This window comes from Suncus etruscus, chromosome 2, assembly GCF_024139225.1.
Source record: "Suncus etruscus isolate mSunEtr1 chromosome 2, mSunEtr1.pri.cur, whole genome shotgun sequence".
In the NCBI taxonomy this organism is placed as follows: domain Eukaryota; kingdom Metazoa; phylum Chordata; class Mammalia; order Eulipotyphla; family Soricidae; genus Suncus; species Suncus etruscus.
The window spans coordinates 57,910,639-58,054,817 of NC_064849.1; the positions used below are offsets into that span (position 1 = coordinate 57,910,639).

At 37.7% G+C, this 144,179-nt stretch overlaps 2 protein-coding genes across 2 annotated transcripts in view; both read right to left on the reverse strand.

The window, feature by feature from the left end:
* Positions 1-18,388: 18,388 nt before the first annotated feature.
* On the reverse strand, positions 18,389-112,333 carry SCFD1 (sec1 family domain containing 1). The gene is made up of 25 exons (XM_049766662.1): positions 112,288-112,333; positions 105,137-105,207; positions 99,721-99,809; positions 96,105-96,195; positions 94,883-95,005; positions 92,447-92,534; positions 89,846-89,935; positions 85,734-85,789; positions 84,466-84,551; positions 80,532-80,631; positions 73,788-73,927; positions 70,870-70,960; positions 69,665-69,738; positions 68,270-68,351; positions 53,085-53,181; positions 49,213-49,283; positions 47,726-47,805; positions 44,370-44,432; positions 42,874-42,949; positions 34,644-34,697; positions 33,675-33,727; positions 28,047-28,080; positions 27,323-27,388; positions 22,388-22,456; positions 18,389-18,623 (listed from the first exon to the last, which is right to left on the reverse strand). The coding sequence occupies exons 1-25, from the start codon at positions 112,322-112,324 to the stop codon at positions 18,600-18,602; spliced, it is 1,905 nt and encodes a 634-aa protein (XP_049622619.1). The 5' UTR covers positions 112,325-112,333; the 3' UTR covers positions 18,389-18,599.
* A 4,203-nt stretch (positions 112,334-116,536) lies between these two features.
* G2E3 (G2/M-phase specific E3 ubiquitin protein ligase) overlaps positions 116,537-144,179 on the reverse strand; it is a 65,879-nt gene continuing 38,236 nt past the window's right edge. The window contains exons 7-14 of the mRNA XM_049766619.1: positions 143,776-143,892; positions 141,385-141,509; positions 141,156-141,285; positions 138,244-138,551; positions 133,768-133,949; positions 125,039-125,211; positions 120,277-120,467; positions 116,537-117,035 (exon numbers count right to left, since the gene is read on the reverse strand). Of these exons, the coding sequence (XP_049622576.1) occupies positions 116,779-117,035; positions 120,277-120,467; positions 125,039-125,211; positions 133,768-133,949; positions 138,244-138,551; positions 141,156-141,285; positions 141,385-141,509; positions 143,776-143,892 (1,483 nt within the window). The 3' untranslated portion in view covers positions 116,537-116,778. The remainder of the gene's footprint in view (positions 117,036-120,276; positions 120,468-125,038; positions 125,212-133,767; positions 133,950-138,243; positions 138,552-141,155; positions 141,286-141,384; positions 141,510-143,775; positions 143,893-144,179) is intronic.

Consider the following 144,179-nt stretch of genomic DNA (forward strand, 5'->3'; position numbering starts at 1 on the left):
CTGTGCCATGCTTCCAGTTCAGCACTAGTGCCCTAGTCTTAGACCCTTTTGGGATCAGAGAGTATTTTATTTACTTGTGTTCCTTGGCTTAGTGAGAGTTTGCAGATATATCTTAACTTAATTCATTTGATCAAAGAGAATCTCTGAGACACAGGGGTAAAGATATTGGGACTAAAGTCATCTGTTGATTCAGAATTTCTGGAAAGCATATAATTTACTTCTTCAGACTTTAAAGAAATAAAATCTACTTTAAAGTAACTAAAGGAGTAGGGGGATTAAATTGTATTTTTTTACATTAGAAATCTATTTTTTAATTGGAGACCAAGTTCATCAAGCATTTATGAATATTGTGTAGAAGATGAAGAACAATTTAAGGCTGAAATGATTGCCCACAGGTCTGAAGAGGACTTGAATACGTGAGCAAGAGCACTTAGAGAGGGATATGGGGTGAGGAATAGAGCCCCTAACCACGAAAACCAGAAACTGGTGGGATCAGTGACAGTGTGTGAGTTAATAGAGTTGCTAGAGTTATAGAATTAGTCTGGTGTTGAGGCATCAAAGACACAGAAGTTAGCAGGTCATGTCAGGGTCAAGCTTTGGAGGCAAGTAGAGAGCTTACACTGTAAGTAAAGAGCATCCATCCAAAATCTTCCATCTGGGGTCAGAGAGATAGTACAGCAGCTAATGCACTTTCCTTGCATGAGCCACCCTGGGTTGGATTTCTACTCTCAGCTCAGCCTGGGTTAAATCCTAGAGATGCTCAGAGGACCTCGAGATGCCCAGTATAAAATCTGAGCCTCCTGAATGCAAAGCATGTGCTGAGCCTGTTGAACAATCTCTGGTCCTAATCTGCAGGATTTTAATTTCTATTTCTTGCTTTATTACTCTGGTTAGGAACATTTCCTTTCAAAGGTTGTTGAACAAATTCAGTTAATTTTTCTGTTTGATTTAGCACATTTTATAGCTGATAAAACTTCAATTTTTTGAGTATTTAATATTATTTATAAACTTAGAATTCAAATTTTAGCTGCCATTGAAATTTATGATAGACACTTATGAATAGTTCTTATACTTTTCATAGTTAAAGAGCAGAGAAATCACACAAAAGCATGTATTAGGGCCTCTAACTTAAGCTTTTCAAGGTCCCTTCTTTGGCTAGACACATATATTCTTCTATGCCTTATTTTTATGTTTCTCTTTTTAAATAGGGACACAAATGATAAAAGCTTCAGGCCCCACAAAATCTGGAGTCTCCTGCCCTCTGTTTCCTTAGATCATTGCTTTATTTATTTTGCTATCCTCCTAGGGTTCCTGTAATATTTTATTCATGCTGGGTTTTCAAAAATCCAATCAGAGATGAAGGAAAAAAGGTCAGTTTAGTCCAGCTGAGGTTATTGGATCTGAATCTTCAATTAATTGATGCTTGGTCAGAGTTCAAAATTTGCCTGTGTGGTCCAAGGGCCCTGTTCACTAGGGCCATAGATCACTAGGCTGATCTTCCCTCTTTTGTTCACCTTTTAAAGCCCATAATTTTCTCATGGGTTTTAACTTTTGCAATCTGCCTTTCTTTCTTAAAATAAATGACTTTCATTCTCATTTAGGCCTCAGCTATTATATACGTGTCATTCTTTTTGAAACATTGATTAAAGGACATTGTAATTCTAAAAATTCATGTATTGTTATTAGCTCATTATTTTGTTAAATTCACTGCACTAGCTGAAGACATCACCTCCCTCGAAGGAGAGAAATTAAATATGTAGAGTTTGTAGAGCCTAGAAATTGTTGGCTTATTTCATTTTTTATTTGTATTAATTTTTTTTATTTTTAAACAATGATTCAAAGAAAGAGGACAAGGTAAAGTTACAGTGAAGGACAATCACCCAAAAACAGAGTTCTCAGAGAAGAAATCCCCCTGCTGACACCTACCTTAATTTTGAACTTACAGTCAAAGAACATCAAGAAAGGGGCCGGAGAGATAGCGTTGAGGTAAGGACATTTGCCTTTCATGCAGAAAGGTCATCAGTTCAACTCCACGGTGTCCCATATGGTCCCCGTGCCTGCCCAGGAGCATTTCTGAGCAAGGAGCCAGGAGTAACCCCTGAGCACTGCTGCGGTGTGACCCAAAAAACCACAAAAAAAAAAAAAAAAAAAAAGAGTGTCAAGAAAAATAAAACAGAAACCCTATGAACAATTACTTTGTCCCTCAAGACCCCAGATTGTAGTACATTACAACATTTCTTTAGCAGTACACAAAGCAATCTAAAGCCCATAAAATTTATGTAACTCCTTAACTTGAAGGCATAGTAGATTTTTACATTTCCATGCACATGCATATTTGTTTAAGTCTAACCTCAAAAGTTTAAGTGGTTTTTTTTTTTAAGGTTCAGAGTCAAAGGAGCACAGCAAAAAAATGGTGTTAGAGTGGCAGTCATCGTTTGCATAGGCCCACCAAAGTATGGGGGACATGGAAAGTAAAAGCCTTGGTCTAAATACAAGGAGACCCTACTCCTGAAGTTTCCTGACACAAGACCAACTCTAGGCTCCAGGCAAACTAGCCTGCTCAATCCAGGTCACTGTCTGTAGTGCCAATACAGTTTTATTTTACACACAGTCTCTGTTGTTGGTATCATGTTTCTGTATTGAAGATCCTGGAATCTTTATATCCTACATTGAAGTCAGGATGGTGCGGAGCATCCTCTAATTTTACTCACAATTAAAGGGCAATGCATAAAAGCCCTGTCAAGTAAGCAGGTCGTTGTTTATTGTTTAAGTCTTCTCAATGTTAAGGGAAGACTCCAAAAGAGTCTACTCAAAAAGGTACTCCAAAGAGTAGAATCAATGTCAGAGCAGCATTAGGGTCTTCCCTGGTAGAGGATTGCTTCCAGGTGATGTTATAGAATGTTTCATAGATGGCCTCACTGGTTCAGGGGTGAATGGAGAATGCCCATTCTTCTGAGGTCTGTGCCAGGTCATTATGTCAATGTTCAGGGTGTAAGGTCCCTTTGCACTACAAGATTTGTGTGTTCCCATCTCTATTAGATAAGAACTTATTTGTATGTATAGTATTTTCCATTTTAATGTGCCTGTGTAAACAAGGAATAATGCCACGTGGCATTATCAGCACATATGGGGGCCACAAGAACAAGTCCAACAATTCCTGTGACTTGGCTCAAACATAAGCATTAAACTGAGGGACTCTTTCACCAAAATTCCTTATTGAACAGTTCACAAAGAGAAGAAAAGATAAAGAGTGGGAACTAATCAGAAACCTAGTATGGGAGCAACCACAGTTACACAATGAAGGAAGGAAGAGGCCAAGAGGCCGCTGAGAGTAAACAAGTAGGAAAAGAGTACTGGTCTCTTCCCAGCCTGAGAGTCCATCCTCTCATTTTTATTTAGAATATATATGGTATGCCCCCGCATGGTTTTTAAAATGGAGACCAATGAGAAAAAAAATTACCAGCGATGTCCCTGCATCAGCCCACCCTCCACCCCTTGCGTCCCCCCACCCCCCACGCTTAGTTTAGGGAGAGAAAGGGGGAAAGCCTGAGGACCACTATAGAGTCCACATGAGCTGGCACCCAGGGAAGGCCTGGAGTCCATTTGATGCTCACTCCTGGCTAAGTGCTCAGAAATTGCCCCTGGCTCGGGGATACCATAAGGGACGTGGGGGATCGAACCGCGGTCCTTCCTTGGCTAGCGCTTGCAAGGTGCCACCTTGCCGGCCCCCTCATTGGTTTTCTTATGAGCTTTTTCTCTACTTGAAACTTCTTTTTTTTTTTTTTTTTGGTTTTTGGGCCACACCCGCGGTGCTCAGGGGTTACTCCTGGCTGTCTGCTCAGAAATAGCTCCTGGCAGGCACGGGGGACCATATGGGACACTGGGGATTCGAACCAACCACCTTTGTTGTCTGGATCGGCTGCTTGCAAGGCAAACACCGCTGTGCTATCTCTCCGGGCCCCTACTTGAAACTTCTATTTGGATGGTCATCATGAACTCATGGCCTTTCACAGATTCAAATTGTTCTAATAAACTGTGACAAATAACACCAATAAAATAATGATCATGTGTTACTGATGTTGCAGTGAAAGGTTGGTTGCCATCGTTTTTTGTGCACTACTTATGCTCTTGAAAGTCTCTAGTTTCTGGCAACAACAAGATGTTCCCACCCTGTCTAGTCAGTTTTTTTTTTTCTTTCTTTCTTTCTCCAAGATGTGAGCTGTTAGGAGCATTACTCTTCGAAGTGGATAAGGATACACAGGAGAGCAGTGATAGTTGTGGGCAAGAATCAGACTTGAAGGGAAACATTAAATTCTCACTCTTGGGTCCCGTTTACACCTTGATTGGTTATCCATGGATTCTCAAAGAGCTCCTAGAATGAGAAATTGATTCCCATTTCCCTATCCCCTTGGGGATTGGGGGGGAGAGATCTTGGTAATATTTATCTGCAGCAAATAATCCACACATCAGGAGGGTAAAGGGGTAAGGGAGGTTTGGGTGCAGAGTCCTTTATCAGCCTACTACCAGCTCCAAAAAACACCTGGAGCCAGCTAATAAACTCTTCCAAAAGACCCCAGCACCTGGCTCCCAAACTATTTATTCAGCTCTCAACAGTGCCCCACCTGGACGTAGAAGGTGGGACAACAGGCAGAGATAATAATCTTATGGAAATGCTTTCATATATAACACTCAATACGAAGTACACTGTGAGTCTTAGGTTTTCATGTTCTTCCTGTTCTAGGCCTAACTAGTTTGCTAAAAACTTACTTTAAAACAATTGAATGGATGTTAGAAGTGTCAAATGTTTCCCCACCTGCATCTTTTGAGAACATTATATGATTTTCCTTTCTGTTCATGTTGTAAATTGCAGTGATTTTCAAAGATTAAACAGACATTAAATTCTCTGTAGTCATGTTGTGTTATTATGTTTAGGAAGACCAAAAGCAGCATGATTAAAAAAATAGAAAATTGAAAGAAAAACTAAAGAGATGGAAGAGAAAGAAAAGAAAAAGTTCAGTAGCAAGTATATTTTTGAAAATTATTGAATCATCAATGAACTCATTAAAGCACTAGCAGAAAGTTTAGTAAGCTCATATTCTTTTTTTAAAGGATAAGAGTTAAAAATACAATAAAAATGGTATGAGTGGCAATTGTTGTTGTTTTGATAGGCCCTTCAAAATATGGGGGAAAGGAAAGGAAAAGCCTTGGCCTGAATACAAGGAGACCTTACCGCTGAAATTTTCTGGCATAAGACCGACCCTGGGCTCCAGGTATACTAGGTTGTGCAACCCCTGAGTCATTTTTTGTGGTCCCTGTAAAATTTTTTTCGCACATTCATTGTTGTTGGTGTCAAGTTTCTGTAATTAACGATTCTGGTTTCTGTGCATCTCCTTCATCAGGATGATGTCGAGTGTCCTCTAGTTTCACCTCACCATTAGAGGGCAATGCTGAGAGCCCTGCTCTGCAAGCAGGTTGTTGCTGTTGTTAACTCATCTGGGTGTTAAGAGAACCCTCTTTGGAGTAAGTCGATGCTAGGGCAACAGTAGGGTCTTCCCTGGTAGAAGTTTGCTTCCTGGTGATGTTATAGACAATTGTGGTTGTTTTTGTAGGTGGTTTCCATGGTTCAGGGGTGCATGGGCAATGCCCGTTCTTATGAGGCCTGAGCCAAGTCATTATGACCATGTTCAGGGTGTAAGGCCCCACTGCATTACAAACTTTGTGTTCCTATCTCTATTAGATAAGAACTTGTTTGCATATGTAATATTTTCCCATTGTAATGTGCCTTTGCAAAAGGGGGACAATGCCACAAGGTATTCTTGGTAGTACTTAGTTTTTATAATGTCTTTGGTTTTAGTAGTAAGGTATGCTTAGTAGTAAGGTAAATATCATGAATTGGGAAGAGACTTGGTAGAATTGGTATTGTTTCTTCCTTAAATGTTTAGAGGAAATCTTCTTTCTATAGGAGTAGAGATCCTCTAGACACATGATACTTGTTAAATGGAGCTAGCTACAGCAGTACTGGGAGGGAAATTTATAGCATCAAAGACCTGTGTAATAAATTTGTGTTTTTAATGAGGTTACCATTTATAGGACTGTAGAATGTGGGAGACGGAGCCTGATTCAAGCCATAAGTTTGCTTAGCCCCGAGCCAAAAAGAAACTCTGCAAATAAATTTAGCCCGGCACACAGAATCTGGCTTAAACCAGATTCCTTAACCTTTCCATGAAACCTGTTTTTGTAACTGCTCTCAAAAACGTAATTATAGATAGGTTTTTGTAAGGTTTAAACTGTAATCCTTATTGCTTGCACAAAAGAAAGATCTATTAAGGATTTGCTTCCCCTCCCCCCATCCTGCCAGGTTCCTCCTTATCCTTCCCGCCATCAAAATGTGTCTATGCTCCCATTGGTTAAAATCGTTGTACCTGTACAAATCTGATTGGTTTAAGTTTCAATCCTATGTTGCTGCTCCTCCCACTGAAGCAGGGCATAAAAAACCCTCCTCTCTCCCTCAATAAACCTCTTGACTGGCTTGCGTCACCCTGAGCACTTTATTAACTTCTGCAGCTTTAATTTTCTAGGTGTTCACAAAAGAGCTTAACACTTGCGAATTATTTGTATTCGCCTTCCACCTTCTGTCCTGGTTGAGAGAAAGCTGCTGGCCCGGAAATCTCTCCCATTAAAGGGCAGAAGCGGAGGCGGGTACAGTAGAAGATGTGTTTCAGGGGCACAATTCCATGACTCCTATAAATGTGTTAGCAAAACATATTCACCACCAAAGTCCTAATAACCCCTCCACCACACTCACTGTGAAGTCTCCCTACTTTGTTGCTCCCAGCACTTGTGACTTTGGTAACTTTTGTTCAGCAGTCAGAATTCATGGGTTTATTTTTATTTGACTGTGTTCCTCTGTTTTACTTCTCTGTATCCTATGATGAGTGTAGTTGTGAGACCTTGGTCCAGGAAAATGAACATTATTGCTGTCCCTGGGTTATGGAGTCTTGGGTGTTTTTTTTTTTTTTTTTTTTTTTTTTTTTTTTTTACAGAGACCCTTTCCCCCACTAAGCCTGTCTTAACTTAATCTGCTTGCTAACCTTGAATATTGGCTTTTGTCAATGATTGCTTTATTGCTGCAGATTAGATTCTGTCGAGACTTGCTTGTTTTATTGTAGAAACTCACTTAACTAGTAATGACCAGAAACAGGGTCCACTTTTTGAAATTACAGGAATTTTCCTAATTAGTCCGGGGCCTCTTTTTGAAAATAACCATCTGTTGAAGTTTTACTGAAAACCACGTTTTGTTGTTTCTTATAAGCAGCTCCATAGATACCCTTTGTTGATGTCCTATGTAATATGATCAGTGTTGGATGCTTCCTAGATTGACTGTTCGCAAAGTAGAGGCCTTCCCATCATCAGTTTCCTAAACTATAATTAAAATCAAAGAAAACTGATTTTAAAACTGCATCAATGTTACATAAGACAAAAAAAAAAAAAAAAGATCAGCAATGATCACTTTTCTGAGAGACTCCAGAACAAAGAACAGGAAATAGTTTAACAAAGAACAGGAAATGGCTTAAAATTTTTATTATTTAACAAGACCTTTGTTAGGTGCTGTAAATATTAGCTCATTTGATCCTGTGGAAAGCACTAAGTGGAAACAGGTAAAGAAAATTTGGTTTGAAAACAAAAAAAGAAAACAAAAAGACTATTCAGCTTGATAGAATGAGAAAGCATAAATTTAGACCAGCAACTACACCATTTGAACTAGTAAGATCTTATCTAGAATCTTTCCATTTGAAATGAAAATATGAAGATATTCGAGAACTTTAGAGGATATAAAACTACCAGATGTTTCTATCATGTTAAATGAGGCAAGATGACTAACCAGGGTCTACCCTGCTCAGTAACCAGGACTGATTAGCAGAGACTGGTATAGAACATTATTGTTTGACAGGACAGATAAACATGGTAGCAGATTCTGGCCACACAGCAGTTGAGCACCACACTCAAGCCAGATTGGGAATCTTTATTATAGAATCTGAAGACTGGAAGCACACTGGTGTTCAAAAGAACTTGCAGCCTGAATACTGTCAGGGATGAGTTTATAAAGACAATCACATCCTACTCAGACAGTGGACACAAGTAAAGGACTGTAGGAGCTGTGGTCCGCAAAGCAAGTTACAGAGGCAAAATAAACTAGGTAATAGTTACTCTGACTTGGAGTCATGGAGGACAACTGATTTGCAGTTACAGGTGACATTTATGATCTGGGGAGTAGTGATTGCAGGAATTAACCATTTTGTTTATGGGCTGGCTATACTTGTTAGTGGGTTACACCAGAAACTTGGGTAATGGAGAGAAGTTCCCTTCCTGCTGACAGTGTAGGAGGAAAATAAAGATAGACTCCCTTATCTCAAGAGCCCAATATCGTGAGAGCTCAATATAGTGTAAGCCCTTTTAAAAAAGTATATAAAGGAGCCAGAGTAATATAGTGTGTAGAGCATTTCCCTTGCAAGCAGCTGACCCCAGTTCAATTGCTGGCATCCCATGTAGGACCCTGCACACAGCCAAAAGTGAGCCCTGAGTGTAGAGGCAAGAGTAAGTAAGCTCTGAGTATTGCTGGGTGTGGCCCATAAAACAACAACAAAAAAATGAAAGTAGATATACATGTTCTGTGTAGAGAGTATTTCCCCACAGGGAAAAGTAGGGGTAAAGTGTTAAGTCTTGCATATGGTTAATCCTCGTAAGTCCTGGAGTATCCCTGAGTACCATCAGGAGTGACCTCTGAACACAGAGTTCAGAGTAGCCCCTGAGCATTACCAGGTATAACTTAAACCCCTCCCTCCAAAAAAAGAAAAGTGCTCAATATGTTGGTAATATTGTTTGCTTCCTGTATAGGAACAGGGTGCAGGGTACTGGGATAGGAGGGAAACCTATAATTTTTTGGTACATACTCTTTATATACTGAAGTTGGTACCATGAGTGTATGATTTTTCTTTTATTAAAAATGAAAGATAAAATATAACCCTCTTTAAATATATGAAACAATAGCTCACAAAAACTTTTGGTTTTGGGGTCATACCTGGTGGTACTTTGGGTTATTCTTGGCTCTCCACTCAGGAATCACTCCTGGTGGGGATTGGGAGACCATATGGGATGCTGGGTTGGCTGCATGCAAGGAAGTACCCTACCCATTGTGCTATCTCTATAGCTTCAGCTCACAAAATCTAAGACCAAATCAGATGGAATCTTTCAAGGTTCCACCTTATTTTTTCTCTTTGTAGTATTTAATATTGTTGTCAATTTTCTTATTCAAATTCTTTGGTCTCCTTACTCAAAGGCTCTGAACTATAATCTGTAGTACACTAGATTGGCAGTCTTTCTGTCATTCGTGAGATAAGTATCTTGAATAAGAATCAAGAAATAGGACTTGGGGCCGGAGAGATAACATGGAGGTAAGGCATTTGCCTTGCATGCAGAAGGACGGTGGTTCGAATCCTGGCATCCCAGTATGGTCCCCCAAGCCTGCCAGGAGCGATTTCTCAGCATAGAGCCAGGAGTAACTCCTGAGCACTGCTGGGTGTGACCCAAAAATAAAAAAAAAAATAAATAAAATAATAAAAAGAAATAGGACTTATTAGAGCACAGTGAAAAGATGGTAAAAATTTAAGTAAAGGAGAAAGACAGATGTGAAATAATGGGGGACAGGGGTCAAAGGGACTCAAATGCTTTGGTGCTATTAAGTACAGAACTAAGTATGCAAACCATGCAACCAACAATAATGAAATAATAAGACCTAATCTTTAACAACTAAACTTAAAAAAGTACCTGTTGTGATGGCAGACTGGGTTAGGGGAACAGAGGGTGGTTGGGGAGGAATAAGATGGACTCTGTGAACACTGGCAGAGGGAGATAGACATTAATGATGGGATTGCTGCTGAAAACATCATATGTCTAAAACTAATTATGAATAACTTTGTAAATCACAATGCTTTAAAAAAACTGTGAACTGATCAAAAAAATGTAGGGCCTAGATAATATAGAGGACTTGTACACAGCTGACCTGAGTTTGATCCCTGGCACCCAATATTGATCTCTGTAGCCCTGACAAGAGTTATGCCTGGGCACTACCAGATGTGGCCCAGAAACAGAAAAAAAAAAACAAGAAAATTGTGAATATTGGAGTTGTCACAGAGCAATTTACTAAGGAGTAACTAACTTAGTAAATTCACTTTAATGAAAATAAACAATATTTGTCCTGTTCACACCTTTTATTTGTCCATCTCCAACTATAATACCTCATTTTTTCCCACTGTTATCACTCCTCTGCAAATCCATTGTTTTAAAAAAGAATAAGACATAGTCTCTGCTACAGCCAGGAGCTAAACTCTCAGACTCAAGATTCTGTAGAGAGCAAAGCCAAAATCTCTTTCCCAGTTTACACTGCTCCCAGCTGTTAAAAGTTGAGAGTCAAAGGCCTAGGCCTCCTGTATGAACACAATCACATTCTCAGTCGAGGAGGCAAGTCTAATTTATACAGTGGCGCTCCAGGTGAATTTAGTTGGCCAGTTTAAATCTCACCCATTAAAAAAAATTACCCAATTAGTAAGGGTAATGACTGGGCTCTTAGGCCATGATTGGGCAGATACAGTTAGGGCTCAGACACACCATAACCTCACTTGTACGTATCAGGACTGTGGCCAAAGACTAGGAAAGCTGAGACAGTATGACAGGAACTGCTGGGGGACAATTGAGAGAGGCCCAGCGTCAGGTCCAGAGTACAGGAGTCTCACCTATAGGAACACTGCAGCAGTCTGGAGACTCAGGAGAGCAGGACAATACAGCAGGGCATCAGCAGGCTATGGTCCAGGAAAGGTTTAGGGACACAATTTCAGGCTCGGATAGTGTACATGGGATAGAGTGTGACATGTAGACAGGACACTGGAGGTGAGTAAACTATGTAGGATGGAACCAGAAGGGCATAATTGAGGCAGGGATAGGACAAGTGACATCAGACAGGTAAAGGAGAGGCCTGGACATATGGGAAGGGACCATATGTTTGCTTAAACTCTACAATAAACTATAAATTTTAATCATCTGACTTTTGAATGCGAATCTTTCACACTATTCTCAAGAACCCACCAGTTAGGAAAATCCATGCTAACATCACTGGTCTGTGTGGGCGGCAGTTCCACATTTCTCCTCTCAGAGTACTACAAAATGTTCCAAGTTGTCCCCAAACTGTAGTAACAGGAAGGGAAGGAAATAATTCAACCAATTTTCTTGTTCCTCAGGTGTCATCTGTGATTTGTTCAGTCTCTCTCCTGGCATAGCCTCTGGTGTGATCACCTGATGTAGTCTGTGGGCAGTGCATGCCAGTTGTCCCCACCTTCTTGGCTGCCTGAATGGGCACATCTGCCAGTGACTATCAGCCTTGGCTTCCACTTTGATCCCTGATGTGAAGAGTCTGCTCCAATGTCAGCAGGGACCAGGCATTATGAGCCCTGAACTCAGAGAAATGTTTGGTGGCCCAGCCCAATCCTGCCATCAGAGAAGAGATGACTGCCTCTGGCTCCAGAGTGCCTAATGCTAATGTTTGTTTCTGATAACCGGAAGGAAAGCAACTAAGGGCGCAAGTCAAGGAAAACACTGCAAATTTGGAGCTAATAGAAATAAGGAGAATACTTTCAGAGTAAACTCCTACATCAAGGGACTGTTTGGGTTTGGTTTGGGGTTCATGCCTGGTGGTGCTCAGTGCTTACTTCGGACTCTGTGCTCAGGGATCACTTGTGGCAGGGCTGGGGCATGGGGACCATAATGGGTGATGGGGACTGAAACTAGGTTGGCAAGGCAAACCAGGGCAAGGCAATCAATCACCTCTCTACAGCTCTATCTTTCAAGCCCACCCTCAAGGAACTTTTGACCTTTGTCTTCCATGTCTCACCTAATCTTTTCTCTCCCTTTTCCACATCCTTTGACATATAAATTTTTCTGGGAGGGGGGGGGGAGACTGTTAATCCTAGTCCTTAGTCTCCTCCCTAACTTAGTGGACTTCTGTCTAGAACAACGTGGCAATATGGGGATTCTTTAGTTTTAAAGGGAATGTTTGCAGATTTCACTGGACTCTCATCTCTTACTGATATCCTCTAAAATTCCAAGAGTTACTCTAGAACAGCCAGATATAATAAGCACATTCTTTACTTTTAAACTAAAATTTAAATGCTAAATTATGTAGCTAAAGCTTCAGTTTTAATAAATTAACTTACTAGCCAAAACAAGTTCTATTTTAAAAATTGGCAACATCATTATCCAACATGGCTCAAAATTGAACATACTGCACTTTCAACTATTTCACTGACATTCTAAATCAATATTATTAACATTCAAGATAAAAGCAGATTTTAATGGAGATTTCTACAGCAGTCAGACTCTCTGAACTTGGTATTCAAAAAGAAGCAACCTGGATGAAGTAAGCGAGGCTAACTTTAATCCTGAACTCAGGATCACACGTTGCAGTGAAGTTGGTCAGTCTAATGTACTCTGAGAAGCACGTCAGTTCCTCACAAGGGGAGGAACTATGTTCCCCCATGGAACTTAGGCTCTAGAGAGGGAACAGAAAATCAACAGTACATTTGACAGGTTACCTGTTATACTGAGTTGATTGATCCTATTAGGAAAGAAGCAAGATGCTACAAGGTTTTCAGAAAATGTGTTGAAAGGATAGAATTAAGTCATTCAGGATCAAAGAACAGTTTTGTTGGAAAGGGGAAAAAAAACCCACCATAGGAGTTAAGGTGGCTGCCCATAACCACTTAAATAGCTGCCTTGTTTGCAGTCAACCTGGGTTCTATCTCCAGCATCAGATATGGTCTCTCAGCACCACCAGGAGTAATTCCTTAGTATTACTTAGCTACTTAGCCAGGAATAACCACTGAGTGTTGCCAGGTGTGGCCCCAAAATTAAACAAACAAACAATAAAACACAACACTGTGCAAAGACTTAAAGGTGCTTTAAAGATGTGAGGTTTTTTTGATGAAAGAAGTCTTGTCACTCTTCTAGTCCCAGACCTCGGTGTATAGTATCAGTCCTGCTCCAGATTTCAACAGACTCTGGAGGTCATGACAAGGAGAAAGGCAAATGGTTCTGGCATCTCTACTCTGATTCTGTATTAGCTACCAAAATTATCTTTAATACTAAAGAAAACTTTGGGGAGATTGGTTCTAGAAATCAGACCCAGGGCTCACTCAGACAAATGAGGCAAGAATTTTGCTACAAGACTAATAATCTTTGTTACCAAAAAGGTTATTTCTTCAGTAATTTTTCTTTAGGAAATAGGATAGAGAGAGACAGACACTCTAAAAGTAAAGAAAAATTCTGTACCCCGAGCTAGGCTGTGGGTGACTCTTACATGAAGGTGCCAATGTTCTTGTTTTTTAAAAAAGATAAAGGCACCAGGCCCAGCAGTACAGGAATAAGGTGGTATAGGGTGTGGCAAACACTGCTATGGGTGAAAAATCCCATGGGATCAGATTCCACTGCAGGAAGAGAGAAGGCATATATGCCTTTCCTTTTCTGAATCTAAATAAAATTCTGCCATACAAGCCTATAGCTGAACTTGCACTGCTCAGAGAACTGGGGCTTTAACCGCACACAACATACATCATCATACACAACTAAATAGCAATCAGAATATAAATACACCGTCAATTAAATTGAGTTTTCTACTCCCCAGCTGTCTGCAGAGCCAGATTAAGTTCCCATGGAGCTGTAGGCAGATTATCAGTTTGGGCTCCCATGCAGTAACACTGAGCATTTACAATCGTCATTATCACTGAGGACTATTCGCATTACCTCTGAGCACTAACAATTTTATTATCACTGTGATGCAACCCCTTAGAAATCAACCAACTTCCAAAAAAAAAAAAAAAGAAAAGAAAAAGAAAAAAAGGCTCTCCTAACTTAAAAAAATACAGTATGGTAATAATATCCAGAGACAATAGAGATGAGGGCTGGAAGGACCAGCCCATGATATGAAGCTAATCACAAAGAGCGGTGAATGTAGTTAGAGCACTAACTTCACAGACAACCACCATGACAATGATAGTGCAAGAGAGAAGTAGAATGCTTGTCCCAAAGATGGGCAGGGGGTGTGGGAGGAGGAAAATGGAGAAAATTGGTGGCAGAAAAGTGACACTGGTGAAGAGTACTGTATATTCGATGATTGAAACCCAACCACAAACATTTCTGTAACCACGGTGCTTAAAAAAAAAAAAGGACTCTCCTAACTTAAAAAAAAGTACCCCCACTCTGCAAAAAAACAACCACCAAAAACCTTAATATTAGAAAAAGTCCCTATTAACCACAAAAATAAGGTCCTACTAACTGCAAAAAAATAAATAAATAAAAATAAAAAGACTTCATAACCTAAAAATATCCTAACTTGTTCTTTGTTGTTGTTGTTTTTGTGGGAGCACACCTGGTGGCTCTCAGGGTTACTCCTGGCAGGCTCAATGGACCATATGGGATGCTGGGGATTGAACCGGGTTCTCTGTGCTATGGCTCCAGCCCCTTAACTTGTTCTTACCTTGGTAATCACAACTGAAGCTGAGAGGAGGCGGGCAGTTGGAGCGTACAGGGCACATATTCCACACATGTACATTGCGGGTCCAGGAAGTCAGCTGCTGGGCAGGACAGGCAGTGACAGCAAAAACATCTGATAAATGTCTTTGGTGGGCCGCATGTGGCATGAGGGCCGCAGTTTGGGGACCCTTGGGTTAATAGTTGTAAACTTAGTATATGATGTAATTGGTATATGGTGTAAAATAATTGAGAATTCTGCTATCAAAGTTTTTGAATTGTGACTTGCATTCTGTAGGCATACGATTCTGAATCTGTCTGAGCCATGAGTGGGTGTTAGCACTGGTTTTTTAAATACAAGTCTGTGAAAGAGAATGTGTCATCTTAGAAATAGACTGAAATGTTGTCTAGACCTTGGCAACTGTTTCCAGCCTCTGTGTGTCTCTCTGGGGATGCAGGAGTCACCAGTACTTTTCCCAGAGTTTGAGAGTCTGTGTGGTGCGAAGGTCATGAGCCACAGCCCTGCTCAGCATGTGCATCAGGCCACTGAGTTATCTTCCCAATAACTCTAGAACTATTTTCAGCTCAGAGTGAACTTACTGATTCAGTTAATTGAAAAAGCTTGGTTTATATCTCATTTGAAAAAAAGAATGAGTTTCTGGAGCTGGCCCAGTTCAAACATGGTAACTGCATTTCTAAAATCTTTAAAATTGACTTTTTTTCTTTAAATATTTAGGTATCACGATTTATATATACTACTGTTTAGAAGAGCTTAATGCAAACAGTGTTTTAACTCCACACCTTTCACCAATGTCTCAAGGCCATCACAATACCTGTTGGATTCAGTTCTGTAATCACTGGCCAACTCAAGCTCTTACAGTACTTCTTTACATCCCACATGATCCTCTCCCTCCAACTTCACTCAGCATGGTATGCCCATTAGTTCCATCCATCTATCTCCAAATTTCTTTAGCCACTCACTTGTTTTTGGGTACTTGGTTTCAATTTCAATTCCTTTAAAGTGTCAAAGTTGTAAATTTTTAAGGGCATAAATTCATCACAATTTGGATTGCAGTAGGATATCTATTTTGAAATTTGTCATAGTATAAAACTACCAGATGGTGTTCAAATAGGAGTTTCTGTTTCGTGAACAAGTTTTTTTTTTTTTTGACTTGAATTTCCTCTCCAGTTCCTTTTTAAATTTTGCTTTTTCCTTTCATTGTAGCAGTTCATCTATGCCAAGTGAACTGCCCATCCCCATCCCCATGTTTTTGCCAAATGATTCAAGTTCTTTCAGACAGGTGGCCAAACCTGCCAGTTCTTGTGAGTGAGCTCATTAGGTTAGTTTGTGTTGCTGAATTGGTCTCCTGGACTGGCTGGCTGGTTCAGAAGAGCATTGTCTTATATTAGATGCTTCTAACTCTGTACAATTCAATGTACACAGGAGAAAAAGAAAATGTTACTGCTTATGTTGATCAGTGAGGAGTGGATTGGCTCCTAGTTATTCAGTGAAGCAATTTCTAACTGCAAAGAGGGAGGATTAGATCTTTGACTCTGCCATGTATTGGCTGTGACTTTAAGCAAAGTGCACTCTGAGTTTTATTTCCATCTATAAAACTGGAGCTGTAGCACCTGTTGTGAGATTGAATCTATATGACTTTGTAAACTAGTTTGGCAGTTCCTTTTCCTACTGATCTCTAGATTTATCTGAATCTTCTCCACCCCCCAATACTTCTGCTAAGTATCCTTGAAAGTAAGATAAAACTGATTTTTCAATCAGCAAAGCTTGATCTGTTGGTGCAGAACTGCTGAGCAGTCCAGCCCCAAAGAACAGTTAGCTGTAGCCCTCGCAATACAATGGATGGCCATGCTGGGTAACCCACACCACAAGAGAGCTGAACTATAGACAGTCTGGAAGAAGACAAGGTTTCCTAAGAAACCTATTTTTGGGTGCTAGGGATGAAGCCATACATGGAAAGCAGGCACTCTACTACATTCCTGACCCTCCTTAGAAATATGTATTTATAAAATCACATACTTTTTTAGGTCCCAAAGAAAGATTTCAGTTGTAGAACTTTAGCAATCCTTTTGTTAAGGCAACCCAGAAAATATTACTGCACACTCATCGATAATCATTTAACTTAGTTTTGAATGCAAAGGCAATAAAAGATACCTTTTATTTTTATCTCTCATGCAGACATACCCTAAGATTTTTCAAATAGCTGAAGTTTGATTTCATTATTGAGTCAATGGGGCTTAGCACCTTAGTTAATTTTGTTATCTCTATATAATAGTTTATTTCTTTGGATTTGGACCACACCCAGTGGTGGCCAAGGGGTTAAATCCTGACTGGCTCGGGAGATCATAGAAGGATGCCAAGAATTGATCTCAGGTCAGCCGCATGAAAGAAAAATGCCCCACTCCTCGTACTATTGCTCTGGCTCCTAAACCCAGACCAGGAACTACTTTAGTCACCTAGTAAATGCCAGGGATTGAATGTGTGTTCTCTGAAATCCACACATTGAAACCCTAATCTTATATATGCTAGTATTTGGAGATGACTGGTTAAGAGAATGTCACGATTGGTTTAGTGCAGTGGTCAGCAACCTGCGGCTCGCGAGCCACATGTGGCTCTTTACAGTTTTAATTTGGCTCTTCTGTGTGCCGGGAGGCCGCTTCAGGAGTCAGGACTCTGCTCCTAGCCTGTCAGTGCGCGCCCTGTGTGGCTCTCAAAATAAATTTCAATCGTGATTTTGGCGAGATTTGGCTCAGTTGATAAAAAGATTGCTGAACACTGGTTTAGTGCTATTACAAGGGTGGTGGAGGGTCCAGTAAATGCCCTTTAGTGGCATCCATGCGATGATATAAAAGTTTGACCAGTGGAAACTGAAAGAGCGCTTAAAGAAACAGCTCTTACCAGGGTATGCAAGCACCTTGATCTTGTCTTTCCAACATCTAGCTCTGTGAAATGTGTATGTAGTTTGGTCACCAGTCTATGGTAATTTGTGTTAGTACTCCAAACATTTTGATTTTACCCCAGGACTAAGATTAAGATTAAATTGGGTAGATTATCTACCTACCTAGAATTATTTTCCTTGATCTAATGCTTTGGTATGAGAGCCTTGGGTGCATAAAGTTTTGTGAATCTTCTGTGTCTGTCATCAAGATGTCTGCAATATCACAACTTCTTGATGAGGCTCATTAGGAGGCAAACTCAATGGACTCTATGAGAGAACTATATTTTTTTCTGTGGCGTCTTTTCTTTAACTTTATGGCTCTCTTGAAAATATGACTGATAAATATTCCTTCTTGGTGCTGCACACGAGAAGGCTGTTATGAAAATTTAACCCTTCACATATACTTAGGAATCTAGGGAATATTTTTTTTGTTCATTCTGAGGTTGTAGTTTTTGACTGTTGGCATTATACAAAGGAGTTTTATGTAATAAAAATAAAAATCACTGAGGCTGAAGAGATAGTACATGGGGGTAAACACCTCTTGAATGCAGTCAACTCAGGTTCAATTCCCAGCACCACTTATAGTCCCTGAGCACTTGAAGGTGGTCCCAACACACGATCTCCATTTGAAATCATAGGCAACAGAAGAAATCACCAAACCATGGAGTGCAGAATGGTATTATAATTAAAATGTAAAGGAGATTAATGAGGCAAATAATATTTTATTATATTTCATTTATAAAAACTTTCACTAGCTTCAATTATAAAATTAGGGCTATATTAATATTTTAACGTTATATTTAGATAAAGGCTTCCTTTCTTCCAAAGTACTTTGTCAAACAACAGGAGAGAGTATGTACACAATGTTAAAAATTTATTTCTGAAATGCTTTATTCTTTTAATCAGTACACATTATATTAAGTATATAATTTCCTTAAAAATTAACAAATAACTGTTTTACTATCAGGACAATGATATGGAGAAGGAAACATCTGGCTCTTTTGACATTTCTTTCTACATTTATCTGTGTTCCAAGTAGATCCTTATATTAAGATTCTTCTGTATGTATTATTTCTGTCCAAGTTGTGATAGCTAAAACAAAACAAAACATTTAGTCACAAACATATTTGTAAATACCTCAAGAAATGTGCCCTCTATCAATGGTAAAATATAAGCTTCCTATTTTATTACATTCCTAGAATAATAAAACATTTCACTTGATGTTTACCACTAACTTGAATGTTCAGAGGTTTTTATATAGTGTTGTCTTTCTCCATTTTGCTTATTTCTTTAAATATAGTACTTTCTAGGTCCATCTGTGTTCTTGCAAATGCAGGGTCTTTATCTTTCTTTATAGACAAATAGTATTCTATTATGAATATATACCACATCTTGTTGGTTGGTATGAATTTAGGTTGCTTCTTTTTCATATTTCTTTCTTGCATTCATCTGGCTTTGATAATTGATGTCTTCATTCATCTTTGGGTATGTTTGATTTCGTCTGACATAATTGTTCCACAGTGGCATGTGATTTCTTCAAATTTTGTGATTCTCTCCAAAAAACTTTTTTTGGGGGAGGTTCATTTCAAAAGACTGTCTTTTGTGAAATATTCTGTTGGTATCTATTAAAACTGTTTCCTTGATGATATCCTGTCTGGCTGATATTTTGATCCACTCCTAAGTGGGATGTTAAAATTCCTTAACTCTTTTTTTTTTTTTTTTGGCCACACTTGACAGCACTCAGGTTACTCCTGGCTCTGTGCTCAGAAATTGCTCCTGGCTCTGGGGACCATATGGGATGCCGGGAATCAAACCCAGGTTGGCTACAGGCAAGGCAAATGCCCTACCCACTGTGCTATCGCTCAGGCCCCAAATCCCTTACTCTCATTATGCTGCTATCAATGTCTTCCTTTAGGTCTTTTAATATTTGCTTTATATTTTGGAGCCCTATAAGTGCACATGTACTTCTACTAAATGCTTTACCTTTCTTTTGGTTTGGTCCCTTTTCTGATTATGTAACATTCATCTTTGTCCCTTAAATATAGTGATCCTTCCCTTTTAAAATTTTCATTGGGGTTCAATGTTAGGACCACCAGAATATTACAACCAAGTCTGTGTGTGTGAGTGTCAAAACATAGTGTTTTCCTCCTTCAGGCATAGCAACCAAGTATCTTACCTCTAGTCCAGTGATCCTCAAACTATGGCCCGCGGGCCACATATTATATTTGTATCTGTTTTGTTTCTTCATTGCAAAATAAGATATATGCAGTGTGCATAAGAATTCGTTCATAAGTTTTGTTTTTACTATCGTCAGACCCTCCAATGGTCTGAGGGACAGTGAACTGGCCCCCTGTTTAAAAAGTTTGAGGACCCCTGCTAGTCTTTAAAACAAGAAATTAATGGAAAAGCAAGATAAAATTTTCTATGACTTGAAGAAGTACTTTCCATCCCTTCACCTTAGATCTGCTTATCTTGATAGCTTAAATGAGTCTTATGTGAACAGCATATAATTGGGTCATACATTTTTTTTGTTTGTTTTGGGGCCACACCTGGTGGCACTTGAGCTAATCTTGACTCTGCACTCAGAAATCGCTCCTGGCGGGCTGGGGGACCATATGGGATGCCGGGGATTGAACCCAGGTCTGTCCTGGGTCATCTGCATGCAAGGCAAATGCCCTATTGCTGTGCTATCGCTCTGGCCCTGGGCCATACTTTTAATCTATCTATCCACACTGTAGCTTTCAGTTACAGTAAGAGTGATTACTGACATGGGGCTTACTTGCTCCAGCTTTTATCTTTAGTGTTCTGGCTCTATTATTCAATGTTTGGATAGAATTTCTTTAAATTTCGAACTACTTTCAACATTTCTTGTAAGGGAGGTATAGTGCAGGCAAATTCCTTCAGCTCTGAAAACCTTTATTTTTCCAGCATAATTCAGTGTATCGCTGGACGTAATTTCATGATTAGCATTTTTTTATCTAGTACTTTGAGTATCATTCCATTCTCTCCCAGCCTGTGGAGGGTCTGCTGAAATGTATGATGAAAACATGATGGAATTACTTTTACTTATTCCTTCCATACCCACCCCTCCCAGCCATCTGAATTACTGTCTTAAATTCTTTTGAAGTTTCATCAACATGTGTCAGCTTCCTGGACTTTTATATTTAGTTCCTTCCTCTGATCTGGGAAATTTTCCACTATTTCTTTGAATACATTCTCTGTTCTCTTCTCTCTCTCTTTAACGGGATATCCATTATGTTTATATTACTTTTCTAGTGAATTTGGAAAGTTGTCATAGTGTCTCTTTCTTTTTTTATTTTTGGGTCACACCCAGTAGTGTTCAGGAGTAACTCCTGGCTCTGTGCTCAGAAGTTTCTTCTGGCAGGCTTGGGGGTAACAGGAGATGCTGGAGATCAAACTCGGGTCAGCTGTGCAAGCCAAATGCTCCACTCGCTGTGCAATTGCTCCAGCCCCTGGAATGTCTTTTTCTATGTAATTTCTCTCTCCTTTCACCAGAATCTTCTTTGTTTTATAGCTTCAGTATCCCGGAAATCACTACAGGTTCAGTCATGTGCATGGCATGTGCTATCACCTTTATATATCATGGTCTCAGCTTCCTGCTTCCTGGTCCATTTGATTTATTCTGTTTTAAACATATCTCCTATACAATACTTGAAGGTGATGCTGATTTTTCCCCCTATTAATTTCTTTAATATAGCAACCTTGAACTTTGTATATAACAGGGAAATGCAAATTTCCATGTCTTTGAGGCTAGAGAGCTTGTCTCTTCCTGGATCTTCTACTCCCTTGAGTCCTCATATTGTCATGTTTAACAATTGTTGTGTGGGGGTGGTGGTGGAGTGATAGCACCAGGGTTAAGTCACCTTGTCTTCATGTGGCTGATCTCTGTTTATTGTGACACCACACCCTGAACACCACTGGGTGTGGGCCAAATTCCTTTACTTCACAATTTTTGTGTTATTTTAAAAGTATCTGGCTTACAAAAAAACCCCCAGCATCAGTATAGCTGAGTATAGCTGAGCTACAGCAGGTGTTAATTAATGCATACAAAGAATCCCCTCTTTGCATACAAAGAATCCTACATTGGGGAGGTGGAAGGAGCCTGGTTCTCTGTATGGGTTTCACCGGGATCGAGGGTAGGCCCCTTCATACACCTTTTGCTCTCACCTACCCAGAGCCAAGCATCTGAGCATTTCTCTGCATTCCACTTTTGTTCAGTAAGGCTATAATTTCCTGTGTGTCATCCTTATAATAAGGGAGCTCAGTCTCACTCCAAACTGTAGGCCTGTTTCAGTCCCTTGGTTTACTATTATTTCTTTGGAAAGTGAAGTCTGCAGTTGAGGTTTTTTTTTGGGGGGGGGAAGGGCAATACCTTATAGTGCTCAGGTATTATTCCTGGCTTTGTGCTCAGAAATCACTCCTGGCAGGCTTGAGGGACCATATGGAAAAGTGGAAACAGAACCTGGGTTGGCCACATGCAAGACAAATGCCCTACCTGCTCTGCTATTGCACCAGCCCTTGAGGTTGAGTTTTAAAGCTCAGGTAATTAAAACTACCCATATTTTCTTCAGGTTGGCTGAAGGAAACCAATCTTTATTTCAGGTCATGTCTTTAGTTATTCTTCTATTGTAGAATCTATAATACTACTGTATCCATAAGGGTTGGGCACCTTCCACATCAACGATCAGTTCCTGGGCATCATCAACCCAGTGAACAAATATTTACTTCTTAATTTAGTTTTTCGACTTCACTCTTAACAGGAATACTGTAATAACAGGAAATACTATAGATCAGACAGTTTCTAACAAAAACTCAAATAAAAAAATAGACTTTACCTGTTTAATGAATTGTGTAGCATTAAAAAGCTCACTGCAGCCATATAAAATGTGTTTGCCTTGTTTTCCCTATAAAAATAAAAGAATTCAGATATTATTATTCCAAGAAAGATTGATTCAACCTAGTGCTTTCTGTTCTGAAAGTTTTTCTAGGAGATACATGTGAATTTACTGTATATACCTAACTTAAAATTTCATGGAATGAAATGATAAGCTGGATAGGAGTGTTCCCCCACCCCCAATTTTATGGTGCCTCTAGTGCCATTTATATTGAAACTGAATATTATGACTGCCCCAATTCATAGGAGCAACAATTATTTACAGGATTATAGACCAACATCCTTCCAAAGCAAGACACTTTTTATTGTTTTTTGGGTCACAACTGGCAGTGCTTGGGGATTGAACCCTGGCTGGCTGCATTCAAGGCAAGCACCTTACTTGCTGTACTATCTCTCTAGCCACAGGTTGATACTTCTTGAAGAAAACATTATTTTTCTTTTGCTAGGAAATGGTGCAAGTAGCCTGAGCTGTCTTTTAATTCTCATTATGCAAAACATTATTTGTCTGTTACTTTTTAATAGGTCCCATTCCTTTTGTAATTCATTATGACTTTCATTCCTAACTGGGAATCCAGCTACACATAAGGTTTCTACTGGAGAATTTTGTTAACTCTTTGAAAAATTTACACATTAATATATTACGAACTTGAAAGCAAATTCCATAAAACATTTACTTAGTAATCAGAAAGTTTAATACATAATGAGAATTATGATTTTTTAATATAAGAACACTTCTCTATGATGTACAGACTGATAAAATTGTCATTGGCTAAATACATGTTCTTAGATAGGCAGCTCTGAGAAACATTCACACCTTATTCCTAATTTATTGCAATTACAGGGTACATAAAGGCATAAGTTGGAGGTATTGCAGGCTTTTTTCAAGACCACTATAGTAAAGCAAGTCAGTTTTTTTGTTTCTTGGCACATTAAAAAGATCTATTTGGAAGTTCCACTTAGTGAGAAAATAACTCTAACATACCTATAGTTTTATTAAATCCCTTAATGCTAAAAAAAAAAATGGTGCCAACAAGATTGCTTCAATTTATAAAAGGACAACTGTGAGATACAGTGAGATAAGGCATGCCTGTAATTAGAAATCTTGATGCTGTACAGGGTTAGTAGAGGGTTCTAATATATCTAGGCATAGCTTCTCAGATCCTGTTGCAGTTGTACAGGACATTTTATTTTTAGTTGTGAACCACCAAAATACAATGGAGATACATGGCTCTGAAGAAATCGCCGGTCTTGAAAGAGGGCTTTTGGTACCTTTCTCTAACCACATGGCCAAACTCAAGCTACAAAACAGAATACAGGTGGCAGCTCTCAATCTTTACAAATCTCAAGAACGTCGAGAAGCCAATACAAATTGCCCCATAGCACAGGACTCTAATAATCATTAGCTGGTACATTTTAGTAAAAGTTGATCTATCATCAGCACCAAAATGAAGTCAATTAGCTGGAATCAATGCTGGACTTACATAATGGGTCCATGTCCTTCCCTGATCAAATTTCCTTCATTTTAGTAACTCAACATTCTTCTTACACAGCATTTACAGATCGCAAAAACAGGAAAAATAAATACCAAAATACTAATATTTAGAATCTCCAGTGAAGTGTCGGTTTATTTTTAGCATTGGCTCAGTTATTATTCAACAGTGCAACTCTTTTCATTTGTTTTATGGAGCCAGATAGAACCACCTACTGCAGTCTTATTTTCTGTCAATGAAACAAATTTTATACTTCCATTAAATATGAACCATATGCCACTATCTTGACTCAATATAATAAATCTAGTTCATCAGTGTATTATCAAATATATCAGTGTCTACAAAAAGTAGTTATGAAGTCTGGACATAGCTCATCTTTTCTATCCAGTGGGCAAGTCAAGACAGCTGTACCAGTTTGCATGTAGCCAGTCCTACTTTATAATATCTGGGAAAGCACTGACCATATCATGCTGCTGCCAACTCACTGGCTCTGTGTTCTTGCTCAATCTGACAGTCTTCTAAACTAGGGGCTAGGGTAAAATTGAAAGACAACTGGAATCAAGAAGTCTTGAGATTCAGAAAGGGGGCCAATAAAAAAGGGAAAGTTAATATTATTTTGGTACCTTTTAAAAGGCAGGCTACAGATTCCCTTAAGGTCTGCAGAAACTGCCTCCTTTACTTGAAGCTGAAGTACAAGATGAATACTCAGGAGGTTTAAGGAAGATTGAAACTGCAGTTATCCAAGTGGTTAAGTCTTGATGATCGTGTAATACATCTAGGGGATAAACACAATTCCAGTGCTTTTTTCCCCTACAGGTTCTCATTTTACAGATTTTATTTATTTTAGAACAGTTTTTCTTAACCTTTTTCCAGCTATAGTCCCTGTTGAGAAAAACTGTTTTAGAAAATTTGGAAAGGAAAATTAGGAAACTTGCTACTCAATGCATGCAAAAGAATTAATTCAACTAAAGAGCACAATTTACCTAAGTGTTAATCTGTTAAGAAAAAAGTGTGGATACAAAATCATAAAATAGTGGCTGCATCGGTATTATATGCCCTATTAAACATATGCTTTTTGTGGGTGAATGGTGATAAGGCAAATATTCTGAAATCCAGCAAAGAATAATTCAACCCCTGACAGAAGTGAGTAATCAGAGAAAGAACTAGATTTAATTACGGAATCAATTAAGTTTCAAAAAGTTCAAGTTTATGTAGTAGATAGAAGTTCTAAGTAGGGAAGTATATGGTTAATTAAGAGCAAGTTTGCAGGGGGTGTGACTCATTGGTAGAGAGATGCCTGTTTTTCAGGTATGTGAGGTCACAAGTTTGATTTCAGGTACCACCACACGTGGTCCAGTGTAAGCTTGTAGGCACTGCCATAAGGATCTCTGGCACACGACTATAAAGCACATGACCTCTGGACATGGCATATATCACCAGCACAGAGAGAACCAAGAGTGCAAGTGGAAAATAAAACAGGTGTGCAGAGGAGTTTTTGGTGAACTGCAATGTTTCTTTAGTATTTTGGTGTTTATTCTTGTCTGTTCTATAAATTAAAAAGGAAAAAAACAAATGAAAGAATATTGTCAAACGTAATTAAGAAAGCTTAACCTGCATAAGGGTCTTCCTTCTTTGGAAATGTCTAAGTACAGAATAAATTTCAGCTGGTTTGTTGCAAGTCTGTTTATCCCTGGTGACACCTGGAATCAGTCATCTTGTTGATTCTTGGTCAAATGCAGTTAAAAATGACCAAATAGTGTTTATGGCCATTCATTGGTAGACCAGGTGAATATTTGCACTAGCACATCAACATTGTTTTTAGTGGAACTATAGAGCCTGATGGTTTACACCTGGTTTCTGTTATACCTCCTTCTTTGCTTTTGAGCCTGGTCATGCAGCCTATGACTATGGTCTGAGAGGGGTACGAAAGACCCTTCTTTATATGAGACAGATGCACCTAAGACCAAGGTATCTTGCATATATCTTGTTGGCTCACACTTTAGAGATCTGAAAAATGGCCCCCATGGGAGCATATGTGTTGCCTGTGTACATAGTGCCCGAGCAGATATTGTCTTCATATCCCTCTTTCAATGTGGACTTTCATGTTTTAGTGCTGGTTTGTGTACTAGCACAATCTCCACTTTTGGAGAAGCCTGTTTTCCCTGGAGCATGCTATTCTCCCTCCCCCACTCTTTTTTTTTGGTATTTGGGCCACACCTGGCTCAGGGATTACTCCTGGCTCTGTGCTCAGAAATTGCTTCTCTCAGGCTCGGGGGACCATATGGGATGCCAGGAATTGAACCTAGGTCTGTCTTGGGCCACATGCAAGGCAAATGCCCTGTCGTTATGCTTTCTCTCCAACCCCCCTCTCCCCTTTCTTACTCTTCCTCCCCTCCCTCAGTCTTTCCTAATACACTCCATTTTTCACTTTAAAAAAAGAAAAGAAAAAGAAAAGGCCAGTACACTGAGAAAGAATAGCTGTTAGTTCTAAAGCTCTGTGTGATTTGCTTATTATTCCCCCTTGCTAATATATTAAAAATCTCTACCCTTAATAAAAATCTCAGGTTAAGAATGATTTTTTGGGCTGGGAGTTCATTACAATGCTCTGATGATACAGTGCTGCTGGGGACTGAACCAGCATTTGCTACATGTAAAGCCTGTGGTTTAATTCTTGTGCTATCACTCTGGCCCAGGAATGTGTCATTGATTGATGTTACTTGAATAAATGAAGATTGCAAACTACTGTTCTAACACTTGCTAATTCTTAAACGATTACATTAAAGATGTTTTTTTTTATCAAGTTACATTTGCTTAGTTGTTAATTCCTGTTGCTGTCAGTCAGCTCTAACTAAACAGCACTTTGCTTCTAATTTTCTACCTTAAAAATTCCTATTTGTTTTAAAAGTGATATTCTAAGTTTATTCATTGTTGCTGATTTAACAATGTTGGTGCCTGTGCTGCATTCTGTGTTAACTGTGAGTCACGAGTGTTTGCATTTTAAGTCAACAGGATGGGAGAACAGCACCTTTTAAAGAAAATAGGTTTGGGAAGTCGTTTCACCAAAGGACACTTTTTTAGATAATGAGTTTTTACTTTACCTTATATTTCTAAAAATTCAAAGTCAAATCAAGACAGATAGCTGCAAAGTGCATCATATGAATGACATTTAATAAGTACAACTTTAGTCCAGAAATGAATGTAATAGGAATAAGAAAGCAAGGAGCTTTATGAGCATTTCCCCTACATGCAGATTTTTCAAACTGCCTCTAAACAGGCAGGTGGATATACATAAGAATCAGAATAGTTACCAGAGAAGGCTAGAATTTTAAAACATAAAAGAACTATAAAGCATCAAATGATAAAACAATAAAAAGCCCAAAATATACCTTTATGTAGTCAACGAGATTTTGATATTCAATGTAGTTGCCTCCTCCCACGACAAAAACAATTGCCTAGATTGCAAAAGAATAAACAAAATAGTTGCGAGTTGTTAAAATAGTATACTGGAATGGGGTGGTGTTGTGACTTGGCCTAAGAGGAACAGGGTTTCTCTGTCCTTGAAATAAATTGTCATGGGTATAACTACAGGCTCTTTTATAACTATAACTATAGATACCTTTTTAAGTCTGGTAGTTAAAGTTTGGGTCTTAGGATTTCAGTGTTGACTGTGGTTTGGGTATTTAGTTCTGTACTTAATACCCCCAATATGCCTGAAACCCCTTGACCCGTCTTCAGTTATTTCACACCTGTCTTTTTCTTTCTCCTATTTCTTTTTTTTTTTTTTTTCTGGCCACACCTGGTGACGCTCAGGGGTTACTCTTGGATATGTGCTCAGAAATCTCTCCTGGCGTGGGGTACCATATGGGACGCTGGGGGATTGAACCATGGTCAGTCCTAGGCTAGTGTGTATCCTCCTCCTCAGTATACTCTTGGGCCAAGAGTATTCTAGACAGAAGGAAATAAATCTTAACAGCAATGAGCATTTATAAATTTAAAATTAATATATGCTAATATATAAGCTATTTTTATGATATTTGTTTTATCAAATAAAAAAATCAACACATATATATATTTACCAGTTTTAGAGATTTTGTTAATTATAAAGCTTACCTCTTGAAATGGGTTTTTGTTCCTGGGAACTGAACTGTAACAAAGATAAACAATACTGAAAACTTTATGCAAGGTTTTTTGTATGATAATAGGCTTGGCATATGAAAACACAGTTTCAATTCTTCCTTCTTGGGGATGGTCCTTTAGTTTTCACCTTTTTTGGGGGGGGATTGGATCACATCCAGTAGTGGTCAGGGGTTACTCCTGGCTCTATGCTCAGAAATCGGTCCTGGTAGGCCCGGTAGACCATATGAGATGCTGAGATTCGAACCACCGACATTCTGCATGCATGGCAAATGCCCTACCTCCATGCTATCTCTCCGGCCCTAGTTTTTACTTTTTACATGGCCAGATAGTGAATTGGGATATGAAAAAAGGAGCTGCAAGTGCAATTTTCAATATTGAAAAGAAAATGGGGAAGGTTTTGACTTTAAAACAAAATTCTAGGAGAATGAGAGGTAGAAGGAAAGCCTGAGCAGCAGTGTTATTCTGGGATGATGTGACTTGATAATGTAATACAGAGGCAAATTAAATGTTTACTGTAATCAACATAACTAGGTTGTGGGTTTTTTGCATTTATAAATAAAGTATTTTAAATTATGGGAAGAGTAACAACTTAGAGATTAAGAAAAAGGTGACTGGGAAGAGGGAAGGATTTGAATCTTGTCTTCTCTCTCTATCTCACTCTCTCAATATGTCTATATATATATCTATGCAAATCTATTTTATTTATTTATTTATTTATTTTTGTTTTTGGGGCCACACCCATTTGATGCTCAGGGGTTGCTCCTGGCTAAGTGCTCAGAAATTGCCCCTGGCTTGGGGGGACCATATGGGATGCTGGGGGATCGAACTGCGGTCCTTCCTTGGCTAGCGCTTGCAAAGCAGACACCTTACCTCAACAGCCCCTGCACATCTATTTTAAAAACTTTCCTAGTATCTAAAAATCATTAATAAAGATATTATCAAAACTTCTGAGTGAGATTTGTATTTGTTTTGAGTGCTATAATAGGCCACATAAAAACAATTTAGGTTTCCCTCAGGTAAATTTTGAAAATTTAAACCAAGAAGTTGGCAAACTCCAACTTAATCAGAGGTGGTTTCATGGTTTTCTCATTTCTATGGCCTGTTAAACGAGAGTTTGTTTTTTTTGACCATGGTCCTCTCTCAACCCGTTTTTCCTAGGAACCTACAGGAGGTCATATAATCCCCTAATGAGAGCACTGTTAAGACTATCCTATAGACAGGATCAAAGAATAACTGAGCAGTGCTGAGTCCTTTAAGAGTATACATGCATGGTGGGCATGGTATAGCAGCACTGCAAGTATTTAACAATAATATTGGTGCCACCATAAAATAATACAATTTAAATAAAAAAACAGGGAGAGTTGGAGGTACAGTGACAAAATTGGTCTATCAAAAGCATGAACATTTGCACTACTGTAATTGTGTTACCTCAACTATAAAAATCTTCCACAAGCTATAATTGTGGTGAGGAGGTTGCCTCGACTAGAATTGAAGCTTTTTCTATCAGTACTAATACCTATTACCATTTATGAACCACAGGCGGGATTAAATGTTTCCTAATTTTGAAGCAAAATATATCTTTAGTCAGGGTCACTGAGGAGGGGAGAGGTAGCGGGGTACAGCATTTTGCGCCTGGCCCAGCCCAGGTGAAGCCCAAAGACGGGCTGAAGTGGCTCACAAAGGCTCGTCCCTGACAAGAACATCGATGCAAAGCCTGTGTGCTATCCCATGTTCCTGGGGACCTACAATAAAAAGTGCTGACTCTGGGACTGCAGATAGATGTTATCAGTGTTAAATACTTAAACCAAGTCTCCCATTCTAACTCACCCTAACACTAGCTTTAATCTTTTTTGGGGGGATAAGGGGAGGAGGGAACATTCATTGGAAAGCGGTGGCAGAGAGCAAACTTGGGGACTCGAGGATGCCAGGCATGTACTTCAACCCTCTGATCTATCTACCTGTTCGTTCCTGTCAGTGACTTCTGTGATCTCCCATTCTGCTGACACAGATGCTTTTAATATTAGTCTATGGAAGTCAGCTGGAATCCTCCTACCCCGTCCCACCCCAAAACAAAAATGAAGCCACAGTGCCACCTGCTGGAAAAGTGGAAGATGCGCAGCTTGGCTATTAGTCTCTAACAACAGCAACAAAAAGGCAGGGAAATTTTACAGGACAATTTGCTAAAAGAAAACCCTTGAATTCAGCCTCAAAGACATGAAAAATTATCTCTATTTCTTAATCATATAGAGATCAAAATAGAAATATGGGGTGGGAGATGTGTGAGTCTTTCCTAGCACTAGTAGGGACCCCAAAGTTAGGGTTAGGAGTAGCTCCTGAGTACTTCCTGGGTAGTCTCAAGTCCCCTAAAACGAACAAAATAGCTAACATGAAGAAACTTAGAGATAAAAAAAAAAAAAAGGAAACTTAGAGATACAAGAACATCTAGAAAACCTATTCTTAGAAATACCAAAAATCTCATAAAAGTAAATCACTGAGCTCAAACAAAAGGTAGAAACCAAAGATCTAAATGATATCAAATTAATAAAGTGAAGAAATCAATAAATGGGATTAAAAATGCAACTGAAAACTATGAAAATAAAATAGACTAAATAAAGTGTCAATTCAATGAACTCAGGAAAAAAAACACGGACATGACCCAAGTGAAAGAAAGAGAAAAATGAAATGAAAGTGAAGAAACATGAAAAATATTTAATTCCATTAGAAAAGCTAAAGCTTCCAAATTTAGAGAAGGAACTGAATATAAAGTTCATGTAATGTGTAAATACATCGCTATGAAAGAGAACCTATACTAAACATTAACAAAATTATTATGAATCCATGAGAACCCCACCAAATATTAAAGAAAGGTGAAGGGGAAATGAAAAGATAGTACAGTGGATAAAGTGCTTGCCATGTACGTGGCTGACCTGGAGTTTGCTCCCCTGTACCAGTGATGACACCACCTATACTGACATGAGTGATGCCTAAGCACAATGGGAAATGGCTTCCAAAATAAGCAAACTCAAGCAGTGGTCCTCAAACTATGGCCCGTGGGCCACATATTGTATTTGTATCTGTTTTGTTTCTTCATTGCAAAATAAGATATATGCAGTGTGCATAAGAATTCGTTCATAAGTTTTGTTTTTACTATAGTCAGACCCTCCAATGGTCTGAGGGACAGTGAACTGGCCCCCTGTTTAAAAAGTTTGAGGATCCCTGAAAGGAAGGCAGAAAGGGAAAACCAGGCAACTTAACAAGTTACATCAAGCATTCATTAGTATTCTTATCAAACCTCTAAGGGCCAGTAGAAAATAGAATGGCATATTCAAACTATTCGAAAATAAAAAATAAAGGTCATGAATACTGTATCCTGCAAGACTTTGATAGAAGAAATAGGCTTTGCTAGGGTTTGCTGCCAGTAGATATCCCTTACAAGACCTTATCTATATAAACCAAAAAATTTTCACAGAAAACTCAACTAGAAAAACAGAGCAAGAAGATTAAAATGGCAGCAGCCAGGTGTTCATCTACTGATACTCACACAAAGTTTAAATGGACTGAACTCACCAATCAAATGGCAGAGTACAGGTATGGCTTAAAATACAAAGCCCAGGGGCCAGTGTGACAACACAGCAGGCAGTACATTTCTCTGCCTTGCATGCAGCCGCAGTGGGTTCAATTCCAGGCATCCCAATGGTCCTCTGAGCCTGGCATGAGTGATTTCTGAGCACAGAGCCAGGAGTAACCCCTGAGTACAGCAGGGTGTGGCTCAAAAGCAAATAAACAAAAAAAGACAGGCCATACTTTTCAACATTGGTCTTACAGATGTGTTGGTATGCCTCAATGCCAATGGCAAAAAAAGGGGAAGCAAATGTTAAGAGACAAAAAGGGGGGGCCGGGTAGGTGGCGCTGGAGGTAAGGTGTCTGCCTTGCAAGCGCTAGCCAAGGAAGGACCGCGGTTCGATCCCCCAGCGTCCCATATGGTCCCCCCAAGCCAGGGGCGATTTCTGAGCACATAGCCAGGAGTAACCCCTGAGCGTCAAACGGGTGTGGCCCAAAAACCAAAAAAAAAAAAAAAAAAAGAGACAAAAAGGGAAATATAGACACACAATAGGAGGAGAGGGTAACACCCTACTTAAAGAATGGATAGATCATCTGGACAGAAAGTTAATTTTCAAAGCTTACATTATTTTTAATAACCAAGAGTGAAAGTAATCTAAGGTTAAAAAATGGTTTTCAGAGCAAGGATGAATGAATTTAGCAGCTCAGAAAGCGAGAAAAGGCAAATAAAGTATTTCATTCAGTGATATAAAAAAACAGAAAAATTAAATAAAATATAAATATTTAGACTATAAACCATTAGTAATTACCAAATAGGAAGGGGGGGAAAAGTAAGCTGGGTGAAGTGAGAAAAGAGATCAACTATACAATGAAGGATATGATTGCATTTTTAATAGCAAATTTAATGTAGTATGTCTATATGTGTATATATTATACCACATACATATTGATTTTTAAAAAAGGAAATATATTTACATTATGGTACAATTATTACAAACAACTAACTTCAGAACATTTTTATCACCCCTTCAGAAGCCCATTAGTTGTCACTGCCCTTTTTCTCACTTCTATAATATATTCTTTGTCAGATTCTCTCCTGTTATCAGCAGATTCTTTTATAATTATAGTAGTAGTTAGGTTAAGCTCAAAAAAAAAACTGGGGGCCAGAATGGTAACACAGAAAGTAGGTTGTTTGCCTTGCATGCAGTGAAGCAGTCCTGGCACACCATATGGTCCCCTGAGACTGCCAGGCGTGATTTTTGGAGCACAGAGCCAGGAGTAACCCCTGAGTATAGCTGGGTATGAACCAAAAACAAACCAAAAGAAAAAAAAAAAAGGAAAGACAATAAGTATTTATATTTAAAACAAACTAACAATCAGATAGGTGTGGCCAAAACAAAATAAAAAAGCAGATAATAGCTTTACCCAAGTCTTGGTTCTAGAGAAAATCATTCTAAGTTTCCCTCTCATGATTAAAAAAACAAAACCAGTTGAAATTCAACGAAAGCTTACATTTTTTCCTTTTGTCTAGCATTTTTAATGTTCATTAAAAATCACACCTCATCTAAATTCCCCTCCCTAATATATAGTTTGTAATACTGGCATCACTACATTAAAATACTAAGTGTATTTTTTTTAGTGTATATGCTTAGGAGGAAGAGCACTAAAATGTTAAGTATTATTACCTTTAGATAAGAGTGTACATATTTACTGATTCCCTATAGTTTTGACATTTTATTTGATTAAAAATTATTATTTTTTGTTTTGTTTTTGGATCATACCTGGCAATGCCCAGAGATATTCAGGAATTCTGTATTCAGGAATCACTCCTGGTAGTGCCTGGGGGGCCATCTGGGACGCTGGGAATCTAACTCAGGTCAGTCATATGCAAGTCAAGTGCCCTACCCACTGTACCATAACTCTAGTTTCCATTTAAATAATAGGCAGTTACTAATTTATAACAAAAATCTAGTTCTTCCATTCTCGACTGTGGTGGTAGAAGTTTACATATATAAGTTTAAATATATAAGGCCTGCTTACCTGTCATTTCCCCGCAGCATTTTGGGATCAAAATATCTATAGTCATCAGTTTCCTATCAAAAAATACAAAGTTAATTTGGCTTAGGGTATTTTATTTTATCAATCTGATATAATGTCCTATAACAACTACCAGCCGGTGTGACCCAAAAACAGACAAAAAAAAAAAAAAACCAAACTGCAAGTAGATAGCAATAATACTAGTACTATTATAAAAAACAGCAATAATAAATTTAAAAATAAACAATTTGTAACTAAAAATAAATTGATATAGGATGGTGAAAAGTGTGATATATCTAGCCCTATCATTGATTAGCTATTATTAATTAGCTATTATTAGTCCTCATTGAGCTACAGTTTATACAGATAATAAGAAATAGCAATTTTATAATGAGGATTAGATCAGTGATATGAAGTGTATTGAAAGATTTCTGAAACATAAGAAGTTATACAATAAAGGTGAACTATGATTAACATTTCCCCCTCCCGCCAACCAACATTTTTGTTTTTATTCATTATTTTACTGTTTGTTTTTGGACCACACCAGGCGGTGGCTCCGGGGAACCCTATGGGATGCTGGGTACTGAACTCAGGTCAGCCATATACAAGGCAAACACCCTACCCAATGTGCTATTGCGCCAGCCCTTAAATCATTATTTTAACTCAAGATTAGGGACAGTAGCAAAATACATAACATTTCTCTAATCTTTTGTGAATTTAGCTCATACCTGCATTCTTAATATTTTTAATTTTATTAGATGCAAAATATAGCTTAAGGAACAGATTAATGTAAAATTTCATTTTCCATAAAATACAGAGTAAATGCATAACAGCTTTGATCAGGTCCAGGAAAAACTGGCATTCTGCCATACTGCCTTCATACTAATCAATTTTGTATATATGGTGGAGCACCTGGTGTGCATGCATGGAAATGTAACATAAATAAATTAGAATAGATTATAAGATACTCACAAGGTTTGACTTCATCTCCATAAGATTATCTAAAATACGAGTCACAGGAAGATTCTGTGGAAGAGATTCATATTTTATTAAATACTAAAGCAACAAACCAAAGTTCTTTATTTACTAAACAACTATCATACTACAGTTAAGTATACTTACTTTTCAATAAAACACATTCTAAGAGTAAATACTTTGAATGCTGTCATGCTGAGCATTACATGCATTTTCATAGAAAAAAATGTAATTCCAAATAAAATAGTCTATAACCTATAGGTGTAATAATTTAGGCTTTATTTTAGTGCAAATAAATGTTCTGTTCAGGTCCTAGTACAAAAACTGATTTGGCTATTATTTTGTTGGATATTTGCATTTAGTATTAGTGATTTTGATCATAGAATAATCCCACTGTTTTATTTTCATGGAAGTGTTTCATTAAAAATAACTTTAGGGGGCTGGAGTGAATAGTTCAGCAGGTTGGCACAGTCAACCTAGGTTCAATCCTGGCATTCCATATGGTCCCAAGCCAATAACAACAACAACAACAACAACAACAAAACAACCAGTAATTTCTGGGCAAGAGTAACAGAAAGTGTAAGGCACTTGCCTTGCACATGGCTGATCCAAGTTTGACTCCCAGGGGCCCATATGGTCCCCCTGGCCTGCCAGGAGTGATTCCTGAGTACACAGCCAAGAAAAGCCCTAAACTCTGCCAGGTGTGGCCCTAAAACTAAAAACAAGCCCAGTAACCTCTAATTTATAAAACATGCAAGATTAAATAACCTAAAAGAACATTTTTTGATTTTGAAGATTTTTTTTCTATAAGCCTCAAAGAAGTCATGCTCTTTAATAAAAGAAGTAATGAATAAATACACAACTTTACTCACTTTTTAATTTTTCTGGGATAAATCCCAGAATCCTAATGACACACTGCATGTGTCTCTCTTACAGAACAAAATCTTTTTTGAACCCAAAATATACAAAATTTGTGTTGGCAGAGGACTGCCTTTCACAATCTTATACGTGGTAAGAAATACTATTGTTACTTTTCAATCTGATGACTTGATCAGTTTTAAATATAACACATGGAGTGCAGAAAATTTACCAAGTGACTATTATGCTTATTCAAAGTACATCCTATTGAGATACATTCTCTGCCCATTTTGAACTGTTATTTCCTGTGAACTGTACAGGATGTTCTGGAGTTTTTTATCTTAGAGACTTAGCATACAACAAAGGCAACATTAAACCAGATTCTTTAAATAATAACAGATAATACCTTATAAGGAACTTTATTTTCCCTTAGGTCAGGAACATTTTATTGCTACTACAGTGAACTATATTGAGGGAAATGCTCTTATTAAGACACAAATATGCATTTCTTCCCTTTACTCAAGTGATAAGTAAAAATCTTTAAAGATGTTTAGAAGCAGGAAGGTGAAGTTGATGAAGAATCTCTAGTCAAACAAAGATAAGAATTTCCTGGAGTTGAGAAGTACATGCACCCATATTAAAGAGTCTGGGCAACAAATATAGGAATATAAAAACTCAAACACTAAAATAAGAATGACAAAAGCCAAAGACAAGAGACAGAATATTGAAAGCAACAAATGAAAAGAGGAACTTTTTTGGGGATGGGGTGGGGTGGTTTTTGGGCCACACCCGGCAGTGCTCAGGGGTTACTCCTAGCTCTGTACTCAAAAATTGCTCCTGGCAGGTTCAGGGGATCATATAGGATGCAGAGGATCAAACCTGCGTTTGTCTGGCCACGTGCAAGGCGAACACCCTACCTGCTGTGCTATCCCTCCAGACCTGCATACAAGAGTTCATGTAAGATTCACAGTAGATCTATCAAATGAGACTGGGTGAGAAGAGAATTGATGGGATACCAAAAAAAAAAAAAAAAAAAAAAAAAAAAAATCCTAACTCAATGAAATGAACACCTCACCAAGAATGTTTTATCCTGCTAGATCATTGTTTAGATTTGTTTTGTTTTGGGGCCACACCCATATGCCTGACTCTGAGCTTAGAAATCACTCTTGGCAGACTTGGGGGACCGTATGGGATGCTGGGGATCAAACCTGGGTTGGCTACATTTGCAAGGTAAACACCCTACTGGCTGTGCTTTTTTTTTTTTTTTTTTTTTTTTTTGTTTTTGGGCCACACCCGTGTTGCTCAGGGATTACTCCTGGCTGTCTGCTCAGAAATAGCTCCTGGCAGGCACGGGGACCAGGATTTGAACCAACCACCTTTGGTCCTGGATTGGCTGCTTGCAAGGCAAACGCTGCTGTGTTATTGATCCAGCCCCTATTGTTCAGATTTGAAGGAACAATAGCAATAGCTTAGGGGAATTCCTAGCTTAAAATCAGTTTTTAAGTAAGTGTTTAAGGAGCTTTTTTGAGACAAAATTCACAATGTACACAACTTTTACAATATGACACAATGAATTCCATCATTTCGATCTCATTGAGCTTATAAACATGAAGGAAAAATATGACAGCAAAATAGGAGACATGAACACTTTTTCTCATTGCTGGATAGATCAAAAGTGCAAAAACTCAGCTAGAAAGTACTAAGTAGCTTTGAAGGAAGAAATGGAAGAGGTGGGCTTATGGATATAGTAGCCCTTCACTTCAAAATTTTATCTTCATCCCCTATGAATACACATTTTTATCCAATACACACAGGACACTCTCCAAGAACAATTGACTGTTGCAACACAAAACAGCTCCATAAAAGAAAAAAGAGAACTTGTATCAACTATCTCTTAGGCCATGATGTTTTGAAAATGGAAATTAATCACAAAAAGAAATGGAAAAAAAATTCAAGCATTTGGAAATTAAACAAAAATTAAAATTTTTTTCTGAATAAAATTACTAAATAAACATAATTTCCAAGAAAAATAAAGAGAAGATACCTAGTAAGGGAGCAACAAATGGCAAAGGCAACAGAACTGGAGAGTTGGTCTACAGAACTGAGCTGGGAGGGAGGAAGATGGAAGGACTCTTTGTGACATTGACAAGGAGAAATTGAGTTTCTGACAGTGAGTGAAAGCTGGGAACAATGTATACATGAAACCTCAATACAAATTGGAGCAAAAGCTCATAAAATTATACAACTTGCATACTTCCCTCTATACAAGAGGTTTACAGTTTGTCAAATTAAAATTCACTGTTAAGGTCAGAGAGACAACTGAATGCAGCTGAACCAGGTTTGAAACCTGGCACTGAATATGGTCTCCTAAGCCACACCAGGAATAAACCCTGACCCCTAAGTGGCCTCCTAAAAACCAAACCAAACCCAAAAAAAGCAAACTTGTTAGGGATTAGAAGCAGTAGAGTAGGTTAGGATGCCTTTCCCCTACTATGTGCCAGACCAAGGCCCTCTGAGTTTCTTTGCATGTAGCCCTGAGGTCACAGCCCTGCCAGGGTTGGACAAGTATCCCAAGCACTATAGGGTCCAAACTGCATAGCTTCTGCAGGCCCTTACACTGAACCACCAGTCTGGTTCATGGGCTTGGAGTCCTCCTCAAAGTGAATAGTTAAAAACCAAAGTAACCTTTATCAAAAACAAGAACAAAACCCAGGCATCTTTCATTGTTTTCAAGATGGCTGTTTCAGAAATAAAGTGAAAAACATTTTATAGGTATAGGTTAGTAATCAATTTTTTATTAGAACTTTATGCATGTTAATATGAGTATACTATGCTAAGAATTACTATTTTCGAAGTTTTGAAATTTCAATGACATGAACTAGGAACTTTACCTTAAAAAAAAAAGTGCAAAAAACATTTTTTTTTAATGTTCTTGCTATTTGGGTTCTACCCATAAACCAGGCATAAGCAAGCTTTGGGCTTACTCCTGACTGTATTGAGGGGGAAAAATGAGGTGCCAGGGATTAAACCTGAGTCTGCCATAGAAGAGGTAAAAGTCCTACCCTCTGTAATACTAGCACCTGGAAATCTCTTTTCTAAAATTCTCCTTAGTTTTAGACCATAGACAGTTTAAAATTTTATTCACTGGAAAATCATTTTAAATTAAAGAATCTTATCTTTTACTATAATTGCTTAAAACATAATTGAAATTAAATATTATAAAAAAGACACAACAGAGTATAATAATAGAGAAAGGAAATATAGTCCCATAACCAAAGCAATTAAAAGTATTTTTTCCAAATTATTTTGGAACTAACCACTTTTATTTTGGTCTCTGCTGACTATTTTTTTAAATTTAATTAAGGAAAATGGATTATTCAGTTAACATAACTGATAATAATTCATTTTTAGGAAGACCAAAAGCAACTTTTTTTTTTTTTTTTGGTTTTTGGTTTTTGGGTCACACCCAGCAGCACTTAAGGGTTCCTCCTGGCTCTACACTCAGAAATCGCCCCTGGCAGGCACCAGGGACCACATGAGATGCCAGAACCACCGTCATTCCCATGGAAGGCAGATGCCTTACCTCCAGGCTATCTCTCTGGCCCCAACATGTTTCTTTTTTTTTTTAAAAAAAAAAAAATAAAGTTGAAAGAAAAACTAAAGAGATGGAAGAGAAAGGAAAGAATATTTTTGAAAACTATTGACTCACAATGAACTCATTGAAGCACCAGCAGAAAGTTTGTAAGCTCTTCTTTTTTTTTAAAAAGGATAAGAGTTCCTTCCTGGGAGCCGGGAGTCTCTACCAGCATGGGGTTCAGCAGGCCTCTACCATGCCAGAGGCCTCCTTAACCAGGCCTAGGGGGGGATGCAGGACTTGGGTGACCCCAGCACCCCTCTACCGCCTTGCTCCAGATCTCCAGGGCTTCCCTGGGCCACATGCCTGGGCAAGCCAGCGAGGTGGGTCCCTTGGTGAAGCTTGAAGGTTGCGCTAGGCTTTCCCTTATTTCCCACTTGGCTCCTTAGGGAGGATCTGGGTGGGGGCCCTGAACTTCCGGCCTCCCAGCTTCTTGAAGGTTCTCTTTCCTTCCTGGGAGCCGAAAGTCTAGCAGCATGGGGTTCGGCAGGCCTCTGCCATGCCAGAGGCCTTCTTAACCAGGCCTAGGGAGGGTGCGGGACTTGGGTGACCCCAGCACCCCTCTACCGCCTTGCTCCAGATCTCCAGGGCTTCCCCAGGCCACATGCCTGGGCAAGCCAGCGAGGTGGGTCCCTTGGCGGAGCTTGAAGGTTACCCTAGGCTTTACTTGTGGATTGCACTAAAGCAGTCACTGGTAATCTCTTACCATTCTATATTTTCAAAACTGTGCGGGGGCTAGCACCCCCGCGCGTACCAGATACATTAATAGCTCTCACTATCATTGAATTATGTTTTTGTGTACTCAGAATGTCCATTTTGTACTCTGCCCTTTCGCACACCCCTACAAAAGATCATTTTTCTCTGAACTCTCTCACCCCCTATCATCATTACTCCACATTTACCCTTTTTAACTTAAGTACTGTAGAATCCTAAGTCACAGACCATAGTGGTGCCCTGGAGTTAACACCCTCCCAACTATTCCAAAAGGCATAAAATGTACATGTATGTCTTTTCAACATTTTATGTGTGTTTTCTTTGACGGCTATAACTCTTGCTGAATATTTTCTTATACACTGATGATTTCCTTTTTTTTTCTTTTATCTTTTCTTCTCTTTGTGAACTGTTCAATAGGGAATTTGGTGAAAGAGTCCCTCAGTTTAATGCTTATGTTTGAACCAAGTCATGGGTATTGTTGGACGTGTTCTTACGCCCCCATATACTCCGATAACGCCACATGGCTTTATTTCTTGTTTGGTTAGGCACATTAAAATGGGAAAATACTATACATACAAAAACATATGAATTACAGAAAAACAGAAGTGCAAAAATAAGCAAGTACTACTGTGTCAATGGGAAAATGTATCAATTTATGCAAAAAAGCATTAGACAAGATCCAGCATTTATTTATGATAAAAACTATAGAATGAAATTGAAGGAACTTTCCTCAACAGAGTTAACACCATTTATCACAAGACCACAGTAAACATAATCAATGGGGAAAAACTAAATGCCTTCCCTCTAAGATCAGGCAATAAACCAAGGAGACCCACTCTCACCACTTCTACTCAATGCTGAAAGTACTTTCCATAGAAATTAAGCAAGGAAAAGGTTTTAAGGGTATCTTATAGGTAGAATAGGAAATGATACCATATTTAGGAAACCCTAAAGTCTCTACAAAAAAAGCTCTTAGACCTTGAGGAAAAAGAATAGGGGAGGCATCACTTTATCCAATTCTAAATCATACTACAAAGCAACAATCATTAAAACAGCATGGTACTGGAATAAAGACAGATCCTCAGACCAGCAGAATAGACTCGAATATTCAGATAATGTCCCTCAGACATAAAATCAATTAATCTTTAATTAAGGGGCAAGAAATGCAAAGAAATGCAAGGAAAGCCTCTTCAACAAGTGGTGTTTCTGACAACTGGTCAGCCACATGCAAAAAAGCAAGCTTGGACCTCTAACACCATGCACAAAGGTCAAATCTAAATGGATTTAAGACCTTTATATCACACCTCAAACTATAAAGTAAATAGAAGAAAACATAGGCAAAACACAACATAAAATTAAAACTAAAGGCATCATCAAGGAGGAAATAACCACTGTCCAAACCAATGGGATTACATTAAACCAAAAAGCTTCTACACTTCATAGAAAAGAGTTACCAGGATAAGAAAGTCACCCACAGAGTGGGAGAAACTATTCACACAACACCCATCAGATAAGGGGCTAATCTCTAAGATTTACAAGGTACTGACAGAACTTAACAATAAAAAATATCTAACCCCATCAAAAAATGGGGAGAAAAAAATGAACAGACATTTTCTCAAAGAAGAAATACATATGGCCAAAAGGCACATGAAAAATGCTCATCACTAATCATCAGGAAGATGCAAATCAGAACAATGATGAGGTACAATCTCATGCCACAGAGTGGCAAACATCACAAAGAACAAGAACAATTACTGTTGGTACAGCTGTGGGGAGAAAGGAACTCTCATTCACTGCTGGTGGAAATGTGATCTAGTCCAGCCTTTTTTGGGAAAACAATATGGATATTCCTTAAAAAACTAGACACTGAACTCCCATATGATCCAGCAATACCACTCCTAGGAATATATACCCTAGGAACACAAAAACACAATACAAAAATGCCCTATGCATGCTTATGTTCATAGTAGCACAATAATAGCCAGAATCTGGAAAAAACTCAGATGCCCAACAACAGATGAATGGCTAAGGAAACTGTGGTATAGCTATACAAAGGAATACTATGCAGCTGTTGGAAGAAATGAAGTCATGAAATTTGCTTATATATGGATGGATTTCGAGATTATGTTGAGTGAAATAAGTCAGAGGGAGAGAGAATAGAATAGCACAGAATAGTCCCACTCATCTGTGGGATTTAAGAAAAATAAAAGACAGAATAATAATAGCACCCAGAGATGATAGAGATGAGTGCTGGAAGGACCAGCCCATGATAACAAGCTTATCACAAAGAGTAGTAAGTGCAGTTAGAAAAATAAATGCAATAACAGCTACCATGACAATAAAGAGAGAAATGCAATGCTTGTCTTGAAGACAGGCAGGGGAAGGGGGAGTTAGGGAATAGTGGAACAATGGTGGTGGGAAAGTTGCCCTGGTGAAGGGGTTTGAGGGCATTTTATGGCTGACACCCAATTACATACATGTTTGTAACCATGATGCTTAAATAAAGATAATATTAAAAATACTGTCATCTCCATAGGAACACACCAGTTTAGATGCCATTGTGTAGCTGAAATCACCTAATGTTCAGAAACAAACGAAGTAATACAATTTTCAGGTAGTAACAAGAGCTTTCTAAACTTTCTGACAATGATTTAATGACTTCACTGGAGATACAATACTTTTCACAAATTTGCTTGTCACTATACTTCTTTATTTCTTTATTCTCTTTTTTCTTTCTTTTCTTTTTGAAATAGTTTTACTCCCTCTTATCTGAAATAAATGTATTATGATAAAAAAAAAGACTCCTAGAAACAAGGAAAGTGGCAGGCTACAAAGAAATTTAAAAAGCATAGTACAATAAAACTAATTCTGAGTAGCTCATGGAAAAATACCTTCTCATTCTTAAGTATCACCCAAGTATTTCTGAATTTTACTACAAATATTTATAATTTGAAAGCATGTTAGAAGTGATTTTAGCTGATAAGCATGTTCAAATGCATGTTGTCTAATAAGTATACTTACTTGCTGCTTCAGTACCAGGTTCTTCACTCCTTCCATCACAAACTGAGATCCTGTATTCATGACTCGTGACAAGAGACTAGGGCCAGGAAAAAATAATCACATTGAGCAGAAATAAAACATTTGATTACACACTACATTTTGATGCTCATTCTACCCACTACTGTTTTCAAAACCTTAAATGGGGGCTGGTGAGGTGGCGCTAGAGGTAAGGTGTCTGCCTTGTAAGCGCTAGCCAAGGAAGGACCGCGGTTCAATCCACCGGTGTCCCATATGGTCCCCCCAAGCCAGGGGCAATTTCTGAGTGCTTAGCCAGGAGTAACCCCTGAGCATCAAATGGGTGTGGCACCCCAAAAAAACAAAAAACAAACAAACAAAAACAAAAACCTTAAATGATTTCTCTCTCCCTGGATACCACAACTGTTAAACAATAGAATAGTGGAGAAATATTCTGAGTAGTTAATTGTTAATACAGAATAAGAGATGTCTTCAAAATAAATTTTTTTGGGGGGGGCCACACCCTGTGATGCTCAGGGGTTACTTTTGGCTATGCACTCAGAAATTGTTTCAGGCTTGCGAGACCACATGGGATACTGGGGGATTGAACCAGTTTGTCCAAGTCAGCTATGTGCAAGGCAAACACTCTACTGCTGCACCACTGCTCCAACCCCCAAAATGAGTATTTTTAATATTTTTAGCTTTAGGCATATTTTTGGGTAAAGTATAATTTGAAGAAAATTCTTTGCTTTTTTAATTCTATAAAAATAGTTAATTCAGACAAATTGCCTTAGAGTTTGAAATATACTAACACTGAAAAAATATATTTACGAGTAGGTTATAAATTATGTTCTATACCAAGTTGTATAAGTAGGTTGAAAGTTATGTTATCTATATCATGGCAGTTAGATCCAATCCCACATCATGCTGTCTCTCCCATACATAAAACATATCACATAAAAATATGAATCTAATATATGTAGTACATTTTACATTAAGTCAGAAAAAGGTTTGAATTTTGAACAATCAAAATTAAAGCCACCAAGTGACAAGCTTCACTGGGTTTATATTTATGGTTCCAATTGTCTCTGAATAGTCTCCAAATCATTTGGTATCTTATAATTTATTAAAATATTTAGCCATAAAATCTGTAAGAAATTGAATAGGCTTTAATTTTTTTTTGGGGGGGGGAACTACACCTCGCATGGCACTCAGGGGTTACTCGTGGCTCTGTCTCAGAAATCTCTCCTGGCAGACTCAGGGACCATATGGATTGCTGGGATTCGAACCAACGACCTTCTGCATGCAAGGCAAATGCTCTGCCATGCTATTGCTCCAGTCCCTTGCATCATATGTTTAGTGTATAAAGTTTAATTTTGTTTTGGAATATCAAAATTATTCAATCAGATTAAATAATTATTTGAATAATTTGTATATAGTATACAAATATTTGAGTTATTTTAATATAATAATTCTAATAATTAAATATTAGAAATACTTACCCCATTGATTTAGTGGTAGTATTCCCATAGCTGGCAGGAGCTGAGGCCATTTTGGCAAAAGCCCTATGAAATAAAAATCTTATATAAAAGCTATCAGAATTTCAGTATATTATAGTATCTATTGACTATAACTATGTGCAGATAGGACTTCTGAAAATATAATTTTCAACTCGTACAAAACAATGTTTAAGTGCAATTAGTACTGATTTAATACTAGGAATATTCATTATATAGTTTGTTTTTATTTTGTTTTTGAGTTACACCTTGCTATGCTCAGAGGTAACTGTGATTCCTGGCTGTGCACTCAGGAATTAACTCTTTATATAATTTTTATCCATACAAAATAAAATTCAAGTATAGTACAATCATAAGCAAAACACTGGATTTTCTAAAAACAAACAAACAAACAAATAAAAAAACCCCACAAAATGTGGGCCAGAGAGATAGTATAGCAAGTAGTGTGCTTGCCTTGCATGCTCAGTCACTCCCTGGCATCCCATCTAGTTTCCTGAACTCACCAGGAAAAGCCACAGAAACCCTTGAGCACCTTGGAGTATGGGCACAAACCCCCCAAATTACAACAATAACTCAACCAAAAAACAAAAACAAAAAAAACCAACAACAACACAAACGTACTTTTCCAAAATTACAAACTGTCTTTTCCTATTTGATTGCTTAGTTACATGAAAATAAACTTGCTGCCTCAAAAGCACAGTCATGTTTGTACAAACTTAGAATCTGTTCTTCAAAGTCCATACTCATCACAAGATACAAACATCTATTTTTTCTACCTTTTAGTGGTATAAATGCACTAAATTCTCCAGCAGAGATAGTATTTCCCCCCTCTCCCCAGGATTCAGTACAAAATGACTTCCTTCATTAACAGCTTTTTAAATTCTTCTAGCCAATGATTTTGGTTTCTTTGTTTTTGGGTCACACCCAGAAGCACAGGTATCACTCCGGACTGCACTCAGGGATCACCCCTGGTGAGGAAAGGGGAACATTGTAAGCTGTGAATAGAACTAGGGTTGGCCACAGACAAGAACCCACTGTATAATCATTCCAGCCCCCATTCCAATGTTTGTATTTTAGCTATATCTTATAACATATACTTTTATACTTGATATGCCCTTACTTTTTGGGGGGATGAGGCACACCATTGACGTTCAGGGGTTACTCCTGGCTATGAGCTCAGAAATCGCTCCTGGCTTGTGGGACTGTATGGGATGTCGAAGGATCAAACCGCGGTCAGTCCTAGGCTAGTGCTGTCAAGGCAGATGCCTTACTGCTTGCGCCACAGCTCTGGCCCCACCCACACTCATTTTTAATCTTTCTAAATATCTTTGCTGAATGTTTTTTAAACAATAGAATTATTGATAGGTAGGCAAGAAGATAGTACTCAAGGACCAGAGCGATAGCACAGTGGATAGGGTTTTTATATTGCACGCAGCCGATACCCTGGCATCCCAGGGTGGCTCTGAGTACGAGCCTGGAGTAAACCTTAAGCACTTCTGGGTATGACCCCCCAAAAAAACAAAACAAAATAAAAAATCAAAAAAGAAAAAAGTACTCAGGGCATTTTAAAAATACTTTCCTGGGCTGGGGAGACAGCTCAGAGGTTTGGAGCTCATATCTTTCACGTATGAGTTAGATTCATGGTGCGTGGGTCTCTACCACCACTAGACTCAATCAAGTGCCATGCGACATCACCAGCGTTACACTGAACAGGACAGCTGGCCTGGCATCACTGGGAGTAGCCTAGAAGTCTGCTGAGCTCTATTAGGGAGATGGCGCCTCAGAATGATTTCTTCTCTCTTGCTTTGTAATTTTAAATACAGTTGAGATCAGAAAGCATATTGTATCTTGTTGTCTTTTTTGTTTGCTTTGTACTGGACAGTGGTACAGGGACAATATCTACTCCAAACTTGGTGCCTGTGGACCATATGGACTTAGGGGTTAGATCCTATGCCCCAAATCTTTGAGTTACTTCCCCAACACAAGTTTAATAATACTCCTAAAAACTTACTTTGAGACCTTCATCACTGTTCATATGTCACTGCTAGTGGATGACCTTGGGCACTTAATGTGAAAATGTGGTAATCTTGTACATCAAACCACAAAAGTTAACAGGACTATAAGCATGTTGTCTAAACTAGAGAACAATTAAAAATTATTTTGAGGGGAAAGAGAGATAGTGTAGCAGACAAAGAACTTGTCTGGAATGCAGCCAACCTAGGTTTGATCTCCAACATTCCATACGGTCCCCAAGTCCAACAGGAGTGGTCTTTGATTACTGAGTCATGAGTAAGCCCTGAATACCTCCAGGTATGGACTCCCAAAATTATTTAAGGAAATATTCTGAAGGTAATGTTTGAAGAAAGTAAAGCACCAACAGAAAAAAAATCATCAACTCAAATAACCTATTATAGACATTTAAGTGTATACCATTTCAACAATGCAATTATGCATATACACATATAGATAAATGGAAAGATAAAATGATAAGTGATGTGAATATTATAAAAAATGTCATCCAAGTTTTAATTCAAAGTCAACTATCCAGAGACTTTTTCTTCATGTCCTCAACAAGTTTAACCATTACCCCAACAACTTATTATTTTCTCTATAGCATTTTGTTTTGTTTAACATTATTCTGCTTAATTTTGTCTGTATTCTCAACACAGTGAACATTCGGAGAGCTGGAGTCTTCCATAGCATGCTCACTATTATATTCATAATAATTAAGAGAGGAGTTGCTTAAGCACACAGATAAAGGAAATAGAACAGTTAATCACAAAGCAAATAAATACATAGTGTTGTAAAATGTTTTCAGGGTATAATTTAATGAACAATTCTTAATTAAATGAATCTTCAACATAATTTTTAGTGACTTTATTGTATCCTATCTTATGAAGATGTAATAATTCGTTTACTACTCCTATTATCAGATAATTGGTTTTTAAGATTTCTAATAACAGTATAAATATGCAACAATTAATTTTCTCACATCTCAGTAGAAAATATCTAAATATTTGATTAATATTATCCACATTTCTCTAATTCTCACAAATATTAAAATTTTCTTTTATTGTTTTTGAGACATTTGTCTAAAAAATTTTGGTTTCTTTCTCATTTTTTTCAGTAGAAGAAATACAAATCTGCCAGAAAAGGAAGGCATCACTATCTTATGCTGTATTAAATTATGGATTAGTTGGCAAATAAAGAAATAATTTTGCCAATAAATAACAAAAAAACTAAACATTGTTAAATTTTCTTAATAACATTCCCATTTTTGGGGGTTCTTGATCTCCAATGGTCTTCCATTAACAAGAATTAAAGAAGAAAATAAAACTTACTTCCACTGTTTGATATATTGTAAGGGGCTAAGATTGCAACCTGCATCAGTTAAAGCTTTTTTGTATTGCTCCAAATCAGCCTGAAATAATAATGACACAACAAAATTTTATTTTTATAAATGAAAAGATAAATGTATTACTTGTCATTTAATTAATTAAAAAGTTAAAGCAGGGGACCAGAGTTACAGTACATGGGTAGGACGCTTGCCTTGTGTGGGGCCACTCTATGGTTGATCCCTGGCATCCCAAATGATCCCTTGAGAACTGCCCTGAGTGCAGAGGCAGGAGTAATGCCTGAAAATTAGTGTTGTGGCCCAAAACTAAAATGTTACGAGTAAAGGTATAAACTTAAATTTGAGGCATCCAAGTAGAGTCTCATTTTAAGTGTGTACACAAGTAAGTACCTGAAACAAAAATCACATATATTTTGACATACTCTCGTTACCTGTATAGAACATTTTTATAATTCCTTAGTAAGTCCAACAGCCTGTTTTTATTTCTCCACTGCTGAAAAAAAACCTTTTTGTTGGTAGGGACCACACCTGGCAGTGCTCATGGGTTATTCCAGACCCTGTATTAAGAAATTACGCCTGGCAGGCTCAGGGGAGACCACATGGGATACCCGGGATCAAACCTGGATTGGCAGCATGCATGGCAAATGCCCTATTTGCTGTGCTATCACTCCTGCCCCTGAAACAAATATATTCTCAGAATAAGCATTAAATGAAATTACTTGGCTTGTACAAAAATATTTAAAACCAGAAATACAAGAATAATGTTGAATGAATGAAACAATATAATTAGGTTACCCATATTCATTCCATAGAGGTAAAATTCATTATTGAATAGCAGGTATTCTATACTTTTAAACCACTTTTCTTTTTAAAAATTAAAAAAAAAATTGTTGAGGCCATGCTTAGGGTACTCAGGGGTTATTCCTGGCTCTGCGCTCAGGAATACTACTGGTGCTTGGGGGACCATATGGGATATTGGGGGTTGAACCTGGTCTGCCGTATGTAAGGCAAGCACCCTACCTGCTTAGCTGCCTCTCTAGCCCCTTAAAATCACTTTTCTATCATTATTGCTTTTAAAAAATTTTCTGAGAAGTAGTTAGATTTGTCTAAGTCCTGTGAAAGTTTGTTGCTTGGAGGTAACCTTGTAGTGCAGGGAATTGAACCAGCTAAGCTTGTTCTTTTCCTCTCCTGCTGCCCACAGAAACAAGAATTTTAATTGCTTGATTTTAGCTTAGATTCCAAAAACTTAAAAAAGTGATTATACTGATGCTGAGTGGATAGTTCTCTTCATGACAGTAAATACTGCAATTAAACTTAGCACTAAATAGAACCAGTCTTTTAAAAACTATTTTTCTCTTAAAGAAAAATCAAGTAATTAGTTAGCCACAGTGCTTTTTTATCTCTATTTAAAAACAAACACTTTCTTGCTTCCCCCCAATAGCTGAATACAGAGGTGTTCATATGAATACATACCTCAGAAGGTGCTTGCTGTGTGCTTATGTAATAGATAAGAAACAGTCTCATTTTATCTTCAGGAGTTCCTGCTACATGGGGGAAAAAGTAGATTTTTTAAGTAAGACAATGTATAATTCTGGTTACGTTTTACAGTGAACACCTAAATAATAATTCAAGACATATAAATGTAACAAAAAAATTGAACTTAGGTCAGTTCTTAATTGAATTGATCTAAGATTACTGGCACCAAATTCAAACAGTGTAAAAAATGTAAAAAAATAAACACCTAAAAATACAGAGGATGGCCCCTACCCTGCACAAGAGGGGTGGGTGTGGGGGGCAGGCTGGTGAACTTCTGGCATCCAGCCCATTAAGGAACTCTTTCCTCTTCTGGGTGCAGAAGTCTTCGCCTGCATAGGGAATAATAGCAAGGCTCCATGCCTAAGGCCTTTTTACCATGCTTAGGGGGCGCTGCAGGGCTCAGGCTGCATCCAACAGCCTTTCCTCTCCTTCCTCCCGGGCTCCGGGGCCTAGGGGGCCAATGAGGTGGGTGCCAGGGAGGAGTTTAAAGGGGACCCGAGGCTATCCCCAACCCCCACCCTGCACAAGATGGGGGGTGTAGGGAAGTTGCCGGCAACTTTACTTCCCACCAGTGTCCATTCTCAAACTGCACGGGGCTTGTGCCCCCCAACGTATAGTTTAATAGGATATCATAGGATTTAATTTATATTTACTATATACAGAATGTCTATGTTGTATACTTTCCTTCCCCCCCCCCCACCGTACAAGCTCATTTCTAGTCCTTTACTCCCTCATCCCCACCACCTATTATTCCACATTTAACCCTTTTTACACTCAGTTCTTGGCTCCTCATAAAGCACATCATTATCCCCACTCAAGCCAGCTGCCAACCAGCTCCCTAAGTGAGAAAATAGACTCTCAGACTGAGAAGAAACCAATACTCTGTCCCTATTTACCTACTATCAGCGACCTCCTATATTTCACCTTCCTTCACTGTGTACCTGTGCTTGCTACCATACTGGGTTTCTGAGACGTACCCATTCAAAGACATTTCCTGATATGGAACTTCAGGGAGATGTTTTGCAGACTCCAGAAGGCCAAATCACAGACCAAAGTGGTGTCCGGATTCAACACCCTCCCCCCGACTATTTCTAAAGACATAAAAGGGGCATGTATAATCTCCTTTGTATATCTTAGATGTATTCCCTTAACAGCTATAACTTTTTTGAATATCCTCTTATATAATGACAATTTTTTTTTTTTTGGTGGTTTTTGGGTCACACCCGGCAGTGCTCAGGGGTTACTCCTGGCTCCAGGCTCAGAAATTGCTCCTGGCAGGCACAGGGGACCATATGGGACGCCGGGATTCGAACCGATGACCTCCTGCATGAAAGGCAAACGCCTTACCTCCATGCTATCTCTCCGGCCCCATATAATGACAATTTTACCCACAGTTGTTTTTTTTGAGATCTGTTTAATAAGGAATTCTGGTAGAAAAGTCTCTCTGTTTAGAGTTCAAGTTACGGGGATTGTTGGACTTGTTCCCTTGGCCCCCAGATGCACCAGTAATACTTTGTGGCATTGTTCCTCTTTTGCATAGGCACATTAAAATGAGAAAATATTACATATGCAAACAAGTTCTTATCTAATAGAGATGGGAACACAAATTTTGTAAGGCACTTAGGCCTGATACCCTGAACATTAGCATAATAACTTGGCTCAGGCCTCAGAAGAATGGGCATTGCCCATACACCCCTGAATCAGGATACCATATATGGAAACAACCACAATTGTCTATAATTGTGTAATGATGTTTATCACTAGGAAGCAAGCCTCTACCAGGGAAGACCCTACTGCTGCCCTGGCATTGACTTACTCCAAAGAGTGTTCTTTTTTTTTTTTTTTTTTTTTGGTTTTTGGGCCACACCCGGCAGTGCTCAGGGGTTACTCCTGGCTGTCTGCTCAGAAATAGCTCCTGGCAGGCACGGGGGACCATGTGGGACACCGGGATTCGAACCAACCACCTTAGGTCCTGGATCGGCTGCTTGCAAGGCAAACGGCCGCTGTGCTATCTCTCCGGGCCTCAAAAGTGTTCTCTTAAAACCCAGATGATTTAGAAAGCAACAAACTGTTTGCAGGGCAATGCTCTGCACATCTAATGGTGAGGTGAAACTAGAATACGCCCCACATCATTCTGACTTCGACGAAGGAAATGCACAGAAACCAGAATCTTTAACTACAGGAACCTGACATCAACAACAGCTAATGTGTGAAAAAAATTCACCAGGACCACAGAGAATGACTCAGGGGTTGGACAACCTAGTAGGCCTGGACACCAGAAAACTTTAGGGGTATTTATTTAGGCTCCCCCCCCCATTTTCCCCATATTTTGCTGGGCCTATGTAAACAATAGCAATTGCCACTCTCACCATTATTACTGTATTTTTTAAAAACTCTTATCTTTAAAAAAAAAGAAGAGCTTACTAAACTTATTAAAAAAAAAATAACTGTTGTAAAACGCATGTCTCCAAAACAGGAAGGGGATGGGAAAAGGGGGGGTTATTGGTAGTGAGAATGTTGCACTGGTGAAGGGGAGTGTTCTGTTAATGACTGAAACCCAACTATAATCATGTTTGTAATCATGGTGCTTAAATAGTTTATATTAAAAAATAAAAATAGAAAGGAAAATTTTATTTTTGATATAATAAAATACAGGATGGGAGATCAAGGCCTATATTTTGCCTTCAAAACAGGTCATAATTGTGACATTCATGCCTCAGGCTCAAACGTTAGAAATACCAGGATTGTGCTGGCACATGTGGAATATATATTTGGAAGAAAGGTACTCTAAGACACTTCACTATTCCTTTTGGCCTCTGCTACAGTTTTAAAGAATACTATGATAGTAAGAAACAGAAAGAATCCTGAGCTTATCATGACATAAATCAAGGGAAGCAATTGGAATTCTAAGTACAGCTTAGTACGCAAAAGTCTATAACTACAGTTTGGTTCCTTTGGTCATACTTTTTACTGCTGTGACTATTTCCTTGGTGGTGGCAGTGGTAGCCGGAGTTTGGGCCATACAAGGCAGTGCTTGAAGATCACTCCTGCAGGTACTTGGACCACAACAATGTTAGGGGTAGAACCAAGTTGGGCTGCATACAAGGCAAAAACCTAAAACCTGTACTATCTCTACAAGCTTGGGGTTTTTTTAAATCAAAGTTTCCACACTGAGTTAATCTGATATATTTTATAGAAAGTTTTAAAGTACAGAGGTTTTTTTCCTCTCCTTTAATAACTATTTTCTCCAGAACAATTTTGAAAGTTGCTGACCAGTTGGCCAATTAAAATCAAGAAATCATCATTTTCTGGAGCCAGAGTGATAACACAGCAGTAAGGAATTTGCATTGCAAACGACTGACCAGGGATGAACCGGTTTGATTCCTGGCATCCCGTATGGTTCCCCCGAGCTTGCCAGGAGCGATTTCTGAGCACAGAGCCAGGAGTAACCTCTGAGCATCAGCTGGTGTGGCTCCCAAACCAATAAATAAATAAATAAATAAATACATAAACTGTTTAAAAAATTAAAAAAAAAGAAATCATCAATTTCTACTTTAAATTCTTAGATGCCATTTTAAATTGTACTGATTTTCTACAGCCAGGAATCACTCCTGGCTGACCCGGGCATCATATATATTCCCTCAAGCCTGCCAGGCATTGATCCCCTAAGTACAAAGTCAGTAATAAGCCAGGAGTAAAGTTACAGAGTCCTCAAAACAAAATAAAACAAAAAACCCTTTTATTCAAACAGAATACACGATATTCATCAGATGTGAAATTTAAATTAATTTCAAATTTCTTGTACATACCATCAGGGTCTGATATTATATCTAGAAGAGATTTGTCTAAAGTAGTTTTACTCATTATTTTTTCTTCACATTCAAAATATACATCCAGTTTCCTTGCCTGTTCCAAAATAAATGTTAGATTAAAATGATTTAAACAACAAACACATTAAGATTCTTTCAACTACACATTTCTACCTTCTATGATCAATTTTAGAAATGTTTATTTTCTAATATAATTTGTTAAAAATATGTAACTCATGTACTGTTTTACAAAAACAAAATTAACTGCATGCTACATATCAAGACAGGTGAAGAACACAAATCTCAATTGTTAATCTCAATAATTAATCAATTGTTAATCTCAATGATTAATAATTATAATGCAAATAACATTGTGGGCTTCTTTGGCATTTACATTTTAAAAATTTTTTTATTAAAGTACTGTGATTTACTAAACAACACATTGTTTCACACAAATTAAAGGTCATGCCTTTACTTTTAGTGTGCTAATCTACATATTTTATCTTTAACTAGATTAAAAAACTACCTTAAGTTTTGTTTGTTTTTGGTTTTTGGGCCACACTCGTGATGCTCAGGATTACTTTTGGCTATGTGCTCAGAAATTGCTCTTGGCTTGGGGGACCATATGGGAAGCTGGGGGATCAAACTGCGGTCTGTGGTAGGCTAGTGTGGGCAAGGCAGATGCCTTACCACTTGTGCCACTGTTCCGGCCCTACCTTAAGTATTTTAAATGGCTTTAGAATCCAATTTCTTTTTTCTTTTTTTTAAATATAATTTTTATTTTAATCATAGTGGCTTACATATCATTGACAATAATATTTTAGGTACATATTAACATAAAATCAGGGGAATTCCCATCACCGGATTGTCCTCCCTCCACCTCTGCTCCCGTCCTCCTTCCATATCCTCTTCCCTTACCCCCGGGGCTGCTAGAATAAGTGGCCCCCTCTGTGCCTGGCTTACTACTTAGTGGTCTTACACTTATTTGGTCTTGGTACCTCACTTATCCCCCCCACCCCCGCATTGGGAGGCGGGACTAGATAGTTCAAGTTATGCGGTTTTGTTTGAAGAAGAGAAAAGTAATAACCTGGAGAAAAAAAAGAATCAGATACTCTGGAAATGGGCAGAGTCCTTCTAGAGGCTTTCATCCTTGGTTTGAGAGACGAAGGGGAAAAAGAAGGTGGAACACCACAACAATACATAAAGAACTGTCAAATAAAATATCCAGTGAGCATTCCAAAAAACAAACAAAACAAAACAAAAAAGGGTAAGCACCATATGAAAGCCATGGTATTGAGATAAAAAAAATATGGCAGAGCACATAAGAAAAGAAGAAAATGGGTCCGGAGAGATAGCACAGCGGCGTTTGCCTTGCAAGCAGCCTATCCAGGATCAAAGGTGGTTGGTTTGAATCTCGGTGTCCCATATGGTCCCCCGTGGCTGCCAGAAGCTATTTCTGAGCAGACAGCCAGGAGTAACCCTTGAGCACCGCTGGGTGTGGCCCAAAAACAAAAACAAAAAAAAAAAAAGAAAATAAATAAATGGAGACATCTACTTCAATAGCCAAACCACAACAATGAAATCAACAAAAAAATAGATGAGTAAATAATAATAAAAAAAATTGTTGTGTGTGCTTTTTTTTTTTTCTCCTGCAGATGCACAGTAAATATTGGGGTCATTAGAAAAGGAATTTCCTTTGCCTATGAGATACAGGGTTTCTCCACCCGTGAAGTATATTGTCATGGGATTAACTATAGACTCCTTTCAGGTTCATTTACTCTCCCCTTGGTGCTTTTGTGGTGTATGGAAGACTTCTGCTCTGTCCTGGGTGATAACATTAGACCTCTATATCTAGAGGTCTCGGTATCTACACGAGTCAAGGAGTTGAACTTATGATTATGTCTTGCATCACCTTGTTCCTTTAATTAATTTTTTACTTCATTTCTTAAAAATCTTTTTTCTTGTCATATATATACATGAGCACATATTTTTTTATTTCTATTTTTATCTTTTTTGGATGTATGACCTGTTTTTGTTTTCTTCTCTCTCCACCCTCAAATGCACCGGCAATATAATGTAGCACCATTTCTCCCTGCAAAGGCACACTAAAAAGAGGGGAAATCTTACATATAAAAATGAGCTTTTATTTATTAGGGATAAATTTGTTTTTTTCTGGGCCTGGAGAGATAGCACAGCGGTGTTTGCCTTGCAAGCAGCCGATCCAGGACCAAAGGTGGTTGGTTCGAATCCTGGTGTCCCATATGGTCCCACATGTCTGCCAGGAGCTATTTCTGAGAGACAGCCAGGAGTAACCCCTGAGCAATGCCAGGTGTGGCCCAAAAAACCAAAAAGAAAAAAAAAATTTTTTTTCTTATAAGTTTTCCTACTCAAAGCTTTGAAATTTTAGATAATGAAAAAAAGTAAAAACCTAGCAAAGGGTGATTGATACCCTTTCCAATTTTTAAAATGTCAATTATTAAATAAAATTAAGTAGGATCTCTCAAAGAAAATGAAATTTTCATTATCAACATTACCAAGTAGTTACTAGCATACACATGCTACCAAAAGGGGGGGGGGAGAGATGGTAGGGGGGGGACATTTTCTATTGAAAGTGTTAAGTGGCCCAAGAAATCATTCATTAAATTCAAATGCTTAAAGCTACGAACAAAGAACTAAAATATAAACACAGAAAAAAAAATACTAAGTATGTTACTGTAGAGGAAGAATTGATAGAATTCTGAGTTTTTATTTTTATAAGTTTTAAAATAGAGCAGTGTTTGGGCCTGGAAGTGTTCAGGGAACACCAGGGTGATGCCAACAGCACTCTTGGGGTCATGTGGTACTAGGCCTTGCACATTATATGAATATGATCTAACACTTGAATCACACTCCAGACTTCAAAATTAGTTTTAAAGTGACTGAATATATGGATAGATTTCAGTCATTAGATAGATTTCAGTCATACAAAGATGTAAGAAGTAGAGCTATATGAATTACTAGGGAATGATTTCATCTATGAGGCAGACGAAATCAAGAGTCAATCCCAACCATTCTGCAGTAGCACAACAATAGCATATATTTAAACCGATGAAATGTTCAATTCAAATAGGAAACAATCAGGGTCCGAGAGGTAGGACAGCCTGGTAAGGCGCTTGGCCTTGCAAACTGCCTAACTGGCTTTGATCCCTGATTCTGAATGCTGAGTCAGAAATTGATTCTGGGGCCCGGAGAGATAGCACAGCGGTGTTTGCCTTGCAAGCAGCCGATCCAGGACCAAAGGTGGTTGGTTCAAATCCCAGTGTCCCATATGGTCCCCTGTGCCTGCCAGGAGCTATTTCTGAGCAGACAGCCAGGAGTAATCCCTGAGCACTGCCGGGTGTGGCCCAAAACCCCCCCCCCCCCAAAAAAAAAAAAAAGTTGATTCTGAGTGCCGAGCTAGAAGTACTCCTGAGCATTGTCAGATGTGGCCCAAAAATCAAAAATCAAAAACCAAAGCAAACCAAACCAAAATATAAAAAGGGACACAATCCTCATTCCCCCATTTCTACCTGGTCCTACAAATAGCTACTTTGGTAATTTCTTCTAGCCTTTCTGTTTCTCTATGCACATCTAAGCAAATAAAGTCTCTCTATTACAATAGTTCTGTGCCTTCTTATGTAAAGATAGATACTGTTCTGTTTCCTACTTTCACTCACCATATTTTATCTCAATATATAAAGATTTTAAGAATCTTCTTTTCCTAAAAATTTCAACCTCTTCATATTCTCAAGCTGTCTAACTGAAAAAAAAAATTTAGCGAGTGTAAAAAGCTTCCCTGAATACCAAAGATATGAAGTACTGAAACAGGAAAATATGGTAAAAAAGTATTTGAAGTAATTGAAAGTAAATAAAAGAACACCACATAGGATGGAAAGGAAGAGAGAGGTACCTAATAACACGAGACTCTTAATAGAGATAGAGTAGTGGGGGAAAATGTCAAAACTACTGGGAAACTAAGCTAACAGTCATGGGAACCGGGTTACATGAGTAAAATAAGATTGAAAAATGCTACTCTATAGTGAGTAGTAGAAATCTGTTTCAACAAGCTTCTTCTGTTTCATCATTATTCCCTAAATTTAATTCCACTAGTCACATCAAATCACTGACTTTTCACTAAATTCTGTATACACTGTTAATATTTTATGATTTAAGCTGGGGTTATTCCCCTAGATTTTTCAGGCTATTCCCCCTTAATCATCTGCCCAACAAATTTTACTTCATTTTTTTCTGAGACTCTTCAATATCCCAATTTTACCCCCTCTTCCCCAATTCAATCTACTTATTGGAAGACTATTAATATTAGTCCCTTAGGATGTATACCGACAACAGCAATTTACATTTTTTCATAACAACAATGATAAAACTATATATTATATTGCTCTTCTTTATTTATATGCTACCCTTTGAAAACTGTGAAGTCCTCAGAGTAAATCTGATTATTTACAAACCCTATGAATTTAATAGTACTTGGATAACAGTAACAATGATTAAGTATTTGCTGAACTTCAAAGTTAAGAGCAGAGGCTGGAGAGACAGCATGGAGGTAAGGCATTTGCCTTCCATGCAGAAGGTCATTGGTTTGAATCCCGGCATCCCATATGTTCCCCTGAGCCTGCTAGGAGTGATTTCTGAGCTTGGAGCCAGGAGGAATCCCAGAGTGCTGCTGTGTGTGACCCAAAAACCAACCAACCAAACAAACCAACAAAAACAAACAAAAAACAAAGTTAAGAGCAGAACATAAATAGTTCATGTAGTGATCTTTAAAATTCAAAGAAGTAAAAAAAAAAAATCCAAAGTCTTTAGTAATTTACTATATTATGCTAAATGCCATAATGGCATCTTATGTCTGTACCTACATGAAATAGTGTTTGAAGATTTGTGTACCTACACAAATAGACATTTGATTCATTTTGATTTGATCTTCTTGATGCATGAACTATTATTCACGTTTTAACTTTTAAAAGCTACAAAAATAGAAGTCAAAGCAAGTTAGCTTCCTAATGGGTATGATTTCTCTCTCTTTTTTTTTTTTTTGGTTTTTGGGCTACACACAGTGATGCTCAGAGGTTACTCCTAGCTATGCACTCAGAAATCGCTTCTGACTTGGGGAACCACATGAGATGCCAGGGATCAAACGGAGGTCTGGTCTAGGTTAGCGCATGCAAGGCAAACACCCTACCATTATGCTATCTCTCTGGCCCCTAAAGTGCTTTTCTTAATAGAGTTTTTCTCTATTAGGGATGTGGTTTCATATAAATTCTACCCTCTTCTATTTAGGATATTTTTTTGTTTGTTTTAGGGCCACACCCAGTGACACTCAGAGGTTACTCCTATCTTTGCACTCAGAAATCGCTTCTGGCTTGTGAACCATATGGGATGCCAGGGATCGAACTGAAGTCCGTTCTGGGTCAGGTGAGTGCAAGGAAAATGTCCTACTGATGCACAACCTCTCCAGCCCAATTTCTCCTTTGATTTTGGGTTTTGAGATTACACCCTATAAACAGTGCTTGTGGGACTACTCCTGGCTTTGTGCTCAGGAAACACTCTTGGGGACCTTATGTGGAACCAGGGACTAAATTGGAGTCAAGCTCCTTACTGCTTGACCTATCTCTCTGGTCTGGGTATGGAGTTTCTCTTAGATATGATGAAAATGTTCTAAAATTAAATTGTGGTTACACAACTTGTTTTGTTTTGGGGCCCCACCCAGCAACACTTATGGATTACACCTGTCTCTGCACTCAGAAATCGCTTCTGGCAGGCTCAAGGTTTCTATGGGATGCTGGGAATCTAACCCAGGTCTGTCCAGGGTTGGCCATGTGCAAGGCAAATGCTCTACCACTGTGCTATCTCTCTGGCTCCTGCACAACTTTTGACATACTAAAATAATTACTGAAATGTACACGTTAAGTATAGGCAAATTATATAGCATGGTATCATGATACCTCAATAAAGAAGTTAAATACAGGCCAGAGTGATGGTACAGTAGTAAGGCTAGAGTGATGGTACAGTGGTAAGGTGCTTGCCTTGTATGCAGCTAACCAGAATTTGATCCCCAGGATCACAAATGGTCCCTCAAGCAATGCCAGGAGTAATTCCTGAGTACAGATTACTCAGTAACCCCTGAACATAATCAGGTGTGGCCCCCAAACAAACAAACGAAAAGAGAAGTTAAATAAAAATAACCTAGCATTTCAATTTACTAATTGTGAAGAATTAGTTCCATATAGGAGAGAAAAAGAAGTGAAGTAGAAATCTTGTAACATGCCTGAGAGAATTACTACCTGTTCAGAATTTTTGTATGTACAATGCACCTACAACTATGGCTTTAAAATATTTTTTAGTGGGGGAACTTAGAATTCTCTTTCTCAAACTAAGTCTTCTGCAGAATCCTAGACTAAACAAGATACAAGTGACCCATTTAATATGTCTATAATGCTAACATTATCAGAGAATAGTGTTGAAAAACTATTAACAAGGCTATTAGTTTAATTCTCCAAAATGTGAAATTGTTAATCCCTTTTTCAAAGATACAGAAACACACACACACAAACAAAATTTTCAAGGTTACCAGAGTAGTAGTAGCAGAGAGATGAGATTCAAATCCAGGTCAGACTTCAATGTACACCACAGAAAAGAGTAGGGAAAATTATATATTCCTCAATTTATTGCTTCCTTTGCATATGCTTTATGAAAGAAAGCATATTTGTCAATTAGTACATATGTGTTATTTTGGTAATACATATAATTTATGTCTACGTGGCAAATGATTATTTTGGCCAGAGGCATAAAACCTATAGGTCCTTTTTCAATTTATTGAAATAAAGGGGAAATAACAGGGAAACAAATTCTGTAAACTCAAAAGGTTAGGGGCCAGAGAGATAGTATAGTGGGTAGGGTGCTTGCCTTGTATGCAGTTGACCTGGGTTTGACCTCCAACATCCTATATAGGTCTCTGATTTCCACCAGGAATGATTCCTGAGTGCAGAATCAGGATTGAATCCTGAGCACTATTGGGTATACTCCAAAAGCATACAAAAAACCCCCTCAGTCTTATGCAGTTTGTTCAAAGAAAGATCCAATTAGGATATAAAAGTTACAAGGACAGTAGACAAATATAAAGCAAAACAATAAGGTTAACATAATGAATCAATATTGCATAGCTCATAACAAAGAATAGACACAAAAGGGAACACAATATAATGCTATTATATATAATTGTATACCTTAATTGTATCTACTGAATATAAACTATGAGCAACTAACTTCACAAAAATTGCTTTGAAAAGTTCGTTCTGGGCCCAGAGAGATAGCACAGCGGCGTTTGCCTTGCAAGCAGCCGATCCAGGACCAAAGGTGGTTGGTTCGAATCCCGGTGTCCCATCCCCGTGCCTGCCAGGAGCTATTTTTGAGCAGACAGGAGTATCCCCTGAGCACCGCCAGGTGTGGCCCAAAAACCAAAACCCAAAAAAAAAAAAAAAGAAAAAAAAAGAAAAGTTCGTTCTAAGGCAAGCCAGAGTAGGTAGTGGGTAGGATACTGCTGAACAAGACTGACCTATTTTTACAGATCCTTGTCTCTCTCCCACCCCTAAATTTGAACCAAGAATCTGATTTTTGAAAATTCTAGTGTCTCTCTCCTAACTGCAGAGCTACTAATAACCAATATGGTTTATATTTTCTACTTGTTCATGTACTGTTTTAACATCTGTATCAAACAAGCAGAACACAGACTCATGCATGCATATATATATATATATATATATATATATATATATATATATTCATATTTTTTTGTGGGGGACTGGCAATAGCCTAATGAGTTAAAAACAAAGAGAGAGACACTTTTCAACCTTGTCCCCTTCCTTACTATAATGGAAAACTCTTTAAGAGTCATCTGAGATGTTCAATATACATATTTTACCATTTGAAAATCCATCACCTTGGAACACTTGACAGATAAGCCATACAGAATACAAAAGCAATTACCTTCTCCCTACAATTGCAGGTTCCCTGCTTCTTTCCTTTCTAGCTAAAGGTACCAATTACCCTTGAAATCCCTATTCACTACTAGCTAACAATTTTCATTTCTCACCTCAGTCTGTGACTGATTGACGACAAAGTCTTTCTGGTTCCTACCTCTTCCTATACTTAGTGTCTTATCTTCCCAGGACTATCTCGCTATCCCTTCTTCCACCATTCTTATAATACTGTGCTATAATAGTATGTGGTGTCATATATGTCAATAGAGTATAAACTTCTTGTAACAACTTCATTGCATGCCTGTGTTCTGCAAATTGATTCTGCAAACTTCAAGCTTTGATTAATATAACAAAATAGTTGTTAATATATTTTCAATTATTTAAGTTTATTTTTTGCTGCATCTCATACTGGTAAATTTTACTGATTTACCAATATAAAAACCAGGTGATGTATGAAATTATTTGCCAAAGCATTCTACAATATAGGTGGCTAAAAATATTTACTCTGGAGCATCTGATAGAGAGACTTAGAAATTTAAAAAAAAATAACAATCCTATGTCTTGTTTCTGTGTAGAGATAGGACAGAACAATGTCAGGTGAAGAATATGATGAATATGACAGTTGATCTGGGGATGTGGCTCATGCCTTGCATGCAAGAAGATCTTCATAATATCTCTACACACATAAAGAGTCTGACATTTTCACTCTTGATACTAAAAATGCTATATTTAAAAGAAAAATAACAAGGGGCTGAAGTGGTGATGCAAGTGGTAAGGCATCTGCCTGGCACACCCTAAAAGCCAGAAGTGATTTCTGAGCGCATAGCCAGGAGTAACCCCTGAGTGTCACTGGGTGTGGCCCCCAAACCAAAATAACCCCCAAATCAAAAAACAAAAAGGCCATAAACTTATTAGATCTGACTACTTTTAATATAAAATTGTTTTTACGGGGGCCAAAGAGATAGTAGGAGATAAAATGCAAGGTTTGCATGTGATCCACCCAGATTCAATTCCCTGGCACCCCAAGTGGTACCACCTCCAGCACTGTAATGAATCGTGATCTCTGAACACAGAGCCAGAGTAAGCCCTGAACACTGACAGGTATGGCCCAAATTGCCCCCCCCCAATTGATGTCATGAATTACATATTAATGCTATAGTCTGATTTAATTTGGCATTTGTAAACCATAAATATATTAAAATATTGCATCGTTAAAAATAATTAAGTGAGGGCTGGAGAGATAGCACTGTGGTAGGGTGTTTGCCTTGCATGTAGCTGATCCAGGATGGACGGTGGTTTGAATCCCGATATCCCATATGGTCGGTCCCCTGTGCCTGCCAGGAGCAATTTCTGAGCACAGAAGCCAGGAGTAAACCCCCAAAGCCACTTGTTGTGACCCCAAAATAAACAAAAAATTTAAGTCAGTCATAGTACAATGGGTAGTGCAAATCGAGGTTCAATACTCAGCACCCCAGTATCCAATATGGTCCACTGAGTACTTCCAGGAGTAATTCCTGAGTGCAGAACCAGAAATAACCCTTGAACATTGCTGGGTGTAGCCTCCAGACCAAAAAATAAATAAAAATCATCAACAAAACTGTAATAAGACAAATTCAAGAAAATATTAAATAAAAAAAACTAAGTAGGATGCATTGCCACCTGCAAAGATGATTTAGCATATATAAACTACTGCAACGCAACAAAGAAAACTCACATAATCCTATAGGGAAAATTTTGATAAGCTTTAATATTAATGATAAAAATTCCAATCAAGGCCTAAGCAATAGCACAGTGGGTAGGGCAGGGCATTTGCCTCACATGCAACTGACCTGGATCAATCAGATCTCTGGTATCCTATATGAACCCCTGAGCCTGCTAGGAGTAATTCCTGAGCGCAGTGTCAGGAGTAACTCCTGAGTACCAACAGGTGTGGCCCCAAAACAAAACATTAAATTAGAAAAAAAAGAAATTAGAAAAAAATCCCATTACAATGTATTAAAAAGTTTAAGGACTGGGGATAGCTCAAAGCTTATTCATGAGGCCTTGAATTCAATCCTGAGTACATATGGCCCCTGACTATTGTTGGCCTGAGTACCAAATTATTACACCCATTCTGCTGGTTTGCTGGCAGTGGCTGCCAACATGAATAAAGCCGGAAGGGAATACACTAAGTAAAATAAGCAAGAAGAAAAAAGACAAATTAGCAGTTGCTTTCTCTCATATACTGGACAAAGAGAAACAAAGTAAAGGAACAGATAAAAACAAGTAGAAATAAGCCTACAGACTTCCACTGCAGAACTAAAGTTACCATAAGACTAGAGCTAGCCATGGTTGGGTAACATATATTTGGAAAAAGCATGAAACTGTATTTGCTAAAATATGTACAACTGTATAAACCATAATTATTTTAAAAAATCAAGTAAAAAATCATTATATACTTTAGTTCACCCCAGAAAAGATGTAGTATGAATGGCTTCTGTAATAGGATTAGCAGGAATACTTTGCTTAGAAAAAAAAAAAAATTAGTCTTTCAGAAAGAAATCCTTTATAATTTAAAAATGATTTTGGGCCGGAGAGACAGAATGGAGGTAAGGTGTTTGCCTTGCATACAGAAGGACAGTGGTTCAAATCCCGGCATCCCATATGGTCCCCGAGCCTGCCAGGAGTGATTTCTGAGCTTAGAGCCAGGAGTGGCCTCTGAGCGCTGCCAGGTGTGAACCCCCGCAAAACAACAACAACAACAACAACAAATGATTTTACCTCTGTTACTAGAAAATTCAAATCCAAATTAGAAAATTATCATTAAAACTATATAGCAATTTTTCTAAATATTTATTTCACTCTGGGTTTAATTCTATTTAAATACTATTACAGAAGTTGCCTTACATTTTTTTAGAATAAGGAAAAAATGATTCAATCTGCAAACTTATCCTACAATTGACACCTATTGAAAACATTTAAGGGCATTTTGGTGAATCAAGGTACAGTGACTTTCTACACTAACATAATTGTAACTTTAATAACTGTTTTAAAAATAAAATAAGAACATTTAAATTATAACTAAATGATCTATTTAAAGAAACATTTTAAATATACACAAAATGAGGGGTGAGAGAGACAGTACAGTGGGTAAGGCCTTGCACATGGTCAACCTGGCTTAGATACCTGGTGTACCACTACCTCCAATGTGTCCAAGAACCTCTACCACTGTCCCTGTGTCAATACTAGCTCATATAATAACAAGATTCTTAGAGAAAACTCTCCACTTTTCTATACTAATGAAATCTCTTCTAGTAAGGTAACTGAGAATATGGGGTTTGTTATAAATATAAATATACAAAATATTCAAATATGTCCCTATGTTAAAAAGTAAAAATATCTTCTAATACTGACTTTCCTAAGCTAACCCAACAAGCAGCATCATGTTCTGTATATAACATATTCTTCCCTCTGTAATAACAGTTTTGTTTTTTAAATCACCTATGGTAGGAAAGGGTGTCTTTCTTAATAATAATTACCTCAAAATGCTTTCATATGAAATCAACTAACTTCTTGAATGACAAATCATTTCTTAGTATAAGCTGCTTTGCCTGAGATTAGTTAATCCTCAATTTCATTTATAAAAAAATGTTCAAGTGACCAGGCCTGAAAGTAGAACTGTTTGCATATATTTTAATATTAATGTGATGTCTATCAACACAAACTGATTTGCAAATGATATAAAATCATTACTGTGAAGATTATAAGCTTTATAAAGAATTTAAATAAACTATGCCTTAAAAACACCACAAGAGCCCACTTTTCCACTTAGCTATATAGTCATCTTCTAATTCCACACTTCTATATCCTATCAATCATATTCCTTAGCAAATTTACCATTTAAAACAAAACCAGAACCTGATATTAATTTCGAAAGACCTCCTCCCATCATATTTATGTAACTATTTCCTTTGACTTTTACTCTTACTCTTTCCTCACTTTAAGCAAATTGGTCTTTTTCTAGGTTATCAAACACACTAATCTGTTCCTGTCTACATTTTTAACACTTATTTGTTCCTTTGTTTGAAATGCCTGGTCTTGACCCCTGGAAACTTGGGTCTCCAATCTTTGCAAAGATGATTTTCCTAACCAATTACTTTAGCCTTCAGCTACTCTACCTCACATCATTTGTATTTATTTTCATATCACTTTTATCCCGTTTTCTATTTTTCTTTTTTGTGTGGAGAAGAGCTTCTAAACAGGATTAGGGGCTACCATGGCTTCACCAAACAGTGGTAGGAAGGCCATGAAGTCTTGGGGATCAAACTTAGAGCACTGTGCATGCCAGTGTTAAGACATGCACCAAGACTATATGTCCCAGAGCCCTAAATTTGTTTATTTTATTTACAATCACTATAAAAAAAACAAAAAAGTTTTATGATGTTTGCTGAAAAATTTCTAGGGTCAGCCACACAAACACACATACATATACAAACATATATACTGTATTTTCCGGCGTATAAGACGACTTTTGAAACAAAAAATAGTCAACCGAAAATTGAGGGTCGTCTTATACGCCGAGTATGAGTATATCCCCAAAAATGTTTCAATATGCCACTAAACAAAACAAACAAACAAAAAAAATCAGGCTGCAGAGTTTCCAAATCTCTTTCTTGGGGGCTCCCAAACAGTATTCAGGAGATCTGGGGGCCACTTCTGGCAAAACCCAGCTAACCATGTTGGTGGTTCAGTGCTAGGGTCCGAGGATGGGGTGTTGTTTGGTTCATGTAGTGGGGGAGATTAACTGACGCCACCAGGGAATTGCCAGAAAAGGTGCCTATGATAAGGGACCAATCACTGCAACGCTGCTCAGACAGCCTCTCTAACTCAGCCAATCCAAGCAGGCTTTTGATGCATGCAAATAAGACAATGTTTGGACTCGAATCTACACTGTAAAAAGCCTGCTCAGATTGGCCAGAGTCAGAGAGGCAGTCTATTACAGTATAACCTTTGAACCTTTGCTTGTTGTGATTGATTCACTGTGGTACATACAGTTGCAGCACAGGAAGATTCTGTCTGATACAGCGAATATAGGCCTAAACCTATGTTTTAACTGCAAAATTAGGGGGTCAGTCGTTTTATATGCCGGAAAATACGGTATGTGTTTATATATATATATATATATATATATATATATATATATATATATATATATATACTATTGAAAAAATTACTTTAACCAGAATTTTTACAAAGTAGCTCTAATCTCTAACCCAGAGTATGTACATTCATAAATACTCATAAATTTGTGGAATAATATTTGCAAAATTTTTGCAATCATGTGCTGTACATAGGTATAGTAATTATTTACTTACAATATAACTATATAAGTTACTATGTAACTATGTAAAAATTCAGTTAGGCATTAGAAATGGAGTTTGGCATTTTTCCTGTTATACAGCTATGAAAATGGAATTTTAAATAATAAAAAAATTGAATGATATATGCATGAAAAGTGTAATTGAAGAATTTAAAGACTGGTACCTCATTAGAAATGGTTTAATAATCGAGGAAAAAATAATGAAAACCTATGTATAACATAAATCCCAAAGCTATTAATTTCTTAGAATTTGTTTATACTTTCTTAGAATTTTCTTCAGCTGTCTATCTGGTCTAAGTGTACAACTTGACTCACCTAGTTATATATAATATCTCCATAAGAGATTATGTTCAATGATCTGAACAGTCATTTTAATTTTCCATATATGGGTGGGAAAATATCAGCAGAATCACTGCAGACTACACAATTATATTTCTATTAGTGTAGGTTAAAGAAAACCAAGTATCTATCAAAATGTGGAACAAAGAAAATAATTCTATTGTCAGTTTAATAGAAATTATGTAGTTTCTTGGCGCAATGCCATTGTTTATCTCTATTAGCTAGTTTTGAATGTTTTGTTTGCTATTCCTGAGCCACTTCTGCCATGATCAGAGGAAGGTAATGGTGGTGGTGGTGCAATACTCCCAGCCTGGCTCTAGTGGAGACAATGTGGCCCAGAATTAACTTGGGGCTTCTACATGCAAAGCATGAGCTCCAGTTCTTGGAGCTATCTCCCTCACCCTCTTTGCTTTTTAAATCATTAAGAACATTTAAGTCCTTTTCACATAAATTCAAAGTGTAATCAATCACCTTCACCACATAACAAGCTGAAAATTCAGCTATTTTAGACTTCTTTTTCAAGCTAGTAACAATAACAATAGACCAGGGTTTGGGGAAAGTGGAATTCAGTTTTGTGTCCAGAGAACTAATGACAGTAGAATAGAGAAAAACATCATAGTGCTTAAATAAAGATATTACAAAAAACAAACAAAAAAACAACAGAGAACATGTTAAGTTGCTATGTAATGATCATGTAATAATAATATGGTGTTAGGCTGCATTTTTTGTATGGATTTGAGGCCCAGGAACCAGAAAAAGAGAAAATAAAGGAATTAAATAAACTAATAAATATAAATATATATTATATATTTATATAATATTTATATATATTTATATATATATAAAAGATTTGTATCAAAATTACAGTATAATAGAAAATAATAAAAAGTTCTAATGATGCGTTTAAAACGAAAAAGTCCAGATATTTTTGATGGAATTATTATTATTATTATTATTATTATTATTATTATTATTATTATTATTATTTTGGTTTTTGGGTCACACCCGGCAGCGCTCAGGGGTTACTCCTGGATCTAAGCTCCGAAATCACTCCTGGCAGGCTCGGGGGACCATATGGGATGCTGGGATTCGAACTACCATCCTTCTGCATGAAAGCAAATGCCTTACCTCCATGCTATCTCTCAGCCCCATTGGTGGAATTATTTTAAAGGAGTGTCTAAATCTATCTTATATTGGTTTGGGGCCATGTGTGGCTAAGGGATCATTTCTAGCAGGGATCTTAGCTCTGTATTATCTCTTTATCCCCTAAATTTGTATTATAATGGTTAGATACTGAATGTGTAATCTTGGGAAAATCATTAATCTTCAAGATTCTTCAAGATTTGCTTATTCCCCAAAAATAAAAATGTCACCTTCTAATTAGGAATTTCTGAGAAAAATAAACATTAAAGCATTTAATAAAGCATAACATAATGAATATAAATTCTATTTTGGGGGAAAATTACATTTACCTTTATATGTTCTAAAACAGCAGTAGCAACATTTGTATGGAGATCAATAAGCCTTTTCTTTTCAAGGAGTTCTGGTAAAGAACTACAAGTAACAAGAGTTGAAAAATAACCAGTAAAAATTCTAAGTAAATGATGAACTTTAATAAAACTCATATCTGGGGCCGGTGAGGTGGCGCAAGAGATAAGGTGTCTGCCTTGCAAGCGCTAGCCAAGAAAGGACCGCGGTTCAATTCCCTGGCATCCCATATGGTCTCCCCAAGCCAGGGGCAATTTCTGAGCGCTTAGCCAGGAGTAACCCCTGAGCATCAAACGGGTGTGGCCCCAAAAAAACAAAACAAAAAACAAAAAAATACAACAACAAAATAAAACTCATATCTGAGCTTTATTTTTTAATTGTTTTTTGGGTCACATCTGGCAGTGCTCAGGGGACACTCCTGGCTCTATGCTCATAAACTGCTCCTGGTAGGCTCGGGGGACAATCTGAGATGCCAGGATTTGAACCACCATCCTTCTGCATGCAAGGCAAATGCCTTACCTTCATGCTATCTCTCCAACCCCGTATCTGAGCTTATTTTGAGAACACTTAGAACAGTAAAGCAGTGATATAATGACAAGTTAAACTATTTTTTTTCTCTCACCATCACCTGTTAAACAACTATTTATTAACTTCAATGAACTAAATTTAATCTATAGGCTTGAACACATATGCATTATTTTTAATTAGATGTAAAAATATATACTATTTACTTTTACAATAAAGGCAGATTAAAAAATAAAATAATACCTACCACATATCATTATTTATTTCTTTTTTAAAAATTAAATTATTATTTTGGTTTCTGGGCCTTACCCAATAGTTCTCAGGGTTTATTCCTGGCTCTACTCAAGGAATTGACCAAATGGAATGCCAAGGACAGAACCCAGGTGGGTTACTTGTAAGGGAAATCCCCTACTAGCTATATTATCATTCCAACTCCTAATTTCTTCCCCATTATTCCAATTTCAAAATTTGGAGGTTTAGAATAGATTACTGGAAATAAGATTTTACTTAGGTTTCTAAATTATGTTCTCTCTCCAGAGTATCAAAGTATCAAAAGGACAATGCTTATTTATTTAGCCTTAGTAATAAGAGAAGCAATAACTAATAATTCATATATAACCGAAATGATCTTCTTAATAAAATTACCACCATCACACTATTATATAGTGAAAGCAAAATAATCTGTGATGTAGAGGAAATGAAAATCAACTTGAGCATATTAAATAAGTAATTTAGTTCTTCAATCTTGAAGATGCTAGCATCTATTTTTTTACTATTACAAATCCTAATTTTTAAATCTCTCAAATAAATCTTATCAACATAAAGAATTCAAAGAAAACAGACTCCTTACTTACCTAACAGCTGAAGTTAGCTTAGCAGTATTATCAGATAGCATACTTATGGCTCCCTCATCTTCCCCTTCTAGTCCCTAGAAAGAAAAACAGTACCAATATCATCTAAAAAATCCTAAACTCAGACAAAAATAAATTAGCCCTGGGTCTAATCCCTCGCACTGCAAAAGACAAAATTAACATACTCCTAAAAATATCGAAAATGGAAAGATTGAGGTCACCCATAATAATAAATCTTGTCTTTTTTTTTTTTTTTTTTTTTGGGCCACACCCGGCGGTGCTCAGGGGTTACTCCTGGCTGTCTGCTCAGAAATAGCTCCTGGCAGGCACGGGGGACCATGTGGGACACCGGGATTCGAACCAACCACCTTTGGTCCTGGATCGGCTGCTTGCAAGGCAAACGCCGCTGTGCTATCTCTCCGCTAAATCTTGTCTTTTAAGGAGCAAACATATGCATTTTAACAGTTACAGAAAAGTTTGTCATCGAAGACCTTGCACACAGTTAACCTGGGTTCAACTCCCAGCAGCCTATTTGGTCCCCTGAACCCAACATGAGTGAACCTTTAGTGTATAGCCAGTAGTAATTACTAAGCAGTGCCAGGCATGGCCATTCTTCCCTGCTCAAAAACAAAACAAAAACAAACAACAAAACATATATACAAAAGGAGAAAAAAAGAAATAAAATGTCATTGTCAAGCAGTGTAATGTCTGTATGACTAAAAAAGATGAGTGGCATTTTCAGATTAAAAAGAAGTCACAAGTAGTATCTGAATTTATCACAGAATAAACAACTTATAATAAACCTTTAAAATAAAACCACATAATTTTTCAGATTCTTCAAAAATTTTTGCTCTTATTTCAATGTTTTTTTTCTTTCTTTTTTTTTGTTCTATACTCTGTGATGTTCAAGACTTATTTCTGGCTCTGCATTTAGGGATCATGCCTGGCACTGCTTGGGGGATCATATGAAATGCTAGTGACTGGACTGGGGTCAGCCACCTGCAGACAAGCATCTTACCTTCTATAATCTATACTAACTTTCCAGCCCCTGATTATTACAGATATTTTTATAAATTGCAGATATTTTTGCTGTTATTAAAGAAATTTTTTTTTAATTTTGAGGTACAAAAGCTTACTTATTATGCTTTGTACCCCTCCAGTTGTCCTACTTCTCTTAAAATTCCCTAAGAAAGCAAAGAGAAACTTACCATAATGCTTTTAAGTCGTTTAACTTCATCTTCCTGTGCTCTGTAAGAGTCTAGTTCTTGCTGAACTGATTCTGCAACTTCTGGGAATGGACTGAAAGAGAATTATGTAAGAGAAACTAAGAATGAAAGTAAAAAATGACTTTAGAGTAAATTTGAAAATATGTACTATGAAGATGCATTTTAAATGCAGTTATTAAGATTAAAAGGGCCAGAGAGATAGCACAGAGGTAGGGCGTCTGCCTTGCAAGCAGTCGACCCAGGACTGACAGTGGTTCGAATCCTGACATCCCCTGTGCCTGCCAGGAGCGATTTCTGAGCACAGAGACAGGAGTAACCCCTGAGCACTGCCAGGTGTGACCCAAACAAACCAACAAACAAAAGATTTGAATATATTTTCTATATAAACACATGGCATAAAAACAATTACTTTTTCCTTATAGCATTTATTTGTTATTACTTAAAATGCATATGCTATGGGTTGGGGAGACTGCTCAGTGGTCATGCTCTGAGACGTGAGTTCAAACTAAGCGTTACACAGACAACAAGGATTGATTCCTAGCACAACATATGGTTGGTTCCCTGAGCTCTGTAAAAAGTGATCCCTAAAGGTAGAGCCAGGAGTAAGCCCAAAGCCCCTTTCCAAAATATATAGAAATAGGTATATAAAAGTATGGATGGCAATTTTGTTGGTCTACACTTTTCTTCCAGGTTGAGTGCGGTTTAGTAGTAATTTATACGTTTGTTACATAACTATCATCAAGTAGCTCATTTGGATAAAGTGTCACACAATAATACTCTTGAATAAATATAAATAAAAATGTTAATCATAAAATAGTTTCTAAAATAGACATTTTTCATTTATAGTGTCTCTAGAGCATGAAATAAGAACTTTCACTCTTCCTCAGCCCTGAAACTTGATAACACTTCACTAAAAATTAGTGCCTTTTATCCAGGAAACTAAAAAAATTGCTGAAAACATTTTGAGGAATGCAGTCTACTTTTATATTAAAACAATCACTAAGCTCAGCTCCAGCACTATTTATCCAGACAAAAAATGGTATTGGGGTCTGAGCACTGCACTGGAGAAGCAGCAGCATGGTTCCAACTAATCACAATAAAAACTGTCTTTAGATCAAGCGCTTAACCTCTAAGAACCCTGCTGCCATCTGTAAAATGTGCTGGTTGAACTACATAATCCTTACAATTGCCAGCATCTTCAGATTTCAGGGTTAATAGATAACTACAACTATTTTCATTTATTGAATACTTACTGTATTCTAAATACTATTTTTTCCCTTTATTCTCTCATTTAATCCTGACCACAGTGCTGAGGAATACATAATTAAGTTAATTTAGTTAAAAACAGGGATTCTATGATCTGCCAGAACTGAATATTATTTCTGTGATTTTAACAATAAAAGCTGTAGGGGCCAGAGTGGTGGCGCAAGAGGTAGGGCATTTGCCTTGTACACATGGGCCATGGTTCAATCCCCTGGTGCTCCATATGGTCCCCCAAGTCAGGAGAGATTTCTGAGTTCATTCATAATCAGGAGTAACCCTGGAGTGTCACCGGGTATGGCCCAAAAAGCAAAAAAAGAAAGAAAGAAAAAACAATAAAAGCTGTATGACTCTGAGAAAGTTAATTTTCAGTCTACTAACTAAATCTTTGTAATAACTATCTGGAAAAGGGTACTAAAATTATCAATTTACATTTTACTGATTAGTAAATTCAAGCTAAGAAAGATTTAAAGTCACTTATTTAATTCTCTATTTCATTGTATTTGTACCACATACTTTTGTAGTATGATATTTAGAGTGAGGGCTACTCAGGGCCATTCCTAATTGCAAATAAAAGATCAACATTCGAATACACATATGATTGCTAAAATTATATGGTCTGAAAAAAAATACACTGAAAATGTACAAATTTGAACTAAGATTTTTCTCTTTTTTTGGTGAAAGATACAGCAGTAGTGTTAAGATGTTTCTTCTTGTCTTTATATTCTAATAGTACTTAAAATTATCATAGTCAAAAGGAAGTGACTTTTCTTTGAAGAGAAAATAAAATTATAACAATGTGATTTTCCATTGTTAAAAAAAGCTATCAAAAACACAAGACATGCTCAAAACTCAGGTATATTCTATGTCCTATTTCTTTCAATCTTGACATAAATGAGGAAGAAATAAAACCACAGTCATATAAAGAATACAATTTATAAATGTATAGAAATAGGTGACAAAATAGTCAAGACTATAACAGAGAACATATTTCCCTATTTGATGATGAACAAAATCTTTTTCTTTCATAGGAATGATTTTTTGTTTAGAATAAAATTTTTGCTAATAGGATCACTAAGTTAACTTTTATAATGATTACTGACTGGGCAGGCTGGGACAGGTTAGGTGGTATAGGATGGACTCTGGGAATATTAGTGGAGGAAGGTGGACACTGGTAGTGGGAGTAGTGCTGAAAAATTGTATATCTAAACCTCAATCCCTAGCATCATATAGTCTCCTAAGCCTGCCAGGAGTAATCTCTGAGCACAGAGCCAGGAGTAAACCCTGAATGCTGCTGGGTGTGACTCCAAAAAAAAAAAAAAAAAAATCCTAGGAATCATAATTACATAGATGCATAATCTTGTACAGATAAAACACTATGACTTTTATTTTTTTAATTCTGGACTATATCCAGCTGTGCTCAGGGGTCACTCCAGGCTCTGTGCTCAGTAATTACTCCTAGTGGGCTCAAGACCCATATGGGATGCTGGGATTGAACCTGGATTGGTCATGCAAGGCAAGTGCCTTATCTGCTATATTATCCTTTCAATGTTCCTTTTTGATTTTTTTAAAAATCAGATTAAGTCAGATGAAATCTTTAGATCTTTCTAATGGGCAACTTATCTTTTACTAATACTTACCTTCCTTTATGTTTCTGCCAAAATTTGTCAACTGGAGTCAAATCATAAGACTTTTTGTTTTTCCTCTTTGGCCTTGCACCAGCTGGAGAATTTTCCATTCCTGAAGATTCTTCCAAATTAACTCTATTTAAGTGGAAATCCTAGGAAAAAGTTAATTTTATTTCAAATAATTTTATGAAATGAAGAAACCATAATACTCTCTACAACAACAACAAACCAGAATAAATTCCTGATGCTCTTGCTAGTATTTCCAAGGACAAAAACCTTCCAAATTATTACAGATTAAAGTTTTTTTTTTTGGTTTTTGGGCCACACCCAGTAGTACTCAAGGGTCACTCCTGCCTCTGAGCTCAGAAACTACTTCGGGCAGACTCGGGACAAATGGGATGCTGGGGATAGAATCTGGGTTGGCTGTGTGCAAGGCAAATGCCCTATGTGCTGTGTGTGGTATTACTCTGGCCCCACAAATAAACTTTTGATTAGTATTTTCATTAAAGTAATAGTTGCATATGATTAAAGATTCAAATAACATAAAACGCATGTTAAAGATCCTGTGATCTTTCTAGGAAATTATTTTTGCAATGTCAGCAACATACTATTCTTTTTAAAGAATTGAATTACATATTTGATACTTTATTTTATCATTTATTAGTACATTTAAAAACTTTTATTCTAGCTGTATGTATGCTATCTCATAGTAGCTCAATATTTGTCTCTATCTTTTTATTTGAATAGGCCTCTTTTTAGAAGGTATGCTCAGATAGTTTATTGGTCATGCCATTCCTGGCCTGATATGCTGTGGATTGAATTTGGGGTCTCTTGCATGCACTCCTGCCATCTGCCTGACCCCTTGATTCGTCCTGGTATTTGTTTCTAGTAACAAACATACCATTAAATAGAACCTTTAAATCCTATTGAGTGTTGACTTTCTAATATCATTTGATTTATGAGCTACATTAAAAATATAAGTTATGGGCCCGGAGAGATAGCACAGCGGTGTTTGCCTTGCAAACAGCCGATCCAGGACCAAAGGTGGTTGGTTCGAATCCCGGTGTCCCATATGGTCCCCCGTGCCTGCCAGGAGCTAATTTTGAGCAGAGCCAGGAGTAACCCCTGAGCACCGCCGGGTGTGGCCCCCAAAAAAACCCCCAAAAATAAAAAAATATATATATAAGTTATGATCTAAGTAGCATTTCCTTTCACATATATTCTAAGAGTTAGCCAGACCAGTAGTGGCTAAACTTTTCTAACTAGCACTATTTTTATTCATGTGAGAATGATGTTTTTTGCTTTCTCAAAAATCATGACATGTCAAACAGTAAGCCTTCCATTCTTTCATGTGATGTTTTGTTTTTGGGGTCATATCTGGCAGTGCTTTGGGATTGTTCCTGGCTCTACACTCAGGAATTGCTCCTGGTGGTGCTTGGGGGCCATGTGAGATGCCTAGGATCAAACTTGGGTCAGTTGCATGCAAGGCAAATGCTCTACTTGCTGTACTGTCGCTCTGGTCCCATGTCTCATATTTTTAACAAACTAAAATCCATCTGCCATACCCTATAGAACATACAGTCATCAACAAAATTTCCTATTCTGAACAACTACTGTCTTGCTAGGATTGAACTATAACAGCTACCCTGTGTAACCTTTGGAGATGGCTTTTTTTCCCTTGTTACACACCTTCCTAACCACTTCCAGACCATTTACTTGTCCACTTTGATAAAACTTCTGCAGTTTTTTTCCCCATCAGAGACAGAGTATCCCTTTTCACTTCCTGGATATTTTTTTGGCAAATCATAAAGGTATTTTGGCTGTTACAGGGCCGGGCGGTGGCGCTGGAGGTAAGGTGCCTGCCTTGCCTCGCTAACCTAGGACGGACCGCGGTTCGATCCCCCGGCGTCCCATATGGTCCCCCAAGAAGCCAGGAGCAACTTCTGAGCGTATAGCCAGGAGTAACCCCTGAGCCTCACAGGGTATGGCCCAAAAACCAAAAAAAAAAAAAAAAAAAGGTATTTTGGCTGTTACAAATAAGGGAGTACTACTAGAATTTAAGGGCAGAGACAAGCACCTCAAACATCCTACATTGCAGAAGATCTCATAACAAAGAATTTAGTTGGTCCAAAATATCTACCATAATGTCAAGTTGGAACACCTACAGTCATCCTAGTCATTAATGCCTCCAGACCAGCATTATACTGATCTCCAGCACCATTAACTTTTCTCTTTTGTTCATTTTCATTGGTACACAAACATGCAGTATTTCCTCTCCTTTATAAATATTTTCTGACCTCATATTGCTTTCCAATAATAATTTATTTTCTATACAGCAAAAAGCTTTTAAGGTTTATCTGTAGTTACTCTTTTTTTTTTGGTTTTTGGGCCACATCCGGCAGTGCTCAGGGGTTACTCCTGGTCCCCATATGGGACACCGGGATTCGAACCAACCACCTTTGGTCCAGGATTGGCTGCTCGCATGGCAAACGCCACTGTGCTATCTCTCCAGGCCCCTGTAGTTACTCTTAAAGGCTTTTCTTGCCAATCTATCTTAAACCTGTTTTTATGCTTCACTCCTAAAGTTGCTACTATCAACCTAAAGCTATTTATAACCTTGACAATGCTACATTCAACTGTGACTTCTTAGATTCAGCATCTTTCCAAGTAAATTCTGGGCTTGACCTGGAAACAATGAACTCTCTGACTTCTAAAACAACACAGATTTACTCATACCTCACACTACATTGTACAGTTTTGTGCATCTCCTGATATGCTGGATGTTAAAACAGCTTTTTTTTTTTTAACTAGACTCATTCACTTGAAAAATTCATCTTATTCTTGACTTTAAATATCATCTACACATAGAAAATTTACTTCAGAAGACCAGATTTTCTTTTGAACTCCAGATTCAGATATCTCTCTATCTGCACTTGAATATTTAAATTTTGTTTCTGGGGCGGGACCCAGCAAAACTGAGGACTCCTGGTTCTGTGCTAAGAGATCACTCTTGAGGGGGCTTGGAAATTATATATGGTGGCAGGGATTGAACCTGGATTAGCCATATGCAAGGCACAAGCCTTACAAGAGTGTAAACCTTATCTGTATTATTATTTTTCAGCTTTTTAATATTTTAATAGGAATCTCACATTAGAAATTGTTAAAAACTTGGGCTGGAATGATAGCACAGAGGTAAGGCATTTGCCTTGCATATGACCAATCCAGGACTGGCCTGGCTGGATTCCTGGCATCCCATATAGTCCCCCGAGCACAGATTGAGCACAGAGTCAGGAGTACTCCCTTCTCTCCAGTGCCTTCGGGTGTGGCCCAAATATCACCCCCCCACCCAAAAGTCAAAAACTCAAATCTAAGTTTTCCTTTGCTACAAGTTGCTCCTTCCTTGTTTTTCCCATTTCATTAAACAGGTCCACACTTTGAGTCATCATTGACTTTAAATTTTTTTTTTACTTTTTGGATCAGACCCAGCAGAACTCAGTTCTTAATCTTAGCTGTGCACTCAAGGGTAATTCCTAGTGCGCTGATGCGACCATAATGAAAGCCACAGTTGAACCCAGTTTGGCCACAAGGAAAGCAAGCGTCCTATCTGCTCAACTAACGCTGTAGCCCCCCTCTGCTATTTTAAAGCCCATCTTCAATTCATCAGCGATTCTTATACTCTTTATTCAATAATTAACACAATCCCTACCATTTCCATCCTGATATTAGATACCACCATCACTAACTTCAAGTGCCTAATAACTGACCTTTTTGGATATTTCCTGCCCCATCGTAAAGGCTGTTTCAACATGGCTGAAGATTTTGTTTTGTTTTAGTTTTGGGGCCACACTTGATTGTGCTCCTGGCTCTGCATTAAAGAATCATTCCTGGCAGGCTCAGCAGACCATGTGGGATGCCAGGGACCAAACCTGGCTTATCTGCTGTATGCCAGGTATAAAGGTCAATAGCCCCAGGGTATATTTTTAAGCACTTCAGTATTACTTTTACTCAAAACTTCACGTGGCTTCACATTTCTCTCAAAATAAAAGTCTACATTCTTATATAATGTTCTTCTATTTAGCTCCCTGTTTCCCATTTAACTTCATGTCCTGCTACTCTTCCCCTGCTTTATTTGTTTTGGGGCTACACTTGGTGATGCTTGGGAGTTATTCATGGTTCTGGACTCGGGAATTAATCCTGACTGGCTCAAGGTTCTAGGGGTGTGAATCTGGGTGGGCTGCATGCAAGGCAAGGACCCAACCTGCTGTACTATTTGGCCCTCTCTTGCCTCATTTTACTCTAGCAACTTTGGCTGCCACCTTTTTGAACATTGGCATTTTTCTGCCTGGAATGTTGTCCTTTAAAAAGATACGTTACATTTCTTTATCTTTTTCCTAATTTAAGACTGAAACCTGGGGCTGGAGAGATAGCATGGAGGTAAAGCATTTACATTTTATGCAAAAGGTCATTGGTTCGAATTCTGGCATCCCATATAGTCCCCCGAGCCTGCCAGGAGCGATTTCTGAGCATAAGAGCCAGGAGTAATCCCTGAACGCTGCCGGGTGTGCCCCACAAAGAAAAGACTGAAACCTGTTCACTATTATTTATCTTTACCTTCCAAAATGTTACAAATTCTGTTTATTGCCCACATCTCCTTTTAGAATGTTAACTTCTATTAAGATAGAAATATATTCATCCACTCTGTTTATTACAGTCATATATTAAAGAGCATAAAATCAGATTTCTACTTTCAGGATTTAATTCAAAGGTGCCATTGATTCTTCTAGTCCTCTACTGAATTTGAGTTGACTACCTTGATACTCATCATAGAGTATAGGGTATTGGAAGATGAAGGATACAGAATCAATTAAAATCCTGAAATCTGTAACATCATCTGGAAGCAATCCTCTACCAGGGAAGACCCTACCACTGCTGAACTGCTCAAAAGAGACTTCCCTCAACACTAAGAAGACTTGACAACAATGACCTGCTCATAGGACAGGGCTCTCTGCATTGCCCTTTTATTGTGAGGTGAAACTAGAGGACACTCTACACCATCCTGGCTTCAATTTAGGATATGTAGATTCCAGGATCTTTAATACAGAAACATGATATCAACAACAGAGACTGTGAGAAATAAAAGTGTATTGGCACTACAGACAATGACTTGGATTGGAAAAACTCATTTGCCTGGAGCCTAGAGTTGGTCTTCTGCCAGGAAACTTCAGGGGTAGGGTCTCCTTGTATTTAGGCCAAGGCTTTTCCTTTCCATGTCCCTCATATTTTGGTGGGCCTATGCAAACAATAACTGCAACTCTAAAACTGTTTTTATGGTGCTCCTTTGACTTTAATCCAAAAAAAAAAACCCACTTAAACTTTTGAAGTTAACTTAAACTAATATGCATGTGCAAGGAAATGTAAGAATACATTATGCCTTCAATGTTTAAGAAGTTACATAAGTTTTATGGCCTTAGATTGCTTTGTGTACTGTTAAGAAATGTTATAATGTACTACAATCTGGGGACTTGAGGGACAAAGTAATTGTACATGGGTTCTATTTTATTTTTCTTAATGTTCTTTGGCTGAAAGTTCAAAATTAAGGTATCAGCAAAGGGTTTTCTTCTAAGAATTCTGTTTATGGGTGATCGTCCTTCCACTGTAACTTTACCTTTTCCTCTTTCTTTGCATCTTTGTTCTCATAATTAAAAATAAATTTATTTAAAAAAAAAACCCTGAAATCTGATTTATTTAGGTATATATTTTAAAAGAAAAATTATATCACAAAGTTAATATCTTTTATTTCTACATATTTTAGGCAATCTTTGCAATAATAATATTATATGCTATAATCTCTAGAGGCTTGGACTAGGAGTTTGAGTATACATAATATTCCCAGTGCATCTGAAAATGGGATCTATATAAACTATTTTCTTCCTTTCCTTTTCATACCACCACTGCCAACAATATCACTGATTTGATTAAAAATCCTAAATTAGTAACATTAGTATCAACGCATCACTATTCTCTACTATACACTTTTTCCTTTGAAAGGGGGGCACATCCAATTGTGCTCAGGAGTTATTCATGACTCTGTACTCAGGAATTATCCTGGCAGTGGTTGGGGCATCATACAGGATGCTGGGGATCAAAGCCAGGTCATCCTCAAGAACCTATCCACTGTACTATCTCTCTGGCCTATCATATACTTACTTTTCTTTTTTTTTTTTTGGTTTTTGGGCCACACCCTGCGGCCCTCAGGGGTTAGTTACTCCTGGCAGGCTATGGGATGCTGGGATCGAACCCAGGTCCGTCCTGGGTCAGCCACATTGCTATGCATCACTCCGGCCCTCTATCATTCACTTTCTTTTCATTTTTTTTGGGTCACAACCGGCAGCACTCAGGGGTTACTCCTGGCTTCATGCTCAGAAATCGCTCCTGGAAGGCTTGGGGGACCATATGGATTGCCAGGATTTCTGCATGAAAGGCAAACGCCTTACCTCCATGCTAATTCTACAGCACCTATCATTTACTTTCAATGGTACTAAATCCCATCACTTTCTTGTCCTTTTTTTTTTTTTTTTTGGTGCCATGAATTGAACGTAGGTTGGATGTGTGCAAGAGAAACACCCTACCGTACTAACCCCCTATATTTCTCAGTTTTGTCTTTCTCACCTGTATTTTGGTAGCCATGATCTTAATTTTAAACTAAGACCACTGAATATTACATTTTAGAAATAAGTGATATACTTAGCTTCTTACCAATACATCATGCACCAAGGCTTGGTAAGTCCAAGTGTGGTGTAAAGGAGTTGCCAAATCTATGTTTCTGTCCACAAGGACTAACAAAGGTCTCTGGAAGCTGTAAACACATTGAGAAATATTACTCATATAGTTAGTATATACATCTCTTTTTAATACTCTTCAGTATACAATTTTGATATGAATAATTTTATATTAATAAAATTCACTAAGACTTAAAAAATTCAGTAAGACTTTGTAAAGTTATATTTAAAGATATAATTTTATATTAATAAAATTCATCATAAATTTAAAAAGTTATCTTTTTTAATTAATGCTATAGATTATTAAGAGAAAGCATATAATGCCAGATTTTAAGTCTTACTCAGGGAACAGTCTTGAAAGAAAAAAAAAATCCAAAAAAATACTTTTACAGATTTTGCTTTTTGTTTTTTGGGCCCCATCTTGAGGCACTCAGGGGTTACTCCTGGCAGGCTAGGGGGACCATCTGGGATGTCAGGGATCGAACCTCAGTTGGCTGTGTGAAAGATAAACGTCCTATCTTTCGTGCTATATAACTACAGAATAGTTTTTATGGTAATCAAAGTTTCTTCTACTCAAATTTTTATTTTTTGAAAATAAAAAAGAACAAACAGGAATAACAGTTTTCAGCTTCAAAGAAAACAGCATTATCAAGCATTTCTACAAATTACTAGTAATTTTTCCTGTAAATACACATTAAAAAAACCCTAACTCTGAAGAAATCTCAACAAAACTCATCCTTGTATAATATAAAATTATTTTGTATTTATTTTATTATATTGATATAAAATATAAGATATATTTTATTTATATTTATATTTTATTCATGTACCAGACACTTTATATATAGCTTAACTCCATTACTACAATAATCAGGAATAAACTATACTTAAATTGAGGCACAGAGTCAACTGTTAATCACCTTTTTGTATAAGATATTACTATCTGATTATATTAACTAGACGTAATTTTCCTACAGGAAATCTTAACTATTTTAGTGACTCATTTCATTCTAATGGGTGTAGAACAATGGACTTTCCCAACTGTGCTGATCATAAGACTGTAATAAAAAGTGGGGTGGCACTCTTACCAGCTACCACTAATTCTAGAGTTTGAAAGCAAGAGAAAAAAAAAGACAACTTGGATTTATTTTTAAAATTTATTGAATCACTGCAAATTAGTTCTTCATGATTGAGTTTCAACTATATATTTCATTACTAATTCCTTCACTAGTGTCCACTGTCCCCAGTTTCCCTCCCACCTACACTGCCTGACGCTGAAAGACAGGGAGGTAGGACGGAAAAGGAGGCAAGAGAAAGAAAGGAAGGTAGGAAAAGAAAGAAGGAAGGAGAAAAGAGAAAGAGAGAGAGAGAGAGAGAGAGAGAGAGAGAGAGAGAGAGAGAGAGAGAGAAAAGCTCTGGTTTACAATACAGTTACTGATAGTGTTTTCCCCATTCCTCCCCCTCAGCCTCCCAATGGCAAGCTTACTATGAAAACCAGTTCTCCTGTTCTTTATGTCTCTGCCTTTGAGCATTTACTCCCCATTAGTGTTTCTTTATATACAGTATGTGAGAGAGATCATTTGTGTCTGTCTTTGTCCCTCAAACTTCACTCAGCATAATATTCTCAGATCTAACCATGTAGCAGCAAATTACAGTAGGATTTCTTTTATCATTATTAATGACATTTGGGGCTGAATAAATATTGGCATTTAGCAGCATTCTATAAATACCCCATTAAATTCTAATAACACCAACTGAGTTATGACAGACATGTCTCCAATAGTTCTTGTGCCTCCAAACAAATTCCAATGATATTTTTAATTCCATGGGAGTGACAGAAAGAAGGCTAAAACTGTTCCTGGCTGAGAAATTTTTAGTCTACAACTAGATTTAATACATTTAATAATAGTCCAACAATGTTGTTAATCTCTAATTAAAATATTTTAGAAACAAATAAGTTAAAAAAAATAAAGCTAGAGGCAGCTGCTGGTCAAGTGCTTGCTTTGGGGCTAGAGCAATAGCACAGTGGGTAGGGTTCCTGCCTTGCACATGCTGACCTGGGTTCAATAATGGGCATCGCACCTGGTCCCTGGAACCTACCAGGAGAGATTTCCTGAGCGCAGAGCCTAGAGAAATCCCTAAGTACTGCCAGGTGTGACCCCAACCACCCTCAAACCACCACATACAGTGCTTGCCTTGCACATAGTATATCTGGATTTGATCATCAGAACTATATATGGTCCAGCACCATAGGAATAATCCCTCAGCACAAAGCCAGAAATAGCCCCGAGCACTGGTGGGTGATGTAAACCCCCAAATTTTATCTACAATATGGTAATATGACAATTATGCATATTACATATAAGATGGGAAAATATTATGCCTTTATGTTAAATCCCAGGACCAATATTAAAGAACTATGAAAAAAGAACTAAGGTGTAAGAGTAGTTGCTCCTATTAATAAATTAAATTAGGTCAAAATTTGAAGTATCTACTCTATTTAATGATACATTAAGACTAGAGTAGAATCACAAAACATTAAAATAGCATTGATGTTAAGACGATAATCAATTTCATGGATTTACTATTTGAAACAATTGAAAAATGTTAGTATTAATCACAAATTATAGGAATAGAGCATATACTGCAGAAATCATTAAATGACCTGAAATCCAATGAGAGTAAAATCTTTACAGTCACCATGAAATTATTTCTAAAAAACAGTTACTTTTTTGGGGGGGAGGGGGCACACCTGGTGATGCTCAGGGGGTTATTCTTGGCTATGTGCTCAGAAATCGCTCCTGGCTTCGGGGATCATATGGGATGCTGAGGATCTAAATGAGGTCCATTCCGAATGGACCGTGTGCAAGGCAAATGCCCTACTGCTGCACTATCACTCCGGCCCAAGGTAAGTTACATTCTTAATATTAAAATTTTATTAATTTACCTAAAATAGTCAATGTTCTAAAATATTATATTTCACTTAAATAATTTGTGTGGGTTAAAGCACACAAACAAACAAAACAAAACAAAAACTGCATGTGAGTGATTTGAGTTTAATCCCTAGAGCCAGCCAGGAATAATTCCCGAATGCAGAACCAGGAGTAACTCCTGAGTGCCAATAGGTGTGACCTAAAACCCAACCACCGTCCCCCCCAAAAAGAAAAAAAAAACAACACCCAACCCCCCAAAAAAAAACAACAAAAAAGAAAGCAAAGATTCCTTAAAACCAAACTAAACCAAAAGAAATCTTATCCTAATATTCTCCCTCATTCTTAGTTTTTTTGCTTGTTGTATTTCTATTAAGTGATAATAGAGCAACCAAAAAACTTTGGAATCACCTATTTATACTAAACATGCTAATAATGACAGAAATATTGTATATATTTAGGTCGCTAGTATTTCAATGTAAAAAAAGAAAATAAATTAGGGCCAGAGGCAGGTCTAGAACAGACCTAGGTTCGATTCCTGGCATCCCATATCGTCCCCCAAGCCTGCCAGGAGTAACCCTTGAGCGCCGCTAGGTGTGGCCAAAAAACAAAACAAAACAAAACAAAAATTAAGGAAACAAGTTAATAAAGGTAGATGTAAGTATTACAGGTTTTTCAATTAAGTTTCTTTAATTACCAAGAGGCTTAATGAAAATTTAAAGGACACAGCTTCTGACCTGTAAAAAACATGTAAACAAAATAACTTATCCTATAAAGTAGATGTTTATATTAAATAAAATGTATAATTACTCTATTTGTATTTCAAGAACAAAGAGAGCCAAACTCTGACCCTGTACTGACATCAGTAAAAAGAAATCAATTTCATTTCTAAATAAAAGGGTATTTTATCAGGTAAGAAAAACAACCCCCCAGATTCAACTCTCTTATTGCACATTGTAGGTGTATTAAGTAACATAATACCTGAATTGGCCAGCTCCAAGTGTGTCACCTGTAAAGAGACTGTTTCTTGCATCTCTTAGATTTTCCCGAAGTTTCTTATCTAATTTCTGAAAAATCAAATTTTACATTAATTCTTAAAGTCCAGGTTCACAATTTTCTAAGTTATATATAGTGAGTTCTTTTCTTGGGAGGAAGTAAGAGTTAGGCCAGGCAACTCTGAGTCTAACTTGGCAGTGCCCAGTGGCATATTCTAGTTCTTTGCTCAGAGATCAATCCTGATCTCAGGGGGACCATATGTGGTGCCAAGGATCAAACTGGGGTCGGCTGCATGTAAGCAGTTACAGTTTAACCCCTATACGAGAGCTTTTTATTTTATAACTAAGGAACTTGGACTTTCTTACAAGATAATTTTACAAACCTAATCTTAACTTTCTTACTATTTAAATAATATAACTTGGACTTGAAATCAAGACATTTCTTGACTTAGAATTAATTTCACTAATGTCACTTTTGCTTGACTGTTTTTACTTTATGTACAAGAAATGACAATAACCCACTCCATTCTCCTCAAGGATGATTCAGTTGTACCAAAGGTATCTATAGTAGTGATTGCAGAAGGCAACAAAATTTAAGTGAAATATGTGAAAGAAGAATTCCTCCAGTATACAATTCATTTAAGCTATAAAACTCCAAAATGTTCATTTATCTTCTTTAATCTTCCCATATCACCTACCTTTTCCTTTTCAATAATTACATAATTTATCTGATCCCTTATATTTTAATACTTAAAGCAAAATTTTTAATGTCTAATTATACTCAACATTTTATTCTAATAGTATTGAAAAATAATTCACCTATAAGTTTCTGAATTAATATTTGCTACATGAAGTTAAATACTAAATGATTTATGGAATCAAATAGTGTAAAAATACTAGACAAAACTGAATATCAATGTATATTTTAGTAAAAAGAAATAGGGCTAGAATAACAAAATGGAGTAAATCATCTCAGTATCACATAGAAATATACACTGTTATGAAAATATTGTCCTCTGGGGTCTTGCATGTGGTTGACCCAGGTTTAATCCTTGGCAACTCATATGGGTACTCCAAGTCTGCCAGGAGTGATCCCTGAGTTTAGAGCGGCAAACCATACAAACAAAAATATATGGGGTGTGTTATGTGTTTGGAACTGTATAGACACACATGTACACACACATATCATGCACATCAATCATATACTTAGCAGAGATGATGGGTGCCACTTACAGAAAAATATTTAAAACTCACCATAGCTACCATTTCTGCTGCTGTTCCTCTTGAACATCTGATTATAGGAACAGCACCTATTTTAACAACAGATGTTATTAATCATTTCAGTTTTTAATAATGAAAATGTAAGGCATTCAGGTAAAGCATATACCTGTGGGTTTAATTCCTGGTACCTCCCCAGTTAAACAATACACTTAAAAAATACATAAAGCAGAAGATGGCTGAACAAGAGGGATCATATAGGTTCTCCTATCATCAACACAAAATCAACACCAACAACTGAATTAAATAAAAATTCTGCCTAGTGTCTTACTGAAAAAAATGAAGTGAAAATCCAGCCATCATTTCTAGAAGAATCACACTATGGAACAAGTAGCAGGAACCCATTTCGAAGCTAAAGTGTGCAAGCCCAGCGTTGGCTGGGTTAGGGCAGAACAGAGCCTAACAGCCAGGTAGGTATTTCTAAACTGCTATACACATGGTCACCAATTACGGGAAAAGAGGTATGCAAACACTGGCAGTCCCTTCTTAAAATACTGTCCTTTTAAAACTTTCCTTGGAAGCAAAATATACTTCAAAACAAAATACTGATCAAGATATTCAGGAGCCAAATCTACATCAGGCTGCAGCTTGTAAGCCGGTAGGGAGACACTATCTCTGATCCTTAGAGAACAAGAAAAAGTCTGAGGCAAATTTCACCAATACCAAGGACAGAGCAACAGGCTCAAAACAAAGCCAGTACAGGGCATTTGCTTTGCATGCAGTCAACCTGGATTCAATTCTAATATCCCATATGGTCCCCTGAGCTCTGCCAGGAGTATTCATAAGCAAAGAGCCATTAGTGAGCTTTATTAGGTATGGCCCCAAAATCAAAATTAATAATAATAATAATAATAATAATAATAATAATAATAATAAAAACAAAGCTAGCTCCTCCTAATACACAATTGATTAGCAGCAGGCAGATTGAATGAAACAACAGCTAGACACAGAAAGTATTTTCCATAGTAAAAAGGCATCTTTGAGGGAATGCTTAAAATATTCATCCTAGCTTGGTTCATAATCCTTACCTTAAGTCAGATCATAAGACATTTTCCAACTCAGCTTAAGACAGGCCATAGAGCTACTGAAAGGCCCCAGCAAAAGCAAATACTCAAGACGACAAATCCCATTTACTGCCTAGGCCTGCTGCACACCACAATCACTGTCTAGGTACTAGCAAGTATAAAATGTGGGATGCAGTCCACAGTACCAGGCCTTGGTGTTATAGCTGTTCACAATAAGCTGTGATTTCAAATTACTATCAACAGTCCAGGGCATTACTAACTTAAAGTCTCAATCTGTCTAGAATTGGTAAGTGTTGGCCTCAGATTGATATAAAACCAAACCCTCACTCCAAATCCTCATATTGCACAAGGCACAATGAAGAGGAGTAATTTGACTACATTGATGGATGTAGACAAAAGTTTAGAACCTTCTAACCTGGAAGAAGACTCCAAAGCAACAATGGTAATGATGTTCTATGAGTTGAGCAAATCAAGGGTCTTTAAAGGAGACAAGAGAAAGTATGACACTGTGGGAAAACATCAAACAGAAATGACAACTCAAGTTCTGCAACCACAAAACTCCTAAAATAACCAAAGCTATCCTGAGAAAAAGAAGATGGGAAGCACAACATTTTCTTGACACTATTAGGGCCAGAGTGACAAGACAGCGGGTGGGCGCCTGCCTTGTATTGGCCAATCTGAGTGATCTACAGCACTCCACATGGTCCCCCCCTCCCCGAGTCTGTTGGAAGTGGTCCTTGAGTGCAGAGCCAGGAGTAAGCCCTGAATACTGTCACTTCTAGACCCAAAACAAAAACAAACAAAAACCTATACCAATATAAAACTTCAGAAATCAAAACCATGTATGCTTGAATAAAGGCAGCAGCCTCTTTTAACAACAATTTAAAGAATTGAGAGCCCAGAAGTAAAACTTAGATACATAAACTGACAACAAATAAGACAAATACATAAATCAGAAAAGTCACCCTCACCCAGCATTCTGGTTTTTGGGCCATATCTAGTAATGCTCAGGGATTATTTCTGTTGGGGCCTGGGGAATCATATGCGGAATTTAAGCTGAATTGACTGCATGTAAGACAAGTATTTTACCCTTTATACTATCTCTCCATACTAGGAAAGTATCTTCCAATAAATGGTATGAGAATACTGGTTAGCCACATGCAAAAAACTGAAATTCAAGTATAATCTCATACCACACACACAAATTCAACCACAATAGATTAAAGACCTTGATGTTAGACTCAATTCTATAAGAAAAAAAAAAAAAAAAAAGCTTAGGAAAGTAGGTAGAACTCTGCAATTTCAGATGTGTGTTTGACCCCACTGGCAAAGATAGCAAAAGTAAAAATAACCTCTCAAACCCCAAAACTAGAAAATCTACACCAAACTAAAATACTTGTACAAAGTGAAAGAAACTATGGCTAAAATTAACCATAGTGGACAGAAGGAAAATATGTGCATAAAATTCACCTGACAGAGTTAATATTCAATATAGAAAACACTCAACAAAAATAAAACAATTCCTGCACCTGGGAGGTGGCTAAGTAAAATAATAGATATTAATTACAATAATAGAAAACACATTCTTTATATAATGTGAAATGCTACTGAAAGTTAACCATAATTAATTATAAACTCATCAGACCTTTTCCTTCTTACTCCAGTAAGTTTCATTCTTCCAAAAAAGAAGACAAAAATATACTAGAGTAAGGATAGTTCCTTAAATAAATGGAGAAAATTGGAGAACCGCAAGTAAAAGAATGAACCTGGACTGCTACTACCTTATATCATCTATAAAAATTAAGCCAAAATAAACAGCTTGAACATAACCTGTGATACTGTAAAAGTCCTAGAGCATATAATCAAAAGCTCCTTGTTAGCAGTCTTAGTAAGAACGTTTGTTTTGGGCCATACTCTGCATGGTTGGGGCTACTGTAACCTTAGTACTTGAGGACCAAGTGGTGCTGAAGAATGAACTCAGGGCTACAGTATGAAAAGCATTCACTACAGCTCTTTGAATGATCTCCCTGACCCCCGTGATTTTTTTTTTGCATTTAACCCCAAAAGCAATGAAAACTAAAGCAAAATCAAGTGGAACTACATAAAACTAAAAGTTCTACACAAAACTGGAGAGACAGCCCATATGATGAAGCACCTGCCAAGCACGTGAGAGGTTACTGGGAGTTCAATTTGCAGTGCTTCGAGGTGCTCTGAGTCTATAAAGTGTGACCGTAGTGGAACGTTGAAACAATGGGCCTGGTAGCACACTGTCAAGGCTGTACTGCAGCTGAGCATCACTCTGGGTGGCCAGAGTACTGCTACTTAAAGTTTCTTCACAAAATGAAGGCAAACTAATTAATGAGGAAATATTTGTAAATAATGTATCTGATAAAGGATTAGCACCCCAAATACATGGAAAAAATCATATAACCTAAACCAAGCCATTTGAGATAAATATGGATAGAAGATACATAGAAACTTTCTCCTCACAACTCTGGGAACAGTTATTAATAAGACAGTATTAAGCATTGGTGAGAAAGTGGAGAAAGGGAGCTTCAGGGACTGTTGGCGAGAATGTAAATTGTAGCAACCATGGAAAACAGTATGAAGGATCCTTAAAATATATAAAACTACTAATATGATCTAGTGGTTTCATTTTAGGGTACTTAACTGGAGAAAATAAAAATACTAGCTAGGAAAGGTATGTATACACATGTTCACTGCAGCATTATTTACAACAGATACGGAGTTTTGTTTTTACTTTTGTCTTTTCCTGCTCCACTTTCCCTTCATTGCTGTTTATTTACAATAAATACAAAAATTGCTTTTGTCTAATTGATTAACTAGACCAAAGATATTCATATTAAGATATTAAGGCCTTAGCATAATTAAGTATGCTACACAGTAATTCACTCTAAACAACATCAATTATTAAAATGATAGGGTATTTTTATACAGATACATATTTCATGCCAACTGAAGAGAGAACTTGAAGAGTCTACAAAAATGAAAGGAACATACATCCTTTAAAATTAGTTGAAATAAAAAAATTTGAAAACTTACCTAGTGTAACAAAAAAGCAGAAGAGGCTATCAACGATAGTGTCCATAACAGTATCCATTTCTGTGTCTGTGATATCTGGTCTATTAATGGCTGAAATGACATATGTGAGGGAGAAAAATATTTTATTGAAATTTGTACCATCTCTACTAAATTCTTAAAATACTCAACTCTTAATCACTACCCAATCATACATACACATTAAGTAATAATTTGTTTTGCCTAAACTTTCTTTGACAGGGATCTGATGCACAGCACAAGGTGTAAAGTGTTTGTTTGCATATACCTGACCCAGGGTAGGTACCTGATTTTCAGCAACATAGATCCCCCAGTATTGCCAGCGTTAACTCCTTGAACAAGAGCCAGGAATAACAACCAGACACTATAAGGGCATCACCCAATTTCCAATTAAAAATAAACCCTTCTTCTGATGGTAGAGGAGGTTTCCAATAGTGTTCAGGGACCACAAGCAAAATAACTTGCAAAACTTTGGGGACCATACAATGTGGGATGGAATTCTAACCTTGAACATGCAAGCATCTGCCCTACTACTTTAGACACACTGTTAGTCTTCCCTTCTTTAAACTTTTATGTGAAAAAGTATTCGTTAAAAAATATATTACTGGGAACCAGAGCGGTGGCACAAGCGGTAGGATGTTTGCCTTGCACACGCTAACCAAGGATGGACCACGATTCAATCCCCCAGCATCCCATATGGTCTCCAAGCCAGCAGCGATTTCTGAGCACGTTGCCAGGAGAAACCCCTGAGCGTCACTGGGTGTGGCCCAAAAACAAACAAACAAAAAATTGTATTACTGGTGAAGAGATTAATGTTGAAACATTACTAAAACTCAATAATGAACAACTTTGTATCTCATGGTGATTCAGTTCAAAAATTTATCAATCAAAAAAAGAAAAAAAAAAGCTAGAGTCTAAGAAATTATGAAAGACCATCAACACTGTAGAAAATAAGATTAAGAAACAACCATCAGGGGCCGGGCGGTGGCGCAAGAGGTAAGGTGCCTGCCTTGCCTGCACTAGCCTAGGATGGACCTCCCCCGGCGTCCCATATGGTCCCCCAAGCCAGGAGCGACTTCTGAGCGGATAGCCAGGAGTAACCCCTGAGCGTCACCGGGTGTGGCCCAAAAACCAAAAAAAAAAAAAAAAAAAAGAAACGACCATCAACAGTGTAAGTTTCCTAGACCAGAAAAATCTTAGAAAAATGAAGAATTGTATAAAAACTCCTGAAAACCATCTAGCCACTGTTCTCCCTTAAATAAATGTATCTCACTTTTCTGCTAGCTTTGTCCACTTTGAAAAAGTCCCTCTCTTCAACATGTATATAATTCCTCTTTCCCTCCCTTTAAGTCTTTCTCCCTTTAAGTCTTTCTAAGTAAGTTTTATTCAAAAAAATTATCTTGCTTCACTAAAAATAAAATAAAAAATATACTGTCTTGGGGGCTACAGAAATAGAAATAGTACAGTAGTAGGGCATTTACCTTGTACATAGCTAAGTTTAATCCCTGGCATCTCATATAGTTCCTTGCACACTACAGGAATGATCCCTAAGTGCAAAATCAGGAGTAACCACTGAGCATTGCTGAGTGTGGACCCCAAATCAAAATAAAAATTATACAATCTCTCCAGCTCCTCAAACTAAATTTTAAATTAGAAAAAACTAAGTCTGCTGACTGAGTTACTAATATACTGTATTTTCCAGTGTATAAGACGACTTTTTAGCCCATGGAAAAATTTTTAAAAGTCAGGGTCGTCTTATACACTTGTAGATGACATGCTGAAACTTACTCCAGCTTCAGGGACAAGTGGTCCGGCACCCTCTTACCAATGCATCCCATCCAGCTGCCAGGCAGTCATCACTCAGTCCACTCCTCTGCTTGTCCTAATTTATCTTTCAGGGCACACAGAGAAGCTTTCCAGTGCTTAGTTTCTGTGTTCAGCTTTTATGGGACTCTGTCTCCCTCTAGCTGTCCTATTAATCACTGCACCCCAGCCAGCTGCTCTTGGAGAAGCCCCCTCTCCCTGCTCTCAATGTAGATCACAATTAAAAAATCACAGTCACTCACTCACTACAAATGACAAATGTAAAATGATTGTTGGCACTCCAAGGTCTAGCTTTAGTAAACATATACTGTTAACCTTTGGGGCTCTACTCTTTTTCTCTTATGTTTTTTAATTTTCATTTGGTGTATGTTAAAAGAGAGGCATTCTTCTATGGCAAATATAGCCCAAATCCTACATTAAAAGGAAAAGCAGGGGGTTGTCTTATACGCCAGAAAATATGCTATATAAAACTGATTTAAATTTAAAAATTACTTTCTCTTCAAAACCTTTCCAATAAAATTTAGTTTGATTAATCTGACTTACTTGACATAACAAAAAAAAGTAAAGGTTCTGATTTTTAGATACCAGATAAAATAAAAAAAATTAAAAAAAGCTATTTTTCCCTCTCAGGACAAGACCCAAACATCTCTACTGTCGTATACATAAGTTGTTTTTTTTGCAGTGCAATGAACATGTTCATTTTTTTCTTATTTTTTCTTAATTTGGTTTACAACAAATTATATTACTCTTGTTTTTACATACCACGGTATGAAACAAGCTCCTTATTTTGATTACATAATATAAACATATCATCTTCCAAAGTAATAAAATTGAGATACTGATCAAAAACCTAGAAACAAAGAAAAGTTTTATAAATTAATTATATATTACCATATGGAAAGCAAGTTAATTTTACTATAAAGAAAAGTGGAAAATTTATATTTAATAAAAATAATCCCCATAGTAGACTGCCTACTAATAAGAAGTAATAATTGGCCACCAACTGCCTCATGAGGAGTTGTATAAAGATCTATAAAAAAAAGTCTTTAAGGGGGCTAGAGAGATAGCACAGTGGTAGGGCATTTACCTTGCATGCAGCCAACCCCAGATGGACCCAGGTTCGATTCCTGGCATCCCATATGGTCCCCTGAGCCTGCCCAGAGCAATTTCTGAGTGCAAAGCCAGGAGTAACCCCTGAGCACCACCGGGTGTGACCCAACTCCCCACCCACCAATAAAAATCACTAAACATAAACATCAAAGAAGAGAGTACTGTTTTCAAAATGCAAAATCTAATAAGATAAAGAAAATCTATGGGGGCCTTCAAGACAGTATAACAGAAAAGGTGCCTTCCTGGCAAAAGTCTAAACCTGGCTTAATTCTTTGCATCCCATATGGTCTTTGAGATCCAGCAAGAGTGACTACTGAACACAGAGCCAGGAGTAAGTCCTGAGCACAGTGAGTATGCACCCTCCTTGGGATAGGAATGCCTACAAATTCTGAAGATAAAACAGTCTCAATTTTTATATTAACAAAAACTACATATTCCGAAGAAGTCACTGTTAACATTCCCACCTTGGAATTCTAAAAATAGAGTGGAGGAAAATTATACTTGTTCTTTAGAATAATTTAGGAGAAAAACTAAGGCAAAACAAATATAGTAGGTAAGGCATTTAGCTGACAGGCAACTAACCTGGGCTTGATTCCTGGCATCCCACATGGCCTCTGAGCACTGCCAGGAGTGCAGAGCCAGGAGTAACCCCTGAGCATTACTGAGTATAGCCCCAAATTAAAAAATTGTAATAATTTAGAAGAAAAACCGACTTGAACTATATTAATTAAACTGAAAATCTTTCATGTTACTAATTTTTCTAGGGTTGTCCCTAATGGTACCTGACATACTGCAGTAGAAAACTAGGGTCAGGCATCTGGATTCAGGGCTGTGGTGTGACTTTTGCTCAGCAGTACTCAGGGACCACCAGAGGTATGGAGGTAGTAGGGAAAAGAGGGCAGGGGAGACATTATGACAGGGATTGACCCAGAACCCTCCTTGCTCACCAGTCCGATTATTTTGTGAAAAATCAATAGATTTTGGAAAAACTAAGAGGCAAAAACTAATCATAAGCAATAATGGACCATCAAAATCTAAAAAAGAAAAACTTGAGGCCAGAGCAACAGTACAGCAGGTAGAAGGATTAAAAAAAAATCATAGTGTAGAAAAAAGGAATAAAAAATTTATAGTTGTATATTTTTCAGTCCCTAAAATTTTTATGTCAAGAAGCACAAGGCTGGGGCCTGAGTGATAGCACAGTGGTAAGGTGTTTACGTTGCACGCAGAAGACCTGGGACAGACCCGGATTTGATCCCAGGCATCCCATATGCTCCACAGAACCTGCTAGAAGAGACTTCTTTTTTTTTTTTTTTTTTTTTTTTTTTTGGTTTTTGGGCCACACCCGGTGACACTCAGGGGTTACTCCTGACTATGCGCTCAGAAGTCGCTCCTGGCTTGGGGGACCATATGGGACGCCGGGGGATCGAACCGCGGTCCGTCTCCTAGGCTAGCGCAGGTAAGGCAGGCACCTTACCTCGAGCGCCACCGCCCGGCCCCTAGAAGAGACTTCTGAGCGCAGAGCCAGGAGTAAATTAAACCCTGAGCAATGCTGGGTGTGGCCCAAAAACATAAAACAAAAAACAAAAAAGCACAAGGCTATAATCATGAATGTGTTTAAGATTTATTTATAAATAACCTAAGCCTGGCCCAAAAGTCACTACAACATGAAATTGTTAGCCTATTGTAATTTTCTTATATCCTGTAACAGCAACAACAGTCTCTGAATTTTCTCTGGAGAAGGAAAAATACAGAAATAATAAGATGATTACAGATAAAACAACCTATTTTGACAATTCATGATAATCTAACTGCCAAACTATTTCTGAATTAAGGTATAAAGTTTATGTAGATTACAGAATAATGCACAACTGCAGCTTTGTAGTTTTATTTTTCAAATTCACTAATAGGTTCCTTTGGTTAGATTTAAGTTAAAGATCATTTCAATTAGCAGAACTTATTCTACAGATTAAGTATTACTTTGGTTGTTGTGATCTTCTGGAAGTTAAACAACATTATACAGCAACAGATTTCAGAGTAACTCAAAAATTTAAATGAGCAAAATATCAGCAGTCAACCAAAATCTCTTACCTTGGCTACTTGTGTTACTGCACTAGCAGCTAATGCTGCATTGGCAATATCTTCCAGTTTACTTCTTGAGATAGCAGAAATAAAATTTAAATAGTATGATTCATAGAGTTGATTTCGAAGATCCTATAAATGCAATGAAAAATTCAGTTTTACAGAATTGTATAAAGGATAACCCCTTCTATATCAATAAAGGAATACAAATATCGTATCATTTAAACAACAAATTCTATCCTCTTTTGGTAGTGCCAGGGACAAACCCAAGGCCTCACACATGTAAGGTTAGTTAGTGCTCTATGATCAAGCTGCATTCCTGGTCTTTCTAAATAATAATTTCTATAATCATTCTTGCAGCTAAGCCTACTTAAGTGTGACAAAAAACAAGCCTTATGCAAATTTTGGAGAAGACAATTTTCCTGATCAATGAAAACAAACACCCAGATTGATGCATTTCCTAATTCTGCTTATCTTAACATCATTGTGAAGCTTATGCCTGCTGATGTCACCTTGCATTCTTGAAACAAAAAACATGACAGTGAAAAACGACTAAAAGATAAATTAGAAAGGAAGGAGGAGTCGGAGCCTTTGATCATCTTACAGAGATATTGTACTTAACTTGAACCTCCTAATTCCAAACTTCCTATTATCTTAGTAATAAAATTCTACTTTCTTATAACAATTCAAAATACCTATATTTGGGCATATCCTATGGCCACGCCAATGAAACTAAGGGGTTATTCCCAAGTGGTGCTTGAAGAGGGTAAGAAGTAGAGATAGAACTTAAGATCTTGTACATTAAGGTATGTGCTCTACCAGCTGAGCTAACTCCCCAGACCCTAAAATTCTATTTTGATCAGGGGTGATGAAGTGTAGGTTTGGAATTGAGGAGACTATTCCTGACAGTGCTTAGAGATCATATACAGTGCAGGGGATTAAGCTAAGGTTGGTCACCTGAAAGGCAAGTGCTTAATTCATGTATTATCTCTCTGGTTGCCTATAATCAGACTTCTAAAGCTCAAGTTTTCTGTTTTGTAATACCAGATTCAACACAGTTCTAATCTGTTTCTTCATAGCTAAAAAAAAATGTAAATTTTCAGATTATTTAGAAATAAAAAATTGTCTCAAAAATCAAAATGGGAAATTAAGCATTCTGATTCATTATACCAAGCAACATTTTTCTAGAAAAAGTTTCTATATTCACCAGGGAAATAAGAACTCAAAATACCTGGCACATTCTATCAATATTTTCTTCTGTTGGCATTACAAAGTACACTGCAGGAACATCTGGAATAGGATCTCGATCAGAGTGCAAAAGTCTAAAGAAAACAACACAAAGTTCACTTTTTCTTAGTCGCATGTAAAATAAAATCCACACACTTTGTGAAATCACCCCACACACCAGTATATCTAATCCCTTGCAGATGGGTCTGAAGAAGCAGGGTAGTGAAAAAGGATTAATAAACCAAGCCAGTCAGGAACAGATGTCCATGGCATTCATGGTAAGATGGGGGAACACCTTTGTTTTGGGTTAACAGCTGGTTGGCATCTTACAGTAAGGTCTATAGTGCAAACCTCTCAGTTATGCTTCTGCTGTAATTAATCGGTTAGCTAACCCAGTTTCCTTATGTAGCAGTATTAACTAATTAATAAAATACTAATATCAGTCTATATTTCTTCTATTCCAATCACTGTAATTTCTAATACCTCTTATGGTCAATTATGTCTTTTACCAATATTCTCCTTAGATGGGAACAAAAGCACATTCAAAACAAATTTTATCACCATTTTCCATATAAATAGAATGAGATAAGGTACGAAAGAAAGAGAAAGAGTGTACAGTGGGTAGAATACTTGCATTGTACCTGGGTTCATTCCTAGCATCCTCTAAGGTCCCCTGAGACTGCCAGTAGTGATTCCTGATTGCAAAGCCAGGAGTAACCCATAAGCACTGCTGAGTGTGGACCAAAACAAAAAAATAGAATGAGATGAGAGAGAATGAGAGAAAAGTATGGCCCATTAAAACAGAAAAAGAAATATTTCAGAGAAAGTTGTACAAAATTTAATCATAAAACTGGGACTGAAGAGACAGTACAGTGGGTAGAGTGCTTGCCTTGTATGCGGCTGAGTGGGGTTTGATCCTGGGATCCAATATGGTCCCCCAAGCGCCACCAGGATTAATTCTTGAGTGCAGAGCCAGGGTTACCCCTGAGCATAGCCAGTTGTGGTCCAAAACCAAACAATAAAATATTGGGACTGGGGAGCTAATACAGTGGGTAGTCTGTATGTCCCATATGGTCTCCCTTACCAAGAGTAATTCCTTAGTACAGAACTAGGAGTAACCTCTGAGCTTCACTAGAGTGGTCCAAGAAACAAACATATATAAATAAAAGGAAAAATGTTCCATGTTCTTGGATGGAAAAATTAACACTGTCAAAATGACCATGCTACTTAAAGCATTGTACAATTTCAATGTAGCCCCATCAAAATTCCAATGGTACTTTCTAAGGACATTCAACAAACATCACTAAGATCTATATGTAACTACAACTAGTGAAAGCAATTCTGAGAAAAAAGAATGAAAGCATCAGACCCTCAACATCATATTAAACAGCTAATTAGACATTGAACTAAAAGAACTCTAACCAATGAAATAGAATTAAAAGTTCAGAAATAAGTTCTCAGACATATGAATTATGACAAACAAGCCAAATAAAAGCATAAAATGGAGACAAGTCTCTTCAACGAACAATGGAAAAATCAGAGACATATGCAAAAGATTAAAGTAAGATTTTGTACCCATAACTAAAATATTAACTAAAATATTCTGATTTAGGACTTAAGTATTTGATCCAAAGCCATATCACACATTGACAATAACATAGGCAAAATAGTCAATGATAACTGGTTTGTTGTATCTTCAATAAATTTAATTCAGTTAACAAGGGAAACAAAAACAAAGTGGGATTCTAGCAAACAAAAAAGTTTCTCCATTGTGAAAAGCTAACAGCAGGGCCCGGAGAGATAGCACAGCGGCGTTTGCCTTGCAAGCAGCCGATCCAGGACCAAAGGTGGTTGGTTCGAATCCTGGTGTCCCATATGGTCCCCCGTGCCTGCCAGGAGCTATTTCTGAGCAGACAGCCAGGAGTAACCCCTGAGCACCGCCGGGTGTGACCCAAAAACCAAAACCAAAAAAAAAAAAAAGCTAACAGCAGAATAAAAAACCTTTCTGCTGAATATGAAAAAAACACTCAAAATCATGCATCTGACAAAGAAAGGCCTAATCACTATGGTTATATAAGGAATGTAAATAAGGCTATTAATTTATGTGTTTGGGCCACATCCAGTCATACTGAGGAGTTACTCCTGGCTCTGCACTCAAGGAATTACTCCTGATATTTAAGGGATCATATAGGGTCTCTTAACCTTAATATAGGGGACTGAGCCCAGGTTTGACACATGTAAGGCAAATGCCCAACCCACTGTACTATCACTCTGGTCCCAAGAACACAAAATTTGACAAAAACAGCCATTTCAAGAAACTGTAGAGGTGGCGTTAGAGGTAAGGCATCTGCCTTGCAAGCACTAGGACGGACCTTGGTTCAATCCCCTGGTGTCCAATATGGTCCCCCCAAGCCAGGGGCGATTTCTGAGTACATAGACAGGAGTAACCCTGAGCGTCAAAGAAACAAACAAAACAAAACAAAACAAAACCCAACCATTTCAAAAAATAGGGAGAACTACTAAAACACTTTCCCAAAGAAAATATAAGATGTATAAATAGGTACATTACTAAATCCTTACATCATTACTCATTCTCAGAGAAATGCAAATCAAAATGACAATGAGATAATTACCTAATTAAAGTGAGAATATTAAAAAACAGCCAGAAAACAAGTGCTGGTAGAAATGTAAAATGCTTTGGTGTGTATGTAGAACAATAATGGAAATCTCCAAAAATACTTAAAATAAAAATAATCCCAGGGCTAAAGTGATAGCATGTTTGCTTTGCACGCGGCTGACCCAGGACGGACCTCGGGGGGATCCCCGGTGTCCCATCTAGTCCTCCAAGACAGAAGTGATTTCTGAGCATCACCAGGTGTGGCCCAAAAACTGAAAGAAAAAAAAAAGAATCCCTAGAAATCTATCCAATATCACAAAAACAAAAAGTTGAAAATATATACTCACATCTAAGTTCATTACAGTGTCACTTACTATAGCTCAAGATTGAGAAAACAACCTAATTGCCCCAAAACAGATGATGAGTAAAGATTGTGTGTGTGTGTGTGTGTGTGTGTGCGCGCGCGTGCGTGCACGTAAGTGTACAATGATGGGCCTTGGACTGAAGAGTAGATAAAGATGGTGTAAGTAAAGATTGTGTATATGTGTGTGTGTGTGTGTACAGTGGTGGAGCACTATGATTTATAGTGGTAGAGCACATGCCTAGGATGCGCCAACCTGGGTTTCATCCTCAACTGCATACAGCCCCTGTAGCAACAACTGATGATCCAAACTCCACATGCCCAGACCCAGTGTGAGGCCCAACCACTGATCTGTCAGACTAACATTACTAGTCAAGTATCACTTGGTATGACCCTGATGTTAAAAAATAATAGAAAGAATAAAGGCAGAGAAAGATAATGTTCTATACAGACAGGGAAGTGAGATTAACAAGGAAGGCGGGGAGCTAGAAGGGCTCAATGACTCTATATAGGCACACTAGTGATCGTTACATCTTGTAACCCAACTTTACAAATACTTACATTCTTATAACCCAAAGTTATCTCAATAAAAATATTAAAATGTTTTTCAGAAACAAATGCCATTATTAGAAATAAACTCACAGATGCAAAGTAATTCCCATATCTCTCAGTTCTTTCACAGACAGGAGAGGAGAGATGATATCTTGGCCAAATCTATCATATATAAGTACCTAGCAATAGACAAAAAATTAAAATAATAATCAATAGCTGTATAATTTTTGAAGTATATTTTATTTAATCATGATACTGATTCCTATCCTATTTTTTTTTTTGTGTGTGTTGTGGTTTTTGGGTCACATCCGGCAGTGCTCAGGGGTTATTCCTGTCTCCACGCTCAGAAATTGCTCCTGGTACGGGGGACCATATGGGACGCCGGGATTCGAACCGATGACCTCCTGCATGAAAGGCAAACACCTTACCTCCATGCTATCTCACCGGCCCCCAATTTTTTTTTTTTTTTTTTGATTTTGGGCCACACCCAGCAGTGCTCAGGGGTTACTCCTGGCTATTTGCTCAGAAATAGCTCTGGCAGGCACGGGGGACCATATGGGACGCCGGATTCGAACCAACCACCTTAGGTCCTGGGCCAGCTGCTTGCAAGGCAAACGCTGCTGTGCTACCTCTCCGGCCCCTCAATTCCTATCCTTACCTCAACTTAATATTTCCATCATTATCAAAATATTCATTCATGTAGTAATTGATTCTTTTTTTTTTTTTTTTTTTTGGTTTTTGGGTCACACCGGCAGCGCTCAGGGGTTACTCCTGGCTCTATGTTCAGAAATCGCTCCTGGCAGGCTCAGGGGACCATATGGGATGACAGGATTGGAACCACTTATCTTCTACATGCAACGCAAACGCCTTACCTCCATGTTATCTCTCTACCCCCAGTAATTAATTCTTAAAATAATTATTAGACTAAACTAATAGCTATATAAACACCTTCTTACAAAATAGACTAAAAATAGTTTTTGGAGCCATATCAAGCAATGCTCAGGGCTTACTGCTGGCAATGTTCAAGGGCCCATCTGTGGTAATGGACATCAAATCTGGGTCAGTGGCACAAAGGTTAATAACCTAATCACTGTGTTATTTCTCTGACCCATTATATTTACACTGAATGGTAAAGATACTATACCTTGAGGTGGCTGACCTGGTTTCCCTTCCCAGTACCACATATTGTCCCCTCAATATTGCCAGGAGTGAGCCTTGAGAAAGACCAGGTGTAGTTACTCCCACAAATTAAACAAAACAAAAAACATAAATATAAAATCTTCATCTTAAGTTATAATAGAAACTTAGAATATGTACAAAATTCACATATAATTCCCTGCACAGTTTACAATATATCACCTCAAAAAAGTTAATCTTATTCTTTCAAAACTAGTTCTAATACAAGTTCCATGACTATAAAGAATAGTGATTTAAGCAGTTTAGCTTTATATTGAATTAAAATGTCAAGTCCTGGGGCCAGAGTGGTAGCACAGCAGTAGGGCATTTGCTTTGCACACGCTAACCCAAGATGGATGTGGGTTCAATACCTGGCATCTCATATGGTCCCCGTGCCTGCCAGGAGCAATTTCTGAGCGCAGAGCCAAGAGTAGCCAGAGTATCACCAGGTTTGGCAAAACAAACAAAAAAAACAAACATACACACAATCTCACACACACACACACACACACACACACCCCTTAAAAAGCACACAATAGGGGCCAGAGAGATAGCATGGAGGTAAGGCGTTTGCCTTTCATGCAGGAGGTCATCGGTTCGAATCCCAGCACCCATATGGTCCCGAGCCTGCCAGGAGTGACTTCTGAGCATAGAGCCAGGAGTAACCCCTGAGTGCTGCTGGGTGTGACTCCCCCCAATAAAAAACCAAAAAAAAAAAAAAAGGCTCATAATAAAGTATTCAGCCAGGTATATTTCCTCACATACTAAAGTATTAAAAACTGGGACTGGGGGAGCAGGAGCGATAGCACAGCAGCAGGGCATTTGCCTTGCACATGGCTGCCCAGGATGGACCTGGGTTTGATCCCTGGCATCCCATATAGTCTCCCGAGCCAAGAGCGATTTCTAAGTGTCAGAAGTAACCCCTGAGCATCACTGGGTGTGACCCAAAGACCATAAAAAAGAAAGATTTAAAAAAGCTGGGGCTACAGAGATAGTAAAGCAGATAGGGCACATGGCTGCACAAATCTACAGCCAATCTTAATATCTCAGTAATGCTTTATGGGGTAAGAAATTTCTTTTTTTCCCCTTTCTTTTTGGTTTTTTGGACCACACCTGGCAGTGCTCAGGGGTTGCCCCTGGCAGGCTTGGGGGACCATATGGGATACTGTGGCTTGAACCCTTGTCTGTCCATGTCGGTCAAATGCAAGGCAAATGCCCTACCACTGTGTTATCTCTCTGACCCCAGAAATTTCTTTCTTTCTTTTTTTTTTTTTGGAGGGGGGCACACCTGTTTGACGCTCAGGGGTTGGTTACTCCTGGCTATGCACTCAGAAATTGCCCCTGGTTTGGGGGGGACCAGGTGGGACACTGGGGGATCGAACTGCGGTCCGTCCTAGGCTAGCGCTTGCAAGGCAGACACCTTACTTCTAGTGCCATCTCTCCGGCCCCAGAAATTTCTTTTTTAAGAGTAGATAAAACATGCTGTCTTTGGGATCTGAATGACAGCCCAGTGGGTAGGGCATTTGCCTTAATGTAGCCATCTCAGGTTTGATCCTCGACATCCCATTTGGTCCCCCAGCCTGCCAGCAGTGATTTCTGATCGCATAGCTAGGAGTAACACCTGTATGCCCACTGCTGGATTTGGTCCAAACACAAAACCAAACCAAACCAAACCTTAAATTACAGTAAATATCTTTCTGTTCTAGTTATAAGTTGCATGCTGAAGCCCTCAAAACACCCATATTGCTTGTCTTGTGACACATAAAGATGAGAATAAAAAATTTTAACACCAATATGTTGCCAAGAAATTCTTAAGTGGGAGCTGAGCCAGTATAGTGGGTAGGGTACTTGCCTTTTATGGACCAACCAGAGTTTAATCTCTGGTATCCCAGATTGTTTTCCAAGTCTGCCAGGAGTAATTCCTAAGTGCAGAGCTAGGTATAACCCCTGAGCAGTGCTGGGTGTGTCCCTCAAACAAACAAATCAAACAAAAACAAAAAAGGGGGCCAGAGTGGTCTCACAAGTGGTAAGGCATCTGGTCTTGTCGGCGCTAGCCCAGGATGGACTGCAGTTGGATCCCCCGGCATACCAAATGGTCCCCCAAGCCAGGAGCAATTTCTAAGTACATAGCCAGGAGTAATACCTGAGTGTCACCAGGTGTGGTCCAAAAAGCAAAAAACAAACAAACAAAACCCAAAAAAACAAAAATACAAAAAAGAAATTCTCAAGTTATTTAATTCAAATGTAGGGGCTGGGGAGATAGTACAGTATGCAGATAAGGCTCTTGCTCTGCATGTAGCCCAACTGGGTTCAATAGCCGACATTCCATAAGGTCTGCAAGTAATGCCAGGAGTTAATTTCTGAGTGCAGAGCTGAAAGTAACCTGAGTGTCACTGGGTATGGCGCTAAAACCAAACCAAACCAAAATAAAGCAAAAGCTCAATATAGAACCTTAAAAAATGTAAACAAGTTTATACAACGGGCAATGAAAGATGCCCACAAACTGGGCACTGACATCCTGTTAACAGAGACATTAGAAGCTATACTAAATTTAAATGATAAGTTCATTACAAAAGATGTCAACGACTTTACAGTTAACCTGAAGAGTAATACTTAGGACTCATAAGTTTTTTCAAAACATTTTTAATGAAGATGGCTTGTTCTTAATTCTTAGCAAGAAAGAAGTATTAAGTGATCCTAAAATTTACTATAGTAAGTTTAAGACGCATTAAATCTTTAGAGTAATCTCTGAATAGAACATGAAATTTAAAATGTAGAGTTCTGAATGAGAATTATTAAAGATTGTCAAGCATTTCTCAAATAAAGATACATTGGCTTATGAAGATTATTGGTTGCTGATTAAATAATGAGTTTTTAAGATTTTAAAATAATTTTGGTTCACTGATCACTCACTCATGGGCTGTTTTAAATGGTCTTGGGAGATGATTCAAAGGACTGGAGCAAAAGACTGGCATACAAAATCTGGCCCAGTTTCAAATACAGTTTTGCATGGTTCCTAGAGCATCACCAGAAGAAACTCTGAACAGGACCTATGTATTGCTCAGTGTGGTCCAAAAAACAAATAGTAAAAAGGACCTGATGGTGGACTAGTGCTCCAGAGCCTAAACTTTGAGCAAGCTTGAACGATGCAAATTCTGGACTTTGCATTTTTTGGGCATAGTAAGAAATAAGGGGCCAGAGTAATAGTACAATGGCTGGGGAGCTTGCATATAGTCAACACAGGTTCAATTCCTGGCATACCTGATGATTCCCCAAGCACAACCAGGAGTAACCGTTGAGCACTGCTGGGTATACCTACCGCCCACCCACTCACCCCCAGAAAGCAACAAAACCAAGGAGCCAAACATTAACCAATGGTCTCTTGGTGATGCTTCAACCAAGCGGTCAATTAGATGTTCTAAACAAATAATGCTATTGCCTGTCATACTCCATGAATGCTTATTAAAAATGATTCATTAGGGAATGGGGAGATAAGATAGGGATTAAAGCACTTGTTTTAAAGGCTGACCAGCTGACACTGGTTGAGGGAAATTATAACAGTTCTCTAAAAATCATTTTTAGAGATAAGGCAAAATATAAGAGGTATTTTGCTGGTACAGAATGAATATGATACAAGCCCTCCCCCTTTACTGCCAAGGGTGATCCCTGAATAGAGTTTGAAGTAGGCCCTGAGCACCACCAGATGTAGTCCCCTCAAAACAAAATATTCATAATAAGATGTTAAATAAAATACTCATGTATTAATATCAAAATATATTGCTCAATATTAACAAGAAGTTCCTTTCAAATAACATCAATAATGACTGAGGAAAAGAAAACTTTACCACAAAGAGCGGTGAGTGCAGTTAGAGAAATAACTACACAAACAACTATCATGACAATGGTAGTGAGTGAGAGAAGTAGTATGCCTACTACATACAGTAGAATACATGCAAGGGGTGGGGGAGGAGGGAGATGGGAGGCATTGGTGGTGGGAAGGTGAAGGGGGTTTTCATTTTTAAAACTGAAACCCAACTACAAACATGTTTGTAATTACAGTGCTTAAATAAAGATATTACTAATAAAAGGGAGGAGCGGAGAGATACAACAGTGGTAGGGCTTCTGCCTTGCACGCGGCCAACCCAGGATGGACCCGGGTTCAATTCCCAGCATTCCATATAGTCCCCTGAGCCTGCCAGGTGGGATTTCTGATCACAGAGCCAGGAGTAACCCCTGAGCGCTGCCTGGTGTAGCCCAAACAACAACAACAACAACAACAACAACAACAACAAAGAAAGAAAACTATTTCTATTAAAATCAAGTATCTTACCTTCCATACTGGTTCTCCAGTGCTGTTTTTAACATGAGGGACATTGAAATTCAGCATACGCTTCAAAGCCACTGAAAATCAAGAGTCACCAATTATTACTATGACTGATCAGTTTTTAAGTGCACACGCACGCACATACACTCATTACAAACTAACTCAAACAAGATGCATAAATCAATCTATTAAACTGACTGATCAAATGATCAGATAAGTATAAATATGGTCAGGCTCTGTATGCCATTCCACCAACAGATAATGATTACATTTGGGAAATTTTGAAAAATACAACAGACATACCACTTGATAATACCATGAAATGTTCAGAAAGATTTATTATGCATATCCCTGACGATCCCCCACTACAGTTCATATAGTTACAAAAAATCTGTCAGTCACTAACTTATAACAGCTTCAAAAGAAAGTTGGAGCTGCAGAAAAGGCATCTTCACCCCTATGTTCATTGTAGTACTATACACAATAGCCAAATCTGTAAATAACCCAAATTCCCAAGAAGAGATGAGGAGAAAGACACTATAGAATGCTACAAAGCTATTAGAAAAAATGAAGTCATGAAATTTGCTTATACATGGATGGATACAGACCCGCGATGGAGAACCTATGGCACACGTACCAGCTGTGGCACGCGAAGGCCTTGCAGTTGGCACGCGGGGAGGTCCACAATTAATACATTTATAAAATTTATAGTTTTTAGATACTAAAATCTTGTTATTAAGGTTTAATTGACGTGCTGGCACTTTGAGAAATTCTTTGGTTTTGTGCGACAGTTTGGGCACTCGGGCTCAAAAAGGTTAGCCATCACTGATATAGACTATCATGCTGAGTGAAATGAATCAGGAGAGGGTTTGACATAGAATGAAAAAACTCATTTGTGGAACATATATTAAAAAGATAGTATGTTAATAATATCCAAAGACAATAAAGATAAGAGCCAGGAGCACTAGTCCATGGTAGGAAGCTTGTCACAGAGGGGGTGGGAGTGCAGTTAGGGCAGAGAAGGAATGACAGTGACATTAACTATTTAGACAAGAACTGGGTGCTGAAAAGAAGTGATATGTATGATATCCCTTCAGTAACAATATTGAAAGCTATAGTGTCTTGGGGGGAGAATAAAGGGGGAGAACGGAGGGAGAAAAAATGTCTGTCACAGAGGCAAGCAGAGGCAGGCTGGGGTGGTGATGAAGAGAAACTGGGGAGATTTCATAATAGAAAACGTGCACTGGTGAAGGAACAGGTACTGGAAACTTGTATGACTGTAACTCAATCATGAACAACTTGGTAACCGTGTATCTCACCACGATTCAATTAAAAATGTATTAATTTAAAAAAGAAAGCTGGTGCCATTGCCTATTTTCTGGTTGTAATATAGATCAATTTTCTAAAAATAAAAATGATCTGTTTAGTACAGAAAGAAGTCCATTTTTTAGCTCTCTTAGAGCAATTTTATGACTATCATAATTATATCCATTAACATACATTAAAAAGTTATTAATAATAAAATGCATGAAAAACACTTTCCACAGATATGCTGGACAGCAAGGAACTCCTGCTAAGAAAAAACGGTCTAAAACCACACACTATAATCTACATATATAACATTTGTGGAGCAGTTTTGTTCTGTTTTATTTTAGGCCACATCAGGCTTTGCGTAGGAACTACTCCAGGTTTGTCACTACCAGGGTCAATCTCAGTGTGCTTGGAGGAAGCATGTAGTGCTGGGAACTGAATGTGGCTACCTCTTAGCCATATCCCTATCCTGATATTGTGGGTTTTCTTGCTCAACTGGTCATACATTACTGCATATAAATATCATCAAAGGAAAATAAAAATCTCAGTACATGTGAAGTTCAGGACCCGAAGTAAAATTCAAGATGCTTTTTAAACAATTGGAAATTCTAAAATGTACTTAGTTTGTAATTAAGAGGTTTTGGGCTAGGCTATTATTAGATAACATAAACAATAATTTTGAAGTCCAAACACCTGGACATCAACTTATATCATCTTCACCTATTCATTAGGAAAAACTATAAATGGTTATTTGTGATTTACTTAAGACTAGGACAGTACTTCAGGTCCATACTTTTATACTGGAGTGTCTACATTCAGACATGAGTTTTTGGTACAATGTTAGTATTTAATATCCAGACAGTAATACACAATGCCATTAAGTAGACAAATTAAGCAGATAATTTATACTACTTCAGAGATTTTAAATTATGTAAGAAATGTAAAAATAAGTGTAAGACCTACTTTGATATGTACATACTTGAAATAAATTAGGCAGCAAAGAGGGATGCTCCATAATTAAATCTCCCACTCAAATTTAGCAAACTTTTTATATCTGGGCAATATAAAAATCACAGTTCTGGCGACCAGAACCCAAAGTAGAGAAAAACTTGTATTGAAGAATTGTTATTCATATTTATGGCACAGGACAACTAAGAACTATAGTCTGAGCTGCAAGTGAGCCCCAAGTGTAAAGAATTTTCCAGAATTTTCAATTAGTTAATTGAAAAAGACCAGCATCAATGGAATTTCTAGGACCCAGATTCTCAGGAAACTTCACTATCTCTAAGGATTTTGAAATAGTATAGGCTCTGTGTTAAACGAGTAAGTATGAACATAATTTTACCTTTGTCAGAATAGCTCTCTGAAGGCTTAAATCATTGTTTTAGGGCTATTTAAAAAATTTTTTTTCACGGTTGTATTTCAGGCATATAGTGACAGTGAATTAGGGCCATTTCCACCACCAGTGTTAACCTCCCTCCACCATAGTTCCCACCATGCATCCCATAACTCCACCCTTACCCCTCAGTCTTAGTTTAATGGGTCCATTTTGTGTTTAGCTTTCTATAGTTTGGGTCTCTTGATTCTACTGTTGTTAACTTTGGCTTGGGTATTTAGTTCTGACCATTTTTTACCCCACTCAATGCACCTGAGACCACTTTGGCCTTGGGTTGCATCCACTTTTTTCTTTGCTCAATTTGTAGGAACACATAGAAATATAAGGCAGAACAAAATGATTCACGTTCAAAGGTTCTATGAAAAGGGCGGGAGCCTCATCTAGAAGATGTAAATAAAAATTTAAAAAAGGGGGCTGTGGGTATCCCCTCCGCCAACTTCTTATTTATCCCACCTGAATGATCAGAACTACCCACACTTGGAATGGGCGGGTAGAGGAGTCTGCATAGGGGAGAGAAAGAGAATAAGGAGAGTTAGAGAGAGAAGTGTATAAGAGGCATGATCATCAGAGATTCAGCATCAGATTCAGCATTAGCAATTGAGCATCACCAAAGGGAGTTAGTCAGCCTAGAAGCCAGTTAGGAAGCCTGAAAAAAGCAGCTGAAAGAGAACAGAGGCCGAGAAAGCCAGGAGTAGAGAAGTAGCTGCTAGGAAAAGGCTTAGTAGAGAGGTCATGTGAGGAAGTGTGCCTAGCGGTAGGGACTGTGAAATAAAGTTGGCTGACTCCTGGAACTTCATCTGACTGTTTTGTGAATCTCTCTGCCCTCACCCTGCAACCTTCAGACCTGCCAGACTATAGGGGCTGTGGGAGCCGGGTCGAGCCCAGAAAGGCCTCACCATCCCCACACCAACACTAGGACTCATTAATTTATATTAAGACAACAGGGGGCCATGGGGCTGGAGAGATAGCACAGCAGTAGGGCATTTGCCTTGTACGCAGCAGGACAGACAGTGGTTTGAATCCCGGCATCCCTTATGGTCCGTCCGTCCCCGTCCCCGTCTCCCCGTGCCTGCCAGGAGCAATTTCTGAGCACAGAGCCAGGAGTAGCCCTTGAAAAAAAAAGGGGGGGTGCCAGATGTGGCAAGCTTTTTTTTTTTTGTATAGGCGCAGTAAATGTTAGGAAATTAGAACGGAGATTCCCTTGGCCTAGAGATACAGGGTGTCTCATGAAGTAAACTGTTATAAGACTGACTACAGGATCCAGGCCTGTTGGCCAACCTCAAGATCTTTCTTGCGGTCCCAGGAAAAAGTTCTACTCAGTCGTGGTTGTTGTAGTCAGTCTTCTGTAATTGGAGAACTTGGTTTTTGCATAGATCCTAGGACAAAGACGGGGTGTCATGGAGCATTTTCTCATTACATCTCACTGTTAGGTGGTGGGGTAAAACAACCTGCCCTTAGATCAAGTTGTAGCTGCTTCCTCATCATCAGGGTGTCATATGAACCTACCCTGAAGCAAGGTGATTCCAGAGTAGCATTAGGGGCTTTCCGTGGGGGGAGTTTGATTCCTGATGCTGGTGCAGGAAACTGGGCCAGTTCTAAGGTTGGGATCTAGGGTTTGGGATTGGATGGTTGATGTCTGATCAATTGAAGCCTAAGTTAAATCCCCTTGACAAATGTTAAGGGTGTGGGGCTATTTTGTATTGTGTTGTATTGCTCTGGTGCAAACTCAGTGGTGGTCAGAGGTTATTCTCAGTGGCTTAGGGGCAGCCTCCTGGAGGCAAAACATATTGAGCTATCTATTTTCTGGCCCTAAATCATAGCTTCTAAAAGAGGTGACAAACTAGTTTTCCTTGCTTATCCATACCCCTTCCAGAAAGGTTTTGCTAGTATGTACCATTTGTCAGACTGCTCTTGGCAGTGTGCGAGTGACTTATTAAGTATCTCTCATCTAAGTAGCTTTCATTATCTTTGGAAGAGAAAGACAACAGCATATAACACATGGTATAATATATGAAACCAAGGATAAAAGTAAGTTAAAGAGAAGTTTTAAATCAAGTCATCAGGAAAAGCCCACTGAGAAGATTTTATAAAGAACTAAAGGAGGTCAGATGTCCCTGAAGATAACTCAGAAAGAATATTTCACAAGGAAACAAGCATTCTGATATGGTCAGAACAGGGCAAGTAATAGAGAATAAGGTCAGAAGGCTAAGTACAGGAGTGAAATGGAATGATACTGGAAACTTTTGAAGAAATATTATGACACTATCACTTTGGATAATGTGAAGAAAAAATGAAGGGCAACAGGGATATAAAGGCATATTTCTTAATAACCAAATAGGTAGCTATTAAGAAATTCATAGTAGAATGAACCTGGTATATAGAAATAAAAATGGTCAGATCCTGAATATATTTTCAGAGTAGAAGAGATAAAGATTGCTAACACATCTAGGGATGGAGCGGAGCAATGCGCCAGCAGTAGAGCATTTGCCTTGTACACAGCCGACCCAAGAATCCCTGTGTCCCATATGATCCCCTAAGCCAGGAGCAATTTCTGAGCACATAGCCAGAAGTAACCCCGGAGTGTCACTGGATGTGCCCCCCCCAAAAAAAAAATTACTAACACATCTAATGTGGGAAATACTAAGAAGAAGAAAAACTAAATTTCTGACTTGAGTAGTTACTCAAGTAGTTACAGATTGAGTTGCCATTAATTGACATAGGGTAGACAGAATTCAGAAAATTGCAGGTTACAGATAAGAAACTTATAGATAGAAACTAGCATATGTTTAGTATCTAAAACCAAGAAGAAGGATGAGAGTATTGCATGAGAAAAAGAAGTTGACTCTTCAATGTTGAAAAGTACAGGAGTTGAACAAGAACCTGCAATGGAAAGATGTGCAGAATGGACAATGGGAATGTAGATTCTGTCTGTTTAAAAGAAGAAAGGCAAGTAACCCAGTGAACTTTCACAAAGATGACAGAACTGATCTTTAAGAATTAAGTAAAGATTTTTTTCAAGTAGGCAAAGTAAAATAAAAAGGAGTGTTAAATTAACCTCTCTATATGCTACGTCCCTTATCTTTAAAATGGATATAAATATACATTTTGAAAAATTACTTAAAGCAGTGTCTGTGGAAGAAGTGATAGTTCTGTTCCCAGCAATGTTCTGGGGAACCAGATTCGGTACTGGAGATCAACAGGATCAGCCCCCAGCAAGGCAAGAGCCTTAACCTTTGTATCATCTCTCAGTCCCTTAAAGGACTATTCAACAAGCTATAAAAGGATTAATAATGTCAAAGTTCTCTAGCCATGATGTAAAATCTTGCTATCATAACGTTTATTTCAGCAGATAGAAATTTTGCTATATTTTAATCATTTAAAATTGCATGTAAAATTACTACCATGCAAATTTCATTTTTCAGTAGCTCATTTTGTGTTCCTAGAACCATGGATCCACTCAATGTCATTTAAACTGTCAGAACCATGCAGTAAAGATAAATGGTAATTGTGTCTAACTGCTTACACAGGTAAGGCTAATGGCAGATATTCCCAATCTTACTTGGAATTGCACATATTAAAGCTAATTATGCCTGACTTCATCTGATAGCTTTTATGAAATAATCTCCTGGAAAAGCCGAGCACAAATCAGTATGTACTGTGACAAGTTTTACGTCATTTTCCTTGAATTCCAAAGGAAATAAGTCAGCACAGCCAAAAATCCCTTTCTGCAAATTCTATGAACTCTTAATAACCAACGCACTTTCCTATTCAGATCAATATGCAAAGACAGTTACGAGAATCTTCTGAAAAATAGCAGCTCATAGGTATCAACCACTGGTTTGCAGCAAATGGATAGAAGCCCAATTGTCAGTAAAGGTGAATAGGGTAGGTAAAAAGCAAGACAGAAAAGACGTGGGAGTAAAAAGTATCAGTGCCCCATATCAGGGACTATCTATCGATAGGCGTGGGCCTGATGAAAGGGAAATAAATGTCAATTCGCTCTGTCGAAGGTGAAACTAATTGAGTTTACAGAACACTGGTCCTTTAAAAGGGGGCTGGAAAAGCGGCTCCTGGATCCGGCTCGGATTCCCTTCCACTCCAGCCAGGAGAAGGGGAAATCGTTAGTGCAGGCACCCCGAGGGATGGACGGGGGGAGGCGGCGGCCAGGGGTGCAGATCTCTCCCAGGCCCCGCAGGAAGATGCTCAGCGCAGAACGCCAGCAAGAGCCGCCCCGCCCCCAAGCTCCAGGGACCCCGACGGAGGCTCAATCAGTTGTCAAGCTCTCGCAGAGCAGCAGCCCGCTAAGAGCTCGCTCCACTTCGGGCACAGAATTCAGTTCCCGGAACACCGCCTCCGAGCTGCACCCTCCGCACCGAAGGCGACCAGCGGAGGAACGAGCGTGTTATGTTTCCCGAGCCGGTGCCGAACAGCACGGAGGAAGGAATGGTACCTGTTTGTCGCTCTCGAATACTGGCTGCCGCCGCCATCTTGACTCCCACCAGCCACTGCCCGAGTGGCGAGAGGAGCCCGTGGATGACGTGGCCGCCCCGGGTGCCCCGGAAGCAAAACCCGGAGGGGCGGGACCAGGGCGGCGTGCCCGGCCCTGCCCGGCCTCGTTCTGGACCAACCTGCGCGCCAAAGCATCACCAGCCCCGCACTGGAACACCGGCTGGGACTGGCCGCTCGAGTCTTAAAGGCGGACCAGTGGGATTTGTAGTCTCTGCGGTCAAAGCTTAGCTTGCAAATATAAACTGCTTTAGAAGTGTTGAAAGCCAATGGAACTTTTCCTGTGATCGTTTTTAAGCAGTGGGAATGTGCGTTGGATTCAAGGGTAACAGGACCAAAGCACAAGAAATCCCTTCCCCCGGGAGGGAGTTTAAATGGTATAATTAAACGGCATAATTAATTTAAATGTATGAAATTCCGACTTAAAATGCCACTCACTTCAGGTTTTCTCCCAACCAAGAGAGGCGCCCCGCTAGGTCCTGCTTTTCGGAGAACTGGGCAGCTTTGGCGCAGTTTTCGGATCTAGTTTTCCAGTGCAATTAGGGCAAGACGGTCTAGCTTTCCAGTGTAGTTTTGCCCTCGTGGACACAGATTCCAAGGAAAATGCAATCTCGTCCCTCCCCCTTCCTTTAGTTTCAAAACATTACTTTGGGTAAGGTCTAAGTGGTGCCATGTCATGAATGACACACGCACCCGATATAAACAATTTAGTTTTTTCCGGTTGGGGGGGTGTCATAAACGATTTCCTATGATCAAGTTCACTGATGACACTGCATTATGTCCTGAGACATTCGAAAATGAAATTATACACTGCCTCAAGGACTTTCTGAAAAAAAATTGAAATATATTTTTCAGAATCATAAAAAGTAAGTTATTCTAGTAGAGAATGGGAGATAGAATAGTTGGTTTGATTACTGGAGTTAAAAGGTCTCTGAGCATTATTTGGTGGCCTGGGGCTCAGGGGTATTGAAAGGCCCTTGAGGGTATTCTGTGTCCTAGTTTGGGTCCCTTGTTTTCTTTTTGGGCAACACGCAGTGGGTGCTGTCCTATGTGATGTGATGTGATGTGCTTATACCTGCCTATGTGATACCAAGGACAATACCATATCTCACGCCCAGTTTTGTAACACCACCACCTAATAATTTGATTTTTCAAATTTAGTGGCATAAACATTTAGAAAAACACTGTGTCATGTTTTAGATCACATCTGGAGTTACTTTTTAAAGAGGGAAATATACTGTTATAACTATAATTAGTAAAACTTGGCAACGGTAGGCATTTTTAAATGTTTGGGAATTGCAAATTAGTTAAAAAAATAATCAAAATTTGACAAAGGGATCTCTTCAAAGTGATCCAAGTAATTCATCATTATAACTTTAACATGAAAGGTAAAACTAGGAATTGTATTAGTTGAAGGCTAAAACTAATAGGTTGTTGTAAAAGATAAATGAAGCCTATGCTGATTACATGTAAAAGAATTGCAAGTTTAAAGCAGATTTCATTTTCTAAGGGAGGTGTTGTTTTGATATTTCGGAAGGTCATATCTAAGGGTCCTCAGAGGCTATTCTCAGTGTGTTGCCCAGGGAGTCTGCAATGTTAGAATCCCAGCCGGACGACCTCCCTTGCAATTTCCAGGGAAAGATCAAAGACTGATGCTAAAGGCAAAGTAAGAGAAATTTCACTTCCATGCTCTCCTTTACTAAATATTGAGTACAAAAGATTCTATAGACTATAGAATTAGGAAACACACTTCTAAAAGTTTTTGCATAAAGAAGCCAAAGTAGACTACATAATAAACACTTTTTACTTGATGTAACTAATGGCTAATCCATAACAGGGCAATTAAATCAGATAAAATCAAGTTAGTATTGATGAAATAATCTTTATTTAAAATATTAAAACAGTAAAATAATTAAAAGGCCTTCTGAATGAAGTTCTCACAAAAATTTAAGTGGTTTAAAACTATTGAATTTTCCCAGGTTGTCTCTTGAACAATACCTCTTTCTTTCGCTAACATTTCTGTAAGTAAATTTCAATAAAACTATTTTATTTTGGGGACTGGAGCAATAGCATGGTCGGCAGGGAAATTTTTTTTTTTGCATGTGGCCAACCAAACTTCAACTTCTGCATCTCAAATGGTCATCCCCTAGCCCACCAACAGTGATTCCTGAGTACAGAGCCAGGAGTAAGCTCTGAGCACCACAGAATGGGCCCAAACAGACACAAAACCTATTTTTCACTTTTTCTTTCTTTTTTTTTTTTGGCTTTTGGGTCACACCAGGTGACGCTCAGGGGTTACTTCTGGCTATGTGCTCAGAAACCAGTCCTGGCTTGGGGGAACCATAATATGGAATGCCGAGGATTGAACCCACGTCCCTCCTGGGTCAGCCCTCCTGGGTCAGCAGGTAGCAAGGCAAATGCCCTACCGCTGTGCTATTGCTCCACCCCCATTTTTTACTTTTAAAAGAGCAATGAATATAAAATTAATGAAAGAAATGCTAACAGTAGATGCATTATAGGTAAATTTATTATTTTCCTTGATATTGAAAGCAATAGGAAACAAGCTTTATGACATATTGACAAAATACTTAAGAAATACATACATACATTATAAAGGTTCATAGCATAATTTCCTTTGAAAATCAATGTAAGCACTGTGTATGACAAAAAGAAAACAAACATTATACCAAGCATTAAACATAACAGCAGGAAAATAAATAACCTACACATTTACCTAATATGCATTAACTATAAGATTAATGTAAAAATCAAATTAATGGACTATCCTTAAAAACCAGAAAACATTTTGCAGTATGATAATGTATGCTTAATTTCAAACATTAATATGCTAAATTATTATCTGCACCATCTTGCTCCTATGACCCTGCACAACATGTAAGTGAAATAAAGATTTAAAATACTACGTTTTAATTGTAGCCAATCCAGCACATTAGCCTCTCAAAGTGCATGTGTGCAGAACGTTAATAATCACTTTAGGGTAAAATTAACTAAATGTATGGCATGAAAATGCAAGAGTGAAAGTCCTGCCTTCCTTTCCAACCTGATTATTGCTTTTCCTTCCACTGTTTTCTCATTCCTCTTGTTATTTCTTATTTTATTTTATTTTTTTTTAAAGTACAAATAAATTGAAAACACCATGTTCTGGTTTTTTTATCTGTACTGATTTAATAAAATTTTTTTAACAAAAACAAGGCAGATAGGAATTAAAATAGCGAGTTTGGAGAGTTAGTACAGTGGATAAGGCACTTACTTGCCTTGCATGTTGGCTGACCTCAGTTGTATCCCTGCCAACCCATATGGTCCTAAGTCTGCCAGCAGTAAATCCTGAGCAAAACCAGCTGTGGGCCAAAGTCAAACAAAATGATTAAAATAGCCAATTTAGAAACAAATTAAACAAAGGGCTTCATTTATTGTATGGCAATTTGGAGATATACATAATTATTAAACACTGATATTTATTCCTTCACTTGCTTTTAATTAACAGAATTAAGACAAATGTACAGCGCTGGAGCAGTAGGGCATTTGCCTTGCATGCAGACGACCCGGGTCAGATCCGGAATGGATCTGGCATCCCATATGGTCCTCTGAGCCTGCCAGGAGTGATTTCTGAGCATGGAACCAGGAGTAACTCCTGAGCACCGCCGGTTGTAACCCCCAAAACTTAAAAAAAAAAAAGAGACATGTAATATTCTTATAATATCAAGTTGTTTGGTTTTTGGGCCTCACCAGCAGTGCTCAGGGGTTACTCCTAGCTCTGCAATCAGAAATCTTTCCTGGTGGGTTTGGGGACCTCATGGGATGCTGAGGATCAAAACTGGATTGGCTGTGCGCAAGGCACACGTCTTAGCCGCTGTGCTATCAATTCCGGAGGGACCTAATACTTCACCTCTTAAATGTTTAAGCCTATTAGAATATCAATGAATTATAGAATATTTGTGCAATACTGCTTTTTATATAATATTCCCATTAGACATACTCTTATTGTCATGTGGGTCAATTTAACATAAATCAGTAATATAAATTTTAACTATCAATTTAGTAGCATCCTAGAAAAAGATACATATAATACACACCCAGATATATTCCCCTTTGATTTATATACAGGACTTTTCAATTTAACGTATAAAATAAAATACTTTGAAGAGTGCATAAAATGTAAATTTTACATTTAAACCTAATTTAATAAAATATTGAGTACAGGAATAATTTTCCTATATACATATACATATATACATATACACATCCTACTATACTTGAATAAAATCTGTACAGTCATCAGTAAAGTATATTAGTTTGTAAAGTTCACATAAAATTTTATTAGGCCAAGAACTGATAAATTTGTTCAAAATTGATGATAGAATTCCAAAACAGTAACTACAAAAGCAGCTCTTGAGGAAACATTTTTTTGTTCATTTTAAGGTTCAATGTAGTAAGAATTTTCCTTTTTTCCCAGTCTTACAGAGTTTCTTATGGCAAAGTCCATGTTTTCTTGAAATTCTTTATATGTATTAGTAATGGGAAGAACTAAACAATTATTACACTTGTTTCCTATAGGGAAATCCATATGTAGACACTCAATAGAGGGAGTTGGTTTAAAGCCAGCAGGTGGAATGGAGTTGCAACCAGTTGCAAAAAGAAGAATGTCCTCCACTGTTGTTGTAGATTTACCATCTGAAAAATTGGTCAAAGAGAAAAAGAAAAATTAAAAACCCAGGCTTTTTATTGCTTTTATCATGAATTTTTCCTCAGATAGAGTGAGAATGTTAAAAGTTAGAAATTTCCTATTTATCTTGGGAAATGCAATCACTAAGTCAAACGATTAATAGGAATAGTGCATTCAATAATGTTTCCTCTGAATCTCAAAGTGGGACTAAAATAAAATCATGTAAATCTATTTTACATGAGATCTAACTCATTGTATACTGAATGCCTCTTAAACAGAAAATTATCTATGGCCTAAAAGTTTTGATGAGTTTTGCCAATTTCATCTTTTTGAGAGATCATACTAAAAATAATTATTTTCTTTTGGTTTTTGGGTCACACAGTATTACTCTGGGGTTGGTTCCTGGCTAATAAGATCATGCATTATTGAGAATTGAGCCCAGCTTCCTGCATGCAAAGCATGCCTTTTAATCTATTGATTCAGCACCTAAAATAATTTCTAAGTCACTTCTAAATTATCATTATTTGATAACTAATTCAAAAGAGCAAAGAAAAAATTAAATGGTGTAATCCAACCATCTACATATAAGTAAATTTTATCAAATAAAATATTAATCTTTTCCATCTTTACAATTTTGTATTGGTAATTCTCGGGGATAAGTTGTTAATTATCAAAGCTATATTACATTAAAGATAATTGGCTAAGAATAATTCAATTTAAGAATAAAAAGAATGAGGATTTTTCTTCAAGCCCATGTTCTCTCTTGAACTATCTCGCTGGCTTTGTCTTTGTTTCCTTGCTTATTTCCATTCCAAAGAAGTCTGTGTTCTCTCTTGAACATGTACATCTCCCTTTCTCTCTACCGACATTTTTCTAAATAAATTCAAATGAACTTTCTTTCTTCACTAAAAGAAACAAAAAGAATAAAAAAGATAAAGTGCAGGCATAACTCAGAAATAAAATGAGACTGGTGCCAGATCACTGCAATAAAGCAAATACTTCAATACAAGTAAGTCATGATTTTAAAAAGTAGAATAAATATTTATAATATTTTTATTTGTAATGTGTATAAAAGTGATACACTATGCTGAAGTATATCAAATGTTAAAACATATTATGTCTGAAACATAAAACAAGCATAATATCTATATACTCGAGCTTTTCTGGCATAAAATTTGTGCCGAAAGACCCAAACTGCTTAAACTCAGGTCATACACTCCAGTCATACCAAATCAAATGCACCTAGTCTCCAGTTGTCTTCTGCCATCTGCTGGAGGGGGCAGTGAGTGCTTCAGCTTAGTCCACAGTCGTGGCTGAGCTGAAGAGGTAGGCAGCTGAAATGAACTGCATGACTGAACTATTTAACCCACAATATTCAATGGCACATTTAATTAAGTGAAAAACCCATTTAAGGCAGTGAAGTCATGTAAATAAATGTTTATAAATCCTGAATCCTTATAATTAGCAGCTTTGGAGTATAAGAATTCAGGATTTTAACCATTTATTTACAAAGTTTTACTGTCTTAAATGTTTTAATCACTTTATTAAAAGGTAAATCCATATGTAGGCACTCAATAGAGGGAATTGAATACTATGGGTTAATATGGTATGTTAATGGGATACAGTATATCAAACAATCATGTAAATGTAATCATGTATTTATTTATTGATTGAGTGATTTCCTCAATTATTGTAATTGTTATGGGTATATATTTTTATTTTTGAAATTTAGCAGTGGCTGCTGCATTTTCTACCTCAGCTAAGTTTTCCCAGTTTTTAGGGTAAAATTAGGGGGTCAACTTATACTCGAGTATATACAGTACTTGCAGGGGTCTCAAACTCAATTTACCTGCAGGACGCAAAGTTGGGGTGATCCTTGAGTGCAAAGTCAGTAGTAAGCCTTGAATATTGGGGGGTGTGACCCAAACAACTAAAACAAAACAAAACAAAAAAAGATTCCTCTAGGGCAGGGCCACAAAATGTTGTATGGAGGGCCGCGAGTTTGAGACCCCTGAAAGAATTGCTGGAAAATGCTGTAATCTTCTTTGAAGATCTTATGGAAAACAACTTATCTGGGAACCAACATATAAGAAGGTAGTGTGTCAATAGTTAGCTTTAAGACTATTTTGTGTAGGCTAGAGCAATAGCACAACAGGTAGGGTGTTTGACTTGCAGAAGGTGGACCAGGGTTCCATCCCACCATCCCATATGATCCCGAGCCTGCCAGGAATAAGTTCTTAGAGCAGAGCCAGGAGTAAACCTTAAGTGTCCCCAGGTGTGACCCATAAAAAGAAAACCAAAACACAAACCAAAACAAAATACTAGTATGTCATGCAACCATCCTATAATGTAAACTTTTTTTTGCTCTTGGGTCACACCCGGCAGTGCTCAGGGGTTACTCATGGCTCCATGCTCAGAAATCACCCCTGGCAGGCACAGGGGACCATATGGGATGCTGGGATTCGAACCACCATCCTTCTGCATGAAAGGCAAATGCCGGGCCCAGAGAGATAACACAACCAAAGGTGGTTGGTTCGAATCCCGGTGTCCCATATGGTCCCCCGTGCCTGCCAGGAGCTATTTCTGAGCAGACAGCCAGGAGTAACCCCTGAGCAACGCCAGGTGTGGCCCAAAAACAAAACAAAAAAAAAAAAAAGAAAGAAAGGCAAATGCCTTACTGCCATGCTATCTCTCCGGCCCCGTATAATGTAAACATTTTTGGAAGATGGGCTTTCACCTAAAATTTTCTGAAGAAAAGCAGACTGTAAATATCCAGAGACAATAGAGATGAGCCCACGATATGAAGCTTACCACAAACATTGGTGAGTGCAGTTAGAGAAATAACTACACCAACAACTATCATGATAATGGTAGTGAGTGAGAGAAATAGAATGCAGGCAGGGGGCCGGGAAGTAATGAGATAGGGGGCATTGGTAGTGAGAAGGTTACACTGGTGAAGTGGGTTGTATTTTTTATAACCCAACTACAAAAATGTTTGTAACCATGTTGCTTAAATAAAGATAGTATAAAGAAAAGGAAAGCAGACTGTAAAATACAATATATAACACCTCTTTCCAATCACTGGAAACAGCAATATAAACTTGTTTATAAGTCTTATAGTTAGCAGATTAAATTTATTAAAAAGATGAAATTGGAAAGATAAATATTCTGAAACACCATATACTTAAAATAAACAAAATGATAATGTAAACAGTTAATATTTAAATAAACACAAAAAAAGCCACATACCTTGAATAGCTTGTAAGTATTTTTTCCAAAACCTCAGTACCTGTACATCAGATAATGTATGTACTGTAAAAAGTTTGCTAAGGGTTTTGGCAGAAAGATTCTCAGGTTTATGACATAAGATGCTATAAAAGGCTTCTGGGTAGGTCTGAATTTTCTCCAAAACTCCAAGTGTTTTCAGACCCTGCTTAAAACTTAAAATAAAAATGAGTCAGCATTATACACCTGTTATATATTCCAATAATAAACGAAGATTTAACTAATTACACTAAAATTTCACTAATTAATGAGAAGATATATAATAATGCAAATAGTTATACTTTCAAATCCATATTACATACATTAATATAATTATGCCTATATATTTTGCTTTATGAAAATTTTGAAACTAATATGGAATTTGATGACTGGAAGACATGCTAGTATGAAGTTTCCTAGACTGCAAAGATATCTTAGTCACATACCAAGAATATAATCAAAAATTAATTTGATAAAATTTTTCTCAAAATGTTCAATAAAAATAATGAGCAAAAAAATATAAATGTACAATCAAAAAAACATTCACGTGAAAATTTCCATTAATAAGCAAAGGAGTAAATATTGTTGCCTGGCAAATCTACTAAGTTTAACCTGTGTTCTAAATCTTCTACCCACCACCCTAAGTATCAGGCTATAATGATTCATCTTTCTAGCTCTTTCAATTGTTTAGGGTGTTCACCTTGATCAAATCTGAATTTCTTTTAAAAATGAATTCAATATGGGGCTGGTGTGATAGCACAGTGGTAGAACGTTTGCCCAGGATGGACCTGGGTTCAATCCCTGGCAACCCATATGGGTCCCCCGAGCCTGCCAGGAAGGATTTCTGAGAGCAGAGCCAGGAGTAATTCCCTAAGCACCGCCGAGTGTGAAACAACAACAAAAAAAAGAAATGCATTCAATCCTATCACATTTCAAGGCAATCTACTTAAAAGTTACATCTACTGTCTCCTTTTTTTCTTCTGTTTTTTTTTTTTTTTTTGGGGGGGGGCACATCCAGTGATGCTCAGGGGTTACTCCTGGCTATGCACTCAGAAATGGCTCCTGGCTTGGGGGACCATATAGGACACTGGGGGATCGAACCCTGGTCCACCCTAGGTTAGCGTGGGCAAGGGTGGGCAAGGGCAAGCGCCCTACCTCTTGCGCCTCTGCTCCGGCCTCATGTCTCCATTTCTTAATTTTCTAAATCACCTTTTATCCACACTTATCTTCATTTCAGAAAATAATGACATAATTCATTATTTTTTCATATAGCATCAGTTTTCTAGTTCTAATAAGTAACAAATTAGTATAGCTAAATCTAAATAACCCATAACTTCTCTCTTCCATTTCTAATTATAAAATCTAATTATGAAACTTCTTTTATGAAATTCTAATTTACTCATTTTTCTACACCTGAAAACCATTGTACCACAAACAACAGATACACTGTTATACTCACCAAGATCTTTTCTGAGCAACATCCACCTGATATACCAAAAGTAAATCTTAATATTATCATCTACTGTGAAGTAGGCTGCATGAAAGTTGACCCCCACAAAATATTTTGATATCATGTACACTAAAACTTCACTTGAAAACAAATTGAGTCAGAGATAGTACAGGTGCTACATACCAATTTGATGCCATCCTCACAAATGGTCCATGAGCACAACCACGAGGAAACCCGGATCACAGAACCAGGAGTAAGACCTGAGCACAGCCTATTGTAGCCTCCCCCCAAAAAAAACCCCACCAAAACAAACTAAAACCAAAAGCAAATAAAAAGCATATAAGCATATGCAAATAAAATAAGGATTGTTCTTAATTGTTCTTATGTTCTACTTTGATTATCTGGAGTAGTCTAAAACCACAGCTAACTTTTCTTTCTTCAGAAGAAAAGGCTATGTAATGGAAATTGGAGTTAGCAACAGAATTCAAATAAGCATTGTCATTCCAATCTATCAGAAAGAATAAAAATTTGAGTGACATCCTGCTTTGGGCTTTTAAAGACCTCCTAAAACAGATTAAATTCCTGTTTGAAGTCCCAGTTTGTGATCATCCTTTTACATTAGCTGCAGGAAACCAATTCAACATGTTGTCTATGAAACGAAGTCCAAATTCCCTAACATGTATCTAGCACCTTCCGTAAGACAACCCCTGTATCCTACTTGCTTGATTTTATTTATTACCTTCTGTTTACCTGTGAAGCAACTTTCAGAGAAACTTAAATTTGTCTTTATATTTTTAGTTACAGAGACAGAGAAATAGAATAGCCAGTAAAGCACTTTGCCCTGACGTAGCCAACATGGTTGGTTCAGTCCTTGCCATCATATACACATGGTCTATGTGGATTAGAACTATTCTAAACCCTAAGTAATTCTGGAGCACAGAGCCAGAAATATGTCCTAAGCACAGCTTCCTGTGATACCACGACCTTTGAAAAAATAAATTAAAATGATTGTACCCACTTTTGGCTTTCCCTTTTTCCCTACAAAGAATACAATGATTTTGGAGGTAGAGTAGTAATATAGTGGGTTAGGACGATAGTCTTGCATGTGGCCAACCTGGGTTTGATCCTGGGCATCCGTTTTGGTCCCCACTGGGTGTGGCTCAAAAACAAAGAAAATACAATAATTTAAAATTGCCATTTTTTTGTGTGTGCTTTGAACTACACTGGACTAAAGTGTATCAGGTTCACTTCCCTAAAGTGCGGTGCTAGAAATCAAACTTGCATCTCCTGCATGAAAATGCCAAGCCTCAGAGCTATCTTTCTCGTCATGAAATTGCTATTTAATCACTTGAAAAATTTGCTGAAATATGCATTTATTTTACTTTTGCATAAATACTTTTGTCCCTAAGCTATTTATTTTGAAACTTTCTGAAAATTATATTTTCTACTGCAATGTAATATTTTCTTACAATGTGATTTTATGAGTTATTTTTCTGTAATGTAACTACCACTTTTTTTTTTTTTTTTGCCCACACCCAGTGACGCTCAGGTGTTAGTCCTGGCTATGCGCTCAGAAATTGCTCCTGGCTTGGGGGACCATATGGGACGCCGGGGAATTGAACCGCAGTCTGTCTTAGGTTAGTTCTTGCAAGGCAGATGCCTTACGGCTAGCGCCACTGCTCTGGCCCTTAACCACCACTGTTGTATTAAAAACATTTTTTTTTTTTTTTTTTTTTTTTGGTTTTTGGGTCGCACCCGGCAGTGCTCAGGGGTTATTCCTGGCTCCAGGCTCAGAAATTGCTCCTGGCAGGCACAGGGGACCATATGGGACGCCGGGATTCGAACCGATGACCTCCTGCATGAAAGGCAAACGCTTTACCTCCATGCTATCTCTCCGGCCCCTTAAAAACATTTTTTAATGATCAGTGAGTGGATCATTCTACTTGAATTTTAGAAATTTTCCTTCATTTTTTTTTTTATAATATTGCCCTGTCCTTATTTTAAATATATTAGTGACATAGCTCTAAGGTATCCATGCTCAGGCACATATAAAACATGGCAGGTCCAAGTTTGACACCCTCACATCTGGTCTCCTGAACATTGCTGTTTGTGGCCAAATCTTTAATTTCCAGCAAAAATTCTGAACCTGGGGCCAAAGAGATAGCTTGAAGGTAGGGCATTTGCCTTGCATGCCAAAGGACGGTGGTTCGAATCCTGGCATCCCATATGACACCCCCCCCCCCAGCCTGCCAGGAGCGATTTCTGAGTGTAGAGCCAGGAGTAACCTGAGTGCTGCCAGGTATGATCCAAAAACCAAAAAAAAAAAAAAAAAGTACTGAACTTGTTTATTCTAAATTTCCTACTGGGAGGTGGGTAGGATGTGTCTGTGGATTAGGCCACACTTAGTGATGAACAGAGGTTATTCCCGGCAAGGGACCATAAAAAATGCTGAGGACTGAAACTTAGCTTAACACATTTCAATTGAAGCATGTGTTCAGCCTGCTGAGCTAGATTTGTCTGGCCTTTGTCTAGATTTTATATATTTTTGTTTCCAATCTTTGTTCTGAGGAAATTCTTACATTCCTATTATGTTTGTTTCCCTTCAACTTCCAGTGAGTTTCAGTGAATAAAAGGAGATGGAATATTGGGCTCATATAAAATATTTTCAGTTTTTAATTAGAAAAATAAATAAAAACTAAAATGACATCTTTGATCAAAGTGTTACACATTTACATAATATTGTATAAAGCTGCTGAAACAATGATCTTTTGAAGAGATTACTTTTTTTTTTTGGTTTTTGGGCCACACCCAGCGGTGCTCAGGGGTTACTCCTGGCTGTCTGCTCAGAAATAGCTCCTGGCAGGCACAGGGGACCATATGGGACATCGGGATTTGAACCAACCACCTTAGGTCCTGGATCGGCTGCTCGCAAGGCAAACACTGCTGTGCTATCTCTCTGGGCCCCTGAAGAGATTACTTTTACTAAACTTATTTTAAAATACTATTTAAAGGCCTGGAGTGATACTATTTAAAGGCCTACAAAGGGTAGGGCATTTTCTTGCATGTGGCTCACCCAAGTTTAGGTCCCTGGCATCCCACATGATTCCCCAAACCAGTCAGGAATAATTTCTGATTATGGAGACAGGAGTAAGCCCACACAGCCACACAGAGTGGGCTCTCAACAAAAATAAGTAATAATAAATAAAATAGCATTTAAATTATAATCAAATATGGCTCACATTTATAAAACAATTAAATTTAAACAACCTGAGTGACTCTTCCATGTAAATTACTTACCTTTCAAAAGGTGCTTGTACTCTCTTAATTACATGGTAAACAAGTATGTCTTTTGCCAACATGTATTTATCATTCAGTGATGTTATAAGTCTTAGACAGCCAATAAGCTCTAAATAGTTATTGTAATCATCCATAACTGAGATTAAGTCTGTCATGTTTGTTGCAGTGTTTATCTAAAATAAAAAAATATACTCAGTATGCCCATTTATTTCTGAACAAAATTTAAGTTTCAAATAACCTATCACTATATATTTCTCTATTCACTGGGGTGAATAAAACTATACAAAAAGCTAGGTTTTAAAAATAAGTTTCTTTTTAATATAGGGTATTTATATAAAGTAAAATAATCAATATAAGTTTACACAGCACTAGACAGGTAAGAAATTACTAGAAGGATCTGCTGAGGATTAAAAGTACTCATGGTTTTTAGGGAACTGTATAAAAGGAATATTGGATGTATAGCATACATTCTTGAATTTAGCAGCTAAATTCTTGAAAGCAGTTAAAGATGGAGAAAGATGAAAACAGGAGAAAATGAATGGAAAATGTCCTTGCTTTTTATTTTATTTATTTTGTAAAAAAGTCAACTCCCAGAAAGTTAAGTTTTTCTTTTTAAAAATCTCTGCTGAATTATAAGCTCAATTCTCCTGTTCAAAATACTATCTTATGTTCAATACCATATTGCTTAAGTACTCTAGACAAGGAAATTATGTATATCCTAAAATGCTCCATGCACAATCTAACCTTGAAAGCTTCATTTAGCAAAGTTCATCCCTACCATTGATGAAGTGCCAAGAAATTGGAAAACCTTTCTCCTCCGATGTGTCAATCCACTTTATTCTCCTTCCTTCCTTCCTTCCTTCCTTCCTTCCTTCCTTCCTTCCTTCCTTCCTTCCTTCCTTCCTTCCTTCCTTCCTTCATTTTTATAATGTTTTACATATTTTTCCTTAATTCAATTTTTCTAAGCTCTCTGACCACCCCATATGGGGTCTCTTATGACGCAATAAGGGTCAGGACTCCAACTACAGCCTATAAATAGATTGTTAATGTCTGTCTATAAGTGGGCTTGAGTTTGTATGCAGTGGACTCCTCTATGTTTGCCTAATCTATATTGTAAACAACCATGCCCATATTAAATATTATCCCCTCCCCCATTCAGAATTCCTTCTATCCTTTCACCCCCTCAATCCTGATCCATTATATCTCCCTATTTAACGCTCTTTACATTCAGTTCTTAACTCCTTAGGAACTGAAACCACAGGACACCCTTTCTTGCTGGGTCTGCCTCAGCAAGAAGCTGTAACCACCACTCCTGCTGACTCATTGTATGTGGCCCTTCTTCACCCCCCACCCCCAATGTGGACTGTTGCATGCTACTGGACTCAGATCCAGAGGGAGCCCAAGCTCAAGGACACTACCTGATCCCATACTGCTGAAAACCATTTCTCAGATTAAGACTACAGTGTGGGAAGAAAATGTGCCCTGGATCTCACCACCTCTAAGACTATCTCAAAAAACTTAATGGGAATATCTATATTTTCTTTGTATGTTTAATTCCTTAATAGTTATATATCTTATTGTGTTTATTTCCAAATGTAAAGATAACTATTCCATACCTTTTTTATTTTAATTTTAATTTTTGCTTGTTTTGGTTCTGCTTAGTACAAAATTCTAATAGAAAAGCCTTACTTAGGATGAAAGCTCAGGTCAAAACTAGGGCACAAAATGTATAACTTGTCAGTTTTACCCCTAAATGTACTAACAATATAATATGGCATCGTCCCTTTTTGCACAGGCACACTAAAATGGGGAAATCTTAAATATAGAAACAAGTTCTTATCTAGTAGGGTTAAGAATCCATAAATTTATAATACAAGGTTGCCTTCCACTGAGTCATGGGTACTTAGACCTCATGTGATTGAACATTGGCCATCCAACCCCAAAACCTAGATCCCAACTTCAGATATGGCACAGTTCCCTGAAGCAGCACCAAGAAGTAAACTACCCCCAGGGGAGTTTCTAATACAGTTCTGGTACAAACTTGTCCAGGGTAGGTTCATATGATATCCTGTCAATGAAAAAACAGCAACAACTTGATCTAACGGCACATTGCCCTACTTCATTATCTAATGGTGAGATGAAATCAGAAGACACTCTGTCCTCTGATCTGTGCAGAAACCAAGATCGCTAAATACAAAAGACTAACAACTGTGACTAAGCAGAACATCTGAATCTATACAGACTCTATCCTAGACTTAGTCCTAGGATCTGTGTAAAAACCAAGATCTCTAATTAAAGAGGATTGGCTTTGACAACCACAACTGAGCAGACATTTCCTTGGGGTTTGACATGAACATGTCCAAAGCCTGTAGTTGGTCTCATGACAGTATGCTTCAATGGTGAGACACCCTGCATTTCTTAGGATTACCTTTCTAATTTCCCCTATGAAATGAACTGTATGAAATGTATGAAATGAACTGTATCTATGAAAACAAAACAAACAAAAACTTGTCACACCAGCTCCCCCCTTTAAAATTTTTTCTTTATTTTTTTAATTTATTTTAATTTTTCTTCTTTTAAATTTATATTTATAGCATCTAGACAGGGGCTCCACCCACTTTTTTCTTCTTCTTTTTAACAGAACCATAGAACATAAATCTGTTCTGCCTCATTTTTCTAAGTCTTCCTACAAATTGATGGGGAAAAAAGTGGATGGTACCAGGGACAAAGCAGTCTCATGAGCATTTAGTGGAAATAAAAAGTGATTGGACCTAAATACCCAACCCAAAGTCAACAATAGAATCAAGAGACCCAAGCTACAACAAGGTATACACAAAAGGGACTTGTTACACTAGCAGTTCAGGGGGCTAAGAGTGGAGGTATGGGATGCAGGCTGGTAAAAGTGGCTGAGGGAGGTCAACACTGGTGGTGGGAATTGCCCTAATTTACTGTCTCTGCTATGTACGTTAAACATAACTGAAAAAGACATGTAATTCACATTAGTCTCAATAAAAATTATTTTACAAAAACAATTTTAATAACTTATCAGATATAAAATATGCTGTCTCCCAAATCCACACTCAGTTTTACCAGGTTTATTAGGTACGTTCTTGAGTCACATGTGACTCAAATTGTTCAATGGTATTTCAGTAAAAATGTGTAACACTTCCTTGCACTCTAAACTTTAGTACCACAGATGAAGATAATATCCTAAATAGTAAAATAAAAATATAATAAACCAACCCAATTCCCTATATGATGTAATTATATGTAATTAATATTACATATATTACATATTAATTATATGTAATTAAAACTAGGAACTATTTTTGTAAAGACTAGAGTGCACTTTATGTTCTGTGAGCTTACAACACCTATGACAAATACTCCATTTATCCATTGTAGTGTGCAGTCAAATATGAGCCTTTTATGTGTCAATAAAATTTTATTTAAAAAGAGGTATTAGGGGCTGGAGCAGTGGCACAAGTGGTAGGGTGTTTTCCTTGCACACCACTGATCTAGGACGGACTGCAATTTGATCACCTGGCGTCCCATATGGTCCCCCAAGCCAGGAGCAATTTCTGAATGCAGAGCCACGAGTAACCCCTGAGCATCACCCAAAACAAAACAAAACAGAACAAAAAAATTAAAAAGAGGCAATATGGGCCAGAGTGATGATAGTACAGTGGATAAGAAACTTGTCTTGCATGAGGCATGTAAAATAAAAATACACAAGGAGTGAGGTCACCCCAAACGCTGTGTTTCTAACCCCTTAGACGGACAGGTTTGAAGGACCAGGATAGTGGCAGAGAAATAATACACCAAGCAGTCAGAAAAAAAGATTCATCGAGATCAGTCTGCTTTTCACTTCATGGCCTCTCTGTCTATGCTGCGTCTGCCTGAGCCAAAATACAGAACTGTCGTTCTTTATTCAAACCAATTCCCCATAACCAGAGGGGAAAGGTCAAGTACCCCAGGTGGGCTTTTATACCATTTTCATCCTTTCCTGAATGCTTAGTATTATTTCCCTACTGCTACCCTGTATCATCAGACCCAGCTGCATGGGGTTTAGAAATATGGTGCCTGGGGCAGTCTCATTACTCATGAATTTTTATTTTACAACTGGTGGCTTGAACAGTGATACAGGACCCAGAGACCCAAGAAGACCACAACAATGGTGAGTGACTTGATCCTTTGGTGGATAATCACTGTGGTAGCCTTCTGGAACTGGACCGAATATGCTGTGCCTCTCACTGGAACATTGGTGCACATGACCCCTATTCTGAATGGCTTCAAGTTGCTCTGGTCTATCTGTGTTTCTCACTCTGGACTTTACATGCCAGGTTCCCTAGAGATTCTTTTGCACATATGCCACAACAGAGGAAGGGTACCTTCAAGTCTCGATCTAAAGGCCTTCTCGGGGCTGATAATTTATTGTTTATTACTGGCACTAAACCAGAGAAGCCCCTCCATCTCCCAAGTATGAAGTGGCTACCATCTCTGCAGACTCAGTATGAAAACGACTCAGAGATACCCCCAGGGCCACAAGCGCTGAGTCAAGCAGTTAATTCAGTGCTGGCAATCCAAGTCCGGGGCACTGTCAAATGGTTCAATGTCTAGAATGGTTATGGATTTATCAACAGAAATAACACCAAAGATGTCTTTGTTCACTGGACAGCAATAAAGAGAAACAATCTCAGGAAGCTTCTGTGTAGTACTGGAGATGCAGAGACTTTAGAGTTTGTAGTCTTGAAAGGAAAGAGGGGTCCAAAAGCTTCTAATGTATCTGGACCTGGCAGAATGCCAGTGAAAGGTAGCAGATATGCTCCCAATCGACAAAGGTTCTGTCAATTCATATCCCTGGCCTCACTCAGCTGCTCCACCACCTATAGTGGCAGAGGCCTGCTCAGGTAGGTTAGAAGCAGGCAGATAAGAAGAGGTGAAGACTCTGGGCAGGCGATGTTTACCATCTTTCCTCTACCAAAGGCACTTTTTGCTAAGAAAGACCTACTCCCCCCAACCTGAAGCAGCTTATCGAGGTTACTGATAGGGCAGAAGCCAGAGAGTAAGCTCCATTTGAGGGAGACCAAAAACAGGGAGATGAGCAGATCCATCCCCCCAACTCAGATTCTGGCTCAGAAACCAAAGGCCTTTCCATCCCAGATGACGTCAGCAGCCTAACACAGAAGAAGAAGATGGAGATGAAGAATACAAACCCAGCGGATGCTCTACTGAAGAGAAGCTATTTTTTTAGAAGCTCCTGCACCTGGGTTATCTCCCAAAAATTAACTTTGTTTTAAATTAATCTCTCTCTCTCTCTTTTTTTTTTGGGGGGTCACACCCGGCGGCGCTCAGGGGTTATTCCTGGCTCTACACTCAGAAATCACTCCTGGCAGGCTGGGGGGACCATATGGGATGCGGGGATTCAAACCACCATCTTCTGCATGCAAGGCAAATGCCTTACCTCCATGCTATCTCTCTGGCCCCTTAGGTTAACCTTTGACCTTATTTGCATCAGTCACTGTATTGCTAGTTAAACTTTGTTTTATTGGTATGGATCTTATAGTTTTGCTTTATGCCCCACTGCAAACAGAAAATTTTGTATCTAACTTTAGTGGCTTAATATTAGTTTGCACAATTACAGGGAAATGCATAATGTTGTTAGAATTTTTAAAAGTTCTCAGCTTTCCTAGTGAATGTTTCCCAATTGCTATGATATTTTACTGTATATATTATGTAGCAATGTATTCTCAAATTTGTCTGCAAAAATGTTCTAATGTCTTTGTCTTCAGAAGTAGATGAAAAATGAACTTGGATACTACAGACTCTTATTATAGTACTCATTATAAGAATGTTTACCAAACTTATTTTCAAACTACATATATATTTGCAAAAATGTTCTTGTTTTTTTATTTGTTTTCTTTTGGGCCATACCTGGCAGTGTGCAGGAGTTACTCCTGGCTCTGCACTCAGAAATCATTTGCTGGCAGGCACGGGGGACCATGTGTGTGTGATGCTGGGGATTGAACCCAGATCTGTCCCAGGTCATCTGCAGGCAAAGCAAATGGCCTACGGCTGTGCTATCATATAAGCCCTGCAAAAATGTTCTTGTGATTTTGTTTAGAGAAGTTTATGGAAAGGAAATTGAATGTTCTAGACTTGTAACACAGTGCTTGCTGTAAGAATGTTTAAGAATTTTCAAATTAAATATATCTTCAGAAAGGCTCTAATGTTTATGTTCAGAGAAATCTATGAAAAAATTTTGTGATATGTATAAGATATGGAAAAGGTTGATTGTTTTTAGAATTACTCATACAATTTAAACTTTGATACTTTAAGTTCTGATCTGGAGTTCCTGCCTCTGGCAGAGAAAAGTGGAGCACAACTTTTGTTAATTTTTTTTCTTTTCTTTTTTTTAAAAAACAGAAAGGGTGGAAATGTCAAGTGACACTAGCAGAAAACCCTAAACAAAGATGTTTCCCAACTTCTCAGCAATCTCTTCCTTTGATATGTAAAAGCCCACTTTCCTATCTTACTCAACCTTCCCTCTCCTAGTATTGGGAGTTGGTTTGAATATAGAAAGCAGTTCTGGCTTTTGGCTCTGGCAGAGAGAGCACTAAGCAGAAAGGCCACAAATGCCATTTTGATCCTTTCCTGACTGCTTGGTATTATTTCTCCACTGCTACCCTGCTTCATCAGACCCCGCTGCATGGGGTTTACATATACAGTGCCTGGGGTGGTCTCACCACTTGTGGATTTTTATTTTATAGTGACAGACAAGGTTCAATCCTTAGTATCCCACATGGGCCCTAAGTACCACCAGGTGTAATTCCTGATCGCAGATCCAGAAGAGTAACTCCTAATCATTGCTGGGTGTGCCCCCTAACTGAACAAAAAATAAAACAAAACAAAACAAAAAAGAATCCTTTATAAATTAAAAAGAGAGAGAGATAGTAAGCTAGATTGAATGTATAGACTTCTACCTACTAAAACATAAGTTTTTTTTTATAAAGACAAATATCTGCCTTTTTAAAAGCTTTTATCTTCAGGGATGTTATTCAAGTTTAGCTTACATTTTAATTTAGCATGCTCCTGAAATATTACTTCTCCTTTCTATAACTTATCACTATAACACATTTTGCCTTGTAACAGTAAATTGTAATCACATTAAATGTAGAAGTATATTTTGAGGGGGCGGAGCAATAATATAGTAGATAAAATATGGGGAAATATACAAAAGACAAAGTAATTAAATGCCCTTATTGACCCATGTTCAATAAGCATTGAGAAGCCTTGAAGATTTCCATTGTGGCATAGATATTGTACTTTTTTTTTTTGGTTGTGTTTTTTTTTTTTTTTTTTTTTTTTTTTTTTGGTTTTTGGGCCACACCCAGCGGTGCTCAGGGGTTACTCCTGGCTGTCTGCTCAGAAATAGCTCCTGGCAGGCACGGGGGACCATATGGGACACCGGGATTCGAACCAACCACCTTTGGTCCTGGATCAGCTGCTTTCAAGGCAAATGCCGCTGTGCTATCTCTCTGGGCCCAGATATTGTACTTTTAAATAATTACCTTAAATAAGAAATTCTAGTAAAATCCTAGTTGTTTTAAGCATATTTATAATGAGATAAAAAGGAAAGGCTGAAGAAAAGTTACAATAATAGACAGATAACTTGTCTCATACTGAGAAATGCAGACTGAAAGTCAAAGACAAATAATTAAAGGTATTTTGATGTATAAATTTAGGTCTCGATATAAGCTACAAATATGGAAGTACCGGTGAGAACAGAGACTGATTATAAGTTCAGAAGTGAATACGAAAAGGGGGACAGGATAATTAAGCTACTTTTAATTTTTAAGAGGAAGAAAGAAAAATTAAGGGCTAGAGAGTTTCAATGGGCTGAGTGTATGCTTCACATTTAGGAGTCTGGAGATTGCTTCTTGGTACAACATGGTTCCCAGAACATCACAGATGACTCCTAAAGGCAGAGGCAGGATTAGATCCTTAGCACTTTCAAAAAAAAAGAAAATCAAAGAACTAAATCATTTTGTTTTGTGGGTGGGCTGGGGTAGGAACACCAGAGGAGCTCAGAAGGTACTTCTGGCTTTGTGCTCAAAAATTGCTTCTGCCAGGCTCAGGGACCATGTAGGATGTAGGATACAGTTCCAGTTTTGGCATTCTGCAAGGCAAACGTCCTACCACTGTGCTATCGTTCTAACCCCTAAACAATAATTTTAACCTAAGGATGAAGAAAATCATAACATTTTCTCATAGGACTTTGTAGTCTAGAAATTGGAGCTTACAAGATGAATATGCCAAGGCAACATACCTTATAGTGGTTGTTAAAAAAAAAAAACTGATTTCAGAGAATTTGCTTTTCACCATCAAATGATACTATATTGAGACAACAGACAGAGTAGGTTTAAGTATAGGGTAGTTGAAGTCATCATTTACTCTATCAGAGACCTCCCATTTCAAGAAAAAAAATTACTCAGCAAAAAATTACTTGATATCTTACTTTTAAACAAAAAAGGTGCCCCCTTTAGACCCCAAATATACCCAAGTTACTACTGTCTGTTCCCCTCTCCCCTTTTATAGTACCTCTTGGGAGGACAATGTAACTCGCTCACTTTGGTAATAACTACTCCACAGAGTTATAACTGTTATAGTGCAGACCTATTATGTCCAAATACAACTAAAATATAGTAATAAACAGGTGAATTTCTTACCCTAATTAGGATCTGTGCCACTCTGAAGTCTGAAACATCATCTAAAATTGGCTGAGTATTTTCTGGTCCATAAACAAGGCAATTAAATAAGGTTTTAGAAAAAAAACCAGGTGAAGGACCACCATGAACTAAAGAAATGGCAAGCATTTTGCCAGCTTCATAGTAAAGATTCTCTTTCAGAGCTGCAAATACAAATAAAAATACATCAAGTATATTTATTATAAAATAAAACAAAACAAAATAAAACTCTAAAACCACCTATATATAAGTAATTTTACAAACTGTTGTATTTATATTTTGTTAGTAAATGTAGTTTAATTTCTATTTCCACTAAGCATAAGAAAGTTTAATCTTTTTCTATTCAAAATTACTCAAAAATACAATAATAATTTGAACTCATGTCTTAATGGTAGAGTGCCTGGACTATAGGTACAATTCTGCAAAGTAGAGGTCCCCAGCTGTCTCTAATTCTGGCCCATTAGCATTTCAGTTTCCTGGCTCCACAATAAAATTGTGAGCACTGTAACCAAGTTGTGTTACAAATACTTCTATTAGTATATTTCTTCGGTGTTTTGTTTTTGGGTCAGACCTGGCAGTGCTCAAGGCTTGCTCCTGGCTTTGCACTCAGGGATCATTTCCAGCAGGGCTCGACTATACAAGGTGCCAAGTATTGAACCCAGTAGGCCATGTGCAAGTACCTCACCAGCTGTGTTATCTCCCTAGCTCTGAAAATCCTAAATACTTTAAAACAATATAATAGAAATAATGAACCAAAAATGCAGTAAGCAACAAAAATCAACATAAAAACATCAATTGATTTTCATTCTATATGTAAGCAATGAACTAACACCTGACATTCTTTATTTAGCATCAAGAACAGCAGGATTCAAATTTGAAGCAGTTGGCTGAAAATCTCCAGGAATGGCTCCTGGAACCCCTGAGCATAACTTGGGAACCTGGATAGACCATATGCAGGGTGAGCACCTTACCTGCTGTTATCTTCTTCAGTCTCAAATGAAAAAACAAAGAGAAAGACACACAATTCCATTTAATTTATTATTATTATTATTATTATTTTGTTTGTTTTGTTTTGTGCACTCAGTAGCACTTTTAGCTCTGGACTCAGAAATTACTCCTGGCAGGCTTGGGGGACCATATGGAATACTGGGGATCGAACTCGGGTCCATCCCGGGTTGGCTGCATAAAAGACAAATGCCCTACCCACTGTAATATCACTCCGGCCCCGAATTCCATTTATAATCATACACACACACACACACACACACACACACACACACACACACACACACACACAGGATCAAAATAGATAGTACAGGGGTTAAGGCGCTTGCCTTATATACAGTCCACCAGAGCTCAATTCCTGAAACAATCTATGATCTCCAGAGCATCAAGAATGATCCCAGGAGTTAATCCCTGATCATAGCCCAGTGTGGTGCAACCTCATGCCTCCACCTGAAAGAACACCCAGAATAAACTTAAAGAAGATTTAAAAAAAAAAAAAAAACTGGCCTGTATAATGAAATGTGCAAATCAATGTTTAAAAGGACAGACATTGGTGCTAGAGAGGTTCTAACGGTGTTATGGCAGGACTTGAATACTGTTGACCTTGGTTTGACAACTTGGTACCCTCTAGGATTCCCCAAGCTTGGTCAGGGACACAGAATTCTGAAAACAAAGCCAAGAGTGGTCCAAAACAAAACAAAAGTACCCTTAATTTAAAAGTTATATACTTTTGTTTGTTTGTTTTGGGGGCTACACCTGGCACTCAGGCATTACTATTCTTGACTCTGCACTCAAAAATTACTTCTGGCAGCCTTAGGACCTGTGAGATGCAGGGGATCAAACCCAGGTCAGTTGCGTGCAAGACAAATGCCCTTCAACTGGACTATCTTTCCAACCCCTACATACATTTTTTAAAAAGGGTATGAAATAGAAGAATGGAAATAGAAGAAATGAAAGAATTAACATTGTAAAATGATTGCTAGTCCTACCAAAAGTATTATACAAACTAAATGTTTCCAAATATAAATCAAAATTAGTTTCTTCAAAGAAATGAAATATCAAATCTATATGAAGTTACAAAAATCCTAGAACAGCTAACACAATCCTCAAATGAAAGAATTGAAGCATCACATTCTCTAATTTCAAAAAAATACAAGAATCATCATAACGGTATTTTATTAGAATAAAGAGACCTACATATCAATGAATTCAAACTGTGAGCCCAGAATAAAATTCTTATATACATAAACAAAGTTAAATAAAGATAAAATCTCTTTAAATATCAGAATAAAACTATAATCATGTGCAGGAGGGTGAAACTGGCTCACTTACATACCTGTTAAAAATTAACTCAAAATTAATTAAAGACTTGTCACAGAACAATAGAAATAGGTAGAACTTATTTTACACTTAAGACCACCAATTATTTGTAGTTTCTTGCCTTCCCAAAATACAGAATTAATTTGAGAGTATAAAGAATTCTTGGTAGTTTTCTCAATTATTTCAATGTCTCAGGCAATAAAATCAAATAAAGTTCATAAGTCTTGATTCCTTCAGTTTTCTACTACAGCAAGCAGTAAAAGTGGCTTTAAGTTACCAAAATGCTAGTACAGTAGACAGGGTGTTTGCCTTGAATTTAAGCTGCCAGGGTTAAATTCCTGACATTTCATATGGTCCTGAGCCCACAGGAATTGATCCCTGAGTGCAGAGCCAGTTGCAACCCCTGAATATGGCAGGGGGCAACCCCCATCTCATGCCCCAGTCCCTCACCCTATGCTTTCAAAGGTCAGGGTCTGATCTTCCAGCATTGCAACACTGAGTGACTTCAAGAATTAAGCTGAAATTAGTCCCTCTGCTGTGCCCTAAATTCTCTTGTCCCTTGAAAAGGATTGCAAGAATTAATTACTGATTGAATTACATCAATTTCACAAGACTAATAAGATTTTTTTAAATATCATACATATAATCATGCAAAGTATTATTCCTTAAAAGAAACCAACCACAAGGAGCTCACTTGCACCCACATCCATACTCACAACACCACAAACACACAGGGTTACAATGTGGACAAGCAAGAAAGCAAAAAAATAAAATAAACCATGTAATAATCCTAAAAAACTATTTTTGAAAGCAAAAGTAAACCCCTCCACATTTACACGTAAACCAGAAAAACTTCATATACTTTTTTGGGGGGAGGGGGCCACACCTGGTGACACCCAGGGGTTACTCATGGTAACGCGCTCAGAAATCAATCGCTCCTGGCTTGGGGAGCCATATGGGACACCGGGGATCGAACCTAGGCGGTACGTCCTTACTGCTTGTGCCACGGCTCCGGCCCACAAAAATGCTTTAAAAGCAAAGGTCAACCAAACACATGGTTAACACGAGGATCTGAAGATTTGAAGTTTGAGAAGAGACATGTTAACTAAAAATTATAAATATTAAACAAAAAATTGCTCATCAAACATTCATTGCACTTAACTACTCTTTAAAAAGAGACTGATTACATAGCATATTTAAAAAAAAACTAAGCTGGGGCCAGAGTGATAGTACAGTGGGTAAGGTGCCTGTCTAGCACGAAGCTGACCTGGGTTCAATCCCAGGCAACACATATGGTCCCCCGAATCTGTCAAGAGTGATTCCTGAGTGAGCAAAGAATAATCAGAGGACTGAGGGGTAGGATTGTGGGGGAGGGGTTGGCAACCCCAGATGTTCTCAAGGCCTACTTGTGGAACTCTCTGGATTGTTGGAATTAGAACCTGGGTTAGTCACATGCAAAGCCAGCACCTTAGATGCTCTTCTCTCCAGCCTATGGAATATTGGTTGGGGGTGGGGGGCGCAGACCCATACTAGGTTAGACATGTGCAAGGCAAACACCCTATCTGCTGTATTATTGCCTCACAATGGGATATTCTTATGTAACAAACATTTCAAAACAAAATTTATTCTTAATTATTCTCCTTCCTCTCACATCTCCTGTTATTTTTTTCCACATTAACAAAGATGGGGGCGGGAGGCTAGAACAACAGAACAATGGGTAGGATGTTCGCCTTGCACATGGCCAACCCGGGTTTGACCCCTGGCACTCTATATGCCCGCTGCCCCCACAACCCCGATAGGAATAATTCCTGAACATTTATGGATGTGGCCAAAACCCCCACAAAACTTCCAATCACAAGAGTAAATATAATTGGGGGGGGGGGGAGGAGACCACACCCAGGGACACTTAGGGATTACCCCTGGCTATGTCCTCAGAAATTGTTCCTGGCTTGGAGGACCATATGGGTCGCCAATATTTAAACCACCGTCCATCCTGGATCGGCTGCAAGCAAGGCAAAAGCCATACTGCTGTGTTATTGCTCCAGCCCCAACAAGATTGAATATAAATTCTAACTAGATAGGCCTTTCTTGACATAAGGTATATTTAGAATGGAAAATAAATAAAGAAATTACCTTGGGAATTTAGAGACAAGTTCTTTGACAAGGACCCTTCAAACAATGGTGAGTTCTCAAGATGCTGCATTAAGTGGCTTAGGAATTCGTGTGTTGATCCAGGATGTTCTCTTCCCAAATTATCTTTTTCATTAACATATGCTATTTCAATCATAAATGCAGGACTAAAATTCTGGTTTCTCAATTCTTCTAAAGCACTATGCCAGATATTGTCTTTATTGATAAATAATCTTTTAATTATTTTTTCAATTTGGAATCCTAATTCTATTAATATAGTTGAAACATCTCTTCTAAATTTGCTCCTTCGCCTATAAAACATAGTTTAAAACATATTAATAAGTACTCTAAAGTACTTTGACAAAGCAAAAACAATCAATAATTAGAAAAAAAAAAAAGATTAAAGACTGTTCTTTTCAAACTCCCCCTCAAAAGCATATAATGGTAGCAACCAGAATCAAAATCAATTGTTTGTAACATTAGTTTGAAAGTAGGGAATCTCTCTCCCCAGTCTCCTAACAAATTAAAACTACTTATTTAATGACATATTTTTGAGAATACTGATAGATTACCTCAAATTTGGTCAAATCAGTAGATTTAGTTTGAGTCAGAAACACAAACTGTCATCTTCCTGGCAAAGGGTTTAATTCTTAATGTTATCATAGTTCATACAGGGCAAATGTAATCTTTGCTTACTGAGAACTCTTTTGAGTGTACACAATTTATTTTAAATTATAATTAAAACTAAAGATACTATTAAATATACACAATTTACAGCCCTTTAATAATCTTTTAGCTTAAAATAGTATTTCTCAAGATGAGCAACAGCATCTGAAAATATATTTGAAATACTTAATAGCAAGTAATACAATAGATAAAAAGAATCAGAACTTTGAATTTCAACTGTGTCTTAGAAGACCTCTCTGAAAGAGGACAAAAAGTGCCTGCCATAGAGATAGGTTGGGGAGAGTAGAGGGAGACAGTAAGTGGGAGGGAAACTGGGAACATCGGTGGCAGGAAATATACACTGTGAAGAGACAAAGATATAAGTGTTGGAAGAAAATATGACTGAAATTTAAGCATGAACAACTCTTTAATGATACACTCATGTGTATCTTATGGTGATTAAAGACAAAAAGAGCTTCAGGAATTTACATACTCAAATACTCTGTCTTCAGTTTCTCTATCTGTAATTGGAACTAACATATTCTAAACAATTCTGTCCATAGATCATCTTGGATGGGGGAGGTCCTCCTAAAAGTGCTGAGGAGACCATATATAGGTAAAGGATCAAACTGAGGGTAGTTGTACCCAGCACCCTAACAGCTGTACTACCTCCAGCTCCAAATCACCTTTTTATATCAAATGCAGAAAAGAAAATGTAGCTCAGTAGTAGAGTGCCTATCTTCTATGTGTGAGGTCCTTTGTTCAAACATTCTCACACCTCTGCCACAGAAATTTTCTGCGTCAAGTACAAAATTTTCCCCATCAAAGATATTGCATTTTACCACTGGTTTTTGTTTTTGTTTGTTTGTTTTGTTTTGTTTTGGGGCCACACCCGGTGACGCCCAAGGGTCACTCCTGTCTATGCTCTCAGAAATCGCTCCTGGCTTGGCGGACCATATAGGACGAAGGGATCAAACCGAGGTCTGTTCTGGATCAGCCTGCAACATAGCTGTGGCCCCTTTACCACTGTATTTTTTTTTCTTTTTTTCACACAATCTCTTAAATATGAGATCCAAGTTGAAGGAAGATCAAAGTCCTTTGGGAGTAAAATAATCTTCCAGAAATAAACCTTGTAAAGCAGGTTGAGTCCTTGCTCTTACATAGATCATTTGAAATGCAGATGCTAGTCTTCCAGAATATGTTATCTTAATGCTAAAGCAAGGACTGTAACTTTCCCAGTAGTAGTTTTTGAGACCTAAATATTTGATAAGCAAATTCAGTTACCAAGAATTTCCATTAAGCCCATCTTTTCCCTTTTTTTTGTTTTCCTTTCCTTGTTTTGTTTTGGGTCACACCCATCGATGCTCAGGGCTTAATCCTGGCTATGTGTTCAGAAATTGCTCCTGGTTTGGGAGACCATATGGGACGCAGGGATTAGAACCACTGTCAGTCCTGCCTGGGTTGGCTTCATACAAGACAAACGCCCTACAGCTGTGCTATCTCTCTGGCCCCTATCTTTTCCTTTTTTAAAGTTTTAAATTGGTACTGTTATTTAACAAGAAAGTGCTTACTTCATTGTGCATAACTGCTAGTGTTTGAGGTTTTTTTTTACTATTGCTAAAACAAGCTCTACAAACTCATCAAAGCTATACATACAAAAAAAGTCTTATCTGTTTAGTGCACAAAGATACAATGAGTGTTAAATGTTGTTGATTGTTGGTTTTGTTTTTGGGCCACACCTAGCAAAGCTCAAGGAATCACGTTTGGGGGGGGTGAACCATATAAATGCTGGGGATTGAACCCCGATCCATCCTGGTTTTGGGTGGCACTTGGGGCTCTGTGCTCAGAAATCATTCCTGTGAGGTTTGGGGAACCATATGGAATGCTGGGGACTGAACCTTAGTCAAGAGCAATGCAAGGCAAACAAATGCCCTACTCACTTTGCTATCGCTCTGGCCCCACATTTTAAGAACTTTTAAGATATTTTAAAACCGCTTTGAAAATCTCTATATTTTATATTCAACTTGTAGTGTAATCTGATTTTATATTCAATTCTGTCCATTTTCTTTTTTAAATTATTGTTACCTAGGATTTATAGTCAAAAGTTTCTACCTGCAGTTTAAAATAAAACACTTGGGAGAAAATTGAAAGGTGAGCAACTATTCTAAGTAATAATCTAAATGCATACAGGTACATCCTGACATACTTCTCACAAAAAATACTTTTTATATTTTCCTCCAATTACACACCTCCGGTCTTTAGGCTGGGATCCAGGTGACTGTCTGGGTATTTTTGGTGATGATTCTTCCAAAAGACAATCAGTAACTGATACATTATTAGAATCGATTAAAGAATGTTTTTTTGCTTTTCGAAACTCCGCTGCAGATTTAAAATCCAACATTAGCATAATGGAAATACAAATAGAAACTCCTAAGTAACATTTGAATGAAAACATTTGTTCATTTACGGATGTATTACCTGATTTATAGGTAACAGCTCTACAGTCTGCACACTCCCAGTTCTGATCCCATGATTGTAGTGAGGAACAAGCTAAATGGGTTCCACTAGAACCACAACATTGACAGCGTTTTATTTCCCATTTGCTGAGGATAATAAGAGAAGGAGGTATTTTTATTTTTGTAACTATAATCCCACAATAGGCTTATCACCTTCAACCCCCACCCTGTCTCTCTCAGAGACACACATACTTTTACCAAATGAAGAAAAATATCTGTTTTAGTACATTATTGTTTCCTCTAGTATTTTTGTTTTATTGCTTTTTAACTATCTTCTCTAAATAAATCCCTAACTTCAATGTCTAAAATAAAATATCAATGTACAGATATATCTGAAAGCATAGAGGGGTAAATAACATGCATATCTTTCCTTTCAATTTTGTTTCTCTGACTTCAGACAATTTAATCTCCAGAAAAACTGCCTTCCTATCACTAGGATGAGAGGGAGTAAGATTACAAAGAAAGCAAATATTCATGTCCCTAGAGAAAAAGTAAGAGATAGCTATTTTAAGTAGCTGCTGGAAATAAAAGGAAGATGTATAGCTGACTGGAGTAGTTCATACATAAAAAATACTAAACAGATTAATTATAATATCCTAGAATTATTTTTAAAATACCAACACCAATAATTATGTTTTAGAATCTTAAAGCAATTGTTATTTACAAAAGTATTTTTATACCAGATCTCATCTGTACTTCAGCATAACTCTTGAGGCGTATGACTACATTTTATAAATAAATTGGTTAGGCTTCCCAGAACAATATAGACAAGAATTTAACATCTTAAAATACAGTACCTATCCTTAAAATAAATTTTAGCTTAATGACAAACGTAAATTTAAATAATAACAATTGTACCGTAACAGGAGAATGATAGGAAAACAGCCCAGAATAGAGAATCAGGAATGAACAGAGTTGCTTAGAGGAAACGTTCAAAGATGAAAAGACTTAGCTGAATCTTCATAATTAGTAGCTCACACCCAGTCAAATCACTTTCCACAAGAAAAAAGCTCCCAATATACTGTCTTGCATGTATTTCTGAAAGCCATGTAATATAAAATTGCCAGGCCAGGGGCTGGAGTGATAGCACAGTGAGTAGGGTGTTTGCCCTGCATAAGGCAAACAAACCCAAAATCCCATATGGTCCACCAAGCCTGCCATGAATAATTTCTGAGCACAGAACCAGGAGTAACCCAAGAACTGGCCAATATGGCCCCAAGCCCCACAAAATAAAATAAAATTGTTGGATCAGATAAAATTATTTTTTATTTTATTTTTTAATTTTGGTTTTTGGACCACATTCAGCAGCACTCTGATTACTTCAGGCAGGCTCAGTGGGGGACCATATAGGATGACAGGAATCGAACCCAGGTCTGTCTCAGGTCTGCTGCAAGAAGTGGAGACCCCAAATTAATTTTTTCATTATTAAAAATCTACATAAATTTTCAAAAAATTGGGATGTTACTTTTATTCTCCATCTCTGAAAGATTCACTTTATTTCTTAAATCTAGCACATTAAAATATACACAGAAGGCTGTTGATTAACATTAATTATTATAGGAGAGAGTTCAGATTAAACTAGCTTCTAGACAGTAACATCGATTAGAAATACAATGGGAAATTTTAGTGACAAAACTTTAAAAGATAAATAGGTAAAATAAATTCAAATATTTGCAAAATACTACCATTTTGTTTAAAATATAATTAGTACAACATTTTAACATGATGTTTAAAATTATTTTTCCTAGTATTATGAGGTAAATTATGTTTCTCCAATATACATATTGAAGTCTTAATCCTAGGGAAAAAATGTAACTGTATTTGGAGACATGGCTTTAAAGGATGTGAGACTTAAAAAAAATCTTAATTGCCCCAATGATTGGGTCTTGTATAAAAAATATAGATAGATCACATGAGGATGAACCCTGTGCAAGCCAAGAAAAGATATCTTGTAGAAATCAAACCTACTTACCACCTTTGCCTTGGGCGCTCAGTCTTTGCATGTTGAGTAAAATTTTTGCTTTTTATTTCCTAACAGTAGTACAATTTAACTAAGTAACTTAACTATACTTAACTTTAACTAAGTAACTTAGTAAGATACTTTTCAGTTTGAGAGTCACACTTTAAAAGATTACAATTTGGCCAGTGGCTACCATATAGGTCTAGACAGTTCTATGAAAATACACCTTAGAAATAAATTACAACCATTTTGGTTACCAATACACTTAAAAAAATTAGTATCTTAAATTAGATGTTCTAAGAGCAGTTCACTAACTAGAAAACTTACTTTCTCAGCTCAAATTAGACCACAGCTAAAGGTAAACACTAAGCACAAATGAACTTATTGAAATACCTGTCAGGCAAATTATAGTCTCGCCCTTCTTTGCAACGACATCTTCGGATATCGCAATGCTCATAGAGCTGCAGAAGCTCTTGATAGGCATTTTCTTCTAATTCCCAAGAAGCATCTCTACAAATGAAGTAAATACAAATTTACCTCAAGTATTAAAAAATGGACCAGTAATCAATTTAAAAATAAGGAGCTTTCACTGACGGATCAGAGCAATAGTACAACTTTTGTTCACAGTCAACCCAGGTTCAAATCCTTAGTTTCTCATATGATCCCTGAGTACTAACTGAAATGATCCCTGAGTACAGAGCCAGGAAAAACTCTGAGAACTGCAGGATATACACTCCCCCAATATAACAAAACACTAAGAAACCCATTCACTGATAGAGGATTAAATTATTAAAAGA

Coding starts and splice junctions, on each gene's coding strand:
- SCFD1 (XM_049766662.1), bottom strand. CDS start 112,324: ATGGCGGCGGCAGCCAGTATTCGAGAGCGACAAACAG. Junction 47,806..49,212: donor CACAGCAAGCACCTTCTGAG/GTATGTATTCAT, acceptor TTATTATTTCAG/GCTGATTTGGAGCAATACAA. Junction 27,389..28,046: donor ACAAAAACCCATTTCAAGAG/GTAAGCTTTATA, acceptor TTTGCAATCTAG/GCAATTGTTTTTGTCGTGGG.